Genomic DNA, 144179 nt, shown 5'->3' with positions numbered 1-144179 from the left:
GAACATATCATGAAGGATATTGATACAGGGAGAAATGCCCTATCCCTGAAAAAAGATCTATTAAGAAAAGCTATTGAAACAGGACGGAAAATTGTTGAATTAACATCCAATGTTTTATTATTTTATATTGATATCAATCAAAGGAGAATAGAGACTGAGTACGAACTGGAAAAGATATGTAGTGCTTACATACCTTTACAGGATTTTGTCTTAATTTTTTGGTAGAATGGTTGATAATTTTCAAAACCGGTTAGGTGTCTATAATTGTGAAAAGGCAAAAATACTTCGATCCCTGAAGGAGTTGAAGTATTTTCTCAAACCAAAAGTGGACATGTTACAAAGAGCATACAAGAATGCAGAAGCAATTTTGGCCACTCCAAAGACGTGTACACTTGATGCAATGGAAGAATTTTGTACACAGGTCATGACTACAATAGAGATCACTGCAACCTTGTTGGACACATGGGAAAATAATTTTTCTCAATTGAAGCGTACTTTTAGTCACATTTTTTTTGAGAATTGCAATGAATACTCCTTTATTCAGATTTTCAAGTTTTGTATGTGTAAATATTTGATGCAAGTTTTGCTATATATGTATATATTTTACTTTTCAATTTGCCATTGTTGTCAAAGGGGGAGTAGTAATATGTATGTGTGTTGTGAAAAAATTTTACATATTAAGGGGGAGTATGTATTGTCATATGTGTGGTATATTATTTTTGTAAGCACACTTAGCTGTATAGTTTTCAAATTTTTTGTGTTGCCATCAATTCCAAAGGGGTGATTGTTGGCTTGATGATGATTGTAATAGATGACTTCATGTGTTTCATTGATGGAACATGTATACACATACATATGTTCACATTTTCTACTGGTGTTACTTCAAATTTACTTGTATTATATCACAACCAGTATATGCAGAAAATAACTTGACATCAACCTCAAGATCCAGCGGAGATCATCAAAGAGGCGATGGAGGATAATCGGTTTACTTGTTGAATTGGTTAACTCTAACTGGCATCATTCATTGATTATATGATGAGTTATCACCAGTCGTGATGAGTTACTCTTAACCAACATTTTGGCGGTAAATTTTGATCAGTTATGTTTTGATTGTCCGAATACAATGCACCTAGGAAATTGTGATACAATTTCTAAGCCAACATGAAATAAAGTGTCTATATAATAAAATTATGTTTCAAGAACAGATATGTATGAAGAGAGAAATATGATGCATATTAGACATTGAAAGTATTGTTGAATATGTTGGTGATGTAGTTGTGAACAAGCAGAAGAGGATCTATTCAAGAAAGTTGTGCTACTATTAGATCACACGCCTATTGTTTCTAATCACTACAATAGTCAAATCCCCTAACCGGGTAAATCTCTAACAAGCTTCATTGTACAAATCCTTTAACCAGGTGATCCATTATTTTAGATTCAGAAATCCTCTACCGAGGTTACTCCTAACAGGGTACTACCTTTAGTAGGGTAGAGCTCTTAACAGAACTTTGAGATCTTTAACAGGATTCGCTCCTAACATAGCACTTTTGTAGACCTTAACCAGTTAGTTACCTATTATTGCAGATAGTTAACTTGTGAGTCTCATCTCACCATGGTTTTTCCCATTTGGGTTTTCCACGTATAAGCACTTGTGTTATGGTGGTTTTTTTACTGATTGTGGATACTTTAATATCATTTTGGATTGCATGCATAGTGTTGAGTAAACTTGTTAAGTATATCTATCGATCAGTGTTTAAATTAGTATTCTTTTTGGTGTCACTGATTCACCCCCCCCCCCTCTCAGTGCTCTATAAGTCTATCACATCGGATAACATCTCCCTCTCTGTCTTGATGAGTCTTAGGAAATTATGTGCCATAGTGAGGGTGTTTTTCTATTCACTAAACACAATGTTCATCAGAGCGGTGATTGAACTGGCGACGTCCTTTTCTCTCCTCTTCTAGATCTTCTTGGCTCTGTATTCTTTGGACACATTGAATTGTTTCTCTAACTCCATCGGAGAGTCAATGAATTGTCCTACAAAGGGAACACCTTGGGGAAGACCAAAAGCTATTTCAACAATAGGAACTGTTATTTGCATTCCCAGGGACTTCAAAAAACTTAACTCTCTAGGGGAGAATAGGGGAATTCCCTACAAAAACATAGTGTAAGTTGGAGATGCTGAAGCACTCTGTGCAAAGATAGAAAAACCTAAGGGAAATATAGGAGAAGAAACAAGGAATTGGGCTAGCATATTCATCGTTATGGTTACCCTAGGTTGAGAAACTGGTATTTGAAAAGGTAGCTGGGAAGTAGGAAAAACAACTATAGATGTCACTGGTGTGATAATCTAGGGAAAACTAACTCCCAGGGTAGTAGAAATAATGGTGGCTCAAAAGGCCCCTTTAGGGAAGAACTAAGCCCCAATTCTGACCTTGCTACATGACTAGGGGAAGCCACCAAACAACAAGATGAAGAAAGGAGAGGGCATGAAAAACTTACCTAGTCAATGAATGTGTTAGGGAGAGGATCTCAATGACCTCCTCCTCTGAATGTTATGCTTCGTGCTCTATACTTTTCTTCTTCTTTGATTTCTCAAACCTCTTCCCTCTTTGGGGAATCTCATGCTCTGGTCTTTTGTTTGATTATGGCTTTGTATCTTCAATAATAATTTGGGGCTCACTTGGTCCTACACTAGCCTAAGGTGTTGGAGACCTGATCCCAACCACTGTCTCTAGCCCTCTATTTCTTCAAGCTAAACTCTAACAATCAGAAACCCCTCATCCTCACTAGCCTTAGTACCTCTCGAATTCTCAAGAGAAGGATGCTCCTTTTCTCATATTATATCAAACAAGCCATCCAAGTCGATGTCGTCCACCTAAGAGGACATCTCCTTAGTCTTTTGTCGATAAATCTAAAAATCAATGATCTTTTTATCATTCCAATATTATTGGGTTAGGGTGGTCTTCATTAAAGGAGGTATCTTCCTCATCGAGTTTGCGCTATCTACCAAATTGTAGAAGCTATGCTACCCAGGCCTCTCAAATTCATGAATGTATGAGAGATGAACAAAAACATATCTTGTAGGCATTGTAGGGTTACGCCTTTGGTCCCAATAAGGCCTTGGATTAACGTGGATTCAAAGGGTCCTATTATCCTATTAGCCAGACAACAGTCTGGATCATAATGCCAAGGATGAGCAATGAGGTGAAGCCCCAAGAAAACCAATTTGGGAAGTAGAAGTGCCTCATCCCTTCTCTTATGAATCCCACCAAAACTCACTGGAGGTTTGTAGAGCATGATTTTATTTCTTGATGCCCTAATATCTACATCTACAGGAGCAATTTGTTTGTACACTTATATAGGTAAGGTTCTATCAGTAACAAAAGTAGGCAATCGGAAACGCTCATATTTAAACCTGTGCACCCAAACCATAGTAATGTCTACCCCAAAGAACCAATCACAAGGAGGGGATTTGACCTGAGTTGAAACCATTCTCTCTTGCTTTGGGTGAGTCTAGTGGGGTCTTGTTGGAAATCCTAAGCGGTAGAGGCTAAGATGCAATTTGAGAAAGTATAATAATCACCAAAAGAGGATAAAACATGGATCCGAACAATGACAAGGTTTTTATCACTAGGGACTTATAAAACTTCCAATTCTAGGTTGTGTTGGCCCTGAAAGAAATGAGCATTTCGGTACAAAATCTTATGCACTAGAAAGGAGGAATGCCTAAAAACTGATCGGGTTAGGAATTCTCCCAACTTCTTAAACATACTCTTAGCAATGACATTTACAAAATCAATCTTAAAGGGGGCCCAATGGAAGAGTTGGTATTCAAATTCGACTTGGAACTCTTTGACTTCCATGTCGTTATATGCCCCACAAATAAAATCCATGATCGATAAAATGTCTCTTAAATCAGGCAAAAATTATTTACAGGAAATGGGGAACTTAGGAACCCTTCTCGCATCACCTACATGTTGAAATTCTTGGAGAAAGAAATTCATCTTCTTTTTTTGGTTCTCAAAGTAGTATTTGAATCTATACCATCCATACGAAGCCATTCTAGCAAGAATACACAATATCTCTTGGATTGCCTCTAGTGAAATAATTATTTGGAGACAGGTGCCTTGAGTGGTTCTATTATGAATGTTGAAACAAGGGGAACAAAGACTTAAAAATTATGGACAAGTGTGCACTACAAGAACCATGAATTGGGGAAGCCCAAAATACCATATCTAATTGCCTATCAAATATAGGTCATTCTTGACGTCTCTTCTTAGCCATCTTTGTAGCATGCCCTCCTAAAGATTTTTGGGGTTAGCAACAAGCTTTGGATCCTTGATGTTGTATGTGTAATCAGTCACCAAGGTTGGGTTTTCGTTAGTGGGGAACCAGGTAGGATCTATATATTTGGTTCCATCAAAGACAAGACCAGGGACACTGGGAGCTGAGGCAATAGCGTGCCCTCTTAAATATTTTTGGGATTAGCAATAAGATTTGGTTCCTTGATGTTGTCTGCGTAATCAGTCACCAAGGTTTGATTTCAATTACTGGGGAACCAGGTAGGATCTATAGCTTAGGTTCCATCAAAGACAAGACTAGAGACATTGGGATCTCAGGCATATGACAATGAAAAACTTTTGATCTTGGAATAAGCATAGTTGTTTTGTTCATTCTTATCCCTTTCCCTCTTGCTTCAATAGTGTCACTAGTCGTTTTCTTGCTTTCTATCACCTTTCTCAATTTGTGTTCAATAATTTTCTAAATTCTTCCTCTGCAACTTGTCGATAATCTTCTTCTCAATCTAGGATCACAAAAGATAATATTGTGTGCAAAGAATGATATTTCCTATCTTATATATTTCTCATGCAACTATTTCTTTTGGTACAACACACACATTAAATTCACACTCATTGGGGTACGAAATATTTTAAACTTGTGAGGAAAGGCACTAAAATGGTGGTGGTAAAGGAAACTGTGAGGAATTAATGATAGGTACGGGAAGGCTTTCAATGATTGCCTCGGTAAAAGAGATGGCCAATATGCTCGAGACCGACACCTATACAATGTACCCATGGGTATTTATTTAAAGAAAAACACAGTAAACTATCCTAATTTTGTACACATATGGCAGGAAAGCATTTAATGAAATTTTTTAAGGTGGATCCCATTAATGGGAATCCCAAGGGGGTTACCATTTTTTTCCTCTAACTCAAAAGACTTTCTTTCTTTGTAATTTATGATTCGGAACGGTCCCACCCATAATGAGTCAAACTTGACATGATGTCTCGGCCTGGCGACTTGTTCATTGTACTTTTAGTACAAGGTCTCCTTCCTTGAACTTTGGGTCTAAAGTCATCTTATTGAACCACCTCTTCACCACTTCTTGGTGACTAGTTAATGCATCAAAATATTTGTGTCTCTTCTTCTACCCTTAATAGTTCAGCCATCCTAGAATGCAGGGGCCCATTCTCTTCTACATATAGAGATTTCCATAGTTTCAGTGAGGGAATCTCAGTTGAAATTGGTAGTACCACCTCCCTCCCATAGACTAACTCCTAAGGAGATGTCTTCAATATCTATTTTTGGGTAATATAATCAGGCCACAACACAATATTTAAGTGCCTGCACCACTCTCTCTAGCGATCTGATAATGTTTGTTTTATCAATTTAATTAGGTTCTTGTTGGTTGATTTTGCCAACCTGTTCCCTTGTGAGTAGTAATTTTGTGATGTTTTTAATAAAATCCCATATGTCAGAGAAAACTCAAACACCTTGGATCCGAAGAAATCCCTCACATTGTCTGATATGATGGTTTTTGGTGGGCCAAACCTGGTTACCAATTCCTCCAAAAATTTGAATATCTCGGATTAAGTCACATTCTTCAAGGTAGTAGCTTCAGACCATGAGGTGAAATATTTTTTAGCAGTTAGAATTCGATTGTGACCTGTACTTGATGGAGGGTGGATCATTTCGATGAATTCCAAACCTCATTCAGCGAAGGGCTCATCTATAACTATTGGCTTAAGGGACATGACCAAATTTTTCCTCTTTCCTATAAATTGGCACTTTTGGCATTTTTGAACCCATTAATGGAACTTTGCAATCATACTTGGCCATAAATAACCGTCTCTCATGATCTTCAAGATTGGTGTTTTGGTAAAGTGTCCTCTTAAAGTACCATCGTGGATTTTTGTCAAGATCTTCCTTGCTTGAGCTGAATCAACACATCGGAGGAGAACTACATCGAGGGTTCTCCTAAATAGGACCCCTTCGATTAGGATATTTTTGGTCCCTTGGAGTCTAAAAAAAAAATTCTTTTAAAAGAAGGAAGTTGTGAAGGGTATCTACCATACCTAATGAAATCAATACAATCTATGAGCCAATCGTATTGGTAGGACATCTGGTTCACTAGCACTGATTCCCCAAATTCCCTATTAGATTCTTCAGGCTCACTCTCGGTGGCCAAGTATTCACAAAGTCCTCAACCACATAAGAAATTAGTTGGGCGAACCTCAATTTCATCTTCGAGGATTTTGCTAATCCAATTTGCTCTTTTTTCTGTGATCTTACCTTACATGATATATCTGCATACGCTCAAGTGACCGACGTATACCAACACCTTATTGGCTTCAATCAATTGTTGGAATTTCTTAAGGCCCTTAACTATCGCGAAAGTTTTCCTTTCGATAAATTTATACGTATTCATGTACCCTTTTATTGTCCTTGAATTGAAAGCCATCAGATGTTCTCCCGAAGCTTTCTTGTCTTTCTAAGTGAGGATGGCTACTACACTACGTTCACTTCCATATACGTACATGATGAATTCTTTTGAAAAATCAAGATTTAAAAGTACTAGGGCAGAGGCCATAGCTTGTTTTTTTCTTTCAAGGGCTAATTGTCCCTCTAGGGTCCACTTAAAACTCTAATCCTTTTGTAGCATAAGGGTGATTGATCGCACCGAATGAGCAAAGTCGAATATGAACTTGCTTACAAAATTGATCTTCCCTAAGAAGGACTGAACTCCTTTTCTATTCACTAGCAAAGGTAATTCCTTGATTGCTTTGATCTGGTTGGGGTCAATTGAGATACCTTCCTTTGAAACCACATGTCCAAGGAGCTTACCCTGAGGGACTCCAAATACACATTTCTTGGGATTTAGGGATACCCCAAATTCCTTGAAATTCTAGAAAACCATTTCCAAGTGATCAAAATGATCTTCCTTCTTCTCTCAAAAAGCAATGAGGTCATCTAGATAGACGATAGTAGTATTGTTTATGAGTTCCTCGAAAGTTATATCCATTGCATACTAGAAAGTGGACCCAGTGTTGGACAACCCAAATGACATTTTGGCAAATGCATACATGCCCCACCTAGTAGTAAATGTTGTCTTGTGTTGGTATTATGCCTTTACCCAGGTTGATTGTATCCCGAAAATCTATCTAGTAGGGAAAAAATTTCAAAACGGGAAAATATTTGTAGGATATGTTCCATTGAAAGGAGTGGGTAATGGTCCTTAAGGGATGCTCTGTTCATATCCATAAAATCCACACATAGCTAAATATCACCATTATTTTCTTGAATAAGAAACAGATTGCACACCCAACTGCTATGATGATTGGATACACAATTTTAGAATCTGCTAATGTCTGAAGCTCCTTAGCCATGAGGGACTCGATCTTAGGATTTACCGATATTTGTTTTTGGCAGATGGTATTGGCTTTGACTGAGAACTCTATTGTATGTTGAATAATGTTTGGAGTATATCCTTTCAATTCATCATAACTCCAAGCTATGACTCCCTCATACATTTTATAGAGGAATTTCAGCGCTCCTTATCCTTCTCTGAAACTCCTTTCCCAACTTTGAGTTTTTTGTCTCTTCCGACCTTCAAAACAGCATATTTGTCCTCGTTTGTAACAAGATTTCTCGTCATTTATATCATACTCACAATCGAACAAGTTCTCACGGATGATTAAGCCTTTCAAGAGCTTATTTTGCTTCAACTCAATCACTCGATGTCCATAAGCTTCCTAAATCCTTGGTTGCAATACATTTGTGAATTCTTTGGATTGTTGTAAAAACAAGGCCACCTAGGCATCGCTTTCAAAAACTTGTCATTTTTGTTCATTGTTGGCCTTACTACCATTTACATAGAATGCTCACTGTTTGGCAAATCCGTCATTGGGCTAAAATATGATCCGATCATTTCCAAGTGATTGGTTGTCATATTATGTTTGTGGGGAATGGCTTAGATATTGAACACCTCAATACTCTCGATCAGATCTGAAACCCGATGTCAATAAGTCCTCATTTGTACATTCTTTGCGACAAAAGTACCACACACCTGCTTGACCACCAAATCAAAATCTACAAAGACTATCAATTGTTTATGTAGACAACCTAAAATTGTCCTATCTAATTAAATAAATATTTTATTTATTTAATTATTTTATTCTAAGTCTTCTATTAATTAAATAAACCTTTATTTATTTGATTAATTCATTAATCCTCTTCTAAGAATTTTCTCATTTAAATAAATACTTTTATTTATTTAAATTATCCTTTTCCTAAATTAAATAAATAATTTATTTATTTAATTGATCCCACTTCCTCTATTAATTAAAAAAATATATTTATTTAATTAATTCAATAGCCTTTTCTAACCATGACACGTGTCATTCATCTCTTAATTCTTCGCTTACCAACCCCCTCTATCATTTAATTATTTCCTCTACCTACCCTTTAATCCTAGCTGACCATTTATCTTTACACCTCTTAATCGTATCCCTCCATTTCTTACAGTGTCCTCAATATAAGAGGATACTCTCTTCTTTTTCAACCCTAATTGACGCAATCTAATCAATCATATGCAATCAATCTTTCTTGTGATCAAGCTATCAACCACATTTTCATTCTTTGTTGAGATCTTGTGCATGCAAAAAATCTAAGAGAAAATATATCAAACAAGATCAATGGAGATTGGAGACAATGGAGATTGAAACCATACTTGACATGTGAATGGTAATATTGCTTTATTTTGTTGATTTGCATGATCTTAGGTATTTCTATTGGTATTGGTGAATGTTTCATTGTACGACCTAGATTGTTTGTGGTTGAATATTTATGGTTTTACAATAGTTTATCATCATCACTTGTCATCGTATACAGTTTAATCCTTATTCACTTAGTCACACTGAGGCATTTGATCAAACCTTCATGTTAGACCTCATTATTAGTATAAGGAAACTAGACACGGAAATATTTTGACATTTCTTTACCTTCGAGGGATACTAGGCGTATTCTCACTCCCGATCTGATATTGCATTGTGCACTATCAAAGAACATGGTCCATAATTCATTTTCAGGGCACCATTCTCTCTTGGGGGTGACTTTTTCCCCATCCCAAATAATCTTGGGGACAGGCTAATCTTCATCAAAGATAAGATATATCACAAGACTCGTGGCATGGTAATTGCAAAAGTGGTCATTCTCTATGAACTCATTTAGAAGGATCTCCTCCTTTTCGTTTTTTTTATCAGTAACCTCTTCCTCTTCTAGAATTTATGCACAATAGATCTCATCTTTGGTAATAGAAATATGAGGGCTCAAATCTCATCACAACATCCTCTACTATATGCTTGGAATGTAAGGGTTACAATAATACTTTCATCTTTGAACCATATTTAGTTCAAAGAATCAGGTGAGATCAATCCAAGGACATATATCAACCAATCTTGGTCATGAAATCTTGGGACAGGCAAAGGCCAAAGATTGGGGAAATATCAATTATAACCACCTCTTTAGGGATAGTGATTTTGGGGCAAGAATATAGGGTTAGAGGTAGATCCCGGATAATTCCCGAGGCTTGCCATTTTTTACCATCTAGTTACATTATTCCCCTTTCCAATGGTTCATATTTAATTTGAAGGTCCTCAGCAATTTGGTTGGGCATAACAGTGATACTATCCCTCGATTCTATCATAGAATTATTCAATATCTTATCTCCTACTAAAAAAGTTAAAACAAAGGGCATAGGTTTTGGCTTACCAATTTGTCCTTTCTTTTGATCTTCGTTGGTGTTAGCAAAGGAAGCGGGTGGCAGATGTTGTCCTAGATTGTCATGTTCCTTCCCTCTCTTTTGTCCCATGGGCTCTTTAGCTTGGGCCAACTTTTCTCAGTATTCTAGGGCATCCCTCAGTAGCACCTTTTGTTCAGGAATAGACAAGATGTCTCATAGAGATATGTTAGCAAGGGCTTTCTTTAGTTATTCCACCATGTTCATTACCAGAGGTGCTGAAATTTTTAAATCCTTTGGTTTATATTGGAAGCTCTCTCGTGGCCTCTATGAAAAGGTGCAACTACAACATTTTTTGAGCGTCTTTTCAAAGGTCATGTGTGGCTTAGATCTTTCAGGAACAAGCTCCCTAGTGAACCTCCTCTTTGATCGAGTATTGTAATCTATTGAATGTACGTCTTGGATGTAGAGGTATCATTCACGAAGACTTCATCTTCCTCTTTCATCCAAGAGAAAATCACGTGATTCGATGCAATCTCATATTATTGTTCTAGAGACATGTCTTGTATTTGTGTATTTAACATTACATTATCCACTCCCGAGGATGAATATGAGTAGTTATTGAGGTCAAGTGAAATACCTTGGGCCTGTTGCTCAGCTATCTTTTATTGTAAGTTGCCACAAGAGTTTTGGGGTGTGTGCACATCATTTCAAGGGAAACACCATGAATTTGTGTCATTGACAAAATTAATTTGTCCCGCCACCATCTCTTTCTCGTTGCTCGAAGGAACAACCTTTATGGTGGTTGGGACAACCACGATCTTATTTGAAGTTTGTCCTCGGCTTCCTCCTTGAGTTTCTCCTAAGTATTAACTCGGTTGATACATGGGTTTTGCATTTTGATAATTTTGGAAAGGTGATCTCGCTTGGGAAGCCTATTGGCGCTTGATATTGATAACCTCATTTGAAAAGGTTCATTGGAGGCTTTCCATGTTGCACATTTTCATGACCAAAGAAGAGGTGGGTGCTACAAGCGTTGATGCATTTGGATACACGTGCATGGATTACAGAGGCAAGGACGTGCTTGTTTGGGAATAACTTGATGTGCAGGGGAAAGATTCTTGGAATACAGGCATAGGTGACCTTGGAGGGAGCTTCCCTGCGTCAATTAAACCATTTTCATCTTGGACGACCACCTCGTATGCCTACGATAGAAAAGCTTCTCTAAGAAACTACATCATCATTAAAATATTTGAATTAAAATCCTTAAGGTAAAAAACAAAGGTCATATCTATTAGTTGCCAAACAATGACTAGAATACGCTACCATGTCTTTTGGAATCTCATGTTGAAGTCGATTATAGCCTCTTGGGTCGCTCTCTTGATAATTATTAATTGGTGCAACAAGGAATAATGGACTCTAAACAAATCTACAACATCATGTAGGTGTTCAGTCGAGGTTTTCCCTTCTTCTCCACTGAACTTAGGAAAGGATTTTAATGTTGAAGAAGGAATAGGGTCCCAATGGTTAGGCAAAGTGGGAGGGGATAAAGGGCTTCCACTGTCCCAATTAACAAAGTTTTGGGGTGGTACGGGGGCAGCCATTTGAATTTGTGGTTGAGTGATGAACTGAGAAGTTTGGATTGCAGAGTATTGGAACCTACTACTATTTACCAAATGTGGTAGTATTAAGCTCGTATTTCATGTATTTTTTTACCTAGTTGTTGATCCTTGGCACATACAATTTTTTCTAACTTCTAATCAAGGTATTTGTTGATAGTCCCACTGGGCGTGCCAGAAAATATTATTGATCCCCAATCGGGTCTGAAGGCCTAAAGCGGGGCAGTCAGTAATTTCCACAAAGGTGGGACTAGATGCTCTCTATGCAGTGACCTCCAGGATTTTAGAAGCCGACTCTTCATAATTATAAATGCGATGAAAGGGGAAAGAAGAACAGAAAGCAAAACTAATGCTAAGGCGATACGCTAGAATTTGTAATGCTAAGAACTTCTCTAACCAATTCACAAATATGATATCCATAGAATTGAGTACATAATAAATTCACTCTTTTGAAGAAGCACAAGAGGCTTGAAGTTTACAAACATAAAAGTGAAATATTTGAAATCTTCAACAAAATTAATTACTAAGACTCGTGAGGGAATATATATCCTTCATTAACCACTTGAAATAACAATTCATTTACATTGACATGATATGATAATAGAATATCATCCACAAGTCTCTAAGATAATTAAGAATAACATGATTCAATTACTTGCATTCAATAAACAGAAACCAACCATAAGAGTCATAAAACATTCACCAGTAATCTTGACATAATACTTTTAAACAAATCCAAAGATGAAAAAATAGAGGCCAAGATGGAAAATCTATAAGTCTTTAATCTAAATTTCAAAAAAGAAGAAGTCCCTTCTCTAAAGAAAAAGCACACCCTAAGGTGGTAGATGGCCATTAAGATGGTTGTTGTAACCGCCTTCTTTTTCATTTTGATCTTGATTCATATTTTTTCATAAGTGCAATAGGAGATCTCAATGCTAATATTCCCCTGCAAAATGTCAACAACATTAATTTGTCCTTATCATCTCACATTGTTAATGATCTCCATCTCGATATTTGGTGTGAGTCAAAATAAAACTATATCATCGACCCTTGCACACGTGGCAACACAGTACAGAAAAGAGAATCCATGATTACCAAAAACCTTAGAAGTCCCTGGGAAAGCCACGTGGAGTACGCATTATTGAGAGCCTAGGACACCCAATTCATGGAGAAAGAATCAAACACATGGAGGCATGACAGGGATTCATCAAAAAAGATGTGCGGGTTTACCACAAAATCCTACGACAATTTGTTGAAGAATTTATAATTTCATTTTTTTGGTAAACTTTTATGAAATATGGATGTGTGTGTGTGTGTGTGTGTGTGTGTGTGTGTGTGTGTGTGTGTGTGTGTGTGTGTGTGTGTGTGTGTGTGTGTGTGTGTGTGTGTGTGTGTGTGTGTGTGTGTGTGTGTGTGTGTGTGTGTGAGAGAGAGAGAGAGAGAGAGAGAGAGAGAGAGAGAGAGAGAGAGAGAGAGAGAGAGAGAGAGATTTATTAGAGAGAGAGAGAGAGGGAGAGAGGGAGAGAGAGAGAGAGAGAGACATTTATTATTTCACATCATCTTCAAATTCTTTGATTATAGAAACGTTGGTTTTCACATCATCTTCAAATTATTTGATTATAGAAAGTGAATATTTGATTTAAAATGTTAATTTCAATGCCTCAATTTAGCCAAAATGTGGCACACACTATTGTAGGATCACCTTAAACTACTTTCTAATTCAATCCAATGAACTTTAATGAAAGTTCATCATTGCAATGGTGGTTGGAGAAAATATGAAATAAACACTTATAATATAGAAGGACGATGCTTGCTTCATTAAGCTAGTAATTGTAATCAAATAATAATAATAATTAGTATTAAGTAAGCGGTGATTATTACAAATAGATATTTCACAATTTTTCACCTTTCCTATTTATGACACAATTTGCATGATGCATAAATAAATAAATAAAAAATGCACACTTTTATAATACATAAAATAGAGATAAGGTGACCCTTTTATATTTTTAAATGCATTATTTAACTTTTCTATATATTTTTGTCCAACTTTAAGAGGATGATTTGATCCTCACATCACTTGACAATACGCAAACCTTCTAATGAATCAAATATCCATTCATTAGACAACAAATTCAATAAATGTATTCTGCCATGAATCTCAAGCATTTCTAAATGCAATTACAATTTTTTGAATAATCGACTATATTTAAAATTGAAATCTCTAACTATCATATCTAAAGGAGCTATATGAGATCAATAATACTAAACCAATACTACATCTCATCATAAAAACTAGCATTTAAAAATTGCATGATGCTTAATAATAATCATATTTTCTATTTCCTATTTGAAAATTAATATTAAAATTAACTTTTTCCACATTTAGAATTACAAAAAATGAGATATTAAATAAAACTATTAATACATTTTATGAACCACACTTCATATTATAGAAATTGCATAGCAAATTAATTTTCATCTAAAAAATCATTTATATTTTAAAAGCATTGCATCATATATCATTAGTCTATCTTTAGATTTGTAATATTTATTTATTTTAATAGATTAATAACTGCAGAGGGGCAGCACCCTTGTATTAATCAAAATTTGAAAAATACAAACCTAGTTCAGAAAGAGTTGTAGGGGGAAAGAACCACGAAGAAAACCACCTACCATTGCTCCAAACAACAACCAGAAACCAACTGATCTGGCGATGATTCTACATTGCTAGACAAAATCAACCGAATAAGAACAAAATGTTGGTTGTTACTATGCCTAATTTGGCCAAAGGCCTACAATCTTCTTCACAGTACAAAGAACTTGAGAAAAGGAATGCCAAAGAGAACCGACACACAAAGTTGAGGAGGTCAAAAAATTTCAAGATTCTTCAGAGCTTGAATTTGGGTCCTCGTCACCGGGTGCAGGAGCAGCAGTAGCATCCAATATTACCGGGCAATCATTCCCACAAGCAGCATGAGCCATCGATTCCACTTTTTCCCAGGGGTGGTGGACACCTTCTAGAAACCACTCTTCTCCACGACCAAGACCCCAAGAGTTGTCATCATCTATGTCACCGTTGGCCAAAATACCAATGTCTCCTCTGCCCGGAAGCCCTTCATCCTGAAATTTGTAATATTACTTTCTACAATTAAATAGTTTTTTATTTCTCACAATTCACTTGTCAAATTATTATTTAGAGTTCATATCATATTGTATATAGCAATACTGATAAACACACTTATACAAAACCCAAGACTGTTCCTTGCATGGGCAACCTAATGTAGATCTAATACATAAAAATTGTCTCATTGCCCAACTAAGAAGATTGTTATTTACCTCTACTCTTATCTCATTGCTATTTGTTGATCAACTTGCTAATCTAAATAAGAAAGTTCAACAAGTAAGAGCCCATGATGAGCTCTAAAATTGTGTTGAATAGAAACACATACGAGGACCTGATTCTACTATAGAGTTATACCTCTTAGCCGACTAGTAGCTTACAAAACCTAATGCCAAGATGTAGCATGTCTTGATTTTCCATTGATACACCTACCTAACCTTCAACCCAATCAACCTCGACCATAGAGTTATATCTCTTGGCAGACTAGTAGCTTCCTCTAACCTAACCAAGAAGTCACATGTGTTGATTTTTTGTACATACAACAATAGAAGGCTAAACTAAGATATAAGTTTCGCGTCATTAGCATCAATAGTATGTCAATGTAAAAGAAACAGTTAGACGAATAATTTATCTGTAGCTCAACCTTCATAGCTTATCTATGCATGGACATTTAGCATACTTGTAGTTGTGCTTGTAATTATCTAGAATCTATCATTAAAATACATGAACTTAGTTTCATATGAAATTAGAACAAAAATAAGTATTACATTTCCTTCAACAACTCAATTATTTTCTCTCTTTCCTAAATGCATCAAGTTTTATGATCCTCTTAAAAGAAGGTTTTGTAGACACCTAAAATTGTCCTCTTTAATTAAATAAATATTTTTATTTATTTAATTATTTTATTCTAAGTCTTCTATTAATTAAATAAATCTTTATTTATTTAATTAATTCATTAATCATTTTCTAAGCCTTTTCTCATTTAAATAAATATTTTATTTATTTAAATTATCTTTCTCCTTAAATTAAATAAATATTTTAATTTATTTAATTGATCCCACTTCCTCTATTAATTAAATAGATCTTTATTTGTTTAATTAATTCATTATCTTTTTCCTTCAATGACACATGTTATTTATATTTTAATTTTCTTGTACCTACCCTCTTACTATTTTTATTGTTTCTTCTACCTACCCTTTAATCCTAGACGACCATTTATCATCTTCACCTTTTTATCTTATCCCTCTATTTTCTAAAGTGTCTTCTATATAAGAGGATACTCTCCTTCATTATCAATCCTAATCAGCTAATCAACACTTATGCAATCAAAATTGCTTGCGATCAAGCTACTTCAACCAAAATTCATTCTTTGTTGAGCTCTTGAGCACACATAAAAATTTGAGAGAGAATATATCAAACAAGATCAATGGAGATTGAAACCCTACTTGACATGTGAATGGTAGTATTGTCTTATTTTAGTTATTTAAATGTTCTTACGTATCTTCATTGGTGTATGGTGAATGTTTGGTTGTAGAACTAGGGTTTTTATTGTGGTTGAATCTTTATGGTTTTACAATAGTTTTCATCATCATTTTTCACCGTATACAGGTTTAAATGTAACTTAAGACATATTCCAATCTAGGTAGAACAATTGCTATTGAAGCAAATACTCTAGGCATCTACACAACCTTGTTTGTAGGCTTGAGCTACACATGTTTCACTTGAGGAAATGACTCTAACCATTGATTATATCTTGGCATATAAATGGAGACCATCTAATCCAACATTTACTTCAGTCGGAATCAAATCCCAAATTTCTTAGTTAAAGACAATCATTTTATTTTTTGTCTAATGAATGGACTTCGTATTGTACTTTGGGGTTCTGGATCTATTCTAGACTAGATTGGAAATGATTTGGCTGTAGATTCTTATATAGAGAGAGATTTAAAGAGTAGATCTCTTCTAGACTTGATTGGAATTGTTGATGTCATAGGTTTGCACTTTTTTCAAAATTTTAATGTATTGACAAATGGACTGACAAACTTAGACCCATATGAAATGACACTTACCTCTATTAGCATCAATCATATGTTTGTGTTGATGCTTGCAGGTATAATTGCTTTGAGGTCATAGATGAACTTTTATGCCTTGTTTCTTCACTACCACTTGGCATATTTGTAGGAATGCTTTTAAAAAACTAGCCAATCGAAAATAATTTAGTTCTTTCAATTGAAATCATAAAACTAGAAATGGTTGCTCCATTGAATCTCGTCTTTTGTAAATGCAATAAATTTATGTTCCTCTTAAACAAGGTTTACGGTTATGCTTATACAAGTTGAAATTTTAATAGGTTCATTATTATTATAAGTAAATTGTGTTGATAGTTTAACCTTGATTAGGACTTCAATTAGGCATTGCTTCACTGGGATTGATGATTATAATCATTGATTATATCGTGTTCTATGCATGCAGACTATCCAATCTAATCTAATATGATCTTTAATTGGAATCAAATAAAATTTAAGGATAGTTGATATAGTTAGTTGCAATATTTCTTAATGAACTCTTTGGTGAGGGACAAATTATTTTAATTATTTGTCTTAAGGGTTGTGGAGCATATATATAGCATCTTTGTGATGAGCACGCAGTTATATTGAAAGATGAATTAGTATAACAACTTTAATCAATTTAAAATTTTATCAATCACAATGGAATCATTTATTTAACATCAATAATCATGTACATGAGAAGAACACAATAGCACAATATTTACATGGAAGCTCTTGCAAGATAAAACCATGGCACCAACTTCTCATTCACTTTGTGAACACCAACCTACTAGAGACACCAACCCCCAAACAAAATTTCCACCTTATAAATGTTGCTTTTACAATAGGTGATAGATAAATTTTCTCACCACAAATCTAATTATATTTTCTACATAAAGATTTTGCCCAATATCTCTCTTAACTTTGCTCCAAGTCGTCTCAGATGCTCAGAAAATAATACTCTCTTTTAGCAAAATATAATTGCAAAGGTGTTAATCTCATGCCCATTGAAATCGTGTTCCCTGCAGCTATTGTTGTGGTTGCTTCTAGGTTGGGTGGGGTACATGTTCTTAGCGTGAAGTAGGTTGTTTGTGTAGTGGCTCATGGATGATTTACAGAATCTATCGGCCCTAGGTCTAGGTTTAAGCAGGCTAATGTTGGATTGTGATCTTAGGGCTTGCCCATACCCTCTTTCTTCCTCTGCTAAAACCCACAATTCTGCCCATGCTACATAGTCTACTTCTATTTCTAGTCATTCTCATCCCCTACACATGTTTCGGCCTCTCTCTTGTGCCAAGTCCTCTCTTGTCATTGTCTGTGGTGAGCAAGTTGTTGAAAATGAAACTTTCTTCCATTGTTGTGGATTGGTCAATCATTTACCCTCCACAAATCTTAATATTTTTTCTTTCATATAGATTCTGCCCAAATATGTCTCTTAACTTTGATCCAAGTCACCTTGGATGCTCAGAAAACAATACTAGCTTTTAGAAAAATATAATGGCAAAGGTTTTCTACAACGCATAAATACATATGTTTTTTAAAATGCTCCTCCCACCCAATCCTTGTGCTTAGACTGTGTTCCCTCTGGCAAATTTTGATAGTGCATTATGTTCATGGGCTTTTTATACTCACCTAACATGAAGGCTTCGTGAAGCAGAGCCTCTCCTGAAAAGAGCTAGGATTACGAAATCCATACTCCCCAAAGCCATGTTTGTTGGGTCACAATAATGCAAAGGTAACTCAAGGTTCACGTGACTTATTCAATCAAGGTGGTATTGCTAATTACAGAAGACACTTAGAAGAGTCACTTAGAAATAAAATGAAAAAGATATAAGGGGTAAAGAAGAAACAAAAATAATCATGCAAGTTTGTTAAATTAAAGATAAATGCTTCAAACAATTAGATATCATCGATAACGAATTAGATTAAATCCACAAAAGTCAGAGCAATAGTGATATCTAAGATGAAATAAGATGTCAGATCACAAAAATACTAACTCCATTCAACACAGATCATGGAACAGGCAATCCACAAAAGTAGCTTGCATTGATCACATATGAAAGAATAATGCTATGAGCGAGCACTGATACTTAGTAAGATTAACAAAGTTTGAAACTTAAAATGTTGGAAATAAAAGTATTGCAAATAAAATCCTAAACTAGGGCCTCCAATCTTCAATTTTCAGGCCCTTGAAATGGCTTGATTAATTACATTTTAGTACCACGCCCCCCATTTCCTAGAAAAAAAAATGCCTATAACCTAGTTACAAAATGGTAGGAGTCACAGTCAACATGCAAGTCGGTGATTTTGTACTCCACTTAGCTATCATTTCATGCATGTGAACCATGAGTCTTCTTTAGAGGTAATTGCACCTCCATTTTCCACGTGGGTATGTCTGCCTAGAAGTGGTATCTATGCACTGCATGTGTGATCCAAGGTACTATTCAAAAATGCAATTATCACCAAGATTGTGGCTTCCCTCTCTGCAGTAACAAGGATGAACTTGGAGTTAACTCCTTGTTTTTTGATTGTTTTCCTTGTAGTTGAGGTAATTCTCCAAGTAGCAGTCTATCGAGGTGGATGATGGGTCGGATACACTCAATTTGGAATTTTAAAACCCTTAAAACTTCCCTTACCTCTTCTATTTTGTCGACCAAACTATCAATTATTTGTGTAGCCTGGTATGATTGAAAGACCAAGTGCATGTATCTATCCATCATTGTGAGATCAAATTGGGTGGCTGAAGAGAAGTATTCAGCAACATGTGCCTCCTATTGTTTGAGGATCACTTCCTAATTGAGTGCTCCTGACTGCATTAGATCAATTATATACTTTCCTAGGAAACTTGTTACATATTGCTCATATTGTACTCTTACCCTGTATTGGTCTATCATATCCACTTTTAACTCCAGAATATCAACACATGATTGCAATTTTCTAAAGTCTTCTCCCCCTAATAAGTCTTCCTTTGTTGTCACATCTTCACCCAACCTTTTAATTGTCTAGAGTAGTTTAGCCTCCTTTGAGAACCTATTGCACTAAGCTTCCCACTGTGTGGAATGGAAAATGAGGCATTTTTCAAGGAGGTGGGCATTTTAATATATCTCCATAGTGTCTTGCAAGAACATCTTTACCTTGTTGAACTAGTCTTTTGTCCATGTTTTGACTACAGTTGGCACGGTCATCATTTCGTGCAATGTCTTTACCTCTTCTTGTGGGAGTGTTGAAGTTGAAGGTAAAGTATAACTTGCTCTTGACTCCAATGGTTTAGACATTTCAACAAGCAATTGTTTATACTGTTGCAATTGATCCTTAACCTCCTTCTTAGATTTATGTTCTTTTTCAATCCTTGTTTTTATACAAGTTGTAGTTGCATCTAGGGAGGTTATTTACCCTTATTTTGTCTATTTACCAAGATTGACTTTAGAGATTTGATATTTTGCAGAGGTTCGTTCTTCACCATCTACACCCAATTTGGGAGCATCTACACTTGCTATTACATCTCCTAAGTCACTCCTTGAAAGATGGTGGAGATTCTTAGCCTTCTTGTCTCTTCTTGGTGACTCGACAATTGCCTCTTGCAGGGTGATGCTTGGGAGGAGGATCTTCTTCTTCTTTTGGAAGTTGAAGTTCAACTATTGTGGCATGGTAGAGTCCAGTTGCTCACCTTATGTGGAGATTTGAGCAGTTATTAGGTGGGCTTCCAATTGTTGCTCCTACTCTTTCTCATCCTCTTGATGTCTATTTTCTTCTTTTTGTCGGTGTGCATGTTGTTGTGCTGCAACTATCTCATGGGATAGGGGAGGATGTGAGACTTGTTGAGCCAAATTTTCTTGCAGCACTTTTTCATAGGTTTGTTGTTGTTGTTTCTTTGCAAATTCTTCTATCTTTTCGCCCACTCCTTGTTCTAGGGCTTCTTTATTTGAATCATCTTGCAGTTTTTGTTTATCTCTCGTTGATTGTCTAAGTAGCAGCTCATGATCCTCAAGTTCATATTATTCATCTACATCCATATTTTCATCATAAACCTGTGTTTGGGTAATATCCACCTCTTGACCTTTAGATTCATCTATCTATATTTGAGTATGGTGTCACTTTGAGGGGTGTTGGGTGTTTGTTGCAATATTGTTCCTCTTGGATCTTGTTCGAAGATGATTTGTCTCTGCATTGTTTCCTCCTTTTTACGTGCAATTATAGAAATGGGTTCCTCATCTTATTCAGAGTTTGACTCCACATTGTGAATGACTAACCATTCATAAGTTGTTTTGCCGGTTCTTGTAGAATCTTGGGAGGAAGGGGTAGGTTGGTTATCTTGGTCCTAGGATGTACCAATGGTAGGTACATTGGGTGTAATGGAATATTGTGGTATGGTGAGCAACCTGGTTGTTATAACATGTTCAGCAATTGTTTTGAGGAGTTGTGAATCAGGATTCATCTTTGTATCTAGTTGTTTCATCACTTCCTCCTTGCCCATGGCAAGCATAGTAAAATTTGGATCCGTTGGAGTATTATTTCTAGATTCAGATCTCATTCTTCTCACATACTCCTTGGTGGTCTTTGACTAGGGATTACCTATAGCCTTCCCTTTCTTCTTGTTTTTAGACACACTAGGGTGGATCCTGAGACTCAACCATTACCTCATCCTTTCAGCCACCTTTTAAGTGACAACGTCGATATCCACCTTCTCTTGTTCTAACCATCTAATTGGTGAGAGAAGTCTTTTTCCAATCATGGTTTCATCATAGGTCGAGTACAACATCACCTCATCATCTCTAAGCTCATTAGGAATTTTGTTTCTACCCTGAATTCCTTGATTTGGGGATCCATTAACCTATAGAATCCCCTTTTCTAGCTTCAAAGTTGTCTTGCATGCCTGCCCAAAAATCTTCCAATGCAAGTATATGGTCATTATTAGATATTGACACCATAGACTTAACTTTACCAAATGGGTTATACCTTTCTTGGGCATAGTCATATTCCTTAAAGTTGAGATCTAATACCCTATGGATAAAGGTCTTAATTGTCTATATGTTATGGCGCTTGTAGTACTCAACAACAACTGGAAAGGTGACTCCAGTTTTATGCTTGAGGGTCAAAAGAGACTAAAGTTATATGACCTGCCTCGCATATTCAAGAATGATGATGTGGTCGTTGCAATATCGAGGAAGGAGGGAGGGGGGGGGGGGGGGGGGGGTGGGTTCTATGACTCATCTTATTCGGATATAGGTAGAGCATTGGTTTTGGAGGAACCATGTTCCCCATTCTTGTACCATCTTCATAGCCTCATTGGAGATTCGGTACCCAACATTGCCTATTAATCTGCATATGACTACATATATGAAAGCATCATTGATCCTTTTGAAATGAAAATTGGCATGTTGGATGGGCAACTGAGTATAGTATTCCCATGCTCTCCGTTCCCCAGGTGCTTCTCCAAGTTTTCCACTAGTATTCAGCTTAGGGTAGATGTCGCTCCTAGCCACTACCCAAATCACGTAGGAGGTCATGAAGAACTATGTTTCCACTACACCACACATTTGTTGATGAATATTATTGGATAATATTTGTGCTCAATCAAAGTATTCCTTCCCTATTAGAACGGTGTGAATGTAGTAGAACACCCATAAGTGGTAATGTCTATAGTCTTCTTTGTCAAAGGCTAGGCTTAGCAAAATGATTAGGTCCATTGGTGCATCTTTGAAGTTGGCCCTCGGGATGTTGTCCATGGCCTTCAATCTTGATTTTCTTGGTTCTTTGAGCCACACCTTGCTTATATGGCACTTTTTATCGATAACATTCTTATTAAAGATTTGGACTGCTTCATCTTTGGTCGTCTGAAGGACTTTCTCATACTATGGAATACCAAAGGTCATTGCAAGCATTTTAAGAGAGAATTCAACCACTACACTCTTTTGTTTCCATGCATCTCCAGGTATCCTTGTCATAGTGTCGAGCTATTTTTAATATTAGTTTTGGGGACTACACCGCTTGAGGAAAGACGGTTGCTTCCACGAGCCCAAACCTCTTGATCCTACTGTATGCGGCTGAGAAGGCTCTCTACAGGTAGGGGAAGGCCCCTTATATCTATATAGAAAACAAGATTGAAGAGCCTTGGATTGATACCTCTTGCTAATTGACAAGACATCCTCCACTTAACAAGAGAACCTGCTTAATTGCATCTAGTTCAATATGCCAAATTTTTGTATCGATAACCTATTGTATCTCATTTTCAAATTTTGAGATAAATGTTTGGCCTTGATATGGGTAGTTCATTGTGATTGGGTTCTTCTGAAGCCTGACTTCACTTCTGGTCTTCTTCCTACGAGGTGTTGATATTTTCAAAGACTGCTTCAATCTACACAAAGGAATATGCATAATTAGTGCTTGGTTAATACTTTTAGAAATCATTTTCATAATAGTACACTCCGAAATCCTAGAATCCTAGGGTTCCAATTCCCAAATAAACCCTTAAGCATGATCTCAGGATCCTGAAGTTATGAGGTTCTGAAGTGCACAAAAGACAGCTGAAAACAACCTTTGAGACATCGGGAACCCGGTGTTCCAAAGTTGGGCGAAGGTGGGATAGGTATACCCTCTAAAATCCCAAAATCTCATAGTTTCGAAGTGGAAAGAGGGCAATCCTTGAAAGGGAATTCGAGATCCCGGGAACCCAAGGTTCCGGAGTAAGGGAGAGGCAAACCAATGAATAACTCTAGGATCCCAAGAACCTGGGGTTTCAGAGTGAGGGAAGACAAAGAACTGAAAGATTGGAAAACCCTAACTATCGATAATAAGATTCAACTTATTGGATAAAAAACCCTAAGCTACAAAACATGAAAACAAAGCACACAAAAGAAAAGAAAAAAAAACACAAACACAAGGCCAAGAAGAGGAGAACTTACCTGGGCAAAGGAAGGAGAAGAGGGAAAGCACGCCGCGAGAAAACCCAAATCGCTGAGAGGAGAGAAGAACTCAAAATATAAAAGCACACAAATGAGATCAAATAGCCCTTAGAGGGCTATTTATATTCCCATCCTAGCGTGGAAACCAAGACACACTCCAAGGTTTTAGGATCCTAGAGTTTTGGGGTCACTAAACAAGTGACCTCGGAACTTTGGAATTCTGAAACTCTGTAGGAAAACCACAAAACAAAGAGAACCCGGAGTCCTTGGATTCTGGAGCTCCAAGGATCCAAAGAAGGACAAAATAGAAGGCTTGGGATTCCAGAATCCTGGGATCCTGAAGTCTTCTAAAAGGGAGGCAAAAGAAAAAGGAAAAGGCTTCAAGATCACGAGATTTTGGTGTTCTAAAGATTTGTTAGGGATAGAAAAGGGGACCTTCGGGATTTCGGGACATTGGAGTCCCGAAGCTCCAAAGAGTTTGGGGAACTCAAGGTTTTGGAAACCCAAAATCCCGAAGCTCCCAAGAGAAAAACGTCAAAGACTTCAAGGTTCTGGGGTTCTAAAACACCAAAGTCAAACAAAGAAAAAGAAACAAAGGGAACAAAGTGCACTTCTGGACCCCGGGAAATCAAGGTTCCGGAGTGGAAATAAAAGGAATTCAGGGTCCCAGAAACCCGAAACTCTGGAGAGAGAAAATGAAGAACACAAAAAGGGGAAATAAAACAACAGGGAAACAAACCAAGCAAGGAGGAGCCACATTTCAAAGAAAAAAATGGATGGGGCAATTATGCAAGGCATAACATGTCCATTGAGATTATCTTCCCTGTAGCTACTATTATGGTTGTTTCTAGCTTGAGTGGGGTGTCTATTCTCAACATGGTGGCTCCTAGATGAGTTGCAGACTCCATCGGCCCTAAGTCTGGGTTTGAGTATATTAATGATGTGGATCATGCTCCTTGGGCTCGCTCAGGCCCTCTTTCTTCCTCTGCTAAGATCCACAATTTTGCCCATGTTATGCAGTCTAGTTCTTGTTTTGGTCCTGCTCACCCCAACAAACGTTTTAGCCTCTCCTATCATTGTTTATGGTGAGGAAGTTTCTGAAAATGAAACTTTCTTCCATCATTGTGGATTGGTGTGTTGTTTTCCCTCCCTCTAGCCTACTCTTCTTTGCCTACATAGGTGGGTTTAGACCTCTTGGAAGCCATTAGTTTTGGGTATAATTGTAATGCCCCATTTCTATCAAACGTTGTATGATGTTGTCGTTAGCCTATTTCTCCATCTCTATCGTTTTGTATGATAACCAGGACATTTAAGGGATCTTGATGATATTTAGACAAGGCAATTTTAGTTGCAAGCATTTATGAGGTGTTTTGATGTGTTCTTGGGATGCTTACTATTTATAGTAAGTCAATTGAGCCAGGGTTGGATCATTAATGACAATATCATGTCAATGTAAAATGTTCAATATCGACTAGATAATTTATTATCATTGATATGATTTGTTAATGCATTGATAAAGATCAATTATAAAGTTAAATATAAATGTTTAACTTTATTAATGCCAGACTAGTTAAGTGGGAAATATTTAAATAAAAAGAACCCCTTATTTAATAATACATTGAAGACATCAAATATAAATGGGGAGTTATGTTATTTATCCCACATTAGTGATTTAAGTGAGTGAGCTGTTATGTGGGAATTATACAAGCCTTCCAAGAGCTCATTTTCAGATATGATTGGTTATGTGATATTTTGATATGGGAATTTCTCCATAGTTGCTAGAGTAATAGTGATAGTCATTTTCAAGGACGAAAACCCTAGGGAATTTGTGGGTTGGATGAAAACCCAATTCCACATAGAGCACTGGATTCATCCAAAATTCATCCTTGGCCTCATTTATAGGTTTGGAATTAGTTTGAGCTTCATTCAACTAGGGTTTGGCATAGATTTTGTGAAGATTTTGAAGCTTTAATGAATAGTGACATGAACAATGTCGCTACAGTGTCAATTGCTATAGTGTGGCACTACAGTAATAGCTATAGTGATTGTTGTAGTATCACTACAGTGCTTGCCTTCATTATTAATCTATTGCTAGTTATTCATTCAAATTTAAAAACTTAATTTAGGAAGAAGCCTTAGAGCCAGGGTTTCATGGTTACATCTCTATCTTAGGCAGCTATTTTTGGTAAAGATATTGCACTTGGTTTGGGCTCTTATTTGTTGTTATCATTTTTTAAAGTACCCAAATTTGTTTCAAAGGTGTTGGGAGTCCATTTCTAGCCCTATTCACTTCATTGTATGTCATTCCATCAAGCAGGTATTAACATGTATGTAATAAACTGGTTGTATTCTTGATTAGTAATTGAAAAAAGCTCTTTGGAATGAATTTATTAGTCTAAGACAAGTTGTAATAGTCATAAATAAATCAACCCTCAATTCTGATTTTGCTTTTAAAAGTTGTTATTCCTTGGATCCCTACTCTTTGAATTTTGTGCATTGTTAGCTCATTATTTCCTTACAGTATTATGTGATTAGGCATGAATCATCAAATCTCAAACTCACAAAAATAAATAGGAACTCATAAAATCATACCATGTATGCAAACTATTTCACCAAATGTCAAGCAACAAAAACTGAAAATTAAGGGCGGAAGTTGAAGGGAGGTCTTACAATGGTATCAGATCTAAAGTTCCTACTAGCCTATGGATTTTAGTGTGAAATTAACAAGTTTATCTCAGAAAACAAAATGAAGCCAAGTGCAAATTAGAAAAGTGATATTTTCTCATAAGAATTCAATGGTGATCAACTAAGGGACTTGCAAAAAGAAAAGGAAGTAGGAAATTCGCTCTTTTTAATTGGATTACAATTGGAGTCCATGAAATTTCCTGATGGTGTTCTCTCTAAGTTAGAAGAATTAGACTCATATTTGTCCAAAATATACCAATCAGATTGGAAGCTTTTAAATTGAGCTTTGCAGCTCTCAATGCTCGCTTTGGTCCAACAAGTTTATGGAACATCCACATAAAGATGTTAGACTTGCAATTGCTTCATTTCTAAATGAGATTACACGAATAATAGCTCCTATAGCACCTTATAATGATGATGTATTGAGGAAGGTTCTATAGATAATTGGTAAGAGCTATCATGGGTTACAAGATGTCAAAGGCTCTACCTTTGGAAAGAGGGCTAAGATTTTAGAAACTGTGACAAGAGTCAAATAATTTGACATCATGATTGATCTCAAATGTAATGATATGATTCTATAAATGTTTCAATTCTTCTTAATTGAAATCATGAAACATCATCCAAACAGTGCAATAGATTGCATGCAAACTATTATGTATGTAATCTTATATAAGAATGATGATATCTGGAAGCAGTTGAAATCAAACTTGTTGGCCATTTGGAGTAAGGACAAGACTATATCACCTATCACTTATGAGTTGTCCAAGAATTTAATTGAGCATAAAACTAAGAAGTTCAAGGAATTATTGACTGAAGAGGAGCTAACTTCATTGGGTTTAGGTTTCGGGATCTCCAAAAAACAGTAAGAACCAAATGAGAAGAGAGCATATTTATTTTACATGTCATGAGGCTTCGACACCTGATCACAAATGTGAAGTTAATAAAATAAAAAGATCTATTGCAGCCAAGTAGTGTTGAGGTCAAAAATACAAATGTGAAGGGTGCCTTGACCCATGAGGAGAAAGCCACAACAACAACTTTGTATATATCTAACATTGGGCATGCTAAAAGAAAAAAAGATAATTGTCTCCAATCAGCTCAGGGTGATATTATGGATGAAGAATCAAATACCATAGGTGATGGGTATACAAAACTCTTAATTGGTGACTTGCAGATTTTAATTGATAAAACTAGTGAAGAAGAACTCCTTTGATGGATCCATATATGATCATAGTGGTGCTCCATTATTACTACATGAAGAGTGCATGACATCATCTAGAGATACAATTAAGTGTGATAGTGAAACTATTCCTATAATTGAGAAGGAATCAAAAAATTCAATTTGTTACAATCGTCTTTCTTTATATGAATTTGAACAAAAACCTTTAGCAATACAAGATTTGAAGGATAGATTATTGGTCACAGAGGAGAAGATTGTGCAAGTATTAACAAAGTAAGATGATTCTCACAAATACATTGAAGATCTTATTTGGAAAGCTCAAACTAAGGAGAGACAAAAAGGAGTTGTGAGTGGAGTCACTAGTACACAATTGCGCTCAATCAAAGAAGCATTTGAAAAGATGAAATCAGATTACTTGCAATTGTTAATGGATAGGGATCTTGCTATCAAGTTTGTGGAAGATAAGGAAAAAGAGGTTGATGATCTTTTCTACCAGCTGACTATGACTCATTTCTCTCTATACAAAGCAAAAAATCAAATATATGCTACAGTTATAACCATGGAACAAGAAGTTGGTACAAGGGAGAGGGAGGTCAAAACAATAGTAGAAGGGATTGATGAGTTCCTCAAAAGGGAATGGGGCACCATGATTCTAAAGATATCTAACATGTTGATGAAAGGATTGAACAACTTCACAAGAAAATACGTTGCAGCCTTTTGATATCAGTTGAAGAAGATTTAATTGAGGCACCACCACCTCTAATCACTTGGGAAGGACATGTGACAAGTCAAGGTTTGCTAATGTTTGATGAGTCCAAAGAAAAAATAGAGCAGGAGCTTGAAACGCTAGTTTGGGACAGCAGTAGATTACCTTCCCATTCTCATGAGTTTGTAGCCTTTACACATGGAATAACTGATGAAGAGGAGTCTACAAGTGTTGGTACACAATGTGCAAGTGTTATCCATAACATTTTCAATGAAGAGGCACTTGTAAAGGTTGAAGACATGACACAAATGTATGACAACAATTCTGATTTATACAACAGAAGTAGTATTTCTTCACATCCACACAAGGTAGAAAATATTTCACATGAGGATGATGGCATTATTTAGTATTTATGTGTTGGCACTCAAGTTATAAGTAATAAACATGATGTATATATTGTTAATCCAAGTCCCGAAGGGTCTGATTTTGTTCATCATACCATGGAGGATTCTGAAAGCAAGGACAAAGAGGTTGAGAGTAGTCCCAATTTTTTAATCACAAACAACAATGATATATCTCCTTTTTCTCAAGATATTTAAGCCTATAGTTATGAAGAAAATTCTACCATTGGTGGTACACAAGGTGCAAGCATGGGACATGATAAATTTAATGATGCATCTTATCATAGGACCGGTTTTTTTTTCCCTTTGAAATAGCTCGTATAGATTAGTGTCAAAAGTTGAATGAAGGTAGGAAAGAAAGAACAAGGCAAACTAAGTTGGTGGCTCAACGAACCAAGATTCAACCTCAACAAATCCATGACGCTCACTATTTCATGGATGGTGGTAGGCAAAGGTTTTCTAGTTTTGAAACTTCACTTGTTGTTGATCATTTCATCAGTAGAGACGTTGATTTATTTGACGATATTTGTAGTGAATCAACCACTCAAGAGTTGTCTTTTATGGGTGATGAAGGAATCTATAACTCATTTTTAGAATTGTCATTGAATACATATAATATAGCAGTTGTTTATTTACTAGTTGGTGATTTAATCATTACAAATTCTTTAGTTGTTAGCAGTTGTCCTATTTGGGTTTCCATTGCACTTTCAGATTTGGCAGGGTCTACAACACCTATTGAGTTGCTTGGGAGTGTGTGGAAACAAGTCTATTTGTTGGATTTTGCATATGAGAGATATCATTCCTATACAAGGGTGTGGTGGCACCTTTGAAATCATTCTTATTGTTGGCCAAAGTTATAAAAAAAGCATTTGGTGGCCTAATGAGTTGATCTATGTGCATATGATTATTGCTTATCACATCTTTTTAATGGTCTATTTCTATGATCGTATCCAAAGAGATAGATTGGTTTTGGACCCACATATTGACATGATTGGTGCATTGTCCCTTATAGATCATGATGAGTTGCTTCACAACTTGGGAAATAGTGATTCTTATATCAGAGTGGCGCAACATATTGGTGGACCAACATTCTTGAGATTTAATTTAGACCCTGGAATAGTCTAGTGATGGTGGAGTTGCTTGGGCATTGCTTGAGGACAAGCAATATTGGGAAGGGTGGACTGTAATGTCCCCTTTCTATCACACATTGTATGATGTTGTTTTTAGCCTATTTCTTCATGGTTTCGTACACTAACAAGGACATTTAACGAATCTTAATGATATTTAGCCTAAGCAGTTTTAGCTGCAAGCTTTTCTGAAGAGTTTTGATGTGTTTTAGGGATACTATTTATAGTAAGCCAGTTGGGCCAGGGTTAAGTCATCAATGACAATATCATGTCAATGAAAAATGTTCACTATTGACTAGAGAATTTATTATCATTGATATGATTTATTTATGCATTGATAAAGTTAGATTATAAAGTTAAATGTAGATATTTAACTTTATTAATGCAGGACTACAATTAAGTGGGAAATATTTAAATAAAAAGGCCCCCTTATTTATGTTGCCCCATATTTTACATACCTAAAATTTGAACTTCAAATTGGTTTCAATGTTGAATGAAGACCCAAATATGTGTCTATGCATAGTGAGTGAGCATGTGATTCAAGGTCGTTGTCAGTCAAAATATGAAAAATGGATGAGTTTTCAAAATTACAGATAACTGAGGAAAATCATTTGGTAGACATGTCTTAAGCATCATTTTGCATCATATGACCATTTTTTGCTTGAACCCAGTTCACAGTTTGCCATATTTTAAACTTTCAAATTTTAATGTCCCTTGCCCAAAAATAATTAAAATCTCTCATCCTAGGTATTCTCATGAGGAATAAATGATGTTTTTTTCTCATTTCTCTACCATCAATATATGTTTCAAATTACAGAGCCTAAATCCTTACCATTTGAAAGTTATGGCCGTTTTTCCTATGTTTGGGCATTAAATTTTAATTGAAAATATTTAAATTATTTTTCAAAAATAATTTAATATTTTCAATTGGTTTTAATATTGTGATCATTTGAGGGAAAATGTTATTTAAAAACATCATTATTTTCATTTCCCCTTTGTTCCCCTTTGTGGTCAATGGTTTCTAGAGATCAAAATCGTAGTCCTTGAGAGAAAGTGGTTAGGAATGCTCCATTTTCGAGCATTCTTAACCCAAATTTATAACCTCAAAAAGAAAAGGTTAGGAATGCTCCAAAACGGAGCATCTCTAACCTTATTTCCTAACCTTGTGTGGGCCCTCTTTTGCATAAAAAGGTTAGAAATGCTCTGTTTTGGAGCATTCTTAACCTTTTCAACAAGAAGAATATAAAAAAAATGCCTCAAATGAAATGGCAGTCTCATGGCGTTACATAGTTACAAAATATGCACAAAATGCATTTCTTGAAAACACTCTAGAAACTATCAGATTGATGCCATTGGCAGGTGTAAGGCTAAATTCCACAATCTTTGCAAGTATCCTTTCAGTCTGTGTAAAATGGGAGCCTTTGTAACATGTTATGGGCTTGGGTCAAAACATATTGGTTGTGCACCAAATGAAGATGTTGAAAATGTTTAGGAATTCTCAAAGCGAATGCAGTCTGCTGACTTATAAACGAATTCCACAACCTTTACTAGCATCCTACCTACATGTTCAAAGTGAAAGCTTAAAAATAGCAGGATGAACATTCATCAAAGCATTAAATGATAGAGGAAATAGTCAGATGTTGTTGTTGCAACTGCTCTGGTAGACATGACTGCAAATCATGGAAGCATGGGAAAGCTACAACTACTCTAGTAGACATGACTGCAAATTGTGGAAGCATAGCAAAGGTGTGAGCTATTTGGTAAACATGATTGTGAATCGTGGAAGCATAGGAAAGGTGTGAATTGTTTGACAAAATAACATGTTAGACATAAATGCAAATCGTGGAAGCATAGCAAAGCACGAGACATGTTTGACAGAAAGTGCATGGTGAATGTAGAAGTTGAGACAAGTCGTGAGCAGTGTTTAACAAAATCTCTAAGAGATGTCATCCCATCAAAGGTAATGATTGCAGGGGAAGCATGAAATGCATTTAAGATGTTTGAAATTTTCAAGCTAATGCAATTGGCAGATGTATAACCAAATTTAACAACCTCTTCCAGCAGACAACAAAGAAGCTTCAATTTGCGAAACGTGTAGGCATAGACAATGCACGTGAAATGTTTAATGTAGAAGTTATAAGCTGCCAAAGGAGAAAGCAAAGACAATAACATTTAAAAGGGGGTATCATCTCATGGAATGTTTAATATGGCAGCATGTGCGTATAGTCCAAATCATAATGTGAATGCATAGACAGAGCATGTGAATTGTTTGACAAAGTGTCTCGAAGAAAATGGCAGATGCAAAGTTAAGTTGTACAACCTTTGCTCACATCCTTCTCATTGTGTTAAAACATGAGTTTTGGGGCAGTGAATGGATATCCATCAACACATAATAGTGAGGTGTGCATTGTCAAGTTTGTAGATCTGCGTCAACATCAAAAGATTTGGTGCAAGTTATAAATGTCCATCAAAACTTTCCATGTCAATATTTTTGTCAGTTGTTGTGATTGAAATCGTCTAGTAGAGTCTGCATGCAAAATATGGAATTATAAACATTAGCATATGAACAATTTGACAACTTGCCTCAAAGAGATATGGGCTCATATACAATAGTTGAAAGCACCGCCGTGTGTACAAAGTGAATGGACACCTTGAAATAAGTTATAAACATCTATCAAGCATATAGTGTGAGCAACTCTTGTGGCAATGATATGACATGTGTCATTTTGACGATGTAAAGTAGTTGCAAGCATACATTAAAATAGGGTTGAGTGAGTGATAGTTTTATTGTCATAATGAAGTATAAGTTTCATAGCCCCGATTACGCACCCATTCTCAAATGCACGCTTCCAGATAATGGTGATACTAAATTGGGAAATGTGAGTCTTTCTGATTTTTGGAAATCGATGGAAAGGAAAGACAAGACTTTGACAGCTCGGAGGTTACTATATAGTGGATTGGCACATGCAGCAGGGTACCCCACATCAGTCCAATGTCTGGAATTAGTTTTGGAATGCATGAAAGAATTTAATCCGGATACAAAATAAATTAGGACAATAGATGGTAATATGGTCGCTAAACTTGATCTTGTCTCTATTGCCATAAAATTCAGATTGCCTTTCAGATACCAATTCATAGAGGTAGACAGAGAGTATGCAGATAGTTATTTTATCAATAATGAAGTCCAATGTTTGAATAATATAGCTAGAAAATGGTTGGAAAAATATAGCTTCCTAAAATAATTCACAGGTCTCTGTTGATGGAGGATATAGCTAATATGGTTATTTTCTTGAACCGGGTCACAGGAAATGAGGACTCGAATGACTTGGAGGGGTGGATGTTTTTGTTTATCAATATCACCTATGAAGGCATACAATTTATTAATTGGGCTGAGATTATTAGTAATACTTTGTGATTAGCTACTCAAATTGAAGAAAAACTATAATTTCTATATGACATCATATCTCTTCTATGTCATTGTTGGGATGAAGAAATAGCCAGGATTGAATGTTGAAGGCATTTATGATGATGCAACTCAGATTTATAATTACCATCCGCAATTGTGGTTGGAGGAAAGCTATCATCACTTTAGGCAAGTTAATGATGTCTTTACTATGTTGACAGTAAGAGAACTACAGGGTAATATTGGACTTAGAATATCACTAGAAGCAGAAGCATCGGTTCAGAAATATGGTAGTTAATTCATACAGTTTTCGAAGTTCACATACATTCGGATAGGAGGTTATGATGGTTGCCCTCTCATGTTGCTTAGGTTTGTCAAAGAAAAGTTGATCCTCATTGAGGTATGCACGCAGATTGCACAAGTCAACAAAATTTGTCAGAATAAAAGAAAAAGTATTATCTCGTTTCCCATTGGACTTGGTTATTACAGTTGTGAGAGCTACTCAGATGCTCAAATTATCGAGAGGTCTATAGAAAAGATTCACCTATATCCTTATGATATGAGGTTTCCTTTTGATAGCAAAGGGTATGCTACAAGAGAGTTGGAGCTTGGTGTCAGATTTGAGCACTTTCCTAGTATAGAAGATTTTTGGCAAGACTGTGAAGATGATTTTGAGGTACGAAAAAGGGATTGGATGAGGTTTTCTATTAAGCAGATAATTTACTATAGAATTGAAATAAATGTGAATGGCATTGAGGATGATGAATCTGATTTGATCGATGGTTTTTACTTTGAGAGGATTCAACTTCTTCCACTTCCACCCATTAATTGGTCACTTTCAGAGATAAGAAGTATTCAAGAAAGATCAACCTATGTGGTTCGAAGGATGCTTGAATGGGTTAAAGGTAAGAGGATTGAGGCTATGGCAACTGGACCCTCATATAAAGCTAATTCCTCAAAAGATAGAAGTGGAGCACAAGGAAGTTCCTCTATTCTAGCTAATTCGCAAAGGTCAAACCCAGTGGCGAGTCTACACCAAAATATATCCAAGGGAGGTGATGATGGAGAAGATCCAGAAAAAGGGAAGGATCTTGCAAATGCATGTGAAGTTAGCTATGTCATTAAGAAAAAGAGATCAAAGACAAAAGGAAAGACAATGAATCTTGCCTAGGAGCTTGAAGTTGAGTTGGAGAGTATTTCAACTCAACATCCTCCCAATATTGATAATCAGCAAATTCCTTCTACCTCACCTTCTATCATTATTTCATCACCTCAGCATGATGATTTTGCCATTCATGAGGAATCTGAAATGAACGATGTCCATACTGAAGTTCAATCTCCACTCTTCCCAAATAACCTAACATCTTTAACCTCAACATTTGTGAATAATAAAGAATCATTGCCATCATCTTCATCATTCTGGTTACAACAACGTTTGCAGAATAAGAAGTGAATTGTTCAGCTGATAGCTCCTAGTTTTGATGCAATTGCAAATATACTTCACAGGACAGCCAAACCCAAGAAAACAAAAGTTGCATCCAGATTGGGAATTAATCCTTCATCAAGAAATTTATGTGTTGAGGTAGCCCAACCTATTGTTGAAAAACATGTAAATGAAGCTAATGAGGCAGATTTTAATATGACACGAGTAGATTTAGGTCCTACAACACATGAGGAAGATGTTCATAATTTTCAAATTTCAGCGGCTATTCTTGTTGACAAAGCAAATAAAGATAAGGAAAAAAAAGGATCAACTAAAGCAAGAAATACAAGTTCTTTCATCCTATATCAAATCTATTGTGGATTCTTCATAAACACGATTGGAGATAGCATCAACTTTGGCATCGGTACATACCGAAGGAATTATTGAAAAGAAGGTGATGGAAGATATACATAAATGCAGGAAACGGAGTAGGATGTTAGAGGAGTGGATTAATCAAATGAAGTTAGAAACATTAGACTTCATTGAAAAGGCCAAGGATGTTCATATGAAACCTGATGCACAGGAACAGGAAATTGCTACAGAATTGAAGAACGCCAAAGAACAAGAAATGTCTTGGCAGGATACTTTGAAAGAATTTCAAAGGATAGCAAAAATAGATATGGATGTACTCATTGTTGAAAAAGTCTTCTCTCATAAAGAAGAAAATCAATTCAGTACATGGTGCAAGAGTATAAGTTGGAAATTGGAGAATATCAAGCAATGCTTGGGTGAGTATCAAAAACTCTTGATAACTTGTGAACAAACAAAAATGAAGGTAATAGAGGACACATTGAATATTATTGGTGATATATCAGTAAACGAGCAATTTCAGCAAATGGACAGTCAAGTGCTCTTAAGCAATTTTCATGACAGAGTCAATACCGACTTAGAAGATGTACAGGTTTCAGATGCAGATACAATGAAGAGACTCGGTGTTTTTTCAATTGCCTTAGATGCTTGTGGCATACCTTCATACTATCATGATTTGATTAACATTCAGGATGGCCAAGATACTACCAAATTAAAAATGGACAATGTGATCATTCTCAGGTATAAATTCATGGTAGATGCTCTCAAATCATACAGGTTGTTCAAGACTAAAACACTAATATAACAGGATCAAATAATCAGCTAGCATGCTTCTCCATGATATCGAGAATTAACATCATGCTTTTATCTTTGAATATTCTCCTTAGTCATGTTTTGATTAGTAAGTCTCAAGTTTTATTTTCGATTTCATTGTATAAATTGAGATTTTCTATCTCATAGAGTCAAGGTTAGTAGATTGACTTTTTATGTGCATAAATATGCTAGTTATTAACTCATTGTAATTTACGTAGAAATGAGTTAGTTATTAACTCGGAATCAAAGTTGGTTATGAGGTAGTTGCTTGGAGAGGCTATAAATGTTAGAAAGATAGATGGTAGAAGGAATTTTTGGACTTTGTGAGTTTTGGGACAGCTAAAATTTTGGATTGTATAACTCCATCCTTTGAATACAAAGCAGATTGGAAGTTTTTCCATGGTTGTTAAGTATTCATTTGCTCAATGTTATCTAACTATCGTGTGATATTGAAATAACAAGCTTGCAAATTACTATCCCAGTTTCATGAAGACAATGGTCATATGACATTATAGACTTCTTTGGTATCTTTGGAGTATATAGGTGTTATGCAAACTTTAATGTTTTATTTCACTACCTTCTTATGCGTAGTCTAAAGTTGATAGTGATAGCATTAGAAGTCAATGAAATATCAATGGCAATCGTAGGTTTGTTGTGTTAAATTTCAATTATAATTATTTTCCCCTTTCTCTTTTCAAGTTAATTATATTTAAAATGAAAATACAAATACCCCTATCATACGAGGGAGTTGCCCCTCTCAAACGCAGAGGAAGATCTTGTCCAAAGAACGATCTATCCAATTGTTGGGAACCTTTTTGTCACTCCTCCATTGGGCACATAGTAGAATATTTTGAAGTGACAGATCTGTTTCCCAACAATTTAATAACACATTGAAGACATCAAATGTAAATGGGGAGTTATGTTATTTATCCCACATTGGCGAGTTGAGTGAGTGAGCTCTCATGTGGGCATTATAAAAGACTTCCAAGAGCTCATTTTCAGATATGCTTGGTTATGTGATAATTTTATATTGGAATTTCTCCATAGTTGTTGGAGTAACAATGACAACCTTTTTCAAGGAGGAAAACTTTAGGGAATTTGTGGGTTGGACGGAAACCCAATTCCACATAGAGGAGTGGATTCATTCAGAATTCATCATTGAGCTTATTTGTAGGCTTGGAATTAGTTTGAGCCTCAATTAACTAGGGTTTGTCATGGATTTTGTGAAGATTTTTTAGCTTTAATGAATAGTGACGTGAACAATGCCGCTACAGTGATCGCTATAGTGATTACTATAGTACCGCTATAGTATCTGCTACAGTTGTCACTTTCATTGTTAACATATTGTTAGTTATTCATTTAAATTTCAAGACATAATTTGGGAAGAAACCTTAGACCCAGGGTTTCATGGTTACATCTCTGTCTTAAGCGGCTATTCTTGGTGAAGATTTAAGGCTTGGTTTGGACTCTTATTTTTTGTTATCATTCTTAAATGTATCCACATTTTTATCGAAGGTTTTGACAGTCCATTTCCAACCCTATTCACTTCATTATATGTCATTCAATCAAGCGGGGATTAATGGGTATGTGATAAACTAGCTGTATTCTTGATTAGTCATTGAAAAGTGCTCTTTTGAATGAAGATATTAGTCTAAGACAAGTTATAACAGTCATAAATAATTCAACCCCTGGTTCTAATTTTTCTTTTAAAAGTTGTTATTCTGTGGATCCCTACTCTCTGAATTTTGTGCATTGTTAGTTCTTTATTTCCTTGCAACATTATGTGATTTGGCATGAATCATCAATTCTCAAACTCACAAGAATAAATAAAAACTTAAAAAATCATACCATGTATGCAAACTGTTTGACCAAATGTCAAGCAACAAAAACTAAAATTAACGACAGAACTTGAAGGGGGCTCTTACAATAATCAAACTCTCTCCCTACATAAAATGCTTCTTCATTACTAAGTTTGTTTTGTCAAAAGAAATAAATATAGTGATGGGCCAACCTGAGGCCTGGGAAAAGCATTCTCTTTCCATCAAAGCGTGGACTGCCTCTTTTCATCCCCTCACTGAACCACTCTTTGTGTGTCCGATTTGGGTCGACCACTAAATCCTCCTCTACGGATTTGGCAGGATATTTGTTATGAGGACATCAGTAACTCTATTGGTCATTTTTTAAGGTTGATGATTCCACTTCCCACCTAGAACATCCCACCTATGCTTGCATTCTCGTTCATATTGACATCTCCAAACCTCTTCATGGGGAACTGATTTTAATGGTCGAGGATAGGCCTTGGACGTAACTGTTGGATTATGAGGGACTCCCCTTTCATTGTCGTTCTTTCTTCGCTACTAGTCATCTGTCTTCGAACTGCTATCTTTCGTGTCGAAAAGGTACTGCTACATGGTGGAAGGATGCTAAGGAAGATCACTTAACTATTGGAGGTTACTTTATAGTGGACTTCGACCAAAATACTACCGAGCACCATGAGCCAAGTTTAAACCTATCGAGCCCAATTGTTCCTTCAGATAATCCTGATGTTCCTTTGGAGACCACTTCTATTGCTAGTTCATCTCTTTCTACGCTAGCTACTCCCTCCTAGCTAACATCTTTGGTGGTCATCGATTTGCCTTGTACTCTTGTTGCCCCCTCTTCGGTTGTTCTTGATGCTCCAATTGGGGGACCACCTCTTAGTTCCCCCAGTATTAAGAGAACAAATGATAGTATTGCTTGGATAGTTATTTGTCAAAGGAGCAAAGGTCCTTCCCCTTCTCCCCTTACTCTTGCGAGATCGATGAAATAGAATTTCGTAGTACAACACCATGGCCATTGTCTCTCATTGGTTCCTAGCTTTGATCAAAAGATACCTCTCTTTGCTTCTTCTCAGTCTTACCTCTCGTGAGATTCGTTCTTTTGGCCTTATAGTAGTTTTGTTATGGGTTCAGGGCCTTCTCATACTAATCTAATAAAAAAATTGCTTCAAATCTGCCTAGGTTCACATAAACATTATTGCATCACTTTTATATGCTTCTCTTCAATTTGCATGTTCTCCCCTTCACAAATTTGCCTTGTATCAACTAATAGTAATTCTTTCATAAGTGTGATTCATACAAATTTCCCTTCAATGTATATACTCTTCTCATAAATCTGACATAATCATACATATTCCTCATGCAGGACTGTTGGTTTTATATAAGATGTATTTCTTTTATTTCACACACGCAACTTTATTACTAAAATGATCTTCATTTAATGATTATATAAATAGATGCAACTCAAACATCCATTTGAATAGTCATGTCTTTCAATACAAATCTTTCTTAACTCCTTATTAATTTCCTTGTGCTTGAATAATGGACACTCATAAATTTATTGACAATCTCCTCACAAATTTTCTTGTGAAATCTTCATAGATTTGTTTCAAATCTGTTGTAGGAACTCATTAAATCTGCTCCATATTTGCTATTATTCTTCTCTTGAATGTATAGTATCTTCTTTTATTTCTCTTCTCCCCTCACAAATGGCTGATGGTTGTATGATAGACTCACACAAAACACTCTTTAAATATGCTCCAATACTCTTCACCAATCTAATCTCAAATAAATAAATGCTTTCCTTTATATTTCTTCCTAAAAGTCTGCTCTAAGTTTGCATTCTTTCTTTCTTTCAAGTCTACTCAAAAGCTCTTTTATGTCTTCATAAATCTTGATCAAGTATCTCTTTTAGATCTACACATATCTTTGTTGGCGTAATAATTTATTTTTTATTATTCCAACTCACTTTCTTTTCACATTTGACTATCACTTTTTATATCTTTGTATCTTTATACCTCTTCATTAAACAAACTAATCATTGAATAGAGGTGACTTTGAAAAGACATTACTTTTAAAATGATCTTATTTATTTTAAAATCAATTTGATTTTTACATCTGATGTATTTATTTTTTGTACACAAAACTCACACTTTCATCCCTCACTTAATGTTCTCTTTATATCTTCCCAATAGAGGCAATTTCATTTAGAGAAATCTCCTTTCACCTTTAAAAATTGTAACTCTTCATTTTATATGTTAATCACACCTCAAATCCATTTGAATGATATCATATTTTTCTACACATAAATCTCTTATCACATTTTCATATTCCTCTCTCCAACTTCTCTTTACCTTTATATCCTCCTTATGCCTTTTCATGAAAAGAGGCATCCCTTTGAACGGAGACAACCTTTTATTAAGGTATGACAATTTGTTAACTAACCACCTTTGATTCAAACCTTAATTTTCTGCCTTTTTATAAATTATAGTTGTTGTGTTCTTATTTACTGTCAACTGCTTCTCCTCCATACATTTCTGCTCTTTAGAAGATATTCCTTATTAATAAAATCATTGTGATATCAATTATTACATTCTTGTTATCAATGAATTATACCTTGACATCAATGACAATATGTTCAACAATCTCATCCATACCCTTTTGACATCAATGATGATATATTTGCCAAAAAATTATATAGAGTGCCTCGACATAAATGAAAATATTTCCAACACTTTGTACATGTAAGCAAATGCAATTTGTATTATTTGAGCATAGACATGCTTTTGATTAAGATAAAATTGTTTTGAAGGAACCACAAACCATGCACATCTGATAAGATAACGCTAAGCTTACACAACAAACTCTCAAATGGGACAAAACCAAACTCTCAGCTGCCAAGCGCACTACTACAAGCAAGTTGCCACACTCCAAAGAAGCCCCAATGAGCCAGCCTAAACAATGCAAGACACTACGATGCTTAACCTCACACCATTAACCCCAATGTATAAATGGGAGACAGATTTGAACAATTTTCCAAAAGATGTGCTTAAGTATATAAATGTTGACCACTTTGATATACTGTAAAAGAATTTGGCAATGCTTTGACTTTAGTTTATTCTTTCTAAATAAGTATTTGGATCTACCTAAGACTAAATTGCGAATTGTTGGCTATGGGTTCTCATTTCTAGATAACTGTAAAGCTTTGGATATCTTGTAGACTAGCTTGGAAATATTTAAGGCCATATCTTATTTCTTCAAACTTTGATTGGGTTGGCAAACAGCTTGAAAGAAAGCTAAACCATTACAAATATGATCTATTGCTTCAAAGAAATCTTGCATTCTTTCACGAGAACTTTTAACTCCATAAGCATTGAGCCTATGCAAATGTACTCCATAAGCATTAAGCCTATGCAAATGTTTTATGCATACGGGTATAAGTAGTCATAGCTCAACCTTCATTGTTCTCTCTCTATTAGCACTTGTTATATATGTAGGAATGCTTCTGAATATCTAACCCAAATTCAAATATTGCTTCTTTCATGAAATATCTTAATACCAGAAATGACAGCTCTATTGATTCTGTTGCCATAATGTTTACTGTATTTCATAAATGCAATAACTTTTGTGTTCCTCTTAAAGATGGTTAACAGTTGTGCTTATACACATTCTAATTTTGATAGAACCATTGACATTATATGCAGATCAAGAAGATAGTTGCACTAACTTGTTCGTAGACTAAAGTCGGGCATTGCTTCATTCACACGAGAAATGACTCTTAACTACTGATTTTTCTTGGTATATGTATGCTCATCATACAATCTAGTATGTACTTAGTTATAATCAAATCACGTTGACAAATAGATAATATCGTTAGCTGCATGCAGTCTTTCTTAATTAACTCCTTGGTGAGACAATTATTTATTTTCGGGTTGTGGATCATATTTATGGCATCCTTGCACAGGTTGGGGAGCTCCAATTTGAACTGTTTTAGGATTTATGTATGTTGAGGCTTTGATCTACTGTAGACTAATTTATTTTATTTTTTGTTGTAGGTTCGCATTCCTAAAGCATGTTAAGGCTTTGGATCTACTATAGACAACATTGGAAATGTTTTGGTTGTAGGTTCTTATTTCTAGATAACTTCTAAGGCTTTTGATTTCTTCTAGACTAGATCATAAATGTTAAGATTAATACGTCTCTTCTCTTCAAAAAATTAATGTGCAAACAAATGTTCTCATACAAACTTAGACCTTATTGAACGTGATCCTACCATGCTATGCTTTAATGAACAATTGCATTCTTCCATGAAATAACATTTATGTCAGTTCGCATCACTCATATGTAAATGTTTTCAGAAGTGGTTATACTTATGGGGATTGAAGCTTTGGCATTGAGGTCATATTTCGACCTGCCTGCTTTGTCTCTGCATTAGCACTTGGTTCTCTTCTAGACAAGATTGGAAATGTTGAGGCAATAGGTCTCATCTCTTCAAAATTTTAATGTGCAAACAAATGGTCTGATAGAAATTTGGACCCTTATGAAAACGATCCTATCATGCTAATGCTTTAATGAATATTTGCATTCTTCCATGAAATAACATTTGTCTGTTAGCATCAACCACATGTATATGTTTTCAGAAATGGTTACACTTATGGGGATGAAAACCTTAATATTGAGGTCAACATTCAAACTTTTCATGCTTGTCTCTCCATTAGCACTCAGCATATTTGTAGGAATGACTGAATATCTAACCTGTTACAAAATAATTCATGCCTCATGTGAAATTAGAACAGCAGAAATGACCACTCCATTGATTCAGAAGCTCTAGTATTTTCTCAATTTAATAAAAGCACTGACTATCTAACATGTTACAAGATAATCCATGCCTTTCATATAAAATTTGAACACCAGAAATGACCAATTCATTGATTCCGATTTTAATAAATGCATTGCCAAGTGCACCACATCACAGAATCAAATCTACAGTCAAGCAAACAGACAAATTTCAATTGGAGTTCCTGTTTTCTTTTTTGCATTGCAGGAATGCATAGCTTCTCCATTTATCAAAGTAAAGTGATTTTTAAATATGTTCTCAAGCAAAAACATGTCGGGCCAGGATCAACATTCATTGTAAATTGCTACTAGAAAAGGAAAATACAGTAATACTAAATATGAGGAGGATACTTGCTTGTCACATTAGTACCCTTCTATTATAATTCTGAATATTACATTGACAACACAAACATTCAACCACATTTATTTTTTTAACTGAGTCTGAGACAATGCCTTTATGTACACGTTCATTGTGCAATATTGGTTGCACTAAACATCATTTTTTAGATATCATGCATCTCATAGTTATACTCAACATAAAATTATCGTATTAGAATTCATCTTTACAGATCAAAACTTTGCTTTTTAATAAATATGGACGATTAATTATTTCTAAACTATTGGAACTTCCTTGATGCATTGATATCTCTTTACTGAAATTCTGAATAGTGTACTCCCAAACATTTAAAGCTCCAACCATGTTAATCTTAACTGAGTTAGATATTTTGTTGCACTGAAATCATAGTACATAATTAATTGTAGCAATGCAAAACTAAATCCTAGCTATCCTGCATTTCCAAATTGTGCTAAGAATGATATATTTAAATATGTTCTCAAGCAAAAACGTGTCGGGCCAGGATCAACATTCACTATAAATTGCTACTAGAAAAGGAAAATACAGTAATACTAAATATGAGGAGGATACTTGCTTGTCACATTAGCACCCTTCTATTATAATTTTGAATATTACATTGAAAACACAAACATTCAACCACATTTATTTTTTTTAACTGAGTCTGAGACAATGCCTTTATGTACACATTCATTGTGCATTATTGGTTGCACTAAGCATCATTTTTTAGATATCATGCATCTCATAGTTATACTCAAAATAAAATTATCGTATTAGAATTCATCTTTACAGATCAAAACTTTAAGTTTTAATAAATATGGACGATTAATTATTTCTAAACTATTGGAACTTCCTTGATGCATTGATAGCTCTTTATTGAAATTCTGAATAGTGTACTCCCAAACATTTAAAGCTCCAACCATGTTAATCTTAACTGAGTTAGATATTTTTGTTGCACCGAATTCATAGTACATAATTAATTGTAGCAATACAAAACTAAATTCTAGCTATCCTGCATTTCCAAATTGTGCTAAGAATGATATATTTATGCAAGACCTCATTGCACCCAAGTTTATTGCTACTTCAGAAAAATTGAATACCATGCACATCAAGACCAGGGATAAAACTGAAGGAGAACATGGCAATCAAGTTGTTACAGTACAAATATAAATCTTGAAAATGAATAAACAAAACAGGACAGGCTCTAATAACTTGAAAGAAGCGGCATACCAACTATAGCGCAGAAACCAAGGTGATTAGGAGATGCATCCCGAAGGAAGTTGTGTATCTAGTAGATAAGATGGTACAGAAACATTTTGTTTAGCCAAAAATGCTCAGCCGAGTATCCGGGGTGATGTCTCCTTCTGGAAGCAGACATCCCCCATCAAAAATAGCCAAGTTTGCAAAACTAAAATGTGTAAAAAACACAATAAAATATAAAATCTAACACACTAAAATGACTGCAGTGGGAAATCAGCAGCCTTGAGTGGGAAAAACAACATAATGGAGCAAAAAATGGTGACTGGCTATCAAAATCAAACAGGGCCAGCGAAAAAAGCTTATCAGTGATAAGTAGTAATTACAGGGTGACGATACAACAATGACAACAGATTACATTAAATAAACATTAGAGCAGAATTATAGGACTCACAGAATCTAGCCCATACTCAGCGAGTCCCGAGGTGGATCACCTCTGCCAAGACCAGATGACCCTGGACTCAGACTCAGCTGAGTCTGGCCGGGTCTGTATCGGACTCTGCCATGCCAGCACAGGATAAAAAGCAAAAAAAAAATTAAAAATCTTAGTAGTTTGCATTCAAGCATTTAAAGGTGTTAAAAAGGATTTGGCAAAGGTTTCTAACAAATTTAAAGAGGTAAGTTACATTTCTTGTTATTTTCTTATTTTCTTTCATATTTCCATTTTTTTGTACATTTGTTTTGTTTTTGTTTTATTTTATATTGATGGAAAAATAGTGAAAGTTGAAACACTAGTTTTGTTTTATTTTTCTATTATTTATTTTTAAGTTTTAGCTTATTTAGAATAATACACATTATGCTAATTTTTTTCATTTATAATATATTGTAGCATAATCTCTCACCCGCGTGGAAGTGGTGCTCCAAAGGCAGCCCCAATTAAAAAGGACAAGACTTGGAAACATGGCATTCTCAGTTCAAAAGAAGGAGAAGTAAAATTTATCCATTGCAAAACAAAATATAATGAGGGAAGAATTAACCGGTTGAAATATCACATTGCACAAATAAAATGTTATGATGCAAAACCATGCAAAAAAGAACCCCCTAAGGCTATACATGAAGTGCAAGCTCAATTAGAGAAATTTGAAATTAAAAAAATTAAAAAAAATTAAAAAAAAAAGAAGCAAATGGAAGAAATGGCAGTCATTGGTGGAGAGGCTTCTTCAAATCCTTGGCCTCCATTTCCTACATCTGGAAGTAGTGGTAGTGCGAGTGTGAGCATTGGGCCTTGTATTCGTAAAAATAAATCCACATCAAACTCACTTTTTGTTCCACGCACGACTCCGAGTGCCCAACCATCGCTTGAGAGCATGGGTTGGAATAAGGACAAGTATGATGCTTTGAAATTAGCAATTGGAGATTTCTGGTTCTACAACAATGTTCCATTTCATACAGTGAGGTATTCATTAGTATTTTGATTTCTTTGTCTTTATTTTTTTTCTTTTAAGAAATTGAGAATTTAAGACAGCCACGTTCATTATTTTATTTAATAAAGTTGAAAGTAAAACTTAATAGTTAATAGTAAATACTTATTCTGTTTATTTAATTTATTTTAGGTCTCCATACTGGCAAATTATGGTAGATGCCATTACTATTTGTGGTCAGGGATTCAAAGCCACTAATGTTGAGGAGATAAAAGGCCCTATTTTGAGACAAAAGGTGGCTAATGTTAAAGCCAAAATTGTCAAGCAACATGACATATGTAGGAAGAAGGGTTGCACCATCATGACTAATGGTTGGACCAACAGAAGAAATAGAACACTACTAATTTTTTTGTCTCCTCATCAGGTAATTGTACTTTGTCTTTTGTAAAGTATATTTATTATTGATTTAGTGATTTAAGTTTTTTAATTTTTATTTTACTAAATCGTTTTTTCTTTCTTTCTTAGGTAGCACAATGTTCTCTAAGTTAATGATGCTTCAGAGAATATAAAAAATGTTGAGTATCTCTGTGGGGTGTTGAAGTGTTGCATGACGTGGGTGAGGAGAATGTGGTGCAAATAGTGACAAGTAATGCAGCAAATTATGTTGTTGCAAGTAAACTTCTTATTGAGAGGCACCCCACCTTGTTTTGGACCTCTTGTGCTGCTCATTGCATTGACCTCATATTGGAGGATCTTGGCAAAAATTCCATGGATTAAAACATGTGTAGAGACTGGAAGGAATATTTGTAAATGCATATATAATCATGCTTGGGTCCTCGACCTTATGAGAAATTCCAAAAATAAGAAATAGTTGGCTCATCCAAGAATTACCTGATATGCAACAAATTTTATCACATTGCAATCCTTGCTTCAGTCCAAGGCCAGATTGAAACACGTGTTTGTAAGTGAAGAGTGGATGGCATCATCGTAGGGATTGAGACGGCTGATCGAGTTTTTGATGAGCATAGTTTTTGGCAACCAGTCAAAAAGATTGTGCAAGTAATTATCTATTATATTTTTGTTCTCATTTCCATTTTATTTCCTTATTTTTATTCACACTTGTTTATGTAAAACTTAAAACTTAAAGCTTAATGTTTCAACTTATGATCACACTTCATAAAGCCTCTTGTTGTTCTCCTACGAGTTGCTAATGGAGATAAGCCTGCAATGGGCTACATTTATGAGGGCATGGACAGGGTGAAGGAGGCCATTAAAGCCATTTATTCAAGGAATCAAGCTCAATATGGTCCCATATGGGAGGTCATTGATCGACGATGGCACAATCTACTTCATAGGCCTATACATGCAGTTGCCTACTACCATAATTTAGCATTCCAATTTCGCTTGGATTTCAAGGCCGATGGTGAGGTGTGGAGTGGGCTCTACGAAGTTGTAAAGTGAATGTCATATGATTCATCACTTGAAGCATACACAGTCTGTGAGATAGAGATGTTTAGGAATGCACAAGACTTCTTCTCATGAGACATGCAAACATAATCAGACACAAATGGTGCTAAGTAAAAATCTATTTAAAGCATAGTTTAAAATTTAACTCTTAAAATTTTCTATCTATGATTCTATTACCATTATTGTAAACTCAAAGTTATAGAATAGAAATAACTTTCTTTTTTTTTCGTTTAAGAAGCATGATGGAAAACATTTGGCAATAAGGTGCCAAATCTACAAAAGATTGCAGTTTGTATCTAGAGCCAGTCATGTAGTGCTTCAAGATGTGAGCATAATTGGAGCATGTTCAAGCATATTCATTCCAAAAAGTGCAATAGATTGGTGGTGCAAAGGTTGAATAACCCTACATATGTTCATTACAACCTTCACCTCCATCATAGACAGATCTTAGGCAGTGACACATCTATCACTTTAGAGGAGGTTGATCCACAGGCAGAGTGGAACACTAAGGTTGATGATCTTGTCTTCAACGATGAAGACTTGGAATGGGTTGATCAGGTGGATCAAGAGGCAGATGCAGTAGCAATGGCAGAGGAGGCTAGAGCACGAGGAGACCCATTGGAGGATCTCGAGTACCAGGATGATGTGGATGAGGATGTTGATGTTGATGTCACTGAGGCTAAGCCTGAACTTGAGACACAAGCAAATATCATGGTTGCGGAACTTTCCAGGACCTATCTTAGGCGCACACATAGGACGGTTGCAAGGTTGAGTGATCGTTGATATTGGCTCCTCTGAGCCTTAGACTTCTAGACTCTAGCTTTTACGTTGATATGTCTTTTGAACTTTTGATGCCATGGATTTCATATTCCATGAATTTTGTAGATATTTGACACTTTATATTTATTATGTGTTATTTAATTTAGTTTATTTCCTTCAGCCTGAGCCTAAAATTTGTGTTTATACTTATGTGATGAATGTAAACTTGTGTATGTGTTCAAAGTAGTTTCTATTTGATGAGATTATTGTATGTTTGAAGTTTATTTATTAAAAAATGCATGAAAGAAGTATTAAATTGTTAAAAATCTTTGAATTTCTTGGGTTTTTCAATTTGTCGACTCTTTGTCGAGTCTGGGCACCAAGTCCGTCAGAGTCGAAAATCAACTTGCCAAGTCCAAGTCAAAAATCAAGAGTCTTGTAACTATGAATTAGAATCTTACAACTCACTTTCTTATACTATAGATTTTGAATTTTTTTTTCTTTTGGTTCTTTTAACTTTTTATTTCAAAATTCAATTTCGAATATTTTTTTTAATAACTTTAATATTTATCTTTAAAATGGTTAAATTTTAAATTTAAAAATTAAATACCAAATAACAATTAAAATTATACAATGTAAATTAAAATAAAGGGCATACAAAAAAATTTAAATAATTGTAATAAAAAACAATAATACTTGATGCAATATAGATGGTATAGCAAAGGATAGTCTCAAATACTTCTATAGTTACTTGAGGGTTTCTAAGTGATTTCTGCTCTACTTGATCATCCTCTCTCCCTAGTGTTGCCACTATGACAGGAAGGCAAGATGCTGATCGTGCAACTGCAGAGTTTGGGATTTTGAAGATTCTAAAGGACCTGGGATGGGTTTTGCGATCTGTTAGCGCCGACCCAAAAATCTGTAAGTTTGTTTCTGCTGCCATAGGCTCTCATTCAGCATTCTTGATATTGCATGGAGTTTTGATGCTGGAGGAAATGAGCTTATGGGGGCAGGTTGGATATGTTCACAAATTATGAGCAGGTCTGAATCTACCTCATTAGCAGTGTGGACCCTTATGTGCAAGAGCTGGTGGAAAGATATTCAAAGCTTGGTTTAGTCTGTGAATTCCAGCACTTCTGACCAAGCCTGGCAGTGTTACATGCCTGAGTTACCAAATTTTGGAAGCCCTTATACACGATGATCCAGTTCTCAACCCCATGCACAGGGTTGTTTTATAGCTGTTTGTGGATCGAAGGAATACCAACAAGCTTTGTTGGAAGCTGGACCATGGTACGGGGATTAATCCTTTTTGTGCATGAAGCCGTGGTTCCCTGAGTGTATTGCCTTCGACTTAGCTCATGTTTTGAAATATATATCAAATCTTCCACTTCACTTTTTGCATGCTTCTAGCTTGACTATTGGAAATGCATGAGGCCAACTCATCTATGTTGCCCCCGAAACAAACTCGTGCCTCTTTTCAACCTATGCTCTATGTTACCAGAAATGAGAAACAGAAACGGCAACTGCAATGGCAACATGACCAGAAACGAAATATTCATATTTATATATATATTCCAAAATTCCGGTTTATTATAGACAATTTATGTATAAAACTTAAAAGAACTAATCCTTAATTTCAAATGTATTAATTCCATCTTTATTGGCAGACATTGACTTCCTGATATACCTAGAGACACTATAGGTAACCTTCTGTCCATTTCGAAAAAAAATCCTGAGCGCTATCATTGCAAAACTGCCTTCATTGCTAAACTGGTGCACTGTCAGCACATTACCTTCCATGAAGATATTTTAGAAAAGGTTAGATTTAATTGTGTTTAAATATACTTCTGCTTTATAAAACCTGCTCCAAAATTATCTAGAAAACTGGTACTCTCACAGCACTGCATACAATTCCTTGTCGTCATTCAAGAGCATTTTTCTGTTCAATTTCTTTATTATATTTAAATTTTTAATAATTAGGAAAAAGAGGCAAAACAAAATGCAAAAGCGGCTTTGGGAATATTTACTAATTTGTATTTCATGGGTGTGGGCACCAATAGAATCCCTCCGTTGGTTATCAAACAAGTAATAATACTTACCAATTAATTTTAATTCAAGAGGCTTTTTAGTTATTATTTTATAGTAAATAGCAATATTTGACTTTATAAACATTTAAGTAGTAATATTAAATATTTATCAGTTAGCATCTAATTGATCTAAGCAAGTGGCACAACTGATGGAAATTGCACTATGGAGGATGCTATGGGAAGAGATGGTATTAGGAGAGCAGATTTGAGTTTTCATGCTCGTCGTTCACTTCTACAGGGTGTAAATATGACTAGCAAGACAAATTCTCTCCCTTCTTCCTGGGGGTGACTGCCAAATCAAATTTCCTTTCTTTCCAGGTGAATAAGAAGCTTGCTGCTGGAGAAAGGCTAAAATCCAAACTTTCTTTGGCCCAAGTTTTTTCAAATTCCCCAAGTCCACAGGGGGGCAGAAGGATTCTCGGAAGAGGGTAGATTCTAACATAGAAGAGATCTACAAAGAGTGTAAACAATATCAACCATATTCCATTCTAATTGCTCCTTTTGCTTGCAGCTCATCCTTTCCACAGATGACCATTTGTCTACACTTTGGACCCATCTGCATCAGCTGGCTGCTGAATTCTTTTCTAAAGTGACAACTTCTCTAGCGGATGAAGATAACACAAACGATTTCCATCCTATATCAAAAAATGAGCATTGTTTCCAGTGACCACCTCTTTGATGATGTCCCAATTATATTTTCTGACGAGTCGTTGGAATTTTGAATTTCAGACAAGGTGGTGTTTACTATAATTGAGGACATAAGTTGTCACTCTCTGGCCTGCAGATGTGTGAAGTGGATGTGTAACCTACTTTCTGTAAGACCAATACTTGAATAATGAACCTAAAATACAATTTATACAAGATTGAGAGACAAAATAGCTTTATTCATATTTAGCTCTTTACATACAACTTACAAGTATACCAGGGATGATTAGCCATGGAACAGACATGTCCCTATCTATAACATATAAACTTAAAAGGACGAAGCCAACGGTTATTGATTAAGACAAATCCATTATAACTGCTTACACTAATCAAAGCAGCTGACCAAAGTTTACATGCACTAACAAAATGATCAGCTACTAATAAAACACTATAATTGCATTTATTCTTAATTACAAGATTTTGTCATGTGAAGATTTGGATCTTTGAATGAGATCGGCCTGGAACAAAGGTTGTTGAACCATCTGTCTCTCCCCCAGAAAATAGTTTTTTCTTGGTGCAAATTGAGTCCCTTGAGGACAAGAATTTTGTTTCGATTATCAGACCATGATTTTTGGACAGTCCGGCACTTTCAGTCTCCCCTTTATGATCTCACCTTTGCTCACATTTTGAACGCTCCTATGTGGCTTAGAGTGTATAATTTACCTTTAATGTTCAGATGTCCTGGTCTTGTTCAGTGACTGGTTGAGCAGGTTGGCTTGCCAATAAATATTGATGAGGAATTAAGTGTTTCTTCAAATCGATATGTGAAAATCTGTCTAATGATTGATCTTTTGAAACCCATTTGGCATTCCACTAAAACCGTGTCCTCACATGGCCCATGGACTCAATTCCTAAACTTTGAAGACTGCCTTTTAGATGATTTTATTGTAATCAGCTAGAGCACAAGGAAGCAGACTTCTCTTTGGCGTCTCAAGTGGGCTGGAAAATATTCACCTTCAGATTTGGAAATAAAAGCCTGGTGTTCCGGATGATGAATTTGTGTGGAGAAATCATGGAAGTTTTTTATTGACTGATCTACTACAAAGGTTGATTGCTTGAGCAAGGACCACCCAGTAGGTGGGTTTTTATCCCCTTCACAGGGACCAAAACTTCGTGTTTTTCTTGATCTATTTGCAAATGATAAAGATGGGATTCACAGGATTGTCCCAACTGAGGATATGGAGGATGCTGAATTGGAAGGAGACAAAGGAGCTAGAGGGTGGAGAAATTCAGTTGGCCCCAATAGATTCCCTCAATTTATAATGGAAACAATGGCAGAAAAATTGATAATGGAAGCTCGAGATTTTGTGGGGTATGGCTCTCAGTGGACAATGTAGACTCCTATTTCCCAAGAGGGTAGAAAGAAGGCTTCACCTATTATGAATTTCATTTTCGAAGACAAATAGTTTTGTCAGGATTTGCAAGCTTGGAATGCTGTGGGATCGGGTAGTTTTTTCTAAGGTGTTAGTTTGAGAAGCATTCCTGGATTATTACAATTGTTGGGTGATTTAGACATAGTCAAGGATGTAATTTGGAGGTATTTTAGTTTCTACAAGGGCCCCAATAGATTCCTTCAATTTACCAATCAAAAAAATATTAAAATGTCAGCATCTGATAATAATAGTTTATAAAACCAATAATTGTTGCTTTGATAATTTGATTTTCTCAAATATCATTTTTGCTTAAAAATATTCAGTACTTAATTTGCTTGCTTAAAAATCATTAAATTTAATTTTCTAGTATAAAGCTTATTAAAGCATATAGTTGTGTATAAACAAGCATGCCCAAGATTTACTGTTTTTATCTTGATGCTGTGTCATAAACTATTTCCCAGCTGCAAATGCAAGCTTGCGCTTTCTCCAGACCTCCCCATGGCTGTGTCTGTGAGTCATTGTGAGTATGAACAGATGGGCAGAAACAGATATATTGCTTGCAAGGCATTAAGAGAAAAACTATACACTACATTGATGACTATAAATACAGGCACCATTAATGTTTACACTATTTTGACATTCATGAAAAATCAATGAACAAATATTAGCATCATGAGCAGTATGCACTGTGATATTATTCTATGAGTCTGGCTCATATGACACATCATGCAAATACAATGGAGTCAGTATCATATTGACTTCTGTTCCTTGAATATGCTGACCATTATTCCAAGCGAGGATTAAAAGTCAATCGCTAAAAGAATATGCTGTATAAGAAATCCATTGCTACCGAACCGCATATTAAATGATTAATTTTTCAATGTATCTTCTTCTGACGCAACAACTTCACAACCAAAATTGCAATACTCTGATAAGAACCCACCTGCTTGGTGAATCAAAGTTATCTTCTGGTAAGCCATCCACCCAGCTAAGAGTAAACACAATGGATCCATAACAAATATCAAAACTCCCATAAGAGAAATGAAATTGTATGGTATAAATAACTGCTAGAACTCACATTCTCCAGGCAAGTAATACGATGTTTATATCATAGTCTGTGATCACAAGCTAAAAGTTCTCATTCAACCACTTTGCAGCCCCATTTGCCAGTGTCCTGTACATTTGATTATCATATGATCTGAAAGAGTCTCTTGAAATTCAAATAGCTCGCTCACAGATTAATAATATTGCAGCTTTGATAAAAATAAAGCATACATGTATGATATTCAGTAACTTTTGAAATGTTTCTTTCTATCAAACCTCGAAATCTTTGCTGAAGATGCACTAAAATTTGAATTTAAGGAACCTTCAGAAGAGAAGGTAACTCGCAGGAAGACTAACCAAAACATAAAGGAATGCAAAAGATATAATGACAGAAATTACAATCCAATATAATCTAATAAATGATTTCTGAAATTATTCAATCAGAGATAAATTCTGACACGTGCAAGATCACATTACAATAGGTGCAGAAGCCATAATGATATAATCGTAGGTTTAATTTTCAAATTCATACCTACAATAAAATAACCAAATAAATCCCCCGACGTTAATGTACCCAGTTTAAACAGACCATGATTTTCAGAGCAAAGGTAGAACCAACACTACAAATATCTTGAATTGAGGTAGTCAGTAAAAGTGGTCAATAGATATGACCTATGTTACCCCAAGTTTCTGGGACGGCGATGGCAGGATATGGGGGTACGTGTTTCCAGGACACTGATTTTTTTTGCCAATTTGGGGACGGCTAGGGGACGACAAAGGGGGCGGCTATATAAAAATAGGAAATATTAAAATATATAGGGAAATTTAAAATATTCATATGAAAACATGGATAAAACATGCACATATACATTATAGAACCTTAACATACAACTTATAAGAACCAGCAGAGTTTTTATGCCAAATTTGTGTTAAATTGAGAGTCAAAGTCAAATTGCTTATAGAATTCATTGTCAAAAATTCACTGTCAATATGCAGAATTTATGGGGGACGTCCCTTGTCGCCGGGACGGAGACGCCTGAAAAAAAAGTTGGGGATGCACCCCCGTGTAACATAAGATATCCCATGTTTTAGAAACTAGGAATTTTTTCAAAATACAGGTGATTATCATGTAACTGAATAATTTTGTATATCAAAACATTTAAGTTTTTAACCATATATCCTATAATTTCCCTTTGTAATGTTTGATTTCCCCCTTGTCCAACAGTACCACACAACCCTGTAGTAACTTATTGAATTTACACAAAGTTTTTAACAATATATCCTATAATTTCCCTTTGTGATGTTTGATTCCCCCCTTGTCCAACAGTACCACACAACCCTGTAGTAACATTCCAAAGTGGAGTTTTGTGTGTTGCTAGCTATCCTAAAAGAGAGGAAAAATCACTTTTTTTGTGACTGAGGAAGGGGGAACTTCGGATGAACTTTGGGAGGGAACGTAGGTCTACCATAGATTAGAAAACAGAAAACTTTACCAAAGACCAACTTAAACAGATATCCCTGTACTTCCAAAAACAATGGATAAGAATCTTCACCCTTAAAGACAATCTGCATGATTCACTTGAACTTCAACATGTTATGTCAATCTTCACAAATCCTAACGATCATCAATTAAAAGTTAAAATACTGGTGCTAGTGGTTGCAGAGTTCTCTGATATATTTGGGGATGTCTGTGCCTCAATCCTTTTTAACTCCCTTGTTATTTAGTATAAACCTCAACAGCTAAGATGTGATATATAACACCATTGTTCTTTGATAATCCTCAAACAAGATTCGTGTGATGTAATGTCCCCTACGAAGATTAGGCCTGTTTTAAGTATAATTAATCTAGTTCCATATATTTATAACTTAAACTAGATTGATAAGTAACAATCCCATCTTAACATGAACCAAACCTAATATTTTTATTTGTTCATTCCCCTATACTAAGGGATTAGTTTTGTCATTCATAATTTTTCTTACTGTTAATTATCTAATGAGCTCTTTCAGATTTACAATCAAATATTGCTATTTGTTTGATTAAGACATTATGTATATATATTTTTGTGTGTGTGTATATTCTTATTGATATTATATCATTATTATTTATACACATATATTATCCTTATTCTGATTTGAACATTTAAATAAACAGATAAATGAATTATATTATATTATAAATCATTTACATATTTATTTACTACCTATTTATCGATTACCTATAATATGATTTATTATATATTACTGCAGAACGGATTCCAAAAATTATTATAATAATTATAATTATTATATTATTAGTAATATTTATATAATTATCAAAATTCTGTATAAGAATATTATCGTACTTCATATATGAAACATAGCTATTAAGCACATCACCGTACATGCCACCAAGAAGGGAATACTGCCAATAACTTAATGACAGTTCTAATCTGATCTGGACAATCTTGCTGACAATTATTATATAGATAAATCTATTATCCTTGTCCGATTGGAATATAAATAAAGGAATTAAATTATACTATCAAATCTTTATGTATTTTCTAATTACCGAAGATATAACTTAATGATACCATCACTGCCTAAAAAGCAAAATTATTTTTAGTGGAGTGTATGGGCAGGCAGATCTGTCATGCATCAGATCTGGTCTGCCACTTATTGAAGAAGTTAAGAATGACTGTCATACGTGTTGCAGTCTTATTAAGTTCTGCAATCAAACATTAATAGACTTCATTTGTTAAGCATGCGTGTTAAGCCATGCTCGTGCACACCACCGAGAACAAGGGTGTTTGCTGTCGATGACTTCCTAATCCTTTTCCATTCCCCCCCCCCCGGTTTCTCTTTTCTACTTCCTTTCTTTATATCTTTCTTATAACCTTTCATAGAAAGGTTGTGTCCTTTTATTTTTCCCCTAACAGATTGTTTATTTTGATTGCACTTCATTATTCATCGTATTTTCAAGAGGCATTTATAATATATTAGGATGAATCGTATTCTTCTTGTTAACAAATTTCAATCTTTAACACCGATTGCCATCTTTCGATCCAACATACCTTTTGATGAATATAATTAATTATACTCACAAACGTTTCATGACCAATGATTATGATTATGGATTAATAGTTCATGAAACCGGCCATCTTCAACACATATTACTTACGTATTATTTGAAAGACCATATGCTACATACTACGTATTAGCATTTGACTATGTAGATGTTCTGTGATCTACAAAAAAACCACGATCTGTCATTTGGTGTCTTTGAAAAACGGTCTGCCACAGTATCCATCCATAGGCGTATAAATACGATCTGTTGAGTGTGGCACTTGGTGATGTAATACTTTCGAGCATCATAATGCAAGAATTATGATGTAAAGATCGTACAGCAAATCATGATGTATGAGGTATCGAGTCTTGCCATAGTATGAAGGATCTGCTGCCACTTCTGATCAGCCACATTGCTAATGTATATTACTGTATTACTGTATTAAATAATAATATTTAATAAATAAATAAATTCAAATAGTTATTCGTTGGTAATTAAAATATTAATTAATAATAATAATAAATGTTTCATGTAGGATAGAATGATCAAGGAGGGGACATGACATGTGACTGTATCATAACCTCTACAATAAAGCCATCATCCATAAATTTGTATTTAAGATGATAAAACCTGACATGAACTCTTCCATTATCATATTGCATTCATTTTGTGTCATCAGAATAGCATGGTATTAGACAGATACCAACACATTTAATTGAAGATTTTATTTCCTAAAATAAACACCTGAATTGAATTCTTCTTAATATGATTACATCGCATTTCTATGTTTAGAATAGCATGGCATGGTAACAAATAAGATTTGAGAGGAAGGATTTCTCACCCAGCAAAATTTTTCAGTTTTCCCCAGAAACCTTCAGTCTCCGTTTCTTGTTCATCTTCGCTTTTCACATCCGTTTGCATTTCAGGTGTTGGCTTTTCAATTTGGTCTCCTGCACATAAGTTTGTAAAATTAGTGCTTTAAAGCATCGACACAAATAGGATCAAAGTAAAAAATCTAAAGTATGTTCTTATGGTTGAATTCATTTAGTTAATTTCATGTCACATGAGCATATATGTAGTTGATTCGAACTTATAGATTAAATAAAGCCCAAGGACTCCCACACTAAGCTGCTTTATCTATAAAATATGAAAAAAAATCGTATATATTTAACATGTGGATTGAAATAGTGATTTGACTCTAGACACACAGAATGACAGTAGCCATTCTTGATCAGCATAGAGCTATGTGCCTCTAGGGTCACTTGCCAGAGACTAATCTGATAAGTTACCCTGGAGTTTATCCATTGCTTCTTCCAGCAAAGTCCCTAGATGCATTTTTGCGTCTTTTCTGCTCATTCTTCTTACGCTGAGGCCAGCTTGCAGGACGGGCACTTGGGCGCTTATCCTTCGATTTCCTAAGCCTTGCAAGTTCTTCAATTAATTCCCGCTCTCTTTGACTGTAAGAAATTAAGAATACATAAGGAAGAAAACATTATTTTCCATACTATATGAACACCATAAAGAAAAACATTTCATCTAAAAGCTCACATATTAAAACAATCAGTTCTGCATTTAATAAAATGGTCTTCTATGATTCAAATTTAAATCTATCTAAACCCAAATAATACACAGAAAAAGGAAATCAATCTTATGTAACATTTGAAAATGTACATAAAAAAGAAAATATCATTACCCAATACATACTCAAAAAGATACAATAGTGCTTCATTCACTTAAAAATAATAGGTTTCTCAGATACATTCCATTTTCAGAACATAATTAACTCATTTGATAATACATAGAAAAAGGAAACCAATCTTATGCAACATTGGAAAATGGCCATAGAAAAGAAAATATCATTACCCAAAACATACTCAAAAAGATACAACAATGCTTCATTCACTTACAAATACGAGGTTTCTCAAATAGGTTTCATTTTCGGAAAACCCAAACGAACTTAACATATAAAATTGCTAACTTGTACATAGGGATTTTTCAATTCAAGAAAAGCAATTATATTAATGTTCAGGAATGACCAGATTGGATCAACAAACATCAGGAACAGAGCCAATATAGATTAGTAGAAAAGAGGCAACCTAAAGCATCTCAACCAATTTAAGCCCTTGATCTTTCCTTTTAATTCTATTTATCCAGTCCTTGAGCCAAAAATCTATAGATTGGCCTCAACCAAAGTTTCCATGAAATACATGTTATGCTTCAAGTAGGAGCACTCACACCACCATATTGAACAGAACTATCATAGCTTGGTGCAACAATGGTTGGTGTTGGTAAGATTCCTTTGTGTATTATATCAATGTTTGCTGACCTTTATTCTTAATCTGAGTATTGTGTAGATTGTGAGTAGAATACATTATATTGTTTTAACTTGTTCTTGTATACTCCAATTTTCATGTACACGTCTCTGGAGGGACCTTTCTCCCTTTTTCCGATTGTTTTATATTGTTTGCAGTTCTTTTCCACCTGCAGGTTCTAGTTCAACATATCCACTTTGTGTTTTAGCAGATCCACTCATCATGTGGCAATTTTGTAACACTTTGAGACCATCCTCCATAGTTTGCTGCATGCACCACATTTTGCAGCGCATCTGTTACAATTCAGCACATCTGCATTGAGCCTGGCATCCTAGCAAAGCTTTGGTCCTAGTCTTCAATTTCATCACCTTTTCAACGTTTTGGTGGTTTAATCATTTTTTTTGCAAGGGAACAGGAGCCTAACTGTGTATACTGATAGGAAAATTACATCATTCCTATTACCATAGCTAGTGTTTAGGATACGTACAATAATATTGGTTAAGTTGTTTTTGGTTTGTTTATTTGTTGTCCCATAATAGGGGAGTTGTTATAGGAGGTTTCCTAGATAATATCAGATGGAACTCCTATAAATATGTAACATGATTGAATGAAAATGTGCAAAGTAAAGTATAATATTATTTTGTGTGTTCATAACGCTGCTGAATTCCTCATAGAAGATTTGTTTGTGCTGCATAGTAGAATTATTGTCACAAACTGTGATAGGAATTATTGCTAGCAGGCATTTTCCTACAGGCACTGGACATAAATTTAAAAAGAGCAGACAGTCCAGGCCTTATCCATGACCTTACTCACAAGATTATGTTCCTCATCTGTGGAGGCTGAACTACGTAGCATCTAGATTAGCAATGAAGAGTGTAAAAATTTCTGACTAGGGAAGATCACAAAATGTTGTATTTATCAAAATCAATCTGAACATTTATCCATAGAAGTTGCCACAAGAGTAGCTATAGTCTAACCAGCGTGAGGTTAGAAATTAAGTTGAGTGAGATATCGATGGAGACATAGGTGGATTCCTTCATGCCCACCTTGAACCTCATGTTTTTGATGGGCATGATGATGTGCTGCTCAAGTGATTGTGCATCCTTTTTCATAATCAAGATTTCCATGTCTTGGCCATAAGACTTCTTTCGCAGTGGATTGGTATTTCTTGTCCTTTATAAGTATACTTTGCCCTTCCATGTCCATCTTTTTCTTTCTTGATCCATGTATTTCTCTCAACTAATGTGTATAGGTCAATATCCCTCCTTCAAGTTGAAAAGATAATGGAGCTTAGGGCAATATGATGCTTTGGAGATGCTTGAATAGAAGTGATAAAACCTTTTTTTAATGTGTGTGACTTTTGACCAGTAGAACTACCATATCATTGTTGTCGGACATTCATTGGTGAGTTAAGATATTTGAACTAGATTTGGCTGCTCAATGAAGCATACCTAGTGTGGTATCCAACTCAAACGTGTATGTGCATGATTATTCCTATGTTCTACGAGAGGAAACGGTGCAAACAAAAGCATTGAACAATTCTGAAAATTTCCTTCCATGTTGTAGTAGTTGACACCATTTTCTGTTGTGATCAATCTGGAGTAGAGAAATATGATTTAACAGATTGCTTGTTTTTCAAATAGCTAGTTCACCTTATCGACCTTAGTAGATACATCCTTTGGGAAGTTTTGTCTCTTGTTTTACAAGCTCTAGAATGCTCGTTGCGTTTTGCTTGGAACCTTTGGCACAGCTCATCACCATAACTACTGCACTCAAGAACGTACACAGCAAGTGCCCCTTTGTGCTTGCTCAACCTTTGTTGGCTCTACTCATATATGACTCAAGACCACATAAGAGGATCTAGGATGCTACTAGCAGCACTAACAAGGATATTTGTGGGTATTGAATTCAATTAGTGGGTTTCAAGAAAGCAAAAATTGTTTGGGGAAAAAATCAGCAAACCAAAAATACAAGATTTTTTTATCAAAAATGGGAAAAAAAAGGGCAAATATCAGGAAAAAATCAGATTTGTGAAAAAACACAAAAAATTGTAGGAAAAGCAACAAAAACTTTTTTAAAAAAAAAACATGGTGGCATTTCCATAGCATAGAGATATAGAGAGCAAATAAAATAGAGTTCAGCCCATGAATTGTAGAAAATTAAAAAAAAAATTGTTTATATTCATATTGCTGATTACATAGGCAAATATTTAGTTGACTTTTTAAGAGGGCAGTCACCAAATAGTTGTGTAAGTCTGAGATCAAATATTAGCTAATTCAATGAAGTAAATGAAATCAAAACATAACAGACAAAAATCCAGCTACTGTTAGCAATTTAGTAAAAGTGGAAGCCATTTTGAAGTGATCCAAGAATTTCATTGTGATTGAGACAAGTAGTTTTGTCGGGTTAAGTCAATATTTTAGAAAGCTTATCAAATCATATTCCACAAAAAATAATGGGTAAAAATTTGGATTTTAAAAAATTGTAGAAAACAGGCAAACTACTTTTTTTAAAACTTAAGGGCATTTCCATAGCATAGAGATATAGAGAGCAAATAAAATAGTGTTTAACCCATGAATTGTAGAAAATAGATTTGTGTTGTTTATATTCATGTTGCCGATCACATAGGCAAATATTCAGTTAACTTTTTTAAAGGGCAGTCACCAAAGACACCAAATAGTTGTCCAAGTCTGAGATCGAAGATTAGCTAAATCTATAAAGTAGCTAAGATCAAAATTTATCAGACAGTGATCCAGCTATTGTTAAGAATTTCGTAAAAGTGGAAGCCATTTTGAAGTGATCCAAGACTTTCATTGTGATTGAGGCAAGGAGTTTTCTATGGGTAGTTCAATATTAGAGAAAGCTTATCAAATCAAATTCCACAGTTGCAATGCTTTATATTTCCTTATGGCAATTGGTAAGTCTTTTATATGGCGTAGAATTCAACAAAAGGCATTTGTTTAGTTGAAGTAAAGATTAGCAAGCCACTCATTTTGACAATATCTAGCTTGCAACTACTCTTTTAGGTAGAGACAAATTTTAATGATTAAGTGTTTGAGGTTGTTTTATTACAAGTATGTAAGCTTGTTTATTGTCATTCAGATTTATTTCACGGAGCACTTTGGATTTATTGCTTGCATAATGAATTGTATGTCTTTGTTTGAGCAAAAATTAACTATAGCAATTATAAATGAAAAACCATAATCTATATCTTTATATATTATATGTCTTCGGAGTTCGGACGTTTAGTGTCGTGGTAGAAACACTCCGTTGGTGAGGCAGCTACCAAGGTTCAAACTCCCGCTAGTCCATTGAGCTCATGGGCCTTCTACCTTTGCTGGGTTGTTGAGCTCGTAGGTTTGAACAACTGTGGGGAATGATAACCCCCCGGAAATGGCCTCATCAGAAGAGATCCTTTGTAAGTGGTCTCTCTGGGATCAGACTCAGCTAAAAACTCGATTTTCCTCCATGGAAAAAAATATATATTATATATCATATTAAAAGTTAAATATGTATATTATAAATTTTACATTATTTTTAATTTATACTTTATTATATAACTATTAAAATATATTCATAGCCTATAATAGTTCAAATTTTAAAACTATTTTATGGTATTAATTATAAACTATAGGGGTTCGTTCCTTCCCCGTCAAAGTGCCATCTATAACAATGCATAATAGTATTAATTTTAAAGCTAGTGTACAATATTAATTATATACTTGTTTGCATCAAAATCCATTGGGTGGGGTGCGCTGAGAGCTTGATTCATATCAAAGCCATGATATTTTGCAGATTTGCCAGCTGCTTCGACACTATCTCATATGCCCACCACGATTTAGATGATTGAGGCCCTTTCAAATTCGGTTGATGACCACCACTGCTCTTCCCACTCCTTTATTTAGGGACTTTTCTGTTTCAACATTGATTCCACATTGACTCTAATTCAATCTAGGATTGGCCCTATTTCTGAGCAATTCAGTAATTTCACAAGTTTTTCTAGGGTTTAGTCAGTTTTTACAACAATTTTTCTCTCTTTTTTTGCCATTTTTTGTGGTTTTTTACATGATTTAAACACGATTTAAAAGCAAAAAGTCATTGAAAATTGGGTCAACGATTTTTTTGTGAATCGGAATTTTTTCAGGGAATAAATCAGCTGGCTCCAAGATTTGGGATTAATTGAGTACAATCACGATGTTTTGCAAACTATTGCTTCTTTGGTGCGTTTTATATGTTTGGAGGCAATTTCTATCTAATTTGGCTCTCAATTTCAATGAGTAAGTTATTTGTATTAAATTTTTATGTTTAAAAAAAGACAGAAAGAAATGTATTTGGAGTGCATGATCGGTACTCAACACTCCCAAGTTTTGTAGAAGAGAAGTTCACATCAAGGAGGGCATTCTCAAATTAAGCCTCAAAAAAACCTTGCCAAATCTACTACAGGATGGAGGAATAGGAGGTTGGAGGACGTTCAACGACCTCTCATTAGTCACTAGTGATGGGACCACAAAATTGTTTTTAGTGACAAAACAACTTGTGCCAAAATGACTAAAATCCAAGATTGGTTTCTTAGTGGCGGCAGTAAACATCTCATCATTTATGATCAAAGTGGCAATTATCTATACTAGTGGTTGCATACGTGACAAAGAGGACTTGGTTATCAAACTTTTTATCAATGATTGGATGTGTCTATCCCTAATCACAATTCTTGATTGTTGGTGAATGGATATGTTTGTCCCCATTCATGAAATGGTGTATATGATTGTATGTGTGTCCCCAATCACATTCGTTTGCTGAGTGATTGGATGTGTTTGTCATTAATCATTAAAGTTGTTAATTATGATTGGATGTGTTTGTCCCCAATCAGAATTGTTGCGAGCGAAAGTGTATATACTATGTCGCTATCCATAACCTTGAAGTTAAATAGATGTGTTAGTCCTTATCCAAAGTTGTTGTAAGACCTTAGTTAGTTGTGTTTGTCCCTATCCTTCATTTCATTTGTGGATGTCCCTACCCTTGGATAAAAGTACAGCGAGTGTAGTGAGGCTAGTTCCACTATTGCTTGTCACAAGTAGATGTGTCTGTCTGTACACATACCTTATAATGAACTACTAAACGTGGTCATCAAGTATTGTTGGTCCACTTATTCTCTTTTGGAGAATGATGCAATATAGAGGAGTGCTAGGAATATTACATCACTCCTATTCCCATAGATAATCTTTAGGATACATACAATAGTGTTGATTAAGTTGTTTATTTGTTATCACATAATAGGGTAATTGTTATAGGAGGTTTCCTAGAATGTAGGACATGGAACTACAATAAAAATGTAACACGATCAAATAAATGAGTATGTATTAGAGAAAACAAAATATTATTTTTTGTGTTCAATCTGCTCAGATTTTCTCATATACACCATCCTAACCCTCTTTTCTCCAACTTAAAACTTCATTTTGGCAGGTTTCCATCAGATTTTTTGGCTATTTTCATGAAGCAGATCTACAAGCTATTATGGCATTTCTGTGTTCAGTGTGACATTTCTGCAAATCAACATCCCCAATCTCATTTCCATCACTCCCAACACCTCTTCTTCTCTGTTTTCCAAATTTTGATGGTTCTAGGGGTCCAAATGTCTTTTCCATCATTTCCCTGAGCTATTTTGCTAATTTGACCCTGTTTTTTGCAGGTTTAGCACAGTTTACAGGGCCTATTAACAGTTCGGCACATCTGCAACATATTGCAGCAGTTATGCACCTGCTGTAGTGCATATGCTTTTGACTGATCTGAACTATCTGCAGTTCAGCAGATTTGCACCCTATTTAAAAACTTCTACACCTTGTTTCAATGTATCTACTTGGGTAACATCGTTTCATCGTCTAATTGGCATTTCTTCATTGTGTCTTGTGTTCTTACACCCTCGTTTGTAGGAAAATGAATGTCCAAGACCTTAATCCATAAACTGCTAACATACCATTTGTAGCAATCATTTGTCAAAGTCGTTTTCTTGTGAATCTAGGGACATTTCAATTTCTTAGGGGGAATTAATCTTGTAAGCCATGTTTGTTAAGCCATAGTCGAGCATATGCTCTCTCCTCGCACCCTTGGGTGATCTTTGAGATCAAACAATTGAGTTGGTCTCTTATATTTAAAGCCACAACCCCAACTATAACAATTCGATGGTGTGTAAAAAGCAAGGTGTGAATTGAAAGCCACACCTCTTGAAAATGGAATCTTGACATTCAAGATAAGCCATCAAAATCTTTATACCTTGGAAAACTAAATGTGAAGGGTGGGTTAACCCCTTCTCTTAGCTGTTTGACATCTTTTGCTTTCATGTACAAATTGACCTCGCATACCCTTGCAATACATCAAGGACGCACCAAGCAACCATCCTTTCCTCCTAATAGGATCCACCCACAATTTTTCCTTGTAGTGCACCAATAAACAGTTAGATCCAAGAAGATACAACATACTTCCGATTGGTGAGAGGTAGAATTTACCTTGGGGAAGGCCTCAATGCCTTCCAATGGTTATGAGACCCATGTAATTTGGCACTTCCTACCTACTAATCGTTTCATAGATGCATATCAGTGGGCCTACAAGGATTGATACACCCACTTAAATAATCATAGGTTGTTATCATGCTTGGAGTGTCTCCATCTTCGAAACCCATGCAACCCCCTTGAAATCCAAAATCATTTGCATGGAGTTCTTGTTGAATTGTTTGCTTTCAAACGTTGATAGAGATCAAGCTCCACTTCAATCTAATGTAAATCCAAGTCAACCTCATCCTTTCTTCCAAATCAAGACATCAAACCCAACCAAAAGTCTTTTCAGTCAAACCGTTCTAATAAATTTCTTATAATCAAGCCTAGTCATCCCATTAGTCTCCATAATCATTTCTTCTAAACTATCCAATTCCTCTCTAAATCTTCCTAATCTTAATCGATCCCCTCGATGAGATTTTAAAGACCTTAGCTCTCTCTTAATCTATCTTATAATCCAAGATCACTTATCGGTTATATCCAAAACCCTACTCAAACCCTTTCATTCACCTAATCATCTCCCTCTCCAATCCTCAATTGTGTCCATCCCTCTAGTTATTTCAATCTAAACAACTCCCCTCAAAATAAATATCAACACCCATCATTAATCATGACCCCAATCAAATCAAAGCTCCCCGATGATGATGTAGTCGTAATATTTATCTCAAGTAGGCCATTAAAATGATCTTTGCTTAGGAACATAGCTTATCCTAAGTATAGAATCGAATCCAATCAAATCATCACCTAAGGTCTTGATTCTTGACCCATCTCTAATCCCAGTAACCAACAAAATCCTCTACCAATCCATTCTTCAACTCCAATCCCTTCTCCTAATCTAGCATCAAGCTCATTCGTCTAATTCATCCTTGAGTCTTCATCCTAAGGTCCTAGGTCCAAACCCTTGACAATCCAAACCAATTTTGTCCAAAATCATTAAAATTCTTCTAGGTCCACAGTTTAGTGCATTTGCACACTATTTCAATGTATCTACCAGTGTTACAAGACTCGAACTCGAAAGCTGATTTTTTACTCGAGATCCAACTTGTGACGTTTTCACACATCACCCCATTGCACATGGGGACCCCCACTTTTTGCTTGGCATTCATGTCTTTAGCTATTAACCTCTTGCTTGAGAGGGGATGCAATGCAGCTTCTAGATCAAGCTATAAGTCTGAGTGTGATGAGTAGTCAAGCAAGCAAGTGGACATCTTTAGGTTGGAGCATGGAGGCGAGGATCAATCAAGAAGCATTGAGCAATCAACCAATAGGAAGTGTTTGACGAGCAGCAAACAGGGTCTTGATTGTGATGTTGGAAGTTGGTGGCAATAAGTGAGTCCCCCTTGACTTCCACTTCCACTACCTGCCTCATCAACTTCCAGTTGGCCCTGAAAAGTCCGGCTACCCCTAGCCTACTTCCACTTCACATCAAAACCCTGGCCAGCTTGGAAGGACTTCCTCTTAGCACCAAATAGTTCGATCATCTTTGCTCGGCCTACCAATTACACTCAAAAAGTCCAGCCTACCTCCAAGGTTGATGAATCCATAACTTGGCCAAAGGGCAATAACATGAAGTCAGGCCAAACAAATGGCTAGTTTGATGAAGAAATGAATATGATTGAGACATTTGCAACTTAGAGAGGTCAGGATGGAAACTTCCCTCACCATCTCAAAACCCCGAACTACCTTGGAGAAGCTTACTTGCACTTCATGCTCAAAACCACAGTTTAGATGTATATCCCCTTCCACTTGCTAGGATCTATGCCTCGTGGAGGTTGAATGTTTGAAGGACTTAAGGGCGATGATGCTTTCTTAATTCCTTGTTGAATGACAACACAATGCCTTAGTAAAGGAAGACAAGGATGCGTGGAAAGTTAATTGAGCTTGAGATGTTAGTGTTGAAGTAGAATGGCATTGGATTGAGCAACTTCCACTTGCTACCCAAAAGCCCAGCCTTCTTCACACCATTTCCACTACACATCAAAAAGTCTGGCCTACCTTGATGACTTCTTATGGCACCCGAAAAGTCCAGCTACCCTTGCATTTCCAGTTGGTTATCAAAAGCCCAGCTAGGATGTACATGCCCTTCATTTTGCTGAGATCCATGCTTGGTGGAGTTGAACGCTTAGTGTTTTTGAAGGATAATGTTGAATAAGGTTGGTAAAATCTACCTAGAAGGACTGGAGATGCCTTGAACGATTCATTGAGCAAGTAATGTTGAAGCCTTGGAGCACTGCCAGTGCCCCTCTAAAAGTCTGGCCATCATTCATCACTTCTACTTGGCCATGAAAATCCCAGCCAGCTTGAGAGCACTGTAAACGACCCCTCAAAAGCCCAGCCTACTCTAAGATATTTCCAGTAGCCTCCCAAATCCACGGCTTAGGTAGGTAATGAATAACAACAATTTGTCCACCACTTGGTGGAATACATAAATCAGACCTACAAAAGGTGGAGTCTCAGACAAAGCATGAACAATCAGACTTCAAAATATCAGTGAATCAGACCTGAAATCAGTATAAAAATCAGACATGGAACAGACCTAGAATCAGATAAATCGATCCTAATTCATTAACCTGAGTGGCAGGAATTTGATTGATTTTGTAAAATTAGCAAGTGTTTCTTTCAGCTTATGATGTAATAATGAGTAAATTGTCTCTTGCAGGTCTGATTGCAAGTGAAGGCAAAGTCGTGGTAACATCACCAAGGCAAGGATCAACATACTTCAAGGTCGGATCAACAAGTGCATCAGAGGCTTAGACATGCAAGAGACTGAGGGTAGTGAACGAAAGGAAACAAGCACATGGAAGAATGGAGAGAAGACAATACCATTTTGAGGGATCAAAGACATTCACATTGATGGTTGTAAGAGGGGGATGCCACATCACGGAGGCATCAAGGAACATATGACTATCTTGAATTTCCTTTGGAATACCAAGAATTGCTGCCAGTACAACAAGAGAATAATCCAAGACGGAGACCTCAAGTGAAGGTGATCAAGTCAGAGAGGACAATGCAATTTGGGAATATCTCCCACCATCATCTAATTCACTCTCATCATCACTGCAAGCGCTCGGAAATGTTGAGTATCAAGAGATATTGCTCAAAACACAAACACTTGTGATGAGTTCCAAGGAGCAAGCTGAGGAGGCCCTCGGTCATCAACAACACAATCCATCATTCCAAGTCAAGGCATCCAAATTCAATGCACTTGATTCATCCAACAAGGATAACTACCACATGTGGGCACGAAGTTCAATGTACTTAACCTCATCATTCATTGGTCAAACTTTAAAGGACATGTGTCCCATTTATTGTAATTTTATCATTGGTCAAGCATTAAATGCTATGTAATGGGTGTAACAAACCCTAATTAGGATTTCTAACTTTCAATCTTGACCATTGATGTGCATTTGATCCTAGCCATTCAATTGTATTGAGAGCACTATATAAGGCTTGCTCTCCTCATTTATAAAGGTTAATAGTTCAGTAGCAAGTATATTTTTAGCAAATAGCTAGAGTAGAGTAGGAGAAAAGAAGATTGTTGCCAAGACTTTGTTGCAAGAAACATATTATTTTCATTGAAGATATGGTGAATTTCATGTATTGATTCAACATTTGCATGATCTCTACTTCTCATTTATTTTCATGTTGGTTAGATGAATGGAAGTTATTGTGAATGATTAGTGGTGAAATTCATATGTTCATACTAATAGTATTTTGCTGATTGTACCTTGCGTGGTCAACTGAACTCTCTACATGAGCTTAACTTCGATTGCTACTCACTCATTGATATGCATTACATTGATGGTGTCTATGTTGTTGGTAGTAATTTGAACATCATTTTGCTCCCCTAAGAAAATCGCACCAGCTTTGCCTAGTTGTTCCTTGCATGGCGAAACAAAGCATGGTTGAATTTCACTAAATCATTCATAGTCTCTTACATTCTAGGATTCAATTAGACTCCCTAAACCCTATCTTTTTTGCCATTTGTTTTAAAGTCAAGTAAAATCCCACATTCCAGCAGCATTCAAACATCCATGTTCAATGTAAGTCCCCCTTGTGATTCCAGCAAATCACATCACAATCACTGAGTCTATCCATGTACAAAGTCAAGACTTAACATTTGGAACCTTGGAGTCACCTCAAGTGATCACTTAATTAAGCATTTGAGAGGATTTTGATCAAGAGAGGATAAGATAGCTTGGTATTTTATTCTATGTATGAAGTGCATAAAAACCACATCAACACAACTCAACACCCAAACTCAAACAAATTGGAAAAACCATGAAATAAAGAGATTTCCAAGGATTCAAAACTTGTTTCATGAACCCTTCAATAAATAAACTTTAGAGAGACAATAAACTAATCAAATAAAAGCTACTTTGACTATATACACAAGTATACATCCTTAAGGAAACAACATTCACAGATATATAAATTTAAAATTATAAATATTGTCAAAGGTATACAAATCTCATGGATCTTGAAATCCATGGCATCAAAACAAATATCAAAAATAAAAAATATAAGTTTGTGGCTCAAATGAACCTACATTACTAATCCCAACATCAAAGCAAGTCATGCACTCGCATCTAACATAGCTCCCAGATGATGGTGTTTGCTTGTGTCTTAGTGACTAGAGTGTATATTCAAGTGAGGGATTTAATATTAAAGTTTTCTTGAAGTCTTCAAGACTGCACGTTTTGTTATGAAGCTCATTAACAAAGAGGAAGGGTTAAGTAAAAAGATAAATGTTTATGTTCAAGCTCAACCTTAGCTAGGATACTAATAGATTGGATTGTTCTATGAGTTGTGTATGCAGGTCATCATTGATACTTTTTTGCATTATGAAAATGGTATTTCTTGCCATCTATGACATAACTTGAATTCAGTAGTACAATGATTGTAGCATGCTAACTTTGCCTATGGCAATCCTTGTAAGCAAAATAAATTGCCAAATATACGAAACAAGATAATCCTTGAATATGGCTTTGACTGTGAAGATGCAGAGATTTGCAACAACAGATATGTATTTTGTCTATTTTATGATCAAGATGCATCATTGATCTATTAATTGGTTAGATTTATAGTGTTATGGGGCTTAGTAGCAACCATTTTCATATTTTATTTGTAAATCCTAGATGGGCATGTCATAAACTAAACAACCATTGAAAGGTCGTAAGCCCTTTTTCGAAGTAACTAAAACATCAATCTAACAATTTACATTTATTTTGATCTTTTTTTTAAAGAAAATTCCCCAACCATGGACGAATCTACCCTGCAAGACTCATTGGGTGGTGAGTCTAAAATGTTGACTTGGTGGTCAGCACCTCCTTCGGGGTTTGCGACATGGCTTAACCGCCTCCCGTGGATCTGGGTAAGCCTGGTGTTTGTGACGTTCGTTGACAGCTCGAGCTTTTGGCACAATAGCAAACATACCAACAATTGGTATCAAAACCTTGGGTCACGGGTTCAAATCCCAAGAGGTCTCCTTCATTCTGTCGGTGCAGAACCCTCAATCGGTGCTAAGGGGGAGATTGTTGACTTGGTGGTCAGCACCTCCTTCGAGGTTCGCGACATGGCTTAACCGCCTCCTGTGGATCTGGGTAAGTCTAGTGTTTGTGACGTTCGTTAACAACTCGAGCTTTTGGTGCAACGGCAAACATACCAACATAGAAAACACAGTGAGTCTCCAAGACTCGTTAGGTACCCAAGTCTCGAGTCCCCAAAACTCATTTTGTCCCACTTGCCTCAGGACTCATCAAGTCTTCACAAGTCCAAGGGAGTCTTGTAACTATATCTACTTCTAGGCCATTCCAACCCTTGGTGCATCTAAACCTTACTCTAGCACTATTGCACTATTTTAGCATATACACTTAACAAACCATGAAATTGCATCTCAATGCATCTACACCCTAAATCAATGAATCTATCATCCTTCAATGCATCTACTTCTTAAGCATTTCATGTTTCAACACATCTACAAAAAGTTAAAACAACACATATGCATCCTACTATGGCATTTCTACCTCTTAGACCATCATTTTTGTCCAAATCAATCCAATCACTTCATCAAGTGTTATACTTCTTCGACCTTGATTTGAGCCATCTAATCTATCCATTCATCCAAAATCAAGTTCCATTATTCCAAATATGAGTTTAAACCAAATCTAAATCTAAGCTTTAGAAGGTCAACCTTAAGATTTTTTGATATCAAAACAAATCTTAAGATCTTTTCTTCAATCTTCTAATCCATTCCACCTTTACTCTACTTGTATCTTTCTATCCAATCTCATCTTTCACTTTCATCCAACTCATCAAACAACCATCATGAATCCATTTTGTTTTGATGTTTCCCTAACTCGCTTGGGTGCCCAACTACCAAAAATCCAGAATCAGATTTTGCAATCCTCAGGGTATTAAAGAGGTCTTACCTGAACCCACTTAGACATTCCATTTTAGTTTTAATCTTTACATTGTCCCTTTTTAGAATAATTAAAATATTTCAATTGTAAAAACTTAAAACATTATTAAAATATTATTTAGCTAATTTTATTCCCCTTGGCCCATAGAAAATAGAAGTATTGGGCTTCCAAGTTCCCCTATATTAATTTTGCAAAAAGTTACCTGACAATCCTCCGTTCCCAAGATTGTTTGACCTCCAACAATGCAAATTTGAATATTCAAGGATTTCAGCTCCCTCTCAAGTGGTGTCCTCTATGAGAAGATTTGCCCAGCTTACTAGGTACTCAATGATTATTTTGCTTCTCAATTTATTCTCCCCAATGTAAAAAATGGTTTCTAGTTCTAAAATTGATTTTCCCTCATCATCCAAAGATGGCAACAATATAAAAGGTGTAATATATTACACACTCACCCACTTGAGACATGAGACATGAAAAACATTACAGATTTTGCATTCTTCTAGCAATTCCAGTTTATAGGCGACTTATCAAAACTTCCTTGTGATCTTGCAGGATTCATAGAAGCATCGCTTGATTATTTCAACTTCACTTCTTTTGAGAAATGATTACTTATATAGCTGCAATTTTAGAAGACCATGCTTCCCACATGAATAATCTCTTAGTCATGTGCCAATCTGCATATAACTTGCGTTGCACTAAAGCTTCCAGCAGGTGATTATTAAGTACCTTAAACCCTAGATGCAAGACTCGGCAAGTTCTTTTCGGCCCTGAGTTTTCCAACTAAAAACCCGCAAAAAAACTCTCAAAGTTTTTGGAAAAAATTTCACAAAAGCTCAACTAGTCTGATGGAAAAAATCGGCCGCAAAAAAATAAGACCCTCACAGCCAGCAAAAAGTGATTTTCATTTCATATTTGCTCTCTAGTTTTGCTCTCTCAGCCAAAAAAAAAAACCCTCTTAACCATCTACCAGTCCACCTGCAACAATTTTGAACCAAGGAGTGAAGATCTAAAGAGTTTTTCAGGGGAATTTCAAAGGCAAAGTGAATTTCCAAGCAGGTTTTTTTATTTTCTTTTTCTTTGGTATTTAAAAAAACTTCACTTCTTTTTTCCTACATCTAGGTTTAAAAAAAATCATCAATGTTAACACTAAGTACTCTAAATAGATTTAGATTCCACAAAACACGATTCATCACCCTTTTTTGACAATTCTTTTTTATTTTTTTCATTGTTTTCACAGCTTTTTCATACCCTATCTATTTTTTTTATTTGAATCCTTTTTTTATGAAGATAATGTTTAGAATCTTAGATTAGATTAGATTTTTACTAATTTCAACTAATCTACATTGATTTAAATTAATTTAGGTTGTTTGTAATCATTTCATTAAATTGTTAACGACTTGTGCTTTCACTTTATATGTGTAGGTTAATTTATAATGGCATGTAGAGAAGGTTTTGCATCCGGTTCAACTTCAAGCTCTAACCCATCGATGTCGCTACCATCATTTGTAGGCACTTTAACATTGCAAGTGCTGATTTTTTGTACTTTAACAACATCCCTTTCAATGTGGCAATCAATCCTTATTGGAAGAAATTGGTTACTGTATTGACAATTGTGGGAAAAGACTTGAGTGGCAAGTTAGTTCATTCAATTTTTTTGATAATTTATGTTGAGTTTTAGACTAGATTTTTATAGTAATTTATGTTAAGTTTATGCTATTTTTCGTTTAAAAACTAACATTGTGTACTTAATTTTACTTTGTACTTGTAAGTTGCACGTGAATGAAACTGATAGGGCAAAGGCAATGGTCAAAGATCAAAGAAAGGAATGGATAAAATATGGCTGCACTATTCTTTATGATGGATGGACAGATGGAAAAAACGCCATCATTAATTTTTTGGTAGCTTGCAAGAATGATGTGATTTTCTTAAAATCAATGGATACCTCCAAAGTAAAAACTGCAGAAACTTTGGCTTTAATTTTGGAGCAAGTTGTCACAAAGACAAGAATTAAAAATGTGGTACAAATAATGATTGACAATGCAGCAGCATATGTGGCAGTTGGGAGAATCCTCCATGAGAAACACATAACAATTTTTTGGTCACCTTGTGCAGCACATGTCTTTGACCTTCTTTTGGAGGGCATAGGCAAACTTGATTGGGTGACACCAATTGTAGAGAATCTACGGAGGATCACAAAATTTATCTACAATAACCCTTGGGTTCTTCACTTGATGAGAGATCACACCCAAAGGAAACAATTGGTAAGATCAGATGTCACAAAGTTTGCAACGATTTTCTTAATGTTGCAAAGCATTCTTGTTTCATTGATGGCTTTGAAACAAATGTTTGTAAGCCAAGGATGGCTAGACTCAACTTATTCGAAGAAGACTAAAGGAGAGAGGTTGCATGTGTAGTCTTCGCCAACTTATATGCACAAAGAGCTACAGAAATTGTAAAAATAACTGCAACACTTTGAATTTAAATTCAAATTAAATATTTAATTTTTTTATTTTAAGTCTTCATTACAAATTTGAAATTTTAATCTTTTTGTACTCTTAGATTGTAGGTGTCAAAGTCCTCGATTAGAGTTCTCCGCTTGGTAGATGGGATCAAACCCCAATGGCGTAGGGCCAAGAAGTCTATCAAAAATTAATACAAGGGGAGCCACTTCAAATTTAATCCCATATGGGTGATTATTGATAGGAGGTGGAACAAGCAACTCCACCAACCAATCCATGCAGCAAGGTACTTCCTCAACCCTCGTTTTTTATTCTCAAATTCTTTCTCAGATCCCAATCAACAGGTTGAGGGCCTCACTAAATGCATTCAAGGGATGACGAGGTAGGTTGAGGTGAGAGACTCATTGTCAATGAATTGCAAAGTTATAGGAAATAAAAGGGTAATCTCTTCTCTTTAGAGCTAGCTAAAAGAGGAAGAACCGCCAAACACCAAGTATAATCATATGCATCTTAGAGGTTAAGAAATTCAAATTACAAGTTTGCAACTACTGATAATTTGATATAAAATGTTTTCAATTTGCTTTCTAACTCTTCTATATTTATTGTAGACTGTTAAGAGTGTAGGTGAACAAATTGGGGTGGAAAATAGCCAAAATCTTCAAAGATTTGCCCTACTTGTAGTGCATCCAACTGTGAGCACAACTAGAGCTTGTTTGAGGCCAATCACATGAAGAAGAGGAACAGATTAGTTTGGAAACACCTCAATGACCTTGTCTTTGTGCAATATAATTTTTGGTTGTGCACAAGAAAGGTAGAAGAAATATCAGGTGATCCAATTGATTTGGATGAGATAGATCCTAACAATGATTGGACAGAGTGTTACTCACAGTTTGTCATTGATGTCATTATAAATATGTTTTCAAGATCAATTATAGTATTTTCAGGTTATACATGTATGCATACACAATATGTTTTCTAGTCATACTATTATGATCAAATTTTGCTATGAAACCTATTTTGTTCAAGAGACAATTTGTATTTGAATGATGAACCACAGATACATGGATGTATTTACATCTGCAAAAGGAATGAAATATGATTCAGTTCATATAATAATGATAGCATAGAAGAATCAACACAGTTAACAGATTATGATGCGAAGATCACGATTTTCAAACCATAGTGTTGAGCTTGTGAATTTTGATGAGATACGTTCTACATATTCAAATTGTTGAAATAACTTGTATTGGACTATACAGCAGATGGCCATCTCACCATTTAGTTTGTGGTATGAGATCAGATCTTTGTCTTTGATTAAAATCTGTGAATAGGTTCTCAGATTGGATAGACAGAAAGTATTAGATCAGAACATAATCAATGTTTCAAAAAAAAAATCACCGCAAATGGTTGATATGTTTGTGTAAAACATTACACGTACAGAAGATGGCCACAAAGATGGCGTGATTCCTTTCTTGTCAACAATATACAGAAGAGTATCATTGCCTTTATATTGTTGTAATCAGACTTAGAGAATCTCAGATATTATATTTGTGATCAATGAATTGATAATGAATATCATTCATTACTTCTACAAAACATAAGACAATTATAAAAAGCTACAACAATGGGAGAATGAAAAGCCGCGATGAAAAGGAAGTTGGAAATAGTTGGTAGTTAGTTGGAAGCAAAGAAACGGGACTCGGACTCGGCTCGGACTCGGCAAGGCCAACTCGGACTCGGACTCGGGACTCGGCGTCAGACTCGGCTCCAGACTCGGCCAGACTCGGGATAGTGAAAAACTCAAGAAATTTAGAGATTTTTAAATATTTAAAACTTGTTTCAGACACCCTTTATTGAATACACCTTAAAGACACAATAACATCATCAAACTCGGCTCATTTGATTACATACACAAGTATACATCAATCACATAAGCATAAACGCAAATTGTAGCTGAAGAAAATAACAAACATAGATATATAAATATTGTCAAATGTATACAATATTACAAAACTCATGGAATAAAAAATCCATGTCATCATATGATCATCATCAAATGTTTCATACAAATACCAAAGGTAAATACAACTACAAGTCTATGGCTCAGAGGAGCCTGCACTCTCCGGCCCCAGCCCCCTGCGAAGGCGTCTAAGGTAGGTCCTGGATGATTTGACTGCCATAGCCGCTCCCCGTGACACCATGCCATGCTCACCAACATCAGGAACATCCGTGTCACTATCTGCCTCTGAATCTCCTGTCTGTGCTCGTGCTCTCCGCTCCTCCTTTGCCATGGCTACAGTCTCAACCTCTATATCTACCTGGTCGATCCAATCAATGTCAGACTCGGAGGTTAAATTTTCTCTACTTCTATCGACGCAGTTTCCCCCATATTTTTCGACAGGGGTTTGGGGGCAGCGCCCCCAAGGTGGGTGCGCACTCCCTGTCGCAATACAGGGCGAGGTCGAGGGGCAGTGCCCCGCGAGGCCAAAAAACCTTATTACAAGTCTGAATTAGGGTTTCTTTGAGAGTCTTCCTTAGGGCCTAGTTTTGCTCTTGTTGCTAATTGGGTCTTGCTTGGTGAGTGAGTATCATTCTTGAAGGTCCAAGCTAGGTCAAGTTGGTGAGTGATAAAGTCTGGAATGTCATCCTGATCTTCAAATGCCCTGAAATTTGGCTAAGTCTGGAATGTCCTGATCCTGAAATTTGACTAAGTCTGGAAAACTGAAGAATCCTCCAAAAACTAGATTTTGCAATATAACTCCTGGAGGCCCGAAACCACTCTCAAACATCCTGACAGTATATATGGAATATAACTTAAAGTATAAGAATCTTTCTTCTTTCTTATACTTAAATGTTATATTCCATAAAATAATCCTGACGGAGAGACCAAAATGTCAAATTTCGCCCTTCCAAAAAAACTTTTTAAAATGTTTTTTTTTTGGTCATTTTATTAACCCAGCCAGTTGCCGAGTCTGGGGCTCAGGACTCGCCGAGTTTGGCGATTTTGAGCCAAAATCGCCAACTCGGCGAGTCTGGCGAGTTTACTCTCCAGACTCGGCCGAGTCCGAGTCCGAGCCCTTGGGACTCGTTTGGCCTGACTCGGACTCGGACTCGCCGAGTTTGGGCGATTTCGAGCGAGTCTCGTTTTAGAGTTGTTAGTTCTAACCACTTAAAACTTTCTAACTATATGCAGTTTGTTCCATCTTCTATATAAGAACTTTCATTTGATTATGAAGTTGTGTTGAAATACGTGTGAGTCTAAAAAGAAAAATCTTGTGATATGCTGAAGTTCGATGAGTAAGATTTGAAAGAGTTTAAGCAAAGTTCATTATAAGGAACCTGGAGTGAAATATTTGATGAGGAAGACAGATACATCAAAGATCATATGCAGCGTCAAAGCTTGAAGACGAGAGCATATACATGTGAAATTATAAGACAGTAAGCAACAAGTTTTAATGTCTCAGACCTTCAAGGACAGTATATCTTTGCTTCAGTACATTCTTCTTTGCAGTCTTATTTTCAGTATATTATCTAATAGTTGACAGCAGTTTAAAGAGGCTTTGTTTTGCTGTCTCACAGTGACATATTACTTTCCAGATTGACCTTTGTATTGACTTGTGCAGCATTTCACGGAGATACGTTGATATTCAGAATTGGATTACATTTCAGATTGTTCACTGTGCATCCAATACTTTATTATTCCATTCTATTCAAGGACACAGTATTGTTCAGACTTTCAAAGTTTGTATGTGTTTTGTAAAGTCTGGTGATTTTGAAGTGCTGATTGACAATATCTCATAATTGTAATCAGTAACAGTTTGTATTGATGATATTTTTAAAATTGGTGCTTTTTACTGAGTTGGTGCTCAGATTGTAGAGTTAGGGTGTTGAAAAAGTTGGTGCTCTTAAGATAGGGGTTTGGTGACTCCTCAGGGTTCGTGCCCTTAAAGATTGTAATTAATTTCAACTGTGAGGCTGGATTAGGACAGAAGATCCTAGCAGCGTTACTTGCCGTGGTTTTTCCCATCTTCGGTTTCCACGTCAAATCTTGTGCAGTTGTTCCATGTGTGATCGCTTTGCTTTATTGTTTCAATTTCAGTTGAAAAGCAATTTTACAAAAGGATCTAATTGGATAAAATTTTGAGATTCATTTACTACTGATTCACCTCCCCCCACCCCCCTCTCAATAGTAAATCTGTGTTCTAACACAGAGCAGGATCAGCAGCCTCCTTTGTTTACTAAGGATGAAATCTATCATTTGGGGAGGCAGTCAATGCAGGTGTGAGGTGGATTGGGATTGTCAATGGATGGCATTGAGGAGGTTGAGGAGGCTAAGGAGGAAGCATTGCCACTAGCATCTATAGCTAGGATGGAGGTCAATCCACAACCTATCATGCCGAGCGTGGCGAAGGAGCCACAGCAGACTCCTAAGACTAGACCTTCTAGTTCTATCTCTCCCCTAGTTTTCACTAGAGCTGGAAAGTGGAAGACGTAAAATGTTTTAATGTAGTATTTACTTTTAGTTTTACAAAAACAATTTGCTAATTTCATTTTGTTTCAGACTATCAGCCATCAACATTCCACATGAGGATGCCATTTTGTACCCAACTTGCATTCAAATCAATCATATATAACTAGACTCAACCTATTTCTTTTATGTACTCATTTATTGTCTCGTTTGATGCATCTCTTCATTAAATTTTGCAAAATAAAAAAATGCTTCTAATGAAATTTAAGCAATTTTTTAATTTGTCAATTTTTTTGCCTAATTTTTGCGGAGTCGTATTCTTGGGGCTTGCCGAGTTTTTCTTGAGTCTGATTTTTCAACTATGCCTTAAACAATTCTTGGTTTGCCAAGTCCTTAGCCCCTAGCACCCTTTTGTATCTATGATTAACCTTTTGTATTTGTGATTACCAAATTAACAAACTTTTGTGCTTCATAACCCTGTATTTGTGATTACCAAATTAACAAACTTTTGTGCTTCATAACCCTATAAAAATTTGAAAAGAGACAAGCCAATAGGCATATCATATATCGTATTGTAATAGTATTCTCCAAAGTAGAGAAATTTCACCCAAGCTTTCTGCTTTTCAAAAACATAATTCCTTTATATATCCTTCTACCCACTCGTTTACTATTTATGTTAGTCCATTTGTTTGAGGATGATAACTTGTCATCAAAGTGAATGGAATGTTAATTAGTCAAAAAAACTCTTGCCAAAAAAAACTAGGAAATTCGATATCTTAAACATTTACAATTTGTATTTTGGGTGCCCTAAAATCAAATCAGATGGCAAAGAAATTGGCATATTCGGTTAGCCTATCCACAACCACATATATGCAATACTTCCTTGTACCTTAGAACTAAGGCCATGATAAAGTCCATGGATACACTTTCCCACTTTTGTTCTAGAACAATCAAAGGCTGTAGCAAACCTACTAGAAATGTCTATTCTAATTTGTTGTGTTGACAACTGATGCAATCTTGGACATGTTTAAGTACATCTTCTTTCATGCCCTTCCAAGAGAAACTTTCTCTAATTCACTTGTGAGTTTTGTAATATATTGGATGTCTTTACAATGGGAAATCATGTATTGCCTCTAAGATCTTTTTCTTCATTTTTTATTCTAGTGTTAAGAAGATATTTTGTTTATATAAGATGAGACCATCAGCTAGCCTTAAATATAATTTTTTAATTTCTCCTCGAGGGTGTCAGTAGCAAAATTCTTTTTAGCATATTTAGTTATGACGACTGCCTTACAATCATTAGAAATATTTCAAATAGAACACAAGGTAGGCATTTTGGAAAGTGCATCACCTAAAACATTACTTTTGCATTTGACATATTAAATATTAACATCAAAAGCTTCGAGCTCAGTTACCCATTTCTACCACTTATTGTTGAGATCTCTCTAATTTAGGAAGAATTTTAAGTTTATATGGTTAGTCTTTACCACAAACCTCCTGCTTACTAAATATTGTCTGAATTTGCATACTAACCAACATCTCCTTTTTGTAGATAGAGAAACCCCTCTCTAGTTCTCTTAGTTTTTGGCTCTCAAAAACTATTGGGTGTTTATTCTTACATTACTATTGCTTCTATTCCCTCTTGTAAAGCATCATACTCAAGCAAAAGGGAGAGAAACTTCCAAAATTGTAAGTATGGGACTAGAGCTCATTACCTCTTTGAGCCTTTCAAAACCTCTTTGTACTTAACCACTCCAGATAAATGCCCCCTTTTAATTGGATTGGATAAGGGTGCAGCCAACAGAGAAAATCCATGAACGAACCTCTTCTAGTTACTACATCTGAAAAATCCCCTCAACTAAGTCAACAAGTTAGGTATTATAAGCAATGGTGGCTCTATTAGTCCACACACCTCATCCACGTGCCCCAAGTGCTCTTCTCATGTCTTACTATATATTAAAATGTCATCAAAGGAAACTAAGATAAATTTATTTAGTTGTTTGTTGAATCCCTAATTCATGCAGGATTGAAAAGTGGCTGGAGCATTAATTAGGATCAATGTCATGACTAAAAACTCAAAATGTCTTATGTGCAAGTGAAAGTTGTTTTGGATGAATCCTCATCTCAAACTCAAATCCACTCAGAAGTCAATCTCAAATCAATCTTGAAGATATATAAAACTCCATGTAGGTCATCGATTAGTTCAATCCAAGGAATTGGGTATCTATTGCTATCAATTGCTATCCATTTCCCCAAGTGTTCAACATGCTCCACACACACAAACATACACATCAAGATCTGTCCATTCCAAAAGATTGAAATAAAAATAGTCTTTATGATGCCACATGAGAGAAATAGAGGACCAAATAAAATAGCTGGCACTCAGGTAGTAATATTTTCACAATGCTACAATGTGTAAATAAACCTAATAGGCTATTTTGATACCTTCAATAGTATGACAGTAACTCAGCCTTAATTACAAACCCGTTCATAGGTACACAAATGAAATATTCTTATATAATAGTTTATATCCTTGCAATTTTTATATGTGCATGTATAACAATGTACTGTCTACCACCTCTTTTTAACTTCATGCGACCATTCCAGATTCCTTGTAGAAATAATCAAATGGAGAAACAAGAGCAGCACAACTCATTTTTGGCTTGCTCTCATCCCTTTCAGTAATTTCTTCTGATTTTTGTGCCCTTCTATTGAATTCTCTCACTGTTCATAATAATGCATCTGCTATGTTTGACTTTCAGTTTGTATTGCATTTTTCACTTAATACTTCAATCCATGCAAGTCTTTTCCCTTATCAAAACATTTAGCTCTCAACTTCTAGTTATACAGGCAAAGGCCCTAACATGCTTAAGACTTTCTTAATAATCCATACAGAATAGACCAAAGAAGATTTGGTATCAGCTGCATTGTGGTCATTGATCAATTTACTTTCAATGTAATGAGAAAACATGGAAACATGTCTCTACTTAGCTGTATTAGACAAGGATGCATCCTTACTCAGTTCCATAAGAAACATATCATCCTAGGTGATGGTGAGTTGAGGGCATTGTTGATATCACACAAGATTTTGTCCATTACTGATGGTTGCTTATTGGATTGTTGATATCACACTAGAAAATCTCATTTATAATATTTTTAATTTCATTTAAAAATATTAAAAATAGAGCTGTCAATGATAGCATCAAAGTCACTTTTAGTAAACTATGACATTATAATTGCAGGTCCATGGCTCATAATCAAAATTCCAAGCCTAAAAATTTGCAAAATTAGGGAGAGGGAAGAGGGGAGTTTGAGAATTTAAATGTGATGAATGCCCTATAAAAACAGATATCTCTTACATTTTTTTTCAGATATCCGTTTAAATAGTGAAGAAATGCCCACAAGAGTGAACTAGAAATGGATATACATTCTGTAAAAATTGGATACCACTTTTTAAACAAACTTAGGTTCAGATCTGTGCACCTAAGCAGGTATCCATTTATTAAAACTTGGCATCCAAATTTTATGAAATGTATCTGTTTTGCATGAAAATATTTTTCCCTTCAATGTGGACCCAACTTCTTGTGCTCACCCTCATTTGCTTTGGTTTACTGAGTTCATTAATTCATTTAACTTTTCTACAATTTAGTATGTTGTCTACTGAATTCCCCATCAAATCTAAATCAGTAATATTAGAACAATTTGCTCCATTTTTCATGTCCCCACCGGAAGAAGTCAAACTAATGGAAGCACAGTGTTGAGACATGGTCCTTCAACTCCCTTCAATGTGGACCCAACATCTTGCACTCACCCTCATTTGCTTTGGTTTACTTAGTTCATTAAGTCATTAACTTTTCTACAATTTAGTATGTTGTCTGCTGAATTCCCCATCAAATCTAAATCAGTAATGTTAGAACAATTTGCTCCATTTTTCATGTCCGTACCGGAAGAAGTCAAACTAATGGAAGCACAGTGTTGAGACATGGTCCTTCAACCTATCTTGCTTTGTCAATTCAAACAATATTAAACGACAAACAAAGAGGGCAAAGGGGAATCTTCAAATTAGCTCTCCCCACATGTCTTCAGAAGTAAAATGAAGGTGGTGATGTAGCAATTTACTAATATCAAAGTTGCAACGACATAGATACAGATACGGATATGGATACGGTATCGGATATGGATACGGCCATTTTTTTAGACCCGCAATATGGATACGGCTGGATATGACATTAATAAAAAACCTATATGTATATATTTAACACAATTTCCAAAGTCATTAGAGGAGATTTTCATTACTTTAAAAGCAATATAGACACATAATTGCTACATACATAATTATAAGTTGATTTAACAATTTGCAATATGCAAAAGATAGTAGAGTTGCATTGGAAGAAAACCTTCAAAAAAGGGTTGCTAAAATAGAAAAGCGTTTCATTTGTCTTCCTCATCTGATGTAGGTTTTGTATATACACCAAAACAAAATGCATGATTGAAGTTATTTTAAATTGAGTTTAGGAAGATCTACGTCAAATTCTTAAAAAAATCAAATCACACAGTATTTGGCACAGTTGAAAAATCAAGGTTTTTTAAGGCATGTGTGGGTACAGCATCCGACGTGTATCCACGCCGTATTAGATATGAATACGGGGCTACGCACACCCAAGGAGGGGCAGAGATGTATCCAGCTACTCTGACTAATATCCTTTCACAAATCATGCTTCAGGCATCCACCCTTTATCAAGCAGGATCTTTAAGGGTTTGAGACCCTCTTAAGGTGCAAGAAGTTATGACAGTAACAGAGTGAAAAAATGGCAGAACCAATTTAATTATATTTCAATGTACATATTTTTTCTAATAATATTTGCACTTTTAAAAGTTGCTTCACATGTAAAAATATGGCAAGAATTATATTGTCTTCGAAACAGCAAAGAAGAAGATGAATTTAGACTAAAACCAAAGAATGCTTTGATCAACAGTTAAACTATGTGAAAAAAAATAATGACCTATACAGAAAGTTGCAGCAATTGTGCCAAGGTCAAGAATAGATTGTACGGGATTTTACAAAGCATTCCATGCCTTCTCGGCAAAAGATGCAACACCTGATAATTAAAGACATAACAGTCCTCAAATACCATAGCATCTTAAATTTTGATTTGAAAACTATATCATTATGTTATGAAAATCAAAAAAAAAAAAAAAACTCAAGCAGATGGAGAAGAACCAAATACTATTCTTTAAACCCACAAAAGAAGGAAAACTCAGAGTGAGATCCTTCTTGTTCTAGATTCTACACTTTATCGCCTGCTACATTTATTACCACAATAATCAAAACGAAAACATAAACCATCTATTGGCTGTTGGGAAAAGAACTAAATGAAATTAGCAAGTTGATTCCAAATAAAGAAATAACCAAAAAGAGAGAGAATCATCTCAACTTCTCCAAATAAAATCAAAAGCTGCATTCAAGAAATAAGGTATCAACAAAACTTTCATACAAAAAGCGCACCTGATCCGTGTAGGGATAGTCAATTCAACAGTGAATAAATGATCCCCACGAACAGATGGTCTGCTAAACTTGGGTACTCCCAACTTTGACAACACAAGCACGTCCCCAGGCTGAGTGCCTTGTGGAATCTGGAGTTCTGAAATTCCTTCTACAGTCTTCACCTGTTAAATAGTCATTCGAAATAACAAATGTCAACCCATAAATACAATAAAATAATCCAAATCCAAAATAATAATCAAAACTGTTTGATTGCAATGTAAATACATTAGCCAGTAGTGGTCAGACAATGCGGTAGAAAGTAATAATGAACTAATGTCCACAAATGATCAAAGTACATCAATGGAACTCACAAGTTCATTCAATTCAAATTGTAATACAAAAATACTATGATTTGAAAGAACCCCAGGATCTTAAAAACCCCCTATGAAATTATGAACTAAAACACTAGAACAACAAATGCATAACTCCTATCCAAAGAAGGTAAACCCCAACACAGTATACACATATTAGATATAATTATATAAACTGTTAGTGTAAGGTGAAGACCCCTCAAGGGAATCAATGAGCAGATGAAAACCAAAGCTCAAAACTGAAGCTAGAAAACAGAGCATTCGCACGTCCATATCAGCATTTGAAGCAGCAGAAAAACAACTAACATCCTCATACACCATCCCAACATTTTTGATAAAAGAAAAATCATATTGCATGCTATAAAAGTTACATATTAAATAATTCCTGCATCACAACAAAAATGAGGTATAACAAAAAGCTATTGCAATAGCAAGGACTATGAGCTATGGTATCTATTCATTAGGATCTCAAGCAACAAGATACGTAAAACAAGAGTGTAGAAGTGAAAAACTATATTCACACAAATTCAAGGAGAGGACTAAAAGTACTTTAAAGTTTAAACCATGAATATGGTGGCAGAAATTTAGAGATTTGGTCCTTGGATACTATGACACCTTGGCACAGCAAAACCCCGATTTTTGTCCCCTTGTATCTCCTTTACCATGGCAGATTCGACCTAATTGAGTTAATGAGTGTGTGTATGTGTGTTAGTGCCTTTGTTAGAGTGTGTGTATCTGTATTTCTGTAAGTCTTTGTCTGTGAATGTATGTTAGCCTGTGTGTGTGTGTGTTTGTGTCTGTGTGTGTCTGTATCTCTATGTTTGTGTGTGTGCGACTGTGTCTGTGTGTGTCTGTATCTCTATGTTTGTGTGTGTGCGACTGTGTCTGTGTGTGTCTGTATCTCTATGTTTGTGTGTGTGCGACTGTGTCTGTTTGTTTGTGTGTCTGTCTCTGTTTTTGGTCTACATATCTGTTAGTGTCTATGTGCTTGTTTGTGCATGTGTCTATGCATGTGTGTGTGTTGGGAAAAACAAGGCTCTCCTTAGGGCTAATCTAGTAACTTTTAAATGCATAAGCACAATTAACCTAGATTAATTCAATGTGTATATTATATTGTACGGCCATAACATACACAAGGAAAAAGATTGACATACTGTCATACCCAAACCCCAGACCCATACCCAAACTAGCAAATTAGTTTGAAACTATTCCACCTTTGCACGTCAACACACCCAAAAATTCTATAACATGATTTCAACGGGTTTTCAAATCTTGTCACATCAGCCATCAACAACTCACACAAGCGTACAATTTATGAGGCACGATTCATCCATTTGCACCATTAATTTCTCATGAAGTGCTATCTATTTCCAGTTAAGCATGCATGGGACTTACAAATATCCCCAAGCTTACATATTCAGCTGTTACAAGCATTATTGCTTAATGTTTCTGTAGTTGCAAGAGTGAATCACCCTGGCCTCTCCGACCTTGGATGCTGTCTGGCTAGCATTATCAGATATTTCAGTGACCGATGTTAGCTCAAATGACTCCCCCACTTCAGACACAGACAGAGATATTTAATGAGATTTCTTTCTTTCCAGTATTCATCAGCACATGAATTTGGGGCTCTTGTTTTCCCTCTACTGCTATTTGTTAGTGGCGCAGTGCTTTATTTTGTCTTCTGCACTTTTTCTTTTTACTTATAGGATTTTCTCTTCCTAGAGCTTTCTATTGTTAACTGATGTATCCTCTAGTACATTGAGCTACTTTTGATCATCTGTTAACATTTTTAAAATTTCTTTCTTTCTTTCTCAACTCTCATTTGTACTACAATGTAGTTTTTGTTTATCTAGTTCATTTCCTCTTATTTGGTCATCATTTTTAATAGGAAATTATATTTCTTTATTTTAGCATGTTGTCCATCAAACTACCAATCAAATACAGGTGACTCTCTTGACTAAGATGTCCATCACAACAATTTCTTTATCATAGTAAAACAGCATATCAACCACAACATTTAGCTGCTTGCAGACGTAAAGACTCATGCCCATCGAGAGTCAATACGTCTACATGAATTATAAACAAACTCCTCAAATATTATAATAAGTGTTTGGCTGCAGGTTGCATGGAAAACAATCAACAAAAGTCATTCTAAAGCATGACAACAAAACGAAATGGAAACTGTTGGGGAACCGCAAATACACACAAGAAAATAACAGTTCTCACAAAAACAAGTAAATCATCCTTTACTGGCACCTACAACTGCAATGGAAACTTATGCATTTACAAAGACATCACCCCTTGACTGAATTATGCATATTTACATCCAGTTTATAACCATACAGACAAAGGCATCTGTAAGGGGAATATCTAATTCTCATATTACACTCTATGTCAGTCAAATTGAAATGTAAACATTTCCCTCTCTATTTGCTTCAACAAAGTCATCATTTAATTGGCTTTGGAAATGGCAAAATACTAAAAGCCTAATATTCACTCTTAATCCATCTCCTAACAGTAGAGAGAGAAGTCCAGTCATATTGCATAATAAACATGAATTCATGATTGTCAGGCTAGGTACTAATAATTCACATGGCCATTTAGCTACTTGTTATTTAAGGAAGGTAATGATAAGCCAATATGACAACATGCCAGTCAATGTCTCATGAAACCAAATGAATGCAGTTATCCCAGTTCTTGTTTTGTATACAAAATAACCAGTTACTTTTATTATGGTACATTACCTTGGAGCTCCTGATTACTGGCTTAGGAATTGTAGGGATGTCATCTACGGGAGCAAATCTATCACCCTTGTTTGAAAAATGACCAACCTACTATGGTGCCTGATTGATGCAAATTCCTTCTGACACAACTCGCATACTCAAACTCAACTTAGACTTAACAGACCCAAAAAAATTCACTCAGCAGAAGTTTGGCAAAACTTAGCAACTTAAAAATATTTACATAAATTACTTGAACTTCTTGCTGATGACATTCCTGCCACCACTCAATTGTGTTTTATGTGACTAACTTGACCTTAGTAAAATTTTGAAACCCTTCAAACTGTCTCCTTTCTATTATGGGTATGATTTAGTGTTGATTGCCTACAAACAGTCGCTTACTAGAAGGATTTCACAGTTATTTTGGCAGAATAAAACCTTAATGGTTCAATTCCCAGTTTGATGCCAACACAATGCTGCTAGTTTGCAATGTTGTTAATATTGCCCGTGAGATGACCATGCGATTCCATGCTCTTTGTCATTTAAAACTGTAAAAAGACACATGATATAATGATATTGACCGACTGTTGATGCATGGGCAAAAGCTTAAGTCGTTGCTAGCGTTAAGTCTCTGATTTTGCGAATAGGCTTTCTTTTTAAGCACGGCATGAATTTTACTGTCAGACTCACAGATACTTGCATGAGTTCAAGTGCAAAACTTGCCAGAAACATATCCAGAAAACTCAGCGAGTAAAAACTAGAAAAAATCACAAGTGCTCAACTACTTGACAAGCACTCTGCGAGTAATTAAGCCAGGACTTCTGATACATTATGTGGATTTCCTGAATCTGCAAGATAAGTAAATCCCATTTCAGATCATGTAATCTATGCCATGCTTTAAACTTAAATTGGAGTCAGTTTCAGTACACAGATTTTTCCAAGTCGCGGAGGAAGTAGACTTCAACAAGATCCTCACAAAGCAGACCCAGGCAAACCCTCCTATTGAGAAATCTTTACTTTGCCTATACACTATTGTATTTTCTAAAAAACAGAACCATTAACAGAAAATATATAGGCTGTTTATTACATAAATTACAAATGCTGTTGAGCTTTCTCGTAATGAACATGATCATCAAGTTATCTAATTTAAATACACATGGAAAAGAAACAAAGAATATAATCTACCTTAACAACAGTTCCCAGAATGGCATCAAGATAACTGATGGAAATCCTGGATGAGAGATTGATACCATCTCTTTTAATGCCTGGAATCTCTTTCACATAAAGACGAAAATACAGATCTCCAGGAGGGCCCCTGCTTCAGGAATAAGCAATTGACAATATTACCACCTTAGCAACACAATATAATCCAAGAACATTATCACATGGATATTTATTTAGCATAGAACAAACGCTTTTGCAAACTACCAGCAGCAAGTAAAAACAATACACAGACCAACAGTAAAGAACTAAATCCAAATAAAACTCTTAACAAATCATTATGTATGTTAGATTAAATACCCCGTCTAGAAAACCTCCACCTTCAGAAATCAATTTGCTTTCTCCTTTTCTTCTCTTTACTATTAATCTCAATGAAAAGCATTTTGTGTTTTCAATGTCAACAACCATAAAACCTAACAGTACCCTTTACATTCGACAGTTATTGAAAAGATGTTGAATTTTCAAAATGGTCTCTTGCATGAGAACATGTATTCTAACACATAAATTGTGTTGCCTTCATAGCTTGTCCTATCTCCAATGTAGTTTCATCTAGAATATCGTTCATCCTTTGCTTGATATTAGATCATGTATACTATATTAAATAAAAATTGAAAAGAGTTCCATGTGTTTAGATCCTTGCAAATACAGAAGGATCAGAATTAAAGTTCTCCTGAAAACCATGAATCTTTGAGCATACAGCAGTCAAAAAAAGAGCAGAAAGATACAGTACCATAGAATAACCGTCTAGAATACCCTCACTATAATAATGATTGTAGGTAAATTGTAGACAATGGTTGCTAAATTAATTTTGCCACAGATGATTGAACAAGATATGAATCATAGATTAGAAAATCACAAAAAAACTACTTGACTTGCAGGGTCTTGCAAAACAAAACTGCTCCGAAAAACTCAGGGTCAACTTTTTGCAGAAAATCAACAAGTTATGCCTCAAAAATGCAGCAATGTTCAGCAAAAACCATAGTTGTATGGACACGGATACAGATACAGATACAGATACAGATACGGTATCAGATATGGATACAAACATTTTAGAAGACCCACAATATGGGTATGGCTGGATACGACATTCATAAAAAACCCATATGTATATATATATAACACATTTTTCAAAGTTATTAAAGGAGATTTTCATTACTTTAAAAGCAATATAGACAATTAATTGCTACATACATAATTATGAGTTAATTCAACAATTTGCAATATGCAAAAGATAGTAGAGTTGCATTGGAAGATAACCTTAAAAAATGGGTCACCCAAATAGAAAAACATTTCATTTGTCTTCCTCATTTGGTGTAGGTTTTGTTTATACCCAAAAAAAATGCAAGATTGAAGTTATTTTAAATTAAGTTAAGAAAGATCTACGTCAAATTTTAAAAAAATCAAATCACACAGTATTTGGCACAGTTGGAAAATCAAGGTTTTAAAGGCACATGTGGGTACAGTATCCAACGTGTATCTGCACTGTGTTGGATATGGATATGAGGATGCAAGAGCCCAAGGAGGGGCAGAGGTGTATCCGGCTAATCTAACAAAAACTCACCCAAACCATAAGGACATTGCAGGAGTCTTGTCGTGTGAAGACAAGAATGCAACAATCACAGTGTGATGGCATCCTTGACCCACACTTGCCAAACATCAAAAAAAGGCAATCCTGTCAAAACATTTTCCAATCAGGGCCCATTAAGGGCACATCTTCCAGTCAAGGACACGTCCTTTGATTGTCAGTGGATAATCAGATATCTGATGTTTGTCTGTGAACAAGAATGCATTGGACATTTCCAGTCACAAACAAGAAACTTGCTGGCACAAATGGGCAGTTTAAAACTAGTCACTTGCTGAGTTTTGGTGAGTTTTTGCCATGTCACCAAGTCCAAGTCAAATTTGGGCCTGCTTAGTTTTACTGAGTTATGAACTTTTAAACTCTGTTAAATGAATGCTGTATACTGTTGAATGAGGTAAGCTTAGCTACTTCATGTCATTATGAGATCAGAGTCTTCCAGCAACAAATTAAAACCACTTCATGTATAACCAGACAATAGTTTAAACATCATTCAATGTATGCATATCCACATCCATTTTATTTCCCGTTGTGAACCTTTAGTCTATACTATATAGTGAAGCTTTTACTTCCAACAAAACACAAATGAGGAATAAAAACAACCTTGTTAAACAAAGACAGCACAGAATTGTGAAATAAACAAAAATTGTGTTCCCTACTTCAGAAAATGTGAAATAGAGAACTTTTCAATGCAATTAACGCGGATGATATTTCACATAAGTGTCAATGTAGCTATTACCCTTTCTACGAAAAAAAAACCTAAATTTTGAAAAACAAAAGGTAGCTAACCCTTTCGGTCCTGCATCACCTTCCCCACGTACACGAATTGTACTGCCACTGTCAACTCCTGCAGGAACTTTTACTCTCAGATCCTTTTTTACTTGAACTCGGCCATCTCCAGCACATGTTCGGCAGTAATCCGATATGGTTTCACCTTCACCTCCACAGTTTGGACAGATTGAGACCTAATCCATACACAGAATCTAAAGGAATGAAAATGAAGAATGTAAAGCACAGACAACAATTAACATATAGTAATATACCATAACCTGGACAAGATAAAAAGAGAAAGAAAGAAAGATCAGCACAAAGGGAAAGAAAGAGAGATTAACATACATCATTGGCAACACTTTGCATTATAAAATGGAAAACAAGACAGCAAGGATGCTATTTTTACTCAGTAGATCTGAAAATAAGGGCGTCAACATGAACACTTGAATTTGCAATGCTGCTCAAACCTGTGAAAACAAGCCAAATGGTGTTTCTTGTGTTCGCATCACTTGACCCCTGCCACCACAAGTTGAGCATTTCTTTGGTCTTGAGCCCCTCTTTGCTCCAGTACCATTGCACACTTCACATTTCTCCAAATGGGACACCTCAAACTCTTTCTCTGCTCCAAAAATTACTTCAGAGAATTCCAAAGTCGCATCATATCTGTGAAATATTTCAGAATAAAAACCACCAATTTTGAGATTGATCAGTAACACTTTGAGAAGATAAACTTCTTTCTATCATTTTAAAACAAACCCGTCAACAAGTAAACAAAAAATTGAGTCTACCTGGTCATTTATAATTGTCATGCTTGCATGATTATAAAAAAAATTAAGGCTGATAAGGGAAGGTTGGGATTTTTCCCTAAAACATAATCCTAATGTTATCTCAGAAAGCCAGAAACAATCTTTCACGAAACTCCTCTTGAAAGAGGAAGTTAGAAGAGCACTTTTTGAAATGCACAGAGATAAGACTCTTGGGGTTGATTATGAAACTCCACATTTTGTACAACATATTATTTTCTAAAAGGAATGGAGATTTCAAAATGTATTGGAATTTCTATATTTTCACTAAAAATTGGCCAATTTTCCCTAAAACATATTCCTAATGTTATCTCAGAAATCCAGAAACAATCTTTCATGAAACCCCTGTTGAAAGAGTAAGTTAGAAAAGCAGTTTTTGAAACACACACAGCTAAGACTCTTGGGGTTGATTATGAAACTCTACATTTTGTAATGCATATTATTTTCTAAAAGGAATAGAGATTTCAAAATGTATAGGAATTTCTATATTTTCACTAAAAATTGGCCAATTTTCATGTGTTTTGTGTGTCAGAATAAACATTCAAATTCAACATGTTCCCCAAGATTTTTCTAACTTGAAGATTGATTGATAGGATGTGACACTCAACTTTATACAAGTATGATTTCCTAATCTGCCAGAAAGATCAGGTATTACAACCATTGTAACTAGACTCTAGTTCTGAGTGAAGTCAACTTGACCAAAATTGAAAAATGATAAACTATAGGATGAAAAATGATAAAAAACATTCACAAAACAAAACGTTTTTCACATTCCACAAGATTTCATTAACTTGAATACTGGTAGAGAGAATGTAATGCTCAACTTCAATCATATTTAGGTGTAATTTTCTAATCAACCCAAGAGATTGCGTATTGCAACCGTTTTAGCTAAACTCTGGTTGAGTGAACCCAAAGAAACCAAAAATGAAGAATAATAAAATATAGGAAATTTTCACAAAATAAAACATTCGTTACATAAGGTTAATAAGTTATCTAAAGAAGGTTGAAAACATGGATAACAACCAGTGGCCCAAGATTGCGATGGAAGAGGGTCTTAACCGTAGGAAAAACACTTGGATAAAATAAAACATAAAGTGGTTGAATAAATGGAACATCAAACTGCACGAGTGTCCTAATACCAACAAGGAAATAAAGAAGTTTGTCATTGAAAAGTTTCAAACTGTCATGTGGAATAACCACATTGGCCGCAAAAAGGCATATTGCATTAAAGAGTGTTGGTGTAATTATTTATTATTATAGGATATAATTACACTCTACTTAAGTTGACTTCAGATAATGAATCTCATCGTAGTTTGGATATGAGACGCTTAGGGAAGTGTGCACATGGGGATGATGCTTGTAGGAGAAATTCCACCTTTTGTGGTCTTATCTTGCCGTTACATTCCACATTCGATGGGTGATCCACCTCTTGTGGAATATTATATTATTTCTCCTACCTACCCCTACTTTTTCTTACCTACCCTTTGTTTCTCATTAAGCCACATGTCATGATTGTGTACTCACATATCCATTTGGCCTTGCCGATATAAGCAAGCCCATATTCATTGTATCGGTTAATCCAGTTGATCACTTTTGCATATTGATGAGAATACAATTTGTTCTTGTCAAACTCTTGTCTCTCTTTTGTGTGTTTTTCATTGTGCCCTTGATCTTGGCAAAATCTCACATGGTATCAAAGTCATTGGGGCTTCATTGATTGGTTTTGGGAGACATCTTGGAAGGCTTCTAGTTTTGGATCTGAGGTACTGCGCATTTTGGAGGCATCCTAGAGCGTTTTCGACCTCACTATTACATTCGGGAGGCCGTTTTCATAAAAATCGAGTATAAACTCGACCTATTTTGGAGGAGGTTGATTTTCCGAGCTTGGAGGAAAAATTTCGCCTATTTGGGTAATATCGTAAGGATTTTTTTTTTAAATATATATATTTTTTTTTTGCAAAAAAAAAAATAATATTTAATCCGCAGGAATTTTTTTCAAAGTTTTTTCTAAAAATAGTATTATTGTGGGGGAGGCCATTACCCCACCCCCCAACCCGTACTCCGTACCCTACCATCTGCAGGGACCTGTGCACCATACCTATCGCTGGCCACTTGGCGATCTCTAGCTCCCGACGGCAACCGCTGTCGGCCCTTGTTACCACCGACGACCTCCAATCGACGGCTCACGCCGATTGCTCCCGATTGCCTCTACTGTCGGCCCTTGCTACCTCCGACAACCTGCAAGCTCACGCCGAGTGACGCCACCCCATCTCCACAGCAGTCGAGGCCTCCACCACATCAGCACCCAGTTGGCACACATTCAGCGGGCTACGCAGGCGTACGGATTGCCCAGTTAGCGATCCAAATCACTTGCCACGTCAGCGCACAGTCATCAATCCGTATAGTGACACATCATTTGTCGTACACTCAGTCACCATGCCACGTCACCCTATCTGTATGGTTAGCAAGGATGTGTGACGGTTTTGTGACAGCTAGACAGCCGTCAAATTTAACCTAGCGAATTGCTGACGTCAACACTTCTTTGAAAAATTTAGACCCCTCACTATTGAGCAATTTGATTTTTTGGGTCAACTTTTAAGGCCCATAACTTGCTCAATTTTGCTCCTTTTTGGGTGCATTTTTTTATTTGGGCTAATTTTTCGTGCTCTCCACAGTGGTGTGGTTATTTTCTGATTTTGGTGAAAAGGTTTTTCAGAATTTTCAGATTCTCTCAGTTGTACTTGTCCAATCCTCAATTTTGCTACTTCAAAGGCTTCGTTTGGGCTCATAAGACCTCCTTTTCAGGTGTCGTATTTTTTGAAAGTGCATATTCTTTCGTCTACTTTCATAATCTGTCATCAGTTTGCAAAGATTTTGAGTGGATAATGTACTTTCAGAAATTAGTCTTTTGTGGCTTACTTGGTACTTGTAATTTGCTTGGATCTTAGTTTAAATCTCTTGAATTATCAATTTGAGTCTCTTTTGGCCTATTTGAGGCAGTTGTAAAGTTGTAATCAGAAGTCCACTTTGTCATTCTTGCAAGTGGCCCATAGTACACGCACTAAGTATAAAGTGCCAAATCACCTTTTGGGGGGAAGGTTCTTTGATTGAGTGAATTTGGGGGGGTGTCTTGTGTGATTGTGCTTCTCTTTCCTTGTGCTCTTTCATTTTTGTTACTATGGGTCCTCATAAATTTCCACCTTTAACTCCACATAACTATGCATCTTGGAAAATAAAAGCATGGAGCAAACCAATGGAAAAAGGATTCACGCATTACATAGATGGAACAATACCAGCACCAACAGATCCTAAGGTTGATCCTAATGCTCAATTAGAATGGCTCACTAAAAATTGCATGACTCTTGTAACTTTGCGTAAGTATGTATCAGATGACCTCATTTTTCACATTGAGAAGTGTACTACAATCAAAGAGGTTTGGGATATCTTTCAGAAATTGTATGGTCAAGTTGATGAAATCAGAGGCTACAAGATTGACAATGAGCTCACCAACTTGGATCCCAAGAGTTTTGATACAATCCAAGATTATGTCACCAAAGCAAATGAGCTAAGAGCAAAGCTTAAGGATTGTGGAATTGACAAAAAGGATGCTCAATTGATATTCAACTTGTTGGACAAGCTTTCACCCGAATATGCAGCATTTATTTCTAGCTTCCAAACCCATCGCTTGACAGTGTGGAATTCCTACACTATGCCTTCATTTGATGCTTTCACAGAAATCTTGATGTTGGAACAATCTAAGTTGTTGAACATGGGGATTCTCAAGTCTTCAAAGTCCAAGGCTTTGGTGGCTAATCAAGGGAGTCAAGGCAAAGATTCCAATAAGAAGAAAAAGCAATCTAAGTCAAAGCCACAGCAAGAAAAAGAACAATCATCTTCTCCATCACAAGGCAATTTTTCATCCTCTTCCAAGAAGGGGAATCCACCTAAGAAGGAAAAACCAACTTGTGCTTATTGCAAGAAGTATGGTCATGATGAGCATCGATGCCACACCAAGCAAGTTGATGAGTTGACAAATCTCCTTAAGAAGAACAACATCAATTTGCCATCCGCCTACAACAAGAAGGAATCATCTCCTTCCACTTCCTCACAGTCTAAGGGAAAAGGGCAAGCATTTGTGGCTACAACAAGTTCTTCACAGCAGTGGATACTTGACTCGGGTGCCTCTTATCACATGGGTTCTACAAAGGAGCAGTTTTCTTCATTGGAGCCATCAAAGGTACCTCACATTTACATAGGTGATGATACACAAGTTGAGGTTGAAGGGAAAGGTTCGGTTGCCATGGATGATAGAACATTTGTGAATGTTCTTTATGTTCCTAACTTGTCTACCAATCTTCTCTCTATCTACCAAATCACTCACTATGGAAATGGGAAAAAGGTTGAGTTTACACCTAATTCAGTTGTGGTAAAAGAACTGGATAATGATGCCTTGGTAGTAGTGGGACAAGTCAATGACAACTCAAGGCTTTATTCATTCTCCCACTTTGTGCCAAGATCTCCTTCTATGGCCTTGCTTACTCATTCAAATTCAGAAAGTAAGCTATGGCATGAGCGGTTTGGTCACCTCAACTACCGCTATCTTCAGCAGTTTAGCACTAAAGACATGGTCACAGGTCTACCTCGAATCAGTTTTTCAGAGGGTGTATGTTCAGGATGTTCCATGGGCAAGCATCCTGAGGAGAAGTTTGATAAAGGGAAAGCTTGGAGAGCATTGGAAGTTCTTCAACTTGTTCATAACAATGTAGCAGGTCCATTTCCATCACCTTCATTTAGTAGGGCCCGCTATGTCCTCACCTTCATTAATAACTACTCCCGCTTCACTTGGGTTTATTTTCTTGTTCATAAGAGTGAAGTGTTTGACAGATTTCTAGACTTCAAGGCTCATGTGGAGAAGCAATCTGGGAAAGTGGTCAAGATCCTTCGCACAGATAATGGAAGGGAATATGTGAACAAAAGACTTGAGGATTTTTGTACATTTGAGGGGATTGATCTTCAGCATTCAATTGCCTACACTCCACAGCAGAATGGAGTTGCAGAACATAACTCTCAAGGAAATGGCTAGTTGTATGATACATGCACGATCTCTTGATCCCGCCTTTTGGGCAGAGGCTATCAGTTGTGCTACACATCCAAAATCGGGTTCCTCACAAAGCTTTGACGGGTATTACTCCTTTTGAGGCTTGGGCTGGTAGGAAACCGATTGTGAGACATTTCAGAGTCTTTGGGTGTCCAGCATGGGCTCGCATTCCTCCACAGAAATGCAAGGCATTGGAACCTCAGAGTAGGCCTTGTATTTTGTTGGATATCCTGAGGTTGTTAAGGCATATCGATTGATGGATCCAGAGACACGAGGTGTTTATTAAGAGGAGTGTTCATTTTGAGGAAAGCTCTCCTAGCTTAGCCTCACTTCCCCCTCTACCTTCCTCCATTGTGGATAGTGATGAGAGTGATTCAGATGATGAGACTCCTTCAACTCCGACTCGTAGGGTTACACCTCCGCAGGGTCCACTAGCAGTTAAGGAGCCTTGTCCTCCACCTTCACCTAGACCTCGTTGGGCTCGACAAACACTTGAGTCAGCGGGTTCTCTTGTTGGGGATCCTTCAGATACACAGAGGACTCGAACAACATCAGGACCTTCCACATGCATACATTGCTACCGCTTCCAATCCACAAACATTTCAGGAAGCATCAGGGGTTCCCGAGTGGGACCAAGCTATTGAGGAAGAGTATAGTTCCTTGATGAGGAACAACACTTGGGAGTTAGTCCCTCTCCCTAAGGGGAGAAAGATGGTTCGATGTAAGTGGATCTATTGGACCAAGTTTGCAGCGGATGGTAATGTGGATAAGTATAAGGCTCGACTTGTTGCGAAAGGTTTCTCACAAGTTCCAGGTGTTGACTATACTGAGACCTTTGTGCTCGTAGCCAAGATGAACTCCATTCACTTGACACTTGCTATTGCAGCAGCTCATGGTTGGGTTGTCCATCGAATGGATGTGAAGAGTGCTTTTCTTCATGGGGATCTTGATGAGGAGATATATATGGAGCAGCCACAAGGTTTCATCTAGAATCCTTCATTGGTTTGCCGACTGAGGAAATCTCTCTATGGCCTTAAGCAGGCCCCTAGGGCTTGGTACGCCAAGATGGATTCCTTCCTTCTCTCAGCAGGGTTCACCAGGTGTCATTCTGATCCGAATGTCTACATTTTACGACAACATGACTCACACTTGATACTTGTGCTCTATGTTGATGATTTGATCATTACAGGGAGCACCTCATCCATCATTAGCAATGTCAAATCTGCTTTGCATGACAGATTTGCTATGACCACTGACTTGGGTCTTTTGCACTACTTTCTCGGGATAGAGATTTCAGTAACCTTCCGGGATTACACTTTCGCAGCCCAAGTATGCTCTCGATCTACTTGCACGCTTTCATATGGCTGATTGTAAGCCTTCATCGACTCCCTCTCTTTCAGGAGTCAAGCTTGAGGCTAAGTGCTCTTCTCCACCAGTTGATGCCACACTGTATCGTCAGCTTGTGGGTAGTCTCATCTACTTGACTCACACACACCCTGACATTTCATTTGCGGTTGGCATGGTTTCCCGCTTTATGCATGAACCACATGAGCTTCATTGGAAAGCCACCAAACGCATCCTACACTACATCCAAGGTACACATCATTATGGGATTCACTATGCAGCAGGCACAGGACTTCGCTTGGTTGGATACACAGACTCCGATTGGGCTGGCAATCTTGATGATCGTAAGTCTACTTTTGGTTATAGCTTCCACCTTGGTTCGGGCCCCATTTGTTGGCACAGCAAGAAGCAGCATGCTATTGCTCTCTCTTCAATTGAGGTTTGAGTATCGCAAGGCTATTAACGCAACAACTGATACTATTTGGCTTCAGCATATTCTCACTGAGTTTGGGTTCTCCACTCCATGGCCGACAATTTTGCATTGTGACAATTAGAGTGCTATTGCAATCTCGAAGAACCCAGTTCAGCATCAGCGGACCAAACACATCAAGATTCATATGCACTACATTCGGGAGCTGATTCAGGAGCAGGTCATTGGTTTGCAGTATTGTCCTACAGCGGAGCAGATTGCAGAAATATTCACCAAACCCTTCACTGAGAGTAAGTTCCAGCAATTGCGAGCTCTCTTGGGGTGCGGGATGTTTCATTAGGGGGGGTCAATTGACTTCTCCTTCCTCTCTTATGGGGTGGACTTTTTCCTCTTTGAGGTTTTGTCCTTCTTTGAGAGTCTCTTAGTACATTTATCTCTCTTTTGGGGGGGGGGTAAATTTTTTCCCACTGGGTTTACTCCCTTTCTCCGTTTGTGAGAGATTACATTGCATAGGTTTGCTTGCATTTGCATATTGTACATGGGTACCTATCATAGCCTAGTAGCCAGAACCCATCTTGCATTGTTGACTTGAGTCTTCATTCCCCTAAGTTGCACTTAAGGGGGGGTGTTGGTGTAATTATTTATTCTTATAGGATATAATTACACTTTACTTAAGTTGACTTAGGATAATGCATCTCATCGTAGTTTGGATATGAGACACTTAGGGAGGTGTGCACATAGGGATGATGCTTGTAGGAGAAATTTCACCTTTTGTGGTCTTATCTTGTTGTTACATTCCAAATTCGGTGGGTGATCTACTTCTTGTGGAATATTATATTATTTCGCCTACCGACCCCTACTTTTTCTTACCTACCCGTGTTTCTCATTGAGCCACATGTCATGATTGTGTGCTCACATATCCATTCGGTCTTGCCTATATAAGAAGGCCCATATTCATGGTATCGGTTAATCCAGTTGATCACTTTTGCATATTGATGAGAATACAGTTTGTTCTTGTCAAACTATTGTCTCTCTTTTGTGTGCTTTTCATTGTGCCCTTGATCTTGGCAAAATCTCACAAAGAGTTTAACCCAACTGGGGAACATGGAGAGAAAGCATATTTAGGAGCAGTTATTAAAGGGAAAACTAGGTTGTTAGTGGCACAGCTGAGGACTGGTTTGCATCATCTCAAGTGTGAAACGGATAGGTGGCAAAGGCCCAAGGAGTTATGGGAAGAGAGAACTTGTTTGTTTTGCGGGATGGGAGCAATGGAGACTGAATGGCACTTTCTTACTGAATGCACAGCGTATGATGATATTCGGGTTCAGTATGAGATCATTCTGAAGGCCAACAACATGCATCGGTTATTTGACGAGGACAAGATCAACCAAACGGCTAGCTTTCTAGTCAAGATTCATAGCAGGAGATCAAACATGGAAAAATATATTCAGGGGGTTTAGTGTGTGTGTTTTTCTTGGTCCCATAGACTGCTCAGTCTCATGGACATCAGTAAAATCATTCACTCATTCATTCCACAATTTACTTCACAAACATCCAAACAAACATATTCACATGTAACATATCTTATCAAAATATAATTCATTTGTCTTAAAACCTTGCTGCTGGTCCAAAAAAATGATCAGAATAGCTGAATTATACAACTTTTCTATGTTTTGGCATCAGTTAAGTTTTCTTTTCGCAAACTCTCCTAGTCTTGAGTCGCTTGAAAATGCAATTTAAAATTTCTCCAGCTCTTTAATCACATTTTCAAGTTTCTCAAAGAATCAGTAAGTCCTATTGTTGGTGTAATTTAGGCATATTTCACCTTGGTTTAATCTTTCCTAGGTCCTAATTACACTTTACTTAAGCTTGCTTAGGGAATTGCATAGGAGTAGTTGAAGCATCTGCACTTTGGGTGGACATTTCACTTTATCACATTATCATATCCACCATTCATAGTTGCACTTTTCCACCTTTGGTGGGTGATCCACCTTTAGTGGTGTTATCATGTGATCATTTTTCCACTTTAGGTGGGATGATGATTTTTCGCTCTACTTATCATGTCATGAGACAACGATACTTGTCATTGTCTCATTCACTCACCTTGGCTATATAACCAAGGGGGTCTCCTATGCACATGGGTCTAGTCTATTGATGAGAATACAGTTTGTTCTTGTCTCTCTTGTTCTCTCTTGTTATTGTGCTATTTCACCTATTATGACTTTAAACTTTATAGCAAGAAAATAAACCCTTCAATTCCTTGTTTACCAATGAAAATAAAAAACTAACACTGTAGGAATGCTTTGGGTCTCAACAATATCACCTACAGTGGAGAAATCAAGAAACAAAGAAACAAAGAAATTAAAACAAGTAAACAAGGGCATTAACTGCCACCCACATAGAGATACGGAGCTTGGGGACAACACTCTATATAGACTTATGTAAGAAAATAGGATTAGAGAGGAATCCATTCCCACACCACTGCATACAATTATGAGAAATGTACTCTGATCAAAGATCACCTCACATACGATTCAGCATCGAATTCTGACTCCAGTCACATTATTTAATTCAAAGTAGCCCTTTCAAATTGCTCACATATGACATCAACTGCTACTTTCAGTCAAATGCAATATGGCTCTAGAATAGGATTTGAAATATATCCAGTTTATCTCATACTATAAAACAAGTTGACATCATGATTAAATCTGCTTTGACATTTTTTGCTTAGATCACAGAGCAATTTTAATATCAGCACATACCATAATGTAAATTTTCAATACATTTCTCTCTTTAGTAGATATTCATTTTGTTCTCCATTTCTGTCTAAAAGAATATGCCATGGAAGATTAAGTTTATGCCTTCTTTCTCTTGAGTACCAGTGTGAAAAAAACATGTAGAACATAACAAATGCTCAAAGAAAAATTGCTCTCAATAACTGACTGGCATATCTTTTCCATGCATTCTTCAGATAAAAAGCTGGATAATTGAATGTAACATACCGAATATCATCACCCTGAATGACAGTCTCGCGCCTGCGTGTTCCATACCCAGCTTGACCCATGCCTGAAAATCCTCCCATGTTTGAACCAAAGAAAGTTTCAAACAAATCAAAAGGATTTGTCTGATAACCATTAAATTAACAAACAAGTAGTTAATATCTTTGAATGCCACAAGGTACACTCATTACCAAATTAATTTTCTGGAAATCAAAAAGACTCCTGTCATATAAAAAGAGAGCAAAGAAAGATTCACACAACATAAGCAAAGCCTGTATTCAAATTAGACAACAGTCAGCCACCATACTAAAAATATTCTATAGAATAGCTGGTAGATACCGTGTAAGCTCCTGCTCCTGCTCCAGCTGCTGCACCTTTTACTCCAGCTTCACCATATTGATCATACAAAGACCTCTTTTCATCATCTGACAGCACCTGAAAATGCTTTTACTTAGTCATAAATATACAGCATCTGGCAATTTGCTAACATCAAGCTCATCCAAAAAAGCCGATCTGGATGAACAAAAATTAAATGTGGACATTTGATATTCATATCAATTTATAATCCATTCAACACGACACTTTCCAAAAGAAAAGATTGCTTTGGTAAGTGCAGGCATAACTTCCACAAGTTATATATATGCCTTGAGAAAACACTAATCTTTAATGTCTTCCATCATTTTCTATGCTTATAACAGCCTCCAATCCCTTTTAATGCATTTGGACTGGTCGAAAAATGCTAGCCAAAGGAATGCCTAGTCATAAAACAAACAAGCAATTATTTGGATTCAATTTTCTGACACTGTCAACTTGTCAGGCAAAGGAGCTAGAAAAGAGGCCACAACATTTGAAGAAATTCAGGAATCTTTTTAACTGATATTAACCAATTGAATGGAGAAAACAGCTAATATGTATTTTAGGTGACACCATAGAAGCAGATATTGTGAAAATATTGTGATATCTCAGAAAATATTGGATCCCAGACAGCAGACCAACATTTTCCCTTTAAAGGCTGCAAACTGCAACTTTTTAGCTTGTTACAACTATATTCTATCCAATTTTTTATGCAACAAAACAGACATTTTTTAGGGTTTACTGAGCACTGAATGCTTATAATATCTTTGGGATGGCCAAGGTATTTTTGAAAGAGCAGCTAAATCAAATTACACTTAAGCATAATGTCAGAGCTTCAAATCAGAAACTATGTTATATTTATTTATGAATTTTTTCATACTCTGCAAATTTTACATCTTAAGTTATGGTGATAAGTTGATAACTGATATCAATGGCACCTCTGTTTATTCATTGTTTTGTTCAAATTCATGATGGGGAATAGGAGGATATCTCTGGTGGGAGGACAAATGGCCATAGTTCCTCTGACCCTTTTAAACCTTTGAGTGCAAATTCTCATGCACTCAGTGGAACTGTGGAAGTAAGAATGTGTGATCTATATCAGTGTCCCTGCACATCTCTTGACAATAGTGTTATGATGATGATAATGTATAATGTTCTGCGCACAATAGAAACCAGATCTCTGTTGTAAGCAATGGTCTAGGAGATGGAGGTGGTGAGGTGTTTGGTCTTCATGAGAAAAATGATGCCCTGCTATTTCTCTTGTCTACTGATTTAAAACATCAAACCATAGCATAAGGAATGAATAAACTGTCATGACCCTGATCACGTCAAATGAATATAATAATAGTATTCACTATCATATCACCAATAAATAAATAGATTTAGAAAATTGTCTTAATTAATAAGACTTCACAATTTCCCAAACCTAAGCCACCAACCCAATAGTTATTCGTTCCCTTGATCAGCAATCTGTAGTGCTAATAAATCTTTCAACAATATGTCTCTAACCCAGCACTGATGCATAGGAAGATTTACACACAGCAATCAATATACAACGGCACTTATAATTATTGTGGAGGAGCAATACCAATCCAGGCAGCAATCCCATTAGTTAAAAAGCAGCAATCTCATTATCAATAAAGCAACCAATCTCATTATTAATAAAGCAATAATGATTAAGAAGCGATTTCATTAAGATTAACAAACCACCAGTGAAGAGGCAGTGGATATGAATGAGGGGGCATCACTTTTAAAAGAGTTGCAACTGAATAAAGGACAGCACCTAACATTCCTCTTCAAGGGTATATAACCCAGATCAGCATTGGAATGAAGGACAATCAATCAGGAAATAAAAGAAGAGCAGAAGTACTCATACATCAAACAAGATCAAGGATATCGATCAGAACAGAAAACATTATATGTAATCTGCACTCATCTAAAAGGGATCAGTTGGATCCAAGCATCAGCATTCATATACAGCAGCCTTGTGTCCTATTCATCTTTGTGGTATGCAGCATGATAATGTTTTTATGCAAAATTCCTCACATGTTCTTATAGGCAATAATATGTATGCAACATGATAATCTATTTGATACATAACCTCTCATATATTGGATATAGGCAATAATATGTAATATCTAGATTCCTAGTCTATTGCTGCAATCAATCATGACTAGATTAACAAAGAAGTACAAGGAGGAAGAACAAAGACAGAACCTCCTTCTAAGTAGACCACCCCATGTTGGATGTCCAAGTGCCTGCCACTTGGGGCCAAGTGCACCCCTTGGGCATAGATGAAATGTTCTGGGCGCCCTATTGTGGCTTCCCCTCCAACCTTTACGATGATTGATTGAGAACACACTTGTATGTGGGTTAATGAAGTGGCACAAATAGGGAAGGCAGCGATGGGCTCCCCCAATGAGTAGGCCACCCCATGTTGGATGTCCAAAGTGCCTGTCACTTAGGGTCAAGAGGTGCAAAGACATGCCCTTGAGGTTTGATGAGGGATGTTTTGGACGCCCTATCATGTTTCTCTCATTGACCCTACAATATGGTTGATTACTCTATTTAAGTATGTTGCCTATTTATTCTTTGAGTTCAATATGATTTAATGTTATCACAAATGATCACTAATACAATGGATTATATATACATTTGTTTGTAATGAAAGAACTGGTCTTATGAATTACATTTCCAATATTGTCTAACATGATTGTAGGCCTTAAACCAAGATTTATCTTGTTTAAAGCATTTTAATTGGTGAAGTTATAACTCTTCACTATATTAAATTTCTTATTCTAATGGAACATATGATTTTAGGGCAAGATTTAGGGCAATCCCAAAAGGGAACATTACATAAACATCAGCAGATCCCTTAGTACATGCTTTACATCAGATTAGGAGGAATTAGGACCTTGTATTGTTTTTTAGCAGTAAATAGTGGTAATAAGCACATGACTGAACTATGTGATTGTAAGCAATCAGGTTTATTGCATACAATCACATCCACCAGTATAAGAAAATCTAATCTATTTAACTTGTTCATATATAAATGCATGATGATCTAGCATCATTTCATTATGTATAACCGATTGCAAAAACATCACAAACTGCAGTAATGAAGTTGCAAGTAAAATGAGGTTGTTTTTCCACATTTAGGGCGAGTTGGGGTGTGGGGACCCACCAACAAGCAAACTTTGCAACAATGGCAATATTTTTTCACAAAAAACTATTGCTTTTTATTGGGGACAATTGATTGTTTCAAGGACAATAAACCATTCCCTTTTAATTTTTGGAACATCCCCAACTTTTCGGAACACCCCTTCCATTTTCTTTAAATTGGAAATGGCTTAAAAACAATCCCTAGGAGTCCCTCATTCCCAGAATGTTCTGGAAATGGGAACACCCCAAAAAATGCAAGGGACATGTCCCTGGGATTCCATGAGTTTATCTGCCTCCATGTCTAAATGCGCAGGAACTTATTAGGGGTTATTAGAAGTTAGAACCACATCCTTAAGACACTTCACACGGTTGTTTGTTTGATTTAGGAATGTGCAAGACCTTAAATTATCAAACCTGCATACAAATACAAAGTGGCAGCCTAATAGGGATGTAATATCCCCAATTAAGCATTTTTTCAATATACTGATTTTTTTTGTAATTTTCTAGATTTCTAAACAAATAAATAGTTCAATCCAGCAAAATGAAAGAGATGCTAGGGCTGCAAAATTAATGGCAAACATTACCAATCCCTCACATACTTATTTCATGATCACTGCACTCTGATCTAAACATATAAATAATGCAGGCCACAAACTCTCAAAACAGCTGTACAACATCAAATACAAGTTGGAAATTAACATCAAATTCCTCCAAACTGATTGGCCCTTGTGCAGAAATTAATAGCAGCAATAATGGATGATGCAGCTGCCCAAAATGCATGAAACTCCTTCAAAACCCTCAAATCTGTAATTCACTCTGCTTATATAATTATTTCTGAATTTCCTGGATGATGTACAGCCTTGAAAACCAACTCAAAAGCAGCAAATATCCTGGATCTAAGTCGCCTTGCTTGATAAATTTTCCTCAAATGTTTTTGGAAAGTAATACTATCTTGAAAACCCCCATAAATCAGCAACAAATGTCTTCAAAATGATTCGCAATATGCCCTTGTAGAAAAATCTCTAAAAATAATAATTAATCATCTGCTTGCAAATCCAATCAATCGATCTGAGATTTTGCACAAATTGCCTAACTAACTCAACATGCAAACAGTTTTCATCCCTGGATGCCAAACTCGAAAGCTAAAGCTCACAAAATGAGGTTTCCTCCTCCCAAATCACTGAAAATAGCTGAGATAGCAGGTTCGGCCCTCCTACACCCCATGCTCAGACCAAGTCCACCCGGGTTCAGGTTTGCACCTGAGTCCAGGTTGGGTTCACGTTTGCCACCTTCAATAGAAAATGTGAAAGTTTATAATGAATAAAACATTAAAAATTATTCAAAGTTTACTATTCAATTGAAGTTGTATAATAAATTCATTGATTATTATATATATTATTATTATATAATATAAGATAATATAATAGATATTATATTATATTATAATATTGTATATTAATATATATAATATTATTAATTCATTATATATTACTATTATATTATAATAATATATATATATAGATAGATAGATAGATAGATAGATAAATTTTGCATATAATATTATAATATGTATATATACCAAAGTTCCCAAACTCAGACTCGGCTCACTCTCGGCAAGGCCAACTCAACTCATGACTCGGCTACAACTCGGCAACGACTCAACAATGACTCCGCAAAATCTTGAAATTATATACTTTTACAATTATATATATATATGAAATTATATATCATATTCCATGACTCGGGCCGAGTCATAAAAACTCGGCAAGGTCGACTCGGATAACTCGCACGACTCGCGGCGAGTTTGGGAACTATGATATATACTATTAAATGTATTTGATTTTTGCATACACACACACACACACACATGTACGAACGAACCCAACCCAAGAACCCAAAGGGCAAAAAGAAATTTGCCCAAACCCAAACCGGTAACTTAGCAAAATAGCAAACAATTTCCATCCCTAGATGCCAAACTCGAAAGCAAAAGCTCACAATAAAAATCCCAAATGTGGCTAAGCACCCTTTAATATAATTTTCCAATTTGATCCCTTGATTAAATTTCCCTCTAGTTAGTATTTAAAAATACGACTTTTAATTTTATTTTATTTACTATTGAAACTGCTTTTTATTTTAGTGTTTGTGTTTAAAAATACTTTTTACTTAAATAATATTATTTAGGTTTTTACTTAAATTACAAATTACCAAGCCCAACTTAAATCATAGTATTGATTATTTTGATCAAAAAAACGAGACATGACATAAGGGTATACTATGTACTGGGTATAGTTTGTGTCAAGGTGTATGTCCATTGCCTATACTCATGCCTAAAACAATACCATAGCGAAGCCCCCTTTGGCCTAACAAAGCCTGAAATCAAAGAAAGTCTTAGCCACCTTAGTACATTGGTCCATATTGTCCTACTTAAACATATCTGTGAAGTCTTTAGCCCTAAGTTCAACACCCTTGACACTCAAGATAAGCTTACCTTTAGGGATTTCAGACTTGCAATTGTGTGCACCAAAAACTACTCCATCATGTCAAATAAGAAGGAACATTTGATAAGAACTGAATTCTCCCTCAGACTTGATAAGACATATCCACTTCAAGCGTTGGTGGAGTTATTAAGGAAAAATAATTGGCCCATTTTAATATTTTTCATACATTTTTTTTTATGCACGACAAATAATTTAATAATTCAGTTGTCAGAAATTCATTTTATAAGGCAACTTATGTTTACTTGTTTTAAAAGGTTGGCCAACAGATAAAGTGCATCTTAAAAAAATAAGGCCAATAAGTGTTAATTAAGTCTTAAGAGATTTTAAAAGTCACTTTTGGAGGGTATAATAATACTTTATTATCTCCAAAAAGTGTATAAAAGGGGGATTTTTGGAGATAAATGCATTATGTACATTTTTATCAAACCCCAACTTGTAAAGATTGAACTTTGTTTACCTATTCTGCCTAGGATGAGAACCCTCCTAGCCATTTGAATGAATTCATCCAGAGTTCATCAATGAGTTGAATGTTTGTTGGGGATTTTATTGTGTTGGAGTAATTCAGTTTGGAGAGATCGAAAAGATCATTTGCTTGCAAATCATATCAGGATGCAAACAGAAGATTGAATACTAGCACCATTGGTATACAGGTTAATTTATTTGTTTTTGCAGGCTGTACCCCTACACAGTTTGAAATCAAACCTGGCCACACTTATTGTCGCTTATAAGAGGGTCATATAGCAAAGAGAGGGTGCATGAGATTTGTGAAGGGAAACGCAGCACTTAGAAATATGATTATGACTCCATTCATTGTCATTTCCAGCCACATTACTCTCACAGCAGGCCGTCATATTCCAGCAGACTGCTAGAGAGAATGGCGGCCATTAACAATATTGATACCAATCTGAATTTTGCTGCAGCAAAGAGGGAATGACTTCAAATTTCATCTGGAGTAGTGCAATGGTTTCGGATCAATACATTTGCCATTCTACAACATAGGGCAGCGTTGAAATCATATTTCATCTGAATTTTGCTGCAACAAAGAGGGAATGACTTCAAATTTCATCTGGAGTAGTGCAATGGTTTCGGATCAATACATTTGCCATTCTACAACATAGGGCAGGTTTGAGAGGGTGCATGAGATTTGTGAAGGGAAACGCAGCACTTAGAAATATGATTATTCCAGCAGACTGCTAGGCCGTCATATTCCAGCAGACTGCTAGAGAGAATGGAGGCCATTAACAATATTGATACCAATCTGAATTTTGCTGCAGCAAAGAGGGAATGACTTCAAATTTCATCTGGAGTAGTGCAATGGTTTCGGATCAATACATTTGCCATTCTACAACATAGGGCAGGTTTGAGAGGGTGCATGAGATTTGTGAAGGAAAACGCAGCACTTAGAAATATGATTATGACTCCATTCATTGTCATTTCCAGCCACATTACTCTCACAGCAGACCGTCATATTCCAGCAGACTGCTAGAGAGAATGGCGACCATTAACAATATTGATACCAATCTGAATTTTGCTGCAGCAAAGAGGGAATGACTTCAAATTTCATCTGAAGTAGTGCAATGGTTTTGGATCAATACATTTGCCATTCTACAACATAGGGCAGCATTGAAATCATCCTTTTTTTAGCAAGAATTCTGGATATTATTTTATCTGATTTACATGACAACTGTTTGATGATGGAATGTTTCTTTATCAATTGTTGGCTAGAGGTTAGCAATTCTTGTATTTTGGCTTGTAAATCAGTCACAAAATATATGTATAAATATAAATCGACACTTAACGTATGAGATATCAGCAATGGCATATGCTAGCAAACTGTTTGTTAAAATGCCTATGTATTGTTCAATATGTGCCAATTGTTTGTAAATTTCCTATGATTATGAAAGATGCTTGCAGCTGCTCCTAAGAACAAAACTCAAGAAATTGAATAGTTTAATGTACACCAACTACTTGACGAATTGTCTGAGTGGGAAATAAATAAATTTGCATATTGGTTGAAATATTTTGGTAAGGACTGTTTATGCTGAATTTGAGCTCCTCAATATTGTAAATCCTAACAAGATTCAACCATAAAAATCCTAGATATACAATAAAATCCAACACAACATCAATGAAGAACCATAAAATATGAAAAATCATGAAATAAATCAAAATGATACCATTCACACATTCAATGGGTTTGATCGTCACTGTTCTCCTATCTCCATTGATCTCACTTTTGATATGTTGCTCTCAGATTTTATCCTTGCACAAGAGTTCAATTGAAGAATGGATAGTGGTTGCGATAACGTATGCTTGATTGCAAGGATGTAGGCTATGATTTCGATAAAATGTAAGTATGCTTGAACATTGGATCCCGAAATGAGGAATGAAACCTCTTATATAGAGAGCATCCTTAAAACAAAGGGTTGAGAATAAGAAGTGGGATAAAAGATGGTCGGCTAAAATTGAAGGGTAGGTAGAGGAAATAATGAAATAAAGGGAGTGGTTAAGATAAATGAGGAAAAAAGATATATGAATTAATTAAATAAACTAAAGAACTCATTTATTTAATAGAGAGGGGCCACATGAATTAAATAAATAAAATATTTATTTAATTTGAAAAAAGGGGAATTTAAATAAATAAAAATATTTATTAAAATTAGAATAGAAGAGGCTTTTTATAAAAATTAGAATAGAAGAGGCTTTTTATTAAAATTAGAATAGAGGAGGCTTAGAAGAGGTTTTATGAATTAATTAAACAAATAAAAATTCATTTTATTAATAAAATGAAAGGAGAATAATTAAATAAATAAAAAATATATATAATTAGGCTAGGACAATTTTAGGTGTCTACAGGGACAAGTGACTGATAATGGTCAATGTATATTAGTGCATTTTCAGAAACAAGAATAAATATATATATATATATATATATATATAGAGAGAGAGAGAGAGAGAGATTGTTACTGGTCATAAATACCTCATATGCTGCACTTATCTCTTTAAATCTCTCTTCTGCTCCGGGTTCTTTGTTCACATCTGGATGGTACTGTAGCAAAACATTACAGAACAGGTCAGCAACAGATTTTTTTGCATATACCAATTATAACACAATAAAACAAGATTCAATACTTTACACAAGCTAACTGGATCTGGGAACAACTATGAAAGGAATTTTGATGAGCTTTATCAGATCCCAAAGTTATAATTTGCAAATTTATTTGCACGTAAGCTTCTCCAAATTTGGTTCCCAGCAGATTAAATACAAGGCTTGCATGTGTAATCTCTTCAATGAAAAATAACAAAGAAACTACATGATTTCCTGTTTTGAAAAAATGTCGGATGAACAATAGTATGCAGACCTTCACAGTGCAAACAACTTTATTTACATGTAAGCTTCTTCAAATTTGGTTCCGAGCAGATTAAAGACAAGCCTTGCATGTGTAATCTCTTCAATAAAAATTTACAAAGAAGCTACATGTTTCCCATTTTGAACATATGTCATATGAACAATAGTATACAGGCCATCACAGTGAAAACAAATTTATTTGTATGCAATCTTCTTGGAATTTGCTTCCCAGCAGATTAAAGACAAGGCTAAAGTATATGATCTCTTCAACAAAAAATGACAAAGAAACTACACAACTTCCTATTTTTAACATATGTCAAAGAAACAATACTATACAGTCCTTCACTGTGCAAGTGCATCTCTACATCTTTAGTAATGATGATAAATTTAAATGCATGCACGCACAACTGAATACAGACTTTCTTCATTAGCTTCAGTGTCATGCCCCCGATCTGATTTTCTACTATCAGCAATGAAATTGTATTACAAGGTAAGACTTCACAATTTCGTAAGACAGTTAAGATAGGAAAAACAGTTCAGAAGTAAACAAGGTGTCTTTTGGTAAAGAGATTAAGGGCTGCAATCACATAAAAGGAGGTGTCTCTTCATAACCAGCATAACCTTGGAAAAGAACATGACTTCTCAGCATCGGAGGAGAGATATAAGAGGTCATTCCAACATCCAAGAAAAAGGATGGAAGGATTCCGACCTGATATTTTGTAAGATATAAATATTCAGCAGTCCATCTGGTTATTGCAGTTTGGGATTCAATCAGGTGAAAAGTATTTCTAACCCAGCTTGTCCATTTGGAAACTGAGAATTTGGAAGAAGGAAATCGAATCACAAGGAAAGCAATGATACTGAACAGTGCGATTTATATATTGGTTGTCGTATGGATTTCCATACATAATGTAATAATTCTGTAAATATCTGCATACTTCTGAATTAATATACATTGCTGTTTATGATTATCTGACATGGCATAATAGATATACTGCCGATTCATGCTGTGTTACTATCTATGACTGGTTTAATATATGGATATAGGAAATATGTGATTATGATATAAGATATTATGCATATTTATTCTGTCTGATTGCTGTAACCAGACATGGTAGAGAAATTGGGGGATTACGAGTAGGGGAACCATGATGGGGTCATCTTCTTGGTACACCTCCTCATGGTATACGAACAGGGAGTCCCATGAGACCAAAGGGGTACAAGGGTACTGCCTTTGGTCTTAGAAAGGATGGACTTCCAGGGCACCCTATTGTAAATGCTCCTCATGCTCTCTATCATGGTAAATGAATGCATTAAGAATGCTCAATCATGGGAAATAGGATAGAAGTGGCAAGATTGAGGGGAACGGTTATAGGACACCCCACTAGGCACTCCACTTCATATGGATAGCATGGGCCACATGAGACCAAGGGGGATAGTGTTCCACCCTTGGGCCTAGGGTAGAGGATCTCTAGGGCACCCTATCGAATCACCCTATCTTAGCTCTTCTATGGTTGAGCCTTCTCAAACTAATTTAAGTGATCTTGTGATTAGATCTTTACTTCTAATATATGCTTGATGATTTCTAAAAGAGATCTATTTTATGAATTATGATTGTAGATGATTCCTAAGTTGTTCGCAGGGTCTCAATCAAAGTTAAAGGTCTCTCGAACCTACTTTGTTTCAATTAAAATTGTGATCCAGGGCAAAGCTTGGGTATTTATAATCTGAGGATATTACATTCATACATTTCACCATCTTTGTAATATCTTTACTAAGCATTTTGTAGGCATATTTACTATATATTCTGTACAAAATCTTAAGCATTTGTAATGTCGTGAGAAAATCATCTACGAGATTAATCAATTACTAAATAATAAATATAATAGGGCACAAGGTACTAGGAACTGCCCATTGGCCTTAATCAATGAACAGAATTTAGATTCAATCTTACGAAAGGATCTCAGAGAATTCTATTGCTTAAACAGATCAATCTATTGGCCCGGAAAGCTACTCCAGTAGATAAACTTTTCAATATATAAATCTCAGATATACCCAATTAATGAGTATTTGAAAGCATAAATTTTTTATCAGATTTTTAACAAGTGCAGAAGAATGTGATTAGACAAAAATTAAACTATTGGATATGCCTCTGCTTTTAAATAATGTACTTGATTATTTCTTTAATAAAATATATCTCTTTTTTTATGAATGGTGCACATATTATTAATTAAAAGATTATGGTACACATATTCACAAAAAAAAGGTAGGTGGAAATAGTCACAACCCAAAAGACAAAACAAGGCTACAACCCAGAACAAAGAACAACACAATTACAAAATGCCACAAAGCCGTGAGAGCAATAGCAGAAGGGGAAGAGGTGGGTCTCAATCATCCACTCTACCCCAAACATCAACAAGATCTAAAGATCCACAGGAGGATCCTTTTGGGGAAAAATCGGCAAACTAAAAGAATAAGATTTTTTGAAATAACTGAGAATTAGATGGGAAAAAAATAGGATTCAAAAAATAAAATGTGTTGAAAAATAGGCAAAAAAGTGCTTTATTTTTATATTTAATAGCATTTCCATAGCATAGAGATATAAAAGAGCAAATAAAATAGAGAGTTTAGACCATGAATTGTCCAAATGAAAAGTTTGTCTAAGCAGAATGCAATGTAGCATGTAAACTTTGCTACTAAATGATTCTTTCGTAAGTTCTAGATAAAGTTAATAAAGTTATTGATAAGTTAACATTAAAACAGTTGAATGATATGTGAGTATACCTTTAGTCTTGCTGTATGATGTGAGTGGATGGTAAAATTGTAATGTCCCCTAATTGGGAATGTCCTAATTCTAAATTTCTAAGTGGGTAGGTTTAGAGTGTACCTCTGCCTGATTGAAACCCTACAAACAGATTAGAAATCATCTACAACAACAATAATTTCAATAAGCTGAATATAATAATTGACATTAGTAAATCCATAGCAGAATTATCAATTCAGTCATAAAGCATTAAACATATTTGGAAGGCTCAACCATAAGAGAGCAAGGGAAAGAGTGACTTCAATAGGGTGTCTCGGACCCTCTACCCTCGGTCCAAGAGCGGATATACCATCCCTCTTGGCCTCATGTGGCCCATGCCATCCATATGAGGTGGTCTACCCAGTGAGGTGCCCACTTCCCGTTATACCCTCATCTTACCAAACTTTTCCTTCTCTTTAGAATTGATCTCCTTGTATTGATGCACCATGATAGGAGAAAGAGGTCACAACAGGGTGCCTTGAAAGCCATCTCCTCTAGGCCCAAGGGCAGTACCCTATGTACCATCTTGGCCTCATGAAACCATCTAGTCCCCTCGTAGAGGTGGCGTACCTAGAGGAGTGCCCCATCACCGTACCCCTCTTGCAGGCCTACATTCCTTCTACCATGGCTGGAAGTACTCAGAAAATATGACAGATTCTAGCATCATATATATACTTTACATGTAATAAATGAATTACAGAAATTAATAAATCAGATGCAGTCAGTGGTGACTCTGATATAATCATAAACAGGAGTAAATTAATAATGATAAACATGCAGAAATATAAATATATGGGCACAGCACTTATTATGTTACACATAGAGCCTCATACAAAACTGTCATAATCAGTCGATCTTACTTAGTATTAATATCTCATATATTATCAGTCTCAATCCCTTCATTACTACCTTTGAGAATAATAAGTCATTCCCCAAGTTGATATTCCTTGGATGTCCTCCTCAAATGAAACCTTCTCCCCTTTATAACTTCCAATGTGAGAGGGAGTCACACCTCTTCATCATGTCTGCCCTTTGCAAGGGTCACAACCTTTCATAGTTATCACTCTTCGAAAGAGTCATAACCCTTCATCATATTTGCCCTTTAAGATGATCACAACCTTTAATATTTATCACCCTTATAAAGAGTCATTTCCACATTTCCTTTCCATTCCTTCTTTCATTTATCTTTCCTTAATTCCTATGTTCCACTCTTTTTTCTCCTCCTCGTTATCCCTTTTCAAATGATCTCTTCTCTCTCTTATATCTCATGTTTAAGAGAGTCATATTGTGACATTTTCACACATCAATCCCTTCAAAATGGTTAACCCCTACTTTTTAGGTCCTCTCGATCTTTTGGTTGTGGTTCTTTGGGTCTTTTCGCAGAAATCCCTTCGGTTTCCCCGGTTTGCAAGTGTTTTTGATTGATTATGATCAAATCTGCAAGTATTTTGAGCAAATTTGACTAAATCTGGAATTTGTTTTGCCTATTCTAGGGTTTCGCCCCTCAGACTTAGATTTGTGGTCATTTCCTTAAGGTTTTGGAAAATCTAAACATTGCAATGAAGCTAGAGCCCTTCAAGGAAGCTACCAGTGAAATTTGAGGGAATTTTGAGCACTTACTACTTTTAGTAAGTTTCATTGCGTCCTGAATTAGCCTTATTTTGCCAAAAATCAAACTTACTATTTTTAGTAAGTGTCCCCCTGTCCCAGTTTGCCCTAATTTGATGTTTTGAAGTACCCACTATTTTTAGTAAGTCTATTTTTGGCAGGTCCATCTCAAGCAGTGGTCACGACACTAAAGGTAGAGCATTCCTAAAAATCCATGTCTAAATACGGAAAGTTGAAAATTTAGGCAAGTGATCAGAAAAAAATTGCTAAGTATGGAATTCCTTCCTAAAGTGGAAAAAGAACAAGAATCCTTCTAAGGCGAGAGAAATCCACTTCAATCCAGAAATGACATCCAAATCCAAGTGATGAACAAAAATAGCGCTCAAGTCAAAAAGAGGACGCCAAATGTATGAACAAGAGGAAATTCCTCCAAAGTCAAAAAATTCATGTTCCTTGATAAAAAATCCGCCCAAAATCAGCCCAAGTTGAGTTGAGGGCGCCAAAATAAGGAAGTAGAGGAAAGATCAATTGAATCAAAATTCCTCCTACATGATGAAATAGACTTAAAGTTGAAGAATGGGCACCAAAACATGGGAAGGAAGGAATTCCCTTCCAAGAGGAAATTTCCTCCCTCAAGTCAAAGTAGTTCCCAACCTAGGAGTGGAGCACCAAAATGGGGGTGTGGAAGAATTTTCTTCCATGCCAAAAATTCCTGCATCATGGTGAACTAGCCCCCAAGACTGAAGAAGGGCACTAAACAAGTGTAAGGAAGAAATTTCCTTCCAAGCAAGAAATTCTTCCTCCAAAGAAATTCCACCCAAGGCAGATGGGCACCAAAATGGGGTCAAGCAAGAAAAAGTCCAAATGTCCAAAATTCCTCCTCCAACTAGGATTTGCACCCAAGGTTGAGCTAGAGCGCTAGAAAAGGGTTATGGAGGAATTTTTCATCATGCCAAATATTCCTCCTCCATGAAGAAATGGCGCTCAAGGAGAAGAATTGGTGCTAGAAGTTGGAGGAGAAATTCCAAGTTTTTTCAAAAATCCTTCACCATAGCAAAATCGACGCCCAAGCCGAAGAAATTTCCAAGCAAGAAAAAAAAAATTCCTTCACTTCATGAAAAACGTAAAATTTGTCTAAGGCATGAAGACATTCCTTCCTCAAGGAACAAATTTCCAAAATTTCCAAAATTTATTCTCTTGTTAAAAATGTGCCCAAGGTTGGGAGCAAGACATGAAAATCAAGGTTCAAGAAGAAAAGTTCAAAATTCAAAAAAAAATCTTCCTCAAGGTGGAATCGCGCCCAAGATGAAGAATTTCAAGGCACAAGAAAAATTGGCAAAAATTGGCTAAGAGAGGATTTTCTCTCTCCAAGAACTCCAAACAAGATAAAATTTCCCAGACATCAAAGAAATGGTCAGTTGATGGAAAATCTTCCTTCAGGACGAGGTGTGCATGAGAACACGAGAAAATTCCTTCAAGACAAAAATCTCTCTACAAAGATTTTCTCTCCTAGAATTCCAAACGTACAAGAATCCTTTAGAAGTGGAAAAGATTGTTAAGTTGGGAAAATCTTCCTGAATGTCCTTTGTGAGCCCAAAATGGAAAGATTCTTGTAAAGGATTAATTAGCGACATGCAAAGAGAATATTCCATATTGATGAAGCACAACCCAAAAAATTATTAAAGTTCCCATGATAGCGGGGTCCATTTGGATGCCGACATGATGGCACATTTATTGCTAGTGGACATCTTGACCGACTAGTGGCATACTTAATGCATGGTGGCTACCATATTCTAGGAAGTGATGGCTCATTTATTACATAGTGGGCGATGTTTTGAATATAAAAGATATTTAATGCATTATGAGCACCATTTTGAGCAAAGGAAAATTAATGTAAAGTGGGTGAGATTCCTCATTTATGACTCTCCCCACTACTTGGCATCATGTATTTGGGAATTTATTGGTCAAACCCTAATTAGGGTTTGCATTTTCAATCTTGGCCATTGATTGGTTGGCAATCTACGCCATCCAATTTCCTCTTGGAGACCTATAAAAGGGGTTCACCCCTTCATTTGTAAAGGAGGGAGATTGAATGAAATTGTTGCAATAAGTTATTGAGATAATAACAGTGGTACATTGTTCTCTGATGGTGTTCACTTAAGTTACTTTTCAACACTTGCATGGTTTCACCTTCCCCACTTAGAGTAGAATTTTATTTTCCAAGCAGTTAGATGAACAAATTTGATTGCAATGTTTTAAGGTGAGGATCGCTTGCTCATACCTTTTGTTAATAGATGATTTCTATTGACAATGCAAGGTTGGACTAAGTTTTTTCCATGTGTGCACTTAATCTAAATTGTTGGAAGAACATTGTTCTCTGATGGTGTTCATCAATGGTTTAAAATCTCTCAAACACAAACTCTGAAGATTGCACCCACTTTATGTAGTTGTTTGCTATTGGTGAAGTCAAGTGTGGTTGATCTCATCTAAAGCATTGCTATCTATTGAGTTCTTAGATTTAGCTTAGTCTTCCAAAACCCTATCCCCTTTAATTTCAGTTCATTCCAATTCAGTTCATTCAAAGTCGAAGCATCACAGAATTGCTAAATTCGATGATGAAGTTCCAGCCATAGCAAAGAAGTGAAAGAATGATCAAATGTAAGTCCCCTTGGATTACAAACAAACATCAAAGCCAAACGAGCCTATATCCACATAAAGTCGCTAGAACACATTCGAAACCTTGGAGTCATCGTATGATCTTCCTACAATCTTAGCATACATTTGACTTAGATCAAGAGAGGATAAGGTAACCGTTGGGAAACTTTATTCTGTATTGGTGTGGTCACAAAACGCACATCAACAAGTCACAACTCTTCATTCCATGCCTTTTGACCATTCATTAGCTTAATTACATTTTGATCATATTTTTATTATTTTATGTCTATTATTATTTATTATTATATCCTATTTCGAGGACATTACAAAAACATTATAAACAATGCCATATTACAAATGATTATTAATATCAAAAGCATGTTTAATCATAGAGACTGCACTATCATAACAAACTCTGAAAACTTTGAAAACTTAGTAAGACCTCAAAACAACTACAATAAACATGTTTGCATTCTAGTAAGATAAAAGAAAATAAAACATTTTATCACTGCAAAACTTTCAAGTAGGAAACTTCAAAGAATATATCCATCCAAAAAAAAATCTAATCAATTGATAAAAGAGAAAGCATTTCTCATAACTTAGCAAGAATATGTTCCTGAATTATGCATTTTTAAAGATTCACGGTACAAAACCAAGTCAAATTCAAAAGCTTTGCTATTAAACCAAATCTTCAAATACAGTCAAAGTACTGACTCATATAAAGTAGAAGTAGAAGATAGACACAAAAAACATTTTAGGATAGATATGCATAATATCAAAATATGCATACAAAATCACAATGACAAAGATTTTGCTGTCACAAAGATTGGACATCTCGGTGCAATACTGGATTACATATAAACATCAAGCTGATGTTTTTATGCAGGCAAGGATTTTTGTACAACTTGAGAGAATGATAAAATGTTATATAGACAAAAGATGATCTACACATAACATTACTTCTTCACTTCTTGTAATGAAATTATGAAAAAAATATAATGTCCCCCTTTCCAATACCCTAGTTTTTGCCCTAAAATCACAATCCCATCCAGAGTAAGGAATGAAATAGAGATATCATTTACCAATTAGATCATGATTAAGACCTCTCAATAATGTTAGATATAAAATCAATCATTCCTACTACGATTAGGGACATTATCTTAACCATTATTGTAAATTACATCATATGTATGTGGAATTCCCTTAAGGCTTAACACGATAACTCCTCCACACTATGAAGCACTATGGGAGATCATACAAGGCACCTTGAGCCTATCAATCAAGCCCAAGAGCACGAAATGACACCTTCCATTTGGCCTCCCAGTCCCACCCGGGGTTTACCCAAGTCAAATGGACCATTATGCTACTTGCATTCCTTATATGCACATATCTCCCCTCTATAATGGGACGGCAGATTGGCTGAAGCTTAAAGGAAATCTTCAAAATAGCTAATTATATATATATATATAAACTAATAATAGTAGGGATGATAACATTAATTGCTAAGCATTAATATAGGATGACTAAATATGATCAAGATTATATAGCATCACACACAGCACTTGGTAATTAACCAAGTCTGCCGTTATCTCTGCAAATATGACTCTTTTCTTTGTTTGATTCTCTTTCTATTGTCTGCTGTTCCATCTGGTATATGTCTGTTTTTGTTCTCTTCTTATTACATACCACACCCCTTTCCACCTCACGAGTTTTATCTTATTTATATCTCCCAAGGGGACCGATTCCAAACAGACATCCTTCTTCATTAAGTAACCATTCAGATAAAACACATCTTCACCATCACAACACTTTATTTAAACAAACAAACCAAATGTTAGTTGATGCAACCTTCTAAGTTTATGGCTATAAAGAGTTTTGTCTTTTTTATAATCAAACTAACCACTGTCTTAAAACTCTCTCTAATAAACAAATCATGTTTGCTTGACTTGCATCCTCTGAATTTGCTTTGACCAAGAGTTCACTTCAGATCGGTATCTTTCAAGGATCCGCACCTTTCTTTCAATAATCTTCATCACTGCCCTTTTCTTTACTAATCACATTTGAAGGGAACTAAGCTATGGTTCAGATATTATTCCTAAAGCTCTAAATATTGCCACCCGGACAAAAAATCCTGTCCCTCAATTCGTGTGACATATCATCTTATTTATTTCTTACTTGTTATCTCCCCTGCAGACTTAGATAGCATAATCGCTTGCTTGGTACATTAATTTCTTGGATCTAGAATTACAGAAAATCATGATGTCCTATGAATAAGACTATTTTCTGAGCAACGATAATGTATTTAGATATATTCTTGAACCTTATTTATCACTTTATTTGTTTCTGATTTCCTGAACATGTTAATTATTATATTTTATTTGACTAAATTCAATGTGACATTATCGGGGGCATGACACTACAGCATTGTCATATTCATCAAGCAAAGCAAAGGTATGATAGAGAGCCTAAATTAGCATTAAAATCATGCCATTTAGCCAAGAATATGGATTATTCCTTCCCAGAAAAATAATTTACAAGGCTGTCATAGTAGAAAATAAAATAGACCATCAAATATTGTTTGGACCAAATAACCAACCCATCTTCACAATAACAATTTAGTTGTGCAGAATATCAAGATAAGAAGTAGACACAAAATTAAACCATGATAAAGTAGACATATAATATGAAGTAGAGACGATGAGCTAAAACATAACTTCAGAATATAGACCATTCACCTCTCACAATAGTAAAATACTCTCTTTAGATGGAAGCCTCACCAAAATAAATAGATTTAACTTTTTTTTATCTCGTTAATTTAAATTGAAAGATCCTTGTGACATGCACATTGAAATTTAACATTTGATGTAGATAAGAACTAGACACAAAATTAAACCATGTGTGAAAGCATATTGACGGTTTTAACAAAAATCCTAGCATCTAAATATAGATATAATTAAACCATCATAAAGCAGACACAAACTATGAAGTATGAACAGTGAGCGAAGATATAACCTCAGAATATAGACCATTCACTTGTCATAGCATTAAAATATTATCACTTTGGATGGAATTCCAACCAAAATAAGATAGATTTAATGTTTTTTATCTCGTTAATCTAACTTGAAAGATCCTTGTGATACGTACATTGAAAATTTTATTTCACAATTTATTTATCTATTTGTATGCACTGGTTGAATTTTGTATAAATACTATTTATATGGTGTGAAGTTATAGAATGTATTTGCAACAATGTTAGAAGAAAAAATTGCCTGTCTTTGACTCAAATGCACCGCTTCCTGAGTCCCTGAAATCTGCGACTAGTTGTGCTTTCTATACATGTCCTGACAAGCTTTAGTTTGTAGTTGTACCCTAAAAATATAAAACACCATTTCGTAGGTTTTGAGGTTTCACAAGTTCGGGGAAGACTGATTAAAGTTTTAGATGCAATATAAATGTGATTTAAATGCAAAAAAAATTGTTCAAAATTGCAGTCAACAATTTTTACAAAGAGGGGATTTTTTTTCGGGGGGGGGGGGGGGGGAATCATCTGCAGGAAAGATTAGCAAAAAATTGGGTATAATTGAGATTTTTTGGAGATTTTTGCTTCTTTGGTCCCAACCATCATTACCATCTTTCGCATTATCATCTCATTTATCTTCAATGTCCACTTCCATAGGGGAAATAGCAAGAGCTAATCGAGCGAACTTGCCAAAGTTTGGCCAGCCACTAGTTCCACCACAAAAAGTTAAGGGAGAAGGAGAATAATGGTGAGTAGATTGGGACCATCCTTGCCAAGCACAACCTCCTCACAAAGAGAAGAAAGACCTGAGAATGAGCGTCTCAGTTGCCACAAATAGATTGGTTGCATCCTCAACAATGCCCACAAAGGGAAGAGTGGCCTCTACTAGAGGTGGGAGTAGAAGGTACTCTAGTAATAGCACATGGAGCATTACCCCAATGATCTAACAATACCTGGAGATGAGAAACTTCAAGTGCAACTTTATTTGCTTACATTTGAATCTGCAGAAACACATTAGAACATATCATGGTTTTGGAATAAAGGTAGAAATTAAGATTGACAGAGCATACAAAATATAACAAAATTTATATCTTTCAAAATGCTAAAGAGAATCTATAACCTAAAAGCATGCCAAATCTGATTGCATCTAAAAGATATTCTAGGTCAATCCCCTAATAATAGCATATGCCAAGAAGAAAGCTCTAGCTTGAAAGGCTTAAAGAGATCATGAATCCAAGTCCAAGCAACTTGAGCCATGGGACAAAACCAAAATAGATACTTGAGAGACTCCTAATGACCACAAAAAAGATATCAAGGGCCAAGAATACCTAAGTGGACTAACTTAAATCCAATGGAAGGGCCTTGGAAAAGAATACACCAAGACAAATGAGTGAACTTTGGCTCAAGAATACTTGACCAAATGTTGTGGAATCTACATTGCCAAACTGATAATGAAGATTGCAGAAGCTATCGCTGGTTCAAAATAGGCACCATAGGTAAATGAGGCAATAGCTAAGAGTAGCCTTTGTGAGGCTTGTAATGTTGAAATAGCAAGGGTACACAAGGACACGTTCCTGGGGTTTTTAGCCCATGCATCCACACTGAGGACATCCCCAAGGACGAGGGAAGGCTTGGGGATATATTCCAACCATCCCCAAAATTTGCCAAAAAATTTAGGGGCATTTCCAAAACAAGCAAACGGCTCAAGGGCATAATGGGTACAGCCGACATCCTTGGGACATGTTAGGGATGTCTAAGACCTAAGACGTCTTTTCCGAACATCCCTAGGACAGCAGGTCATACCCTTTTTTCCAATGCACAAAAAAGACCACCCTCAAAAAAGCATTTTTAAATAATGTTTCTAGGCCCCACAACACCCTCTATCCCTAACATGACAAAACATAACACTCCATGAGTAGCATTTGACTTCAATTTTGCATGAAAAAAATTTGCAACCAAGATAGAAAGACTTTGATTTTGATGCAATGTTGGGAGATGCTGATTTAGAGGCAGCCATCATACCTTCCATCACTATGTTTTACAATCTTTGACAATTGTACTGTAAACTTATAGCCTTTGGGCATTTTAGCGTATGCAATATTAGTATTTTTTCATTTTTATATCATATGCACACTGACATGAATTATGGAAGCAATTAAATATTAATTTGTTCAACTCTCATAACTCATTTAAACTATATTTTTGTGTTTTAAGGATTCTATAATACATGTCAATATGATGAATGCTTTATCAATGTTCTCATATGAATATTTGAAATTTCTTTAAATTTTAAAATATACATACATACATACATATATATATATATAGCTGTCCCCTATCATCCCCAAAACTGGCCTCAAAAAATCCCATCCCTAAAACACGTCCCAAACACTTTGTGGAGCATGGTGAAATAGTGCATTTGAATACCATTTCAATTTCTCCACCGTGGTTTTCAAGATTAAACTCCAATTTTTTGAACCATGTCAATAGGAATAACATCTCTCTAGGTCGGCAAGTTTACCGCAAAGCCACCCACACTGACCTCTACCTCCCCTCTTCTTCTCATCACCACCCATTTCACAAAATCAGTGTTCTCAAAACTCTTGCCATTAGAGCCTATAGGATATGTGATGAAGACCACCTTAACCAAGAATTAAACCATCTTCGTAAAGTATTTAGATTACATAATTACTCTAGCAAGCAAATTGCTACAGTTCTCAACCAAGCCAAATCTAGCTTCTTCTCCATCTCTAATTCGACCAAATCTTCGGACCTCCCATTTGCCTCCCTTCCCTATATTGAAGGCATTTCGCAAAAAATTGCCAAGATCCTTCTAAAGAAAGGGATTAGATGTGCTTTCAAACCCTATTCTTTGTTGAAAAATCGAATCCCCTCCCTCAAAGACCTCAAAGACATATTACTTGACTGAGGGGTCTACAAGGTGATTTGTTCATGTGGCACACCTTATATAGGTGAAACGGGTCAATCTTTTAATACTAGAATTAAGGAGCATAGCACTGACATTAAGCATGATCGTGTCCTCAAGTCTGCCCTCGCCGAGCACTCCTCTTTGACTAAACATCACATTTGTCTTGAAAACACATTCAAAGAAGACAACTTTGTCAAGAGGAAGCTCAAAGAAGCCATAGTAATCAATAATCATCCCTCCAACCTTAACCGAGATGACGGGTGGAGCTTCGATCTCTCTTGGCATCCTTGGCATCCTTTGTTGTCCAACCTCAAAAGGTGTCATCCCCCCTCCCTTGAACCTTGGGCCCCTAAACTCTTCCCCTATCCCTCGTCCCCACCTTCCTAGTTGTCATGGTTATCCCCCTCCCCCCACCTCTAAGCTACCTCTACCTCCCTTTTGTGTGGTTTTGTTTTATTTGATTTGGTCTTTTTCCTCTATTTGGCTTCGTTCCCTTTCTTTTTCTCTCGTTTTTTTTTCCTTTCTTTTGCTTCTTACTCCTCTAGGTTTTCGCTTTTTGTTGTCTTTTCATACCTCTCTTTCTTATTTTTGTTTCTTCTTGTAGGTGTTTAGTTGTCTCTTGCTTGTTTTTTTGTTTCATTTTCTTGTTTGTTATTTTTTATCTTTTATTTTTCCATTTTTCTCTTGTATCATTGTATTTTATCTCTTTTGTTATGATTATTTTTATTTTTCTATTTATTTAATTATTTAGTTTATTTATTTCTATAATAAGTTAGATTTTAGATTTTTCATCTTTCCTTATTACTTTTTGTTATTGTATTATTCCTTTCCTTTTATTCTCTCTATTTATCCATTCGTTGATTTTTATTTATTTATTTTTACATTTTTATCTGTTCTAAGTTTCATGTTTTTAAAGTTTTGTATATATTATATATATATATATAACTTTCATCTTATTTTTATAACTTATTTAGCTTTTATATTTTTAGAAATTATATGTTGTTTCTTAAATCTTATATCCTTCGTTATTCATTTATTTCCTTTCTTATTTTTATATTCTCATTTTATTTGTGATTTATGTTTTTCCTTCTTCCTTTCTCTTTCCTACCTTGGGTTCCGTGTGTAGCCTCCCCTCTCTCCCTTCCTTCCCTCTTTTTTAGTTAGTCTAGGCCTGCAGCTACGCATTTTTCTTCTCCTTATGCACTCTTTCATCTTGATGATGGATCACAGAGTGTGATCCGAAACGTTGATGCAAAAACTATCACACAATCGAATCCAAAAGCAATTACAGAAATCAATAACAATTTCAAAAGTTTCACAATCCTAATTCGATAGATGAAACTTCACCTTGATTTTGAGCAAGGTTAGGAAATTCCTAGTAACCTTAGAAAGTAGGTAAGGTCCCTTTTTGAAAAGACTCAATATGTGCAACCATGGGGTCTTAACAAGAGTTTTGACAATTAAATAGGTAGTTATGATAAGTAGCAATAAACTCGCCAAAATTCCAACCAAAAAGTCATAGAAACTTATTAAAAGATTCCAAATTATTGTCTAACTTGCCCAAATAAAACTAAGAAAATGTGACACAATTTTATAATGTAAACTTCAATTTTTTTAGATGCTATGATTGATGAGGTTCGACCATTTCAAACACATGCCATGAAGGTTTATGTGGTTTTCAAGGCCTTAATTTGCACTACTCCTTGACACATCTTGCTAGGGATTTTGCACCCAATCCACCACCTACCACTATCACATGATCATTTCCAAATCTAGGCCCGTCGTCCCCCCATCCCTAAGATCCGTCAACTAGTTTTACCAATGCTCACCTTAATATAGATAGATCATAGATTATTCACAATAAGAAGAAATACATGTTGGAATCGTTTGTTGTTGCGCCAAAAGCTCAAATTATCAATGTCTGATACAAATGCCAGATTTAACTAGACCCACAAAAGGCGATTATGCCATGTCACAAGTCCCCAAGGAGGTGCTGACAACCAAGTCAACAATCTCCCCCTCAATACCAATTGAGCCTTCAACACCCACTAAAGGGAGACTCGAACCCATGACCCAAGGCTCTAATACCAATTGTTGAAATCGCTTGCCATTGCACCAAAAGCTTGAACTATCAATGTCCGATACAAACGCCAGATTTAACCCGACCCACCAGAGGCAGTTAAGCCATGTCACGAGCCCCCAAGGAGGTGCTAACCACCAACTCGCAATACATAAATGACTAATTTTTCTTCTTGTACCTATCTTTTGCTAAGTGTTATTTCCATTTTCTGATTGCTAAAGAAAAATGGCATCTACAAATAACAGACCTAGCAAGTCTAGAGATTTGTTTTTTAGTCAATGATATGTTTTGAACTCTAATTTTGATTTATATAAAAAACAAATCAGTAATGTGTGTTTTGAAGGATATTTTTATAATTGTGCATTTTTAAAAGCTCAATAAGTTTGCTAGCTTATTGCCAAGTTTTTGCCAGTCTTAAGTTTTCAAAAATTTGAGTCAACTGAGTTATAGTTGAGTTCAAGTTTTTTAAATATGGTATGAAATACTTTGGTGAATTCTTGGGCACCTGCAACAACCATTGATTCACACTCAATTTTTCTTAAAAGAGCTGGTTGTAAACCAAAAATTGTGTTAATGTTGAAATCCTAGTGAAAATCTTTGAACCTGGCCAGTACTAGAGAAATCAATTTTTGACTCATACTCAAACTTAGTGAAAAAACTTGGTAAAAACTTGAAAATCTTAGAAAACATAAAAAATAGCAATTGGTTCTTTCACATAAACAATCGGTCTGCTGCACAAAAAATCTTCTCCTCACACAACCTGATCCACACAAAAATCAGCAGAAATCAAGACTTGAGTGAGATAGGGAGTGAAAAAATGAAATGGTGAATGAAATAAGTTTAACAAAAACTACTTAGGTTGACCATTTCTTCTAAAAGACACCTAGTGTTAAAGGACCCTAAACCCCAAAAAAAACTATTGTCAAGATACCAACTCCCAAATGTTGTCAATTAAACCAAATTGAGAAAATAAGACATGAATTTCAGTCAAATTTATGCATTCTTCTTTTGCCACCAATGGGGCAATTCCTTCAACTCAAAGCATATTCCCATTGCTAGATAGTTAAAACAATAAAAGTTACAAGCTTTCATCATTTATCCATCACAATTATTTTATCAGTCCTCTACTTGATTCTATCATGAAAAGGCATTATTCACTCTATATCATAGTTGAAAAACCCATAATTGGCACAAAACTCAGCAACCTAAAATTTTAACTTGGACTCAAGGTTTACAAAATATAAGCAATAACATAGCAAAATTGTAACAATAAAAAAGTAAATAATTATAAAGAAAAAAAAGTATTTAAAGAACGCATAACTATATTATGATCAGCAATTTGTCGTAATCAAAGATTACATATGTGATATGACCATCAAAGCTCAAAACATGAAATTTCAAAGTTTCAAAGTCAAAGAATACATTATACAACTACAAAATTATAAAAAATAAATGTTTAACTATTGGCATGTCATAAAAAGCCAAACAAAATCTACATCATCTTCTCCCCTTCCTAGGACTAGTACATCTAAACATCAACCTAGACAATAAATCATAATCAATGTTAAGAGTGATTAATTCCTCCAATACCTCTGCCTCTACTACTGCTTTCTCCAATTTAGCGAGATCTTCATCAACAAGCACTATATATATTTCTTTGGCAATCCAATCGGCAAATGGATCGATATCATTGCAAGTCAATCACATAATGAGGCAGGCATTTCACCTTTCAATTCAAGGAAGAAAGTTGTACTAGATGAAGATTAGATCATTAAGGCACTCCCAGGTCAACCTATTTCTCCTAGTGCGAATGATGTTATCAAATAGGCTCCAATTGCATTCACACCTAGAAATTCTATAGGGCTAGAACAAAACACAAATAGCTAGCCTCTAGCAATTTGTTGTGCCAACTCCACAAATCTCTCACTAAAAATCTACAAAATAAACATTTCAAATATATATATATATATATATATAAAAATTGAGTAAAAAATTAAAGCTTAAAATTAATATTTCAGGTTTCTACTTTCTAGTATTAAGTTAAGATTTTTTTAAAAATTGATTTTTTCACCTAGTAGTTGACTTTCCCCCTATGAATGGCTTGAGCTGAAAAAAGAATATTCCCCTCACACCTTTCTAGACCTCCAACTCATCCCCAAAAAGTTCTTCGATGTCTTCATCTATTACCACCCTCTCAATGCATGAAGTTAGGCCTACCTTGAGCTCCTCAAATCTTAACATATTAGAGAATAAAAAATTAGGTTTATGTAGTAAGCCAAGGCATGTATTGACTAGTGTAGTTGTTTCACCCATCTATGATCAACGATGTGCCAAATGATTTCATATTTTCTTTTGTTACCACCATAGTAACACAAAATGACCTATTCAGCCCTTTCAATGGCCTCATGCAAAAAACCAATTGGCATGGCATTCCCGTCCACCAAACACAAAGCCTTGACGAAAGGCTCAATCAACTAAAACAATTGGAAAATAGATTTTAAATCTTTAGAAAAAAAAAAACAATAAGTCAATACAAAATAAAGAAAAACAGCGAATACATAATTCAGATTCCCTAATAAACTTATGTTTGTAATTGTTACTTACCTTGGCATGTTTCATGAGCACCTCATCAAAACTTTTTTTGTGTAGCCTTCTCCTCTTTGTCTTTTCTAGAATATGAGAGTCCATCAAGGCATTACTTACAAATATATCCTTGACAGAAGAAATTGAGACTATAATGCTCTGCAATGTGAGGAAGGTAGTGGCAAATTGACTCACCCCTTATCAAACAAGCTCCTTGCTATTCATGTGTTCTCTCATCAAACTAAGAACCTAAGTGTGATTGTCAATAAATTTAGTAACTTGTCTAGTGTCTTCAAATAAGCTTTCGACCCATCCAATCTTCCCAATATCCTCAAGCATCAAATTCAAATATGTGTAGCACAAGGACTTCATCAAATAGTGGGAAGCATCTCCTAAATAAACCTCCCTAGGGCCACATATGTTGTTGTGTTGTTTATGATAGTTTGGACAAACATCCTCCACCCTAACTTCCCAAATTACCCAATCTAATAGATTGCACAAGTTCTTAGCATTCTTGACTTCATGTGAGGCATGAACACAATTTTCAAGCACCAATGTGCCACTCAAAGCAACTAAAAAGATAATAAGAGTCTTCATCTTGCCATCTACCCATCCATCTAATAAAATGTTGCAGTCGTTTCTCACTCTCTAACTATCAACTACAAGTCATGTATTCTTTTAAAACTTTCATAGCAATTCGCCATTAAAATCCTTAGGCATTGAAGTCTTAAACCCCACATTAACAACTATTAATGCATTTACCAACCCTTCCCAAAATGGGTTGTTTGATACATTGTAGTGTACATTATTGTAGTCTCATGGTGTTTATCTTTGCTCTACACAAAACATTCAAACAAAGGTTGAGTCCTTAGAACATTGGAAGGAACAAAGAAAATTTGATGAAAAATGAAGATAACTAGAACTCTCCTTAGTTTGGGATGATGAAAGAATCTATAGATGATTTGAGACAATGAAAGAATCTATAGATGATTTGGTGTTGGAAGTCATGACCATTGTCATTACTTCCTTTGTCCTCTTCTTTGACATCTTCTTCATTTTATAACCGGTACACAAAACATTCATTTCTCTTGAACACTTAAGCATACACCTTCACATCATTTCCATATATACAAGCAAGTTGGAATTTCAACCTATCCATTCCTCCTCTCAAAGTAAACCCACAACAACTACAGGCCACTGTGCCCTTAGTCTCACCTAGCCTACCAAGCTTCCATTGAACCTACAAATGTTGATTTTGTACAAGAATTTGAAAAAGAGAAAATATTAGTACCATTTTGGGTTAACAATGAAATATTGAAAAAAAAATATGAAAGAGAAAACATTAATAAAAGAAAAGAAAATGTGGCACTAGCAAAAAGGGTTAGAAAATCAGAAAAGAAATTAAATTAGACAATATAACAACAACATTTTCAGGGTTTTACCTTTAAAATTCAGAAATTTAGAAAAAAAGAATACACACCTCTATCAAAAGCTCTCCCATGTTTATTTATTCATCAAATCAAACTTCCAAACACTTTCCAATCACCCTCTCTACTCAATTTGCACCTATCAAAGACCAAATGTGAGAAAAAATGAAATGAATTCATATTTTAAGACCCAAGTTTTGTTCGTTCTTTACTTTTGTGCAAGCAAGTAGTAGGCATGGGACCTGCAAATTTTGTCTAAAATTTGTAAAGATTTGGTAGAAAACACACAATGACTCAGCACGTGAGTCTCACATGGGTTGTGCGGTTCACTGTTTGACTTGGGAGTCCGCATGAATATTTGCATGTCTTATAGCGGATGGATGCACAATAGCCTTCCCTCTTTTTTATTCTAAGTTCTATAAATTAGAATTATAATTAAGAGGCGTCTTTAACTTTGGTGTAACCTTCTAGATTTACTACCTTGAAGAAAACTTGACCATAAACCATCTTGCCCAACACTTGCACCCCCCAACTCACTATTAGATCTTAGGCTATGGTCGCATGGAGAGGGCTACCTAAAAATTTCCAGTAGATAATTCTAAGAAGATTTTGAAGTTTTTTACAATTAGGTGGTCCCATGAATTTTACAAGAGAAGCTAATGGTATTTTTGCTGAGAAATTTTAGAAAGATGGTGGTTCCGGACTTATGTGTATTGTTTATAAACCATAAAGTGCGACATTCATTTCTCTTGGGAAAAGAAAGAGTAGAAAGAGACAGGTGGGATGTCTAGTTCTCTTGGATCCCTTTCTTATCCTTCCAAAAGCCATATATTTTTACACTCAAAAAGAGGTTTCTTTTTTTTTTAAATTGCGTAACTTTTGAGAGGAATTTGAATATTTCAAAAATATTCAACTTTAACTGCCATTAAAGTATGTTTTGAAACCTGCAATGCAATTATCCTCTAAGTTATGATCACTTTGCAATGCAATCTAAAGCAAAACCAGATCCGTCTACAAAGCAATCACATCTTCTTAGCATAACATGAAAATTTAAAGAAATTGAAAGCAAAGACAAGATAAGTTTTCCCACATTATTGCCCCACTAAATATCTAATGGAACATAAGTGATGTGTTATACCATTTGCCTATATCGCTAGCAAGTGGATAGAAAAGAAAACAAATCCCAACGCAATTTTAATGCCCAAATGCTAGTTACTCTACAATAATCCTAATCTAGGTAGTAGAACAACACCTATAGTTGGCATCAACAATGAACAAAATTTACTAGTTGGCAACATTTGACATCAACATCTAACACTATCCATGAATACTTGTACACTTGTGACACAAAATCCACCCCAAAAATTAAGGGGTTCCCTTTGCAAGGTTAAAGGGTTGTGCACCCTAAGGATCAAGGGCAGCACTCCACAAGTCAAGATTCATCAAACGATAGAGAATCAAACATGGAAGATAAAATTGTTTTATATTCCTTAAAAAGTTACAGATCCTTCATACTCTACTCGCAAATATGATGATTTAAACAAGATTGTTGTTACATTAATAACATAACAACAAAAAGTAGAGACACTGAATAAAAAGGCAAGATTAGTTTTGCCCACCTTATTGCTCCACCAAATATAAATCATTTGATGCCACATAAGTGATGCTATTATTTGCATATATCACTAGTGGAAAATGAAGAGCAAAGAGAAGGAATCCCAACAAAATTTTCAAGGCCCCAATGCTAGTTACTCTATCTACATTGTTGATCTAGTTACTTTGGTGTGTCATTTCCATCCCAGTCTCCAAAACACCGTGGAGCATAGAAAAAATACCCTTTTGAATGGTGAAAATTGCACAGAAATGACACACCAGAGTTGAAACAACTGCCATTTGCCTCCTCTTTCAAAATGCTTGTTTTTCTATTACAGATAGGAATTGGTCCACCTATGGTTTCATCCACTCAATTAAGGAGAAGCTAGTTGCAATTCAAAGTGCCTTGAGACTTCAAAATCGGTAGACTCCTGAGTATTGACAAACTTCAACCACATGTTAAGATGTTGAACTTGAAGATGTTAAGCAGATTGACGGAAAGGAGGTGCAGTCAGGATTGGTAAGGCTTCTAATGGACAAGCCGCAGCTTCAGCCAAAAAGTTAACCCAGATTCAAAGAACACTTTTCATATTGACTGCCCAAGTGAAGCATGGTTGTACTTAGTAGTAGTACTATATTTTTACACTGTTGTCTATCAAAAAAATCAAGTTTGAAGTCTGAACACAAATCAGAAATTTCTATCTTAATTTTTTATTGCTGCAATACTGCTGTCACTGTCAGTGTTATAAACATAGTTATTACTCTAAATCGCAATATATTTATTGCTGTTATGCTTCTGTGACTGCTATCACTGTCGTGGTTTCTAAATTTATATTTGTTGCTATCACTTTCTTTGTTTTTTAATTTATATTTGTTGCTGTCACTGTCTTGATGATATATACTACTGTCCTGCTGTCATGATATATTTATTGTTGAAAACTTTTACTGCTGCTATAGTGCTGTCACTGTCTTAATTTTCATGTGTATATACATGTATATGTATGTATATATGTATATGTATGTACATATATGTATATAATGCATATATACATATACATATATTATGTACATACATAAATACACATATATATATGTATATATATACACATACATACATACATACATATATATACATATATATATATGTACATATATATACATATATATATGTACATATATATTTGTACATATATATATGTATATATAATATATATATAGAGATAGATAGATAGATAGATGGATGTATATATATATAGATGAAACACTCACTGAAAACTCGACGAGTTTCAAAAACTCGCCGAGTTTTTGGCAAAAACTCGACGAGTCCGTGACAAAAACTTGCCCGCCTATTTCACTTAGCCGAAAACGGCAAAAACATAATTCATTTTTTGTTTTCTAATTGGGTTTTGGGCTGAGAAAGGGGAAGTTGACTTGGAGTGACTTGCAAGGTGATTTGGAGTGATTTTTGAGTGATTCCAAGTGGATTTGAAGGGGATTTGAAGGGAAAATCAGATTCCCAGGTAAGTTTTTTTATTTTTTTCTATGCTTTTTTAAAACAATTTGTTTATTTTTTGTTGCATTTAGATGGATTAGAAATGATTCCTAGGTAGTCTAAATCATTTCTAAGTTATTTGCACAAGATTTAACACTATTTAACAAGTTTTGTTGAATTTTCACAATTTTTTTGAAGAATCTAGTTTTCAAAAAAAAATTCAAACCCTACTTTTGTTTAAAAAAAACTTTGAATGATGTCTAAATTTATTTAAACTAATGTAGATAGTTTGTTAAATTGTTTAACTAAAATGTTATTTATTTTTTTTCACTTTGTCTGTGTAGGTTAAGTAAGCATTAATCATGGCAAGGGAGCAATGGCCACTAGATCCATGCCCATATGGATATATAGGCACCTGTCCTAGAGGTGCTAAAGATGGGGCATCGAGGTATGCCTATGAGGGACCCAATCCTGGGTCAGTTATATGCATAAAGTGTGAGAAAATACTTCATGGAGGCATCAACCGCCTCAAATACCACCTTGCAGGAATAGATAGGCATGATGCTAGAGCATGCCCTAGGACCAATGAAGAAATAAAATGACAAATGAATGCCCTACTTGCAGCTGGGGAAGAGAAGAAATTGCAAAGGGAGAGGGCAAAGCTAGCCATGAGATCAGCCATAGCTGAATCTCAAGGTGTTTCTGTTAACCTTGAAGAGGAACAAGAAGCACTTGAGGGCATAGTGGGCTCTTGGCGTGGCCCACGTATCCGCAAACCCACCATCACCTCACCCATTGCTTCTGCTTCCTCTAGTAGAGTACCTGGCACTGTTCCACTCCCATCATCACGCTCAGGGTCCATAGGTGATTATTTTGTGCCCAAGAACACACCTAGAGCACAACCATCATTAGAGGCCACTGGATGGAATAAGGAGGTACATGAGAAAACTGACATTGCAATAGCTGATTTTTGGTACTTCAACAACATTGCATTCAATGTGGCGGACAATGCTTATTAGCTGAATTTGGTGACTGCTATGACAGTTTCGGGAAAGGGGTACAAGGCACCTTCTCGTAAGGATTTGAGTGGGAGGTTAGTAAATTACTACATAGTCCACTTGATTTCATTTTTAATTATTTTTTAGATTTCTTGTTTATTAAATCAAAATTGTGTACTAAGACCTAATTTCACTTTGCACTTACAGGTTGCTCACAAATGCAGTTGCTACGGCAAGAGAAGTGATGGAGGATCAAAAAATTGAATGGGCAAATTATGGCTGCACCATTCTTTCTAATGGGTGGGCAGATGGCAAGAACCGCACCATCATCAATTTTTTGGTTCCTTGCAAGGAGAATGCAGTGTTCTTGAAATCTATTGATGCCTCCAGCAAGGTGAAAAATGCAGAAACATTGGCTGGAATGTTGGAGCATGTCGTCATGGAGGTGGGGGTAGAGAATGTGGTGCAAATCATCACAGATAATGCAGCAGCATATGTGTCAGCAGGTAGAATCCTTTTAGATTATCACCTTTAGGCATTAGCAATATTTTCATTTGTTGTGGCTTTGTTTTACTTAATTGCATATTTCTTAAGAATAAATTCTTCTTTTGCAGGAAGAATCCTCCAAGAGAGACACCCCACTCTTTTTTGGCCACCTTGTGCAGCACATGTCCTTGACCTTCTTTTGGAGGACATAAGAAAACTTGAGTGGGTGACTCCAGTTGTGGAAGATGCAAGGAAGATCACCAAATATATTTACAATCACCCTTGGGTCCTAAATTTGATGACAGCACACCCAAGGGAAAGATTTGGTGAGAGCTGGTGTCACAAGGTTTGCAACGATTTTCTTGACGTTGCAAAGCCTTCTTGCTGCATTGACTTCTTTGAAACAAATGTTTGTGAGTGGAGAATGGCTTAACTCACCTTATTCAAAGAAGCCTGAAGGAGAGGCTGTCGCATGCATAGTCTTCGACAGCCAATTTGCACAAAGGGCTGCAGAGATTGTGAAGGTTGTTACTTCAAAACTTTATTTTTTAAATTTTAGTTATTCCTGATTCAAGTCTCTCATTACTAATTTGTAACTTCATTATTTAAATTTTAATCTTTTTGTAATTTGTATTTTTCAATTGTAGGTGTCAAAGCCCTTGGTTCGAGTTCTTCGCTTGGTGGATGGGGATAAAACCCCAATGGGATATCTTTATGAGGCCATGGATAGGGCCAAGGAGTCTATCAAAAATTACTACAAGGGGGATAGACTCAAATTTGATCCCATTTGGGAATAGGAGGTGGAACAATCAGCTCCACCAACCCATTCATGCAGCAGGGTACTTCCTCAACCCTCGTTTTAGGTTCGGGGATTCTTACTCAGATCCGAATGGAGAAGTCATGGAGGGCCTCAGTACATGCATTGAGAGGATGGTACCTGATGTTGAGGAGAGAGACCTCATTGTGAGTGAGCTCCAAAATTATGAGGGAGGAAGGGGTAAGCTATTCTCTTCAGAGCTGGCTAGGAGAGGAAGAACCACTCAAACCCCAAGTATAACATTTGCCATTTGGATTTTGGGATCTAAAGACTAAAATGATTGATAAATTATGTTTTCTCTTTTCTCTTTGCTTTCTAACTTTTCCATTTTATTTATTTTGCAGATGCTTGGTGGCAAAATTGGGGTGGAAACACCCCACATCTCAAAAAATTTGCCCTCAGAGTCTTATGTCAACCTTGTAGTTCATCCAATTGTGAGCGCAATTGGAGCTTGTTTGAAGCAATCCACATGAAGAAGAGGAGCAAGTTAGCACAGAAACGGCTCAATGACCTTGTCTACGTGCAATATAATCTTCGATTGCGCGTAAGGAAGGTAGAGGAACTAGAAGGTGGTCCAATTGACTTGGATGATATAGATCCTTACAGTGATTGGACATCACAGGAGCAGCCTCTGTTGTTTTCCGATACTGACATCACTGATTTGGAGAGGCAAGCTATGGAGGGGGGGGTGGATTTGGTTTCAGGCTGGATGACATTGACGAGGAAGAGGATGAGGATGAGGATTCATTGCCAGTGCCAGAAGCAAGTGGAGACATAGCTTCATCCAGGATGGAGGATGAGTCTCAGTCAGCCATACCGAGCGAGGAGGCACAGTCACGCCCACAGCAGACTTATACGACTAGACCCTCTAGTTCTACCTCTCCCCAAGTTTTTGCTAGAGCTGAGAAGAGGAAGTTGTAATTGTTATTTGTAATGATGTATTTACTTTTGTTTTTACAAAAACTATTTAGTAATTTACTATTTTACTTCCAGGCTTCCAGCCATCAGCATTCCTCGTGAGGATGCGATTTTGCAGACACTTTGCAGTTAAATATATCTAGAATCAGCTTGTTTCTTTTGTGTTATCATTTATTGACTCATTGGATGCATCTTCTCATTAAATTTTGCAAAAAAAATGCATTTTTTACTAAGTTTAAGCGTTTTTTTAAGTTGCCAAGTTTTTCGCCGAGTTTTTCCGAGTTTTTCCCGAGTTTTCCCCGAGTTTTTTTCCCAGGGGCTTGGCGAGTCGAACCGAGTCACGAGTAGTCCAACTCTGCATATATGTATAGATAGATGTATAGACATATATATACATGTATACATATACATATATGTATATATACATGCTATTTATATATATATATATATAGAAGGAGAACAGCAAATATACATACATACATATACCTAAAAATGGCCCCAGGGCCCAAGACTGCTATCCCAGAAACGCATCCCCTGCTGTCCCCATCCCTAACACACTATGGCAGATAGCCTCTAACTGATACTTATAGTCTTATATACAACAAATAGTAATCAAAAAGGCAAGAAGACCAATAAAACACACAAGCACTATAAAGCAATGTTTCTACAATCACCTCTAAGTAATGGCAGTATAAGAACTTCAAAACAAAGTTAGTATAATCATCTTGAGCCAACATTAATATGAACAGCTCAAATCGACATTAGTTTAAGAAATAGAAGTCACAAAGACAAAGAGACCTACAGACACAGAAGCATCTTAAGCCTTGTTGGTACAAACATTTAATTAATGTCAAATATAAGCACCTCGAGCAACGCAAGATACAAGGAAACAATGATCATAAAGCAAAGAGACGAGCAGAGCACATAAACACATCAAGTAATGATAGTGCAAACAACCTCTGTGTTCTGTCAGTGCAAGCACTTCTAAGATATGTTAATGCAAGCAACTCTATGCTATATTATTAACAATGTAGGATAATCACAATCTATTACTTTCTGATTCTGTAAAATTTTATCTCTTACTGCTCGAAAAAAAATGTCAATCCATCCCCCGCCCTAAAAAGTTCAAATGAAAAACTAAAAGAATTATACATAAAAAATGAATTGTACCTGACGAGCAAGTCTTCTGTACGCAGATTTAATATCCTTAACACTGGCGGACCTCGAAACGCCCAGAGTGGAATAAAAATCAGCTGCCATACAAATTGTCCGGTGTATCTTTCTGAAATGCCGTCTGTAAGTATTACTACTACTGTTTACAAAACCCTGCCCTCTTCCTCCATTGTAAAAATTATGCGAAGAAGCTGAAAACCCTAACTGTAATTTAAGAATGCCTGAGTTGCCGCGGTTTCCGGCAGAAATTACTCCGACAGCCATGGATGTCGATGAATTGTAGTTGAAAAAGGCCAACGATGGCGCTGAACAGATTGCCATCGTTTTTTTTCCTGGAGATTCAAAATGTGTTTGTTTTGGTACCGAGGCTTAAGGTTTATTGGGGTTTTATCTCGACTATTTGAGATGAGCAAAAGCAGATAATGGTAATGATAGCAGCATCAAATATTCACCAATTATTATGTTCACAGAGTATTAGGGATATCGGTGCTTTTATTGTGTTTTTTTGTTACGTTCTTTATGGAAAGAATTAGACTAAGTATTTAGGTGTGACTTGTGAGGAATATGTTAATCGAAAAATTAATGGAATGTTGAGAAGATTAGGAGGAATAATGAATATCTAGAAAGTGTGTATGAATGGAGAAATCCAGCAAGTTTTAGATGAAAGGTTCAGTGATCAAATTAATTCAATCTAATTAGGTGTTAAAAATGAACAAGAACATTGAGAGTATTAGACTAATATTCAAAGTATTTACAATGAAAAGAGAGATATGAATTAATTTAAGTCTTTAAAGTATGTGTATGTTTATTGTCTTGTTATCTATTTTAAGTAATGAAAATCATTTTAAACAAATGTGGCATCATTTTCATAGTAAAAACTTTTAAGTATTAAATTTCATATTATTTATTAGTATTTGTAATATTTGTAAGTTAATATGTAATAGATGTATATTGTTTATTGTGTATATAATTTTTTAATACGATTTTGGGATACATATAATAGTTTGTGAAATAATGTATATAATTTTTTAGTATGAGTTTAGGATACATATAATAATTTGTGAAATAATAGAAAAATATTTGAATTGCATATTTGCTTATGGTTAATTGAAGGGAAAAAAATTCAATATTTTCAATTGTGAGCCTTTTGTAATTGAAAAATAAGTGTTTAGTATAAGCATCATGTAGTAAAAAGAAATAAATTGATGAAAGGTAGTAGAAACATCAATTTCATGAAAAGAATTTTATTTGTTATATTTATAAATGTGACATTGAATTGATATAGATTCAAACATAAATATATAAATTTACTAAATATATAGTCTTTCAAATATGTTTGTGCATATCGTAAGCAATGGAGCTAGATTTAGTTACTATTCTTATTATACATATCCTTGATTCTACCCAAAAAGAAGGTGTTTTCTCCAACAAAATCTATCTAGTCAACTTTGGTTGTTGTTGATTTTAAATGACCTTGAACTCCACTTGAATCATATGCAAATGAGAGGGTGAAGAGAAATTACTTAAAGAAAAACTTGCTTGATTATAGTCTTAGTGTCAATCTCCACTTCTTGGTTGAACTATGGAATATATAAATATTTTGCAGACATGTCAAGAAGGCAAATGGTTGTTTCTTCAAAAGCAAAAACCCATAATATTCCTATATGATATGCTAGCTCTACTTGAAGTGTGTGTATATAAATGCAATTTACAAATGTACCTTTTCACTTTGAACAATTCCATCTCATCGTCATTTTTCACAACTTCTTTCTTACATTATTTACCATCTAACTCAAATGGGCAAGATGGATCAGCAAGATAAATTTGATTTTATGAATTGTACTATTGTTTTTGCACTGAATTGAATAGGTTGGTTCACATGCATAGTTTGTTCTTCAATATCAACAATTGGTTTTATTTAACTCGTAGGGGTGCATCTATGGCTTGTGTGGATGATGAGATAACACCATTCCCAATCTATTCATGAACCATGATTTTAGTTCTTTTATCTCATTTATGCTTGGTTCTATAATTGGGTGGGTACTGGTTAAAGTGTTTATCACCTTTCCATTATACTCAATGGCTCATCCATTTTTAATTGCAAGTACAACAGAATGATATAATCGGTACATCTCTTAGAGTTGTATACCTTCCTTTTGAGTTGTTGGACCCCATAAAGACACATTAATAATACATGAACACATATCTATTAGCTTGATGCTTCTTCTAATAACTTTTGTCCCATCGCTTTGTATTATGGAGCTTGGATCTACACAAATGACTATTCTAATAACATCAACAAGGCAATTATTGATGATATGCATAATGTCATTGAGAGGTGCAAAAGAACCCTAATGTTCAAGAATTGTAAGGTCATCCTCTAAGAGAGAAACCATTGAATCATACGATTAACAAATTTCAAGTTGACTATTAAGTTTGTTGTACAAGCTATTTGTTGTCCTAATAGTCCCACCTAATATTTTATATATAGTTCCAAGTTGAATATTCATGTAATGAAGATTTGCAAATTCAATGAAGCAAGTGATACATGTCTCATTGTGCTCACAATCTATAATATCAAAAGAAGGCATGTCCTTGTCCCTTCAGTGTGTTGATTTGGTGCATTTATTTTTTTAATTATAACACAACCATTTATAAGCCACGTTGCTTGGAATGGATTAAAAAAATTGGTGGGAGTAATAGTGGAGATGAGATATTTATTGTATAATGATGACAATATTTCGAACAATGCCCTTTGAGGAGATAGTTTTGTTACTTTATCATTCTCAATCAAATCTATAGATGGAGTAGTTGAGCTTGTAACATGTAGTTGTTCAAGTCATACTATTTGAATAGGTAGGTGGGTTGACCAATAATATCATGGTCCAATCAACTGATTTATAGTTTTGAAACAACAATCCAATAATATAAGTACATTGAGTAAGTGTTATAAATAGGGGGGAAATGGTGGGTTTAGGAATGGTAGTTTTTAAGGAAATTGGTCATTTTTTTATAAGTTAATTAAACACATTGGCTTACCTTGACTTTCAACTAGTATGACAATTGTATCCTATGAGTAACATTGTAGATCCATCCACGACTTCTTTTAAGGTCATGTATTGATTATGCATCGACATTAACTACTAAAATTATTCCAAAATTGAAGAAGTGGAACAATTAGCTCAAACATCTAACTCTCTTTAAAATAATCTAAGAGAGTGGAGCATTTACTTATTCAAAACTAACCTCTGACATGTGTCGCTCCTCCCTAATCCTAAGGATGACTTATTCGGAAGAAAACTACAATAGTAATTAATTCTAAGATGGGTCCTAATTTGGATCAGACTCTTTATTCAATGGCAACAATGAATTAGGGACGTGTGGAGATTCATTAACCATATTTATAAAAATAACTTCATAGTTATTCAAACACCTACAGTTCTTCTTTGTATTTATTTGATTGACAATTTTAACAAAGAGTCAACATGACTACATGTAGGTTAACAATCCTCTGACTAATTCCACACAAACAACAAGGCAAGTCTTCCCTTGGTTGTGGGTAATCACTTAAGTTGCAAGTTAATACTTCAAGACAAGCATTCATTCCACATAAATCATTTATAGCATGTTGAAATAGTATACCAATCATAGAAATTTCACATAGCATAATCATATATTAAAATGTCATGTATATCATAACTAGATGAAAGTAGAGTTTAGAGCATAGTTAGAACATGTAAGAAGTTTGATAAAAGTAGCAGTAAATAGGTAAAATCATGATAGTCCCATGACTCATCACTAACTATCTAATCAAGTGGGTAGAATTTAAAGCTTTGTAATCTTCTAGAGATACAAAGGTAGCCACGTTCTTATATGAGAAATCTTCACAAGATATGGTGTGACTAGGGAGATAGTTGCAAACCAAGGACTGTAGTTTACTTCAAAATTGATTACAAAATTGATCAAAGAATATGAAATTAGGTGTAAAGAGTCAACACCATACCACCCACAATCAAATGGGTAGGTTGTGGTTACAAACAGAGAACTTAGAGCCATCTTAACCAAGGCAGTTCTACTACATAGATGGAACTAGGCATTTCTTTATGATTTTAGATATAAGAACCGCAAGTGTAAAATACAAACAAGGTGGCTACATTCTTATGAAATCAAATTTATTTTTTTCCAAATGGAGTTTTACAACTTACCACCATTGACCTAGTCCAATTTTCTTTGGTGGTCAATGGACACTGCCTCAAGCTTTATAAGAAGGTGATAAGAAGCCATTGAATAAAGAAGATTTCCTTCAAAACTTGTAGCAATAGTTTGCAAGGTATTCCACCATGATAGATTCTAAATTGATAGACACACTAGAATAAATCACTCCATCATCCATTTCTACATCTATAAAAAAGCATGTTGTCTCATCAACTAATCTTCTACAAGTATAATTACCTTAGTAAAAAAACACAAGCACGCACTGCACATTCAATAAAATCATAACTTTGAACACTTCTATTGGAGGTATATGCAACACCATTCACAAATGAGACCTATAGAACAAGCCCTGTGATTATTTTTTAAGGGATCTAACAAGCTATCACCCACAAGACCTATCTCAAACCACTTTAGTCACCTACATACAAAAATACTAGTACCTCACAACATGCAACCATTTGTGTTCCATGCCTTTTGTACTTGATGTCAGTCAGATCACTTCATGTCAAATCATTGCATGTCATAGTCTTTTGTTGTAGAAGTCTCATTCATTACGCATGTCATCATTCCAACGATTTCAAATTTTGAGGAATCCAATTTAGTCACTTCCATTACTTTTCATCGCTGCCAATTTTCAAATTGAACTCTCTGAAAGATTTTGAACATGCCACCTTCAACTTTGGCACCACTTTTCTAGTACATTATGCAATAACAGTTATTTATTGCATTAATTTCATTTATTAAAATTCACTCTAATATTTTTTCTTACATTTCACACACACTCAATATTAACTATATGATTATATATCACTCGTCATCCTTTCAAATTTATCCCTTTTATACTCTATCTCCTTTTTATTTGTGGACAAATACCACCTTTACTTGGGAGAATTTTATAATTGGTTTCTATGTTTGAAGCACATTTTAACAATCCATTATGATTGTTCAAGAGGTAAAATAAAAGACATAAAATACTAAAGTGCATGTCTAACCAACATTGTCTTGTATACGTCTCTACTAGTAGCTACCATTATTAGGAATTGTAAAAATAACCACAGAATGTTAGATGAATAAGAGTAAAGAGAAACTATGAGAAAATTTTAGTGGTAAGTGAAAGGGAATTCAAAGTAGAAATACAAGAATGAAAAGGTTGTTGAACACGAGGTGGGTGAAGACATTCTATACAAAGAGCCATTAGACCATGCATTATTGCTAATAGATAAGGATTGCTTGCCCTTTTTCCAATGAGTAGGCTGGGTAGGCTATTTTCTAAAGATGGACGAGTATAATACGGGAATGAAACACCAGTTTTCATGTACATTTTAAAGTAATGAAGATATGGTCAAGGGATTGAGGGTTGATGCCTTGTAAGCTACAACTGTAGAAGTTTTTGGGATGCCCTCAATCAAAGAAGAGTTTTGCGTCTCCATAGATGCAATTGCAACTCAAGCTAAAATTACATGACCTAGTGAAGAATTTGACTCCTTGACACAAGGTATCGAATTTCGCTCTTTGTCTTGGTTATGGGTAGTCGTAGTTGTGCATGTGATGAGGTACTTTACATGTGATGGTAGTTGATCCTTATTGTGCACCATGCATTTTAAATTATTTAGTCATTTATGCCAAAGAAGGCTTGTGGATGTCCCAAATTTCCTATGTAATGTGTTAAAAAGATTGTGCAGGGAATCAATCAACTTTGTCTTACCATTGTCTAGTATATTTATTGTTTCAAAGGAGTTTGAATGCTTAAATTCAAAAGTTTCATGGGAAGACTTATGGGATAAATGAGGAAAACATGGCAAGAGAAGAAAATGAGACACGTGAGGGCAATGAGCCATCTGAAGGGAATGAACCACCATAAATCAAGAAAAAGGAAAATGTACCCTCTTCTCCACCAATTTCCTCACCTATACATAGCCATGATGAACAACTACAGAAAAAATGTAGAAAAATCAATTTGCAGCCTCTTGGGAACAACCTGCAACATTAGGCTCTAGAAAACCTATTCCTGAATAAAACCCCTCTATTCCTAAAACAAGCAAAAGGAAGTGTGCATTTTCCTCCACTACAACCAGAAAAAGAAAAGAAGGCACAAGCAAACAAAGTGGCGCTCGCACCACCTAAGAACAAAAGGGACTATGAGAGGACAAATATAACCTAAATAGGAAGATGAGAATGTCCTTGTAGTCAAGATTGATTTAGAGAAGGATAACTTATTTAGAGATAAGGAACAAACAAAAAGTGAATATACAAAAAACATGCACCAAATGTGTATAAAAACAAGCCCAGAACCAGAGTCTAAGGAAGACCTATCCACAACAAAAAAGAAAGTTCAGCCTCCCTATAGTACAGGCCATCATAAGGAAATTGCTTCCTTTATTAAGTCCGATGAAGACATGCATTTGGAGGGTGAAAAGGAAAAAAAATAAAAATAAAGAAGAAAATGATTAATTACAGTTAACTCTTCAAAGAATCAAGGAATTGCAAGAGAAATTGAGAGAGTGCCAACATAAATAGTTAGGGTTTGAGGAGAAAGTTCAAAAATTAGAGAACAAATTACAAGTCTACTAGCAGTAGGGAATGAGGGTGGACCAATCGGTTCAAATGGTCACTATAGAAATAAATGAAACAAGTCCAATTCCTGTGTAGAAAAGCAACCCTTTAGAAAAACCTGTAACCCCTAAATTAGCAACTCTTGGGATAGAATTGTAGAACAAAATGGAAGAGTTTGCCTAGATGAAACATAATCGAAACAAGGAAAAAACAAAGATCACAATAAAACATGAAAGAGAAATTAAAGACAAAACCTAAAAAATAAAGTAAAAAATGGTCAAGATCAGACATAAAGTTGATATGATTGTTCAAATTATGAGTTGTAGACCACTTGTTAGAGTGTATGCCTTATTCCTACAAGAGCAATTTTTGAGTTTCTAGTTTAGCCAACTGATCAGTGATCTTCCCATTTCATTAATTACACCAAGGTCATTCTTATATGCTTAGCTAAGGACCACCCACAATATGCAGGGTCAACTTTATGGATATTATTTGTATGATATGGTCATTCCATAAA

The 144179-nt window shown here is 35.7% G+C and overlaps 1 protein-coding gene across 4 annotated transcripts; it reads right to left on the bottom strand.

Moving 5' to 3' along the window:
* Window positions 1-52445: 52445 nt before the first annotated feature.
* Window positions 52446-137373, bottom strand: LOC131033880 (uncharacterized). Of its 4 annotated transcripts, none has more exons than XR_009103694.2 (12): window positions 136892-137372; window positions 109945-110013; window positions 101290-101385; window positions 100954-101075; window positions 90744-90939; window positions 90295-90470; window positions 87891-88020; window positions 83636-83796; window positions 57289-57380; window positions 56765-56873; window positions 52915-53010; window positions 52446-52824 (listed from the first exon to the last, which is right to left on the bottom strand). XR_009103694.2 is itself a non-coding variant. In XM_057965181.2 (11 exons), exons 1-11 carry the CDS (start codon window positions 137213-137215, stop codon window positions 52965-52967), a joined length of 1521 nt encoding a protein of 506 aa, XP_057821164.1. In that variant the 5' UTR covers window positions 137216-137372; the 3' UTR covers window positions 52446-52964. The 4 variants fall into 4 exon arrangements, 1 of the variants encoding a protein (XP_057821164.1); XR_009103693.2 differs by having other exon boundaries at window positions 52446-52779; XM_057965181.2 differs by having other exon boundaries at window positions 52446-53010.
* Window positions 137374-144179: the final 6806 nt, after the last annotated feature.

Source organism: Cryptomeria japonica, chromosome 5, assembly GCF_030272615.1.
Source record: "Cryptomeria japonica chromosome 5, Sugi_1.0, whole genome shotgun sequence".
In the NCBI taxonomy this organism is placed as follows: domain Eukaryota; kingdom Viridiplantae; phylum Streptophyta; class Pinopsida; order Cupressales; family Cupressaceae; genus Cryptomeria; species Cryptomeria japonica.
The sequence above is the reverse complement of the archived record's forward strand: the minus strand, read 5'-3'. Positions and strand labels throughout refer to the sequence as shown.

Excerpts from the sequence above, each read along its gene's own strand:
- LOC131033880 (XM_057965181.2), bottom strand. The coding sequence starts at position 137,215 with ATGGCAATCTGTTCAGCGCCATCGTTGGCCTTTTTCAACTACAATTCA. Across the intron at positions 101,076-101,289 it reads CAGGAGCAGGAGCTTACACG|ACAAATCCTTTTGATTTGTT; the intron begins GTATCTACCAGC and ends AATGGTTATCAG. Across the intron at positions 56,874-57,288 it reads TCCTGCAAGCTGGCCTCAGC|GAGACCAAATTGAAAAGCCA; the intron begins GTAAGAAGAATG and ends ACTTATGTGCAG.